The sequence below is a fragment of the Dipteris shenzhenensis genome, chromosome 10, assembly GCF_047967505.1.
Source record: "Dipteris shenzhenensis isolate YYH24624 ecotype China chromosome 10, Dip_SZ_1.0, whole genome shotgun sequence".
Taxonomy (NCBI): Eukaryota; Viridiplantae; Streptophyta; class Polypodiopsida; order Gleicheniales; family Dipteridaceae; genus Dipteris; species Dipteris shenzhenensis.
This window is the reverse complement of record NC_141605.1, coordinates 57,013,845-57,158,023: the sequence shown is the minus strand read 5'-3', so window position 1 is coordinate 57,158,023 and position 144,179 is coordinate 57,013,845. Positions and strand designations below refer to the sequence as shown.

General features: G+C 44.4%; 1 protein-coding gene and 2 pseudogenes across 2 annotated transcripts; 2 read left to right on the top strand and 1 right to left on the bottom strand.

The window, feature by feature from the left end:
* Positions 1-766, bottom strand: part of LOC147898010 (uncharacterized) — a 2,898-nt pseudogene extending 2,132 nt beyond the window's left edge.
* A 4,938-nt stretch (positions 767-5,704) lies between these two features.
* LOC147898009 (uncharacterized) lies at positions 5,705-7,735 on the top strand (annotated as a pseudogene).
* Positions 7,736-35,469: 27,734 nt separating this feature from the next.
* On the top strand, positions 35,470-123,937 carry LOC147898008 (protein PAM71-homolog, chloroplastic-like). 2 transcript variants are annotated; one of them, XM_087380728.1, is made up of 11 exons: positions 35,470-35,687; positions 36,215-36,374; positions 45,203-45,386; positions 45,538-45,585; positions 75,320-75,416; positions 89,934-90,100; positions 99,720-99,782; positions 109,826-109,876; positions 116,835-116,939; positions 123,089-123,217; positions 123,513-123,937. In XM_087380728.1, the coding sequence occupies exons 1-10, from the start codon at positions 35,573-35,575 to the stop codon at positions 123,152-123,154; spliced, it is 1,056 nt and encodes a 351-aa protein (XP_087236854.1). In that variant the 5' UTR covers positions 35,470-35,572; the 3' UTR covers positions 123,155-123,217; positions 123,513-123,937. The 2 variants fall into 2 exon arrangements, with proteins under 2 accessions (XP_087236854.1, XP_087236855.1); XM_087380729.1 differs by lacking the exon at positions 116,835-116,939.
* The last annotated feature ends 20,242 nt before the right edge of the window (positions 123,938-144,179 follow it).

The window sequence follows — 144,179 nt, the reverse complement described above, 5'->3', positions numbered from 1 at the left end:
TGCGTTCATCAGGAATCATCAAACTCACTCGTTTGTCCTTGATAACACAAACAACAACTCTCCTTCATCTTCCGAGGGCACTCCACTAAACGGCATTGGATGCGTATATGCCGGCGCTCGTCATTAGTAAAGGCTGGCACTCAAAAGAAAAAAAAAGAATTCGTGAGTTGAAAACAAATGAAACATGGCTACTAATGTTGAATCACCCAAATCAATGGACTACAATACTTACATGTCCTTATCTCGGTCATCCACCCTATGTGGCGATGGTTCCCATCCCAAATGTAAAATAAGGAGTTCGACAAGAATGCCCACTCTGTGTTCTTAGTTTCTCCCTCAAATTCTTCGTGCTTCCGGAGCCAGTGCGCATTCCACTCCCTTTTCACACCCTCGTCCATGTCTCTCTTTTGCATCTTTGGTGTGGCAGTGGACAGGATGAAGACACCCAAACCCGACAAGTACCCACTTGAGAATGTTTCCTACATCTCTTGGGTGCCAGATGTGATCTGGTGGATAGTGGGCATTGGGAGCAATCGACACAAGGGGATTGGGGGCAGAGGGATATTTTTTTCCACCTACAAAGGAACTTTTTTTATTTAGCTCAAACATTCGTTCTCACTCCATGCCTTGAGATTATAGACCTTCAAAAGACCGAACTATTCACAGTGATTGATTGTAGCTGGTCCTCGATGCACTCATGCATGATTGTTTTATCACAGGAGGCCCTCAGTGTCATCTCCCCAAGGACACCCTCCTCATCCATCATCCTCGTACTCCTCTCTGGCGAGTCGCTTTGGTGCACGTCGACCTCTACCTTTGTCACGTCGCCCCCCGGAAGAGGGTGTGCTCACACTTTCATTACGCTCGTCGGAGGAACTATCATCGCTTTCCTCCTCCTCCTCTTCTTCGATTGAACTCTCTCACATCACAAGTTTCCTCTTTCCGTTGGAATCTTGCTTAGAAGCGCTGGCGGTAGCCCCAGCAAATGTCACCAAGGCTCCACGGATTTCCGAGGAGATAGGCCTCCCATCGATGATGCACCAATAAGAGTTTGCACATCCGAGGGATCGAGCCAAATTGTCCTTCTTTGTCTACCTCCCCCTTGCGCTGAAGTAGCACCCCTGGGACCACACAGTCTTCCTCTCGCAGAAGTTGCACCCCCTGTTGGAGGCATGTCCTCATCATTGGGCTGGGCTATATCATCAAGTCTCTATTCACAAAAATTGGTAAAATGGGTGCAAGAAAATCCAACAAAGCCCACTCTAAGCTGATGTAAAGGAAAAGTACATGATAGAAGAGCTCACCACTTGTTTAATGGGCCACACAAGTAACGCGTTCTCTAAGAGGTCCACTTCAGCCCCATCCTTGTTGATTCCTTTGAATGGGGCATTATCATACATGCATATAATGATAACACCAATGTCACCGGATCGAATGCCTTCTGACTCATGTGTCTGACAGATGTGCGCCTAAGCCATTGGATCGTATTTGTCATCATAGAAGATGACAATGTCATCTCGCTTGAATACGGGTGATGCCATTCTTGCTAGGATGCGGATTGAGGATACAGTACAAAGTTAGGGTTTGCAACACCTACATTCATGGCACAAAAACCCTCATTACAAGACAAAAAAGAGAAAGATGGGGGGGGGGAAATAGAGAGAGAGAGAGAGAGAGAGAGAGAGAGAGAGAGAGAGAGAGAGGGGGGGAGGGAGGGAGGGAGGAAGGGAGGGGGAGAGAGAGAGAGAGAGAGAGAGAGAGAGAGAGAGAGAGAGAGAGAGAGAGAGAGAGAGAGAGAGAGAGAGAGAGAGAGAGATGGGTGTGTGTGTGTGTGTGTGAGCGTGTGTGTGTGTGTGTGTGTGTGTGTAGATTTAATAATCCCATCAATAAATGAACCATACAATTAATTCAATCATTTGGATAAAAAAGCACTGGTTGGAAAATAAAACTAAATTGAAGTACCTTTTGACAATATTGCAATCCAAAGCTTTTATAAAAAAGAAATTAGGCAAACTGGCAAAAGAATTTTTCATTATATTGAGTTTGCTGACTAGAATTAGTACAAAAATGTCGAATCCGTCAAGTAGTCCAGGCTCTAAGGTCAGGGTCCACTTACTTGCCACCATCCAAACCAACCTTTTGTTAGAACAATAAAGTTGAGCTTGGGTAGACAGGTAATGCCTGTATTCCCTGGCTTGTTATCGCTTTACCTAAGAATTTGACCTAACCTTTCAGATTCTATAAGAAAAATGAATCAAAAAGAGTTAAGAATGATTAAAAAGTTTATTGTTCATAGAGAGAGGAGAAATGTTTGGAAAACTGCTTAAAAGGAAATATTAATTTAGAGAAAAATCCATGGGGGTAGTCCACACGCTTGACAAAACCGAATGGGGGGTTGTCCACACCTTTATACAATAAGATAAGAAAATATTAAAAAGGATAAGGGCCTAGAGGTTAGAAAAAATTAAACAAGAATGAGGCCCTAAAGGGTGGGAAGGATTAAAGGGAATAAAGTATCTAATTTGCGTGAACTAATTGATTTAAAAATGAATACTTTAGACAGAGCAAATGAATGACTACAACGAATAAAGCACTTGGGGTTATGAGCAAAAGGGTAAGCACGGGAAACAAGAAACAATTAGGAGATAAGGGGTTACAGGGACCAATTGGAAAAAATAAGAAATAAATTAAGGTGAAAATGTAGAGTGGTCTAATAAATTAAACTAGTTATAAACATAAAATACATATAAAAATTTTATAATTGAACTATAAATATATACATATGATATATATATATATATATGTGCATGTGTGTGTGTATATATATATATATGTGTGTGTGTGTGTGTGTGTGTGTGTGTGTGTAAGTAACTATCTATCTATAAATTAAAGGACAATGTTTATTAAATCAAAAAGTCAACCAAAAGGTTGACAAGACCAAAAAGCACGTAAGAAAGCATGCAGCTGCAAAATATGCCACGTAAAGACTAAGAGAAGCCAACTAAAACTAAAGAGCAAGCAAAATACATGACAGTTCGTAGAGATGAGGAAGGTGCTCATTGAGGCCAACTGATAGTGCAAGCATCGACCAAGCTTGGAGGAGCAACAAACAAGGGTACAAGGGGAACCGTGAAAACATGGCTCATAGGTCACAGGAAAGACAGTGTCACCTTATGGCGTACAAGAGCAGACCAAGTAGAGTGAGATAGTGTCACCTTAAGTAGTACAAGAGCACACCAAGCAAACTTCAAGACTACAATGCATCGTATCATGTGCCAAGCTTTACTACCAGTGAATTTATAGTGCATAGCAGTGGAGTAGAGACCGGCGGGTAGCCAGAAGTAGGGAGAAAGCTTAGCGGGAAGGAAAGGTACCAAGGTCCCAAAAGTTTCATGGGAGAGCCATGAGCAATACGAGGAAGAAGGGAGTCACAAGAGGTGTGTAGTGGCGTAGCTACTGAAACCACCACTGAAGTGCAAGAGAAGGCTAAGAGGTGATGAGGAACAACATTGAGATGGGGAGTCACCAAGATATAAAGAAGGAGAGACCATAGGAGAGCTAAGTATAGACAACTTGGTAAGAGAAGGTCAGATCATGCGGTGGAGACACTACCAAGAACGTGAGTAGTGCAATAACGTGGTCAGTCAAAGAGGAGAGAGAGCAATACAAAGAAGGTCAATTAAAAAAGAGAGAGATCATTACAAAGAGGTAAGGTATGTGAGAAAAAGGAGGGTTTAAGAGGTTTAATTGGTCGTGGGTATGACAACAGGTTTTATTAAGCGAGTAATGATAAAGTAAGAGACTAGGGGGGAGGGGAGTTTAGCTAAATGAAAGTTGAGGGGTAGGATTGTGGATTAGTGGTGGGGTTGGGGTTAGAGGGGCACTTGGTCGCAACATAATTAACATAACCAATAGTTTAAGGGATACTAAAGTAAAAATTCTAAAGGGATAGGGAATAAAAATACATTAGAAAGGAAAGAACGCGGTTTATGAAAATTGTAAATAATTAGTCTTAAGTGCAACTTAAAATGGGAGCGTTAGTAATAAATAAAGAAGAAGTAAAAAAAATTGATTGACCAGAGTGATAATGAAATTCAAAGGGGAAGGGGGGAATAAAGTCCAAAATTTTAATATAGGGATAATATTTTTTTTTTAACATTTGGTAGCATTAATGGAGGAATCTGGGGGGAATAAACATCAATGCTATCATAAGATAAAGCTTTAAAAGGGGAAAAAAGGAAGTTAAAACTCAAGATTGTATGTAAATGTGTGAATGTGTGTGTGTGTGTGTGTGTGTGTGTGTGTGTGTGTTTAGTAAAACACGTTTAGTAGTATAGGTAAAGAAAAATGAGACAGGGAGGGGGAGTTCGTGGTTTGTATGACTCAATAAATTGGAGGAAATGGCCGTGTGTGTGTGTGTGTGTGTGTGTGTGTTTGTGTGTGTGTGTGTGTGTGTGTGTTAGAGTGGGAGTCCAGGAGGGGGCAATATTTGTGGGTATCATGAGTGTGTGTAAGTATAAGACAAGGGAAGTGTGTGCATGTGTGTGCTTGCACGTGTGCACACGTGCATGCATGCATCTATGTGTGGGCATGCATGCTTGAAATTTTTTGAGAAAAATGTGTGTGTGTGTAAGAGAGAGAGAGAAGGGGGGGGGTTTACCTTGATAGCTCACTCACAAAGTGAGTATCGAGGGGGTAGCTTTTCCCAAAAGCTTTTTTTTTTTTCAAAAGCTTGTTTTTGTTTTTTTTCTTAAACAAATATGTATTAAAAAAAATAAAATTTAAAAAAATCTCCAAAAAAAGGGTGAAGTTGGCACCCAAAGGAGGACGTCGGTGCCCTCATCTGGGCCAACTTCACCCTTTTGTTGGAGATTTTTTTTTAAATCTAATTTAAAAAAAAACAAAAAAAAGGGCAAAGTTGGCACCCATAGGAGGGCGATGGTGCCCTCCTGTGGGAACCAACTCTACCCTTTTTTTTGTTATTTTCATCCTAAAAGAAAAAAATTTTAAAAAGTCCAAAAATGAAAAAATTTGCACAATTTTTTACCCCTAGCAAAGACGGCCCTTTTTGAAGGCCTTCCACTCCGAATCTAGCCAACATCACTTCAATTCATGCATAGATCTAGTTATGCTGTCGATTTTCCTTCAAAAAGCTTGGAAATTGGAGTTGCTATGCAAAAGTTATGGCTGTGTTACTGTTTGGCAAAAATTCTATATAATTTTTACTAGTTTTCATGTTTTTCTAAAGGCTTGCTTGCCTTTCACATGAATCACCTACACTTTCTAATTGTTGCATAATTGCGATTTCTATGCCAAGAGCCAAGATGCTCATTTTTGGGGGTTTCTAAAAGCTTTTTTTGTTTTTTGGGGTGGAGGTGGGGGGCATAGCTATTTTTCTAAATATTTGACAACAAACAAATTTTAAAAAATGGCATCTTCACCCTTACACCTATTCTTGCATTAAATACTCATTGAATGCTATTTCTCAGACATCAACTATATAAAGACACCCCCCCATCTCTCTTAAGCTCTCATTCTCTCTCAACTCCTCGTCCATACCCTAGCTCTTTGTCCGTCTCTCTCTCCCCCCTATCTTACACCTCTCTCTCTCTCTCTCCATTCTCTCTCTCTCTCTCTCTCTCTCTCTCTCTCTCTCTCTCTCTCTCTCTCTCTCTCTCTCTCTCTCTCTCTGATCCCTCTTGAAATGGCCGGCCCAAGTGGTGCAGGGTCTAGCAACCTCAATGAAGTGTGGATCTATTTGAACTCCCTCTTGTCGGAGCCAATGATATGATATGCAAATGGCGGAACCATTGTGCTAAGTGAGGATGACCTCATGATAGGCAAGGGCACTTGTGTGATGGCCATCACACATGTAAATGGCCCCGCCTACAGTCTACGCAAGTGGAAGCCATTTAAGAGAGTGGATTGGGGCAGTTGTACATGCTGAACACGAAGTTATTGCGTGACTATGTGCTGGAGAGAGAAAAGAGTGCACCTGCCCATGCTCCACCCACAATAGATCCCACCTAAAGCCCAACCAATTTGAGGTAGAGACCATGCGAGTTGGACCCATCATTTCGAGCATGAGGGAAGGTAGCCATTGCACAAGCTATACCCACAATAGATCTCACGGCTAGCTCAGGAAGCCCGAGCTCGATCAAGCCATGTTGAACAACCATTAGGAGGCCATGGCACAGTACTGATTGATGATGACAATGATACAATAGCCACAATGGAGGGTCCTCAAACAATCATTAGCATGTCGCCGTACATCAAGTCTTTTGGGCGACGTCATCCACTGCTTCATCAACTGTTGCACAATTCAACCACAGTGGAGAAGTTGATGGAAGTTCCAACAATGTACAACAAGAACGTTGTGTTCGAATTGCCACCCATGCTGCATGGAGCGAGTGCAATGGACGGCATGGAGCAAAAGTATGACGGCCATTGCTGGACGAAACCAATGTCAACAAACATGAAATTTCATGGCAAAGTTCATTGCAGTAGGTGTGTGGGGGAACTAGAGTGTACAAACCCCCTTTGCTCCAGCAGGTCGATTAACGGATTGTTGAACCACATTGCATGGATAGATCGGTCCATAGCACACCCATTGCCGAGAAATTGAATTAGAGAATGTTGACCATGTCTCTTTAATTGCAAGCTATAATCTTCTCTTGTCTGGTGTAGGAAAAATGAACAACAACATTCTAGCTATTGGAATGTCTGCTATTGGCTTGGGAACCTTGGCCTGTTTCTTTTGCAAAAGGTCCCCCATTCTTTTGAAGCAATGCGAATGTGTGGTGTACTACGCGATGGTGGGGCCCAAAATGACGAGACTCTTTTTTCCACGTGGGCACACATAATCACAAGGTGCAAAGAGGTACTTATAGAGCCCACATAAAAGACCTGAGGTGCATGGTCGAAGAGATGGTGAAGGACTTTAGTGTAGAAGGTCCCAAACACCTACAAATGGTAGGCACAAAAAAAATAGTCTCAAGTGCCCTCATCCATGACTTGGGCATCTCCCTTACGGATAATGAGTTGATGGCAATGCTTGAGGAGTTGAAGCCTCTTGTCCAAAGGCACAAGTAAACCATACAGGGCCAACCCAATGGCAACTACATGCAAATGTGTTTTCTTTGCATTCTTAGAAGCAACATAACGGGTAGTCGAATGGACAACCTCAAGCATATGGCTCACGCTGAAAGTGATGAAGGCATGGAGTCTAGACTCTTGAAGCTAAAGCAAAGACATGCTTATAGATTTTTCCATGGGAGCCTCTTCCTCGATCAAGCAATCGATGATGAAAGCAGATGTTTTATCTTCAAGATGTTGACAACAAGGCCTCCTTCGGGGGTAGATCTAGTGAACCGCATGCGCCGCACTCGTGGTGGAGATCTACGAAATAGCTGGATATGTTTTGACCATATACGATGCATATGCAGGTTGACAACAATGGCTACTCACGTATATGATCTGAGGTGAGGCAAATGCTACTATTCCTACATTCCCTCTAGCACCAAAAGGATGATGCTTATGCCTAACTTTAGTTGTATGATGCAGCATCCAAGAGTTGATGACTGTTGCCATGTGTGAGATGAAAGAGGAGGACAATGAGGCTCAGATCATTTTCTGGTCAAAGCTAAATGATGTCATGGAGAAGTGTGGGCACCCCACTATGGACTTTAAAGGCTTCATGGCAGACGAGACTAGCGCGAACTGGAGAGCAGTATGAACAGTCTTCAATAATGGACAAGAGAACATGATGCATGGCCGAGAAAGGTCTTGCCTTTTCCATTGGGAGCAAAGCCTACAGATCCACACCTCCCAGTACGTGCATAGGAGCTTCCAAGATGAGCACAAACAGCTGTGTCGATTGTGGAGGTGTGCATCGATAGAGGAGGATGCAACCACACAACAAAGTTACATTCGAGCTTGGTGGGCCACAGGGAAGGTTTCTAATTTGAACACCCTTGTGGATTGTTGGCTGAGTTGGTGTAATGTCCGATATCCACATTGACAGAAGCACTTTGTTGGTGTGAGTATCCATTCACAAATACAAAATTTTATTTTCCCACCAAATTTTGCAAACGAACCACTCATTGTACTTCACTCTTAATAGGATGTGGAGGACATCACACGTGCCCACGACAAATCTTGCTGAGCCTATACATGCAAGTTGGCTAGCTGGCAAAGGATCAAGGGGACATTGAATCTGTACGATGCATGTGTCAGTGACGGCCAATGCGTTGTTGCAAAGCACCAAGAGACACGCATTCATTGGAGGGAAGTACCATGGTGCCGGCCCTAGTGCAGAGAACCTTGCGAGGCGAGCTTAGCAAGGGAAAAGCCCAACCCTTGCAGCAATGTTGAGGATGGTGGAGGGTGTCATAAGCGGCACTCCTATGCATAAAGAGCCTGAATTTAGGGGCGACAACATAACAGTGGCTTGTAAGCATAAAAGCATCAATAAGGTGACAATAGAGGAGGAAAATGCCACTCACACGGACGCTAGAATTTGTGGCAACAACAAACTAGCCTTGCAAGAAAGGAGCAAGATAACTCAACTTTGAAAGCACAGTGAAACAAGTGGAAACAAAGTCCACGACGGTCGATGCATCTCTGGAGAAGGTGGTGGAGACTAAAGTTCACAATACCGTATGGGCAATTAGAAGGATTCAATCGCGTAGCAGAGTGCAATGTCAAGGATAACTAGGGGCACGATAAGGGAAGTGCAAGAAAATATCAAGAACACAGTGGTAGGAGTGCCAACTCCATCCTTTTGGGGGATGATTGATTGGTCCACCTTGCAAGGGCAACCAAGCAATCAAGCGAGCTCGTGAAGGCAATACATGTGGTTCTGCAATGACCATACTTGGAATATATGCTCCTCGATAAAAAATTCCCCGGCTAGAGTTTTGCAAGTATGGCCAGTAGCTCGTGGAACAAATCTCACTGAGAATGAGATAAACTCACTAGAGACGCAGGAGATTTGTTCTACACAAGGCACCGATAGAGTGTCATTCGAATGCATCTGCACCAAGATATCAACTGGGAGTCTTGAAAGCTACAACTACAAGGATCAATTCCACCCTTGCTCTAGAAGCAACAGTAAAAGGTCCACACAGTATTGAAAGCCTTGAAACATGAAGTTTTCAAGATAGAGACTGAAAACTCTAGAGTGATGGGGGAAAGTTATGGAGAACTCTAGCAAAACTATTTATTTGCTTTTTTCCTTGGAACATAATTCTAGGCACAATTATGTATCATACACCAATATCGTGGAGAAATTTGGAGTATTGTGTACTTTGTAATGTTGGGTTCAGTTCACCAAAAAAATGTGTGATTAGCATGGACTTGAATGCATTGCTTGTTATTCTTTCGTAGAAGTATTGTTGTTCTTAATGGTTTCTTCTTCTTACACAAAACTGGAGTGCAAACCTTAAACCATCATTTTTAATTGGCCAATGATTACAAAACCCCATCATGCAAAAATAGAATGCAAGGCTTTTGAGTTTACAAAGCACATGCCATGTATAATTGCTAAAGATCAAAGAGAGAGAGACAGAGAGAGAGAGAGAGGGGGGGGAGAGAGTTATATGCACTCGCATGCACACACACGTGCGCACACACACACACACATACAAACACACATGCCATGTATTTAATTGCTAAAGACCAAAGAGAGAGAGACAGAGAGAGAGAGAGGGGGGGGGGGAGAGAGAGTTATATGCACTCGCATGCATAGAGAGAGAGAGAGAGAGAGAGAGAGCAGTTTTAATATGGTAGGAACAATCCCAAGATGCCTCAAAGGCATATCCCACAATCCAAGTGTTGAACCCAAGTGGACTTAACCTTGAATAGTTGAGAGAGATGTCACAAAGAGAGAGAGAGAGAGAGAGAGAGAGAGAGAAAGAAAGAAAGATGTATTAATGTCCACGGGAGGCCTCGCGGGCCTATGGGACAAAAGTGTAGAAACAAAGTAAACTCATACAAGCCATAGTGGGCTAGAGCGAAGGGCTCGCTAAGGTCCTCACTGAGTACTAGAAAACACATAAACTGAAATACTAATGTAGTACATCATATCAAGTCACGCCATAAAAACCAAATAGTGTGTAACATATGTGGGGCATGTCAGGTGCTTAGGGCTAATGCTCCAAGAACATGATCTGGCTCCATGTATCTAGGCTCCGTGATAGCTCTCTGGTGTGACACAAAGAGCTCACCTATCTGCATCTGTCGAGCTATCTAGCACTATGGTGGGGGGCGTGGTCTCCTCGATCTCTAGATCCAATGGGCTATGTCAAGTGTAATGCCAAGTCTCTGTCAGTCACCTTTGAGAAGAGCTGAGATAGGTCTAACCTCTAGCGTGTGTGCTCTGGTCTCCTGTCACATGTGAGATCCCCGTGACCCTCATCCAGTAGTGGTATCATGTCGACTCCCTCTACTGACCCATCTATCTCTCATGTTAGCTAGCTCCTCCTCCTCTACTCTTGAGTGCCCTGGAGCTGACTCAAATGCATAGAAGTCAGTGACCTGCCTCTGCGCTTGGTCCACCTCAGTGTCCTGTGACGTGGTGGTCACTGCTCTCTAACCCATCGCAGTAGTGTCTCTCTATGTCTCCGCATCTCCATTAGGTATAGCCCAATACAACTGGAAGTGGATCAGTCCTGAGAGTGGGCCAAACCCGTGTCCCTCTTGAAAAAGGCAATGGTAGTACCCTCGGATCTCGTAGTAGGTGGGACATATACAAAGAAAGTGCTCCTCAGTCTCGATCTAACCCATCATGCATAGCATACAAGTCTGCTGCTCTTTGGGTATGCCTGCAGCTCTCCCTACCTCAATCCTCAACTGATGGGAGGAGACTCGCATCTGTCCAATGGCAATCCTCAGTGCATGTGAGACTCCTTTGTCCTCAAGATACTGGGGTCTAATGATGAGGCTATCCTCCGATACTCTCAAGAAATGGTCATAGTAGAGCTAGGTCTTGGTGGGGAAATCTTGGTCCCCCCCCAAGTCTGAAGTGTTTGAAGTTGGAGGAGGTCTAACCATATGATGCGGTTAATCTCATCCCACAAAATCAGCTCGGGGGGTGCATCCATGCTATACTGAAAAGGAGGGAGCCTGTCCATGTGAATGCCATGACTGGCGAACCAAGTAGAGACACGTGCATACCATGTTGTATCAAACCCACTCTCAGCCAGTCAGATAGAGGATTCCAATGCCAGTCTCGGTAGCCTCTCATAAGGTAGATCCGAGACTCTATGGAGGAAGGTCACTATCTAAAAGGTGGCATCGATCTGAAGAGGGGTCATAGTAAACTTTGCCTGTACTATCTGATGGGGGACTAAGGGCTTACTAGGAATCATCTTGGATCCCATGATTATTTGTAGCCGCACAAATCTCTTCCACTCTGCTGCTGAAATATCACACCCCCAGATTAGTGCTGCATATGTGGCAGTTGGTATCACTAGGGTGTCAAAAAGCCAGCACTTCGTCGGTGGCTCCTAGAAGTGCACCTAGAAACACTGGCGCTCTAAACAGGTCGAAGCACCATATCCTCATGTGAGGCATGCTCAGGCTGCTGCATGAATCATCGTGAAAGCTGGCCTAATGAAAAGTATGTGTAGGACTGCACAATCTCTACTAGTTGACCTCGGTAAGTGAAGCTATGTCGATGGAACACTGGGTATGAGATGTTGAAGATCATAACCTTGGTCTTCCCAAGGTTAACTGTCAAATCTCTCTCTGTGCAGAACTCCTCGAGGGCCTCCAGATGTCTCTGTAAACCCTCTACTAAGGACGACAAGAGGACTATGTCATCCGCATATAGTAGTATCGATACCAACAAATCAGCCAGTGGTCACCTCGTATGCGGTCTATGAAGGATGTGATCTCATCAATGTAGAGGCCAAAGAGAGTCGGTGAGAGGGGGCATCCCTATTTCACCAACCCAGCCTAATAGGCCTCTTGGGGTGCAAACGTGTCCCTTGACGGATTCATATAGGCTCATCACCCCCCAAATCAGAACCTCTAGGATCTACATCTCCTGGAGTCTCCTGATCATGCGGGATCATGGGACAATATCGAAAGCCTTTCGAAAATCTACAAAGCAGGCATAGACTTTTTGACACCTCGACCTCACCTCCTCAATGATAGCCCTCAGTGTGAAGATGTGGTCTAGGGTGGAATGCTATCTCCAAAATTCTTCCTGGTCCTAGGGCATGCTGCCCATGTGCCTCTGTGTGACTGTTGATCTCTCTCTCTAGTACAGATCCATAGATCTTGGCCAGAGTGTGGCCAATTATGAGAGTGCGGTAATTCCCAATGTCCATGGGGTCACCTGCCTTGTGTATTGGGATGATGGTGGTAGTGCTCCAGGAGGGTGGAAAGCTATGGCATATGGCGTGGTTGAACATCTGTGCTAGGATCGGGGCCAAAACCTCGTGCCCATGTGCAAAATGCTCCATAAGAGAGAGAGAGAGAGAGAGAGAGAGAGAGAGAGAGAGAGAGAGAGAGAGAGAGAGAGAGAGAGAGAGAGAGAGAGAGAGAGAGAGAGCAATTTTAATATGGTAGGAACAATCCCAAGATGCCTCAAAGGCATATCCCATGTTCCAAGTGTTGGACACAGGTGGACTCAACCTTGAATAGCAACCTTGAATAGTTGAGAGAGATGTCACAAAGAGAGAGAGAAAGAGAGAGAGAGAGAGAGAGAGAGAGAGAGAGAGAGAGAGAGAGAGAGAGAGGACTAGCTGGAATAGGTGGAATAAGAAATAGTGGGTTGCCATTGATGAATAATAAAGTCCAATCTATTTTGGTTATATACCTAGGATGCAAGGTTGATCTAATTACCATTGCATACACTACATTTTGAATCAAGTGGGTAAAAATGTACGTGAATTATATTAAAAATTGTATCTCAACAAAGTGATTAATATCTTACACTTTTTTAGGATTTATATAAGTTTACCACCTCTCATGGTGCATGCAACCATGCACACGACCACATGTACACATGCATGCACTCTCATAGTGCAAATGTAGTTAGCATATCTAGAGGGGGTTATTAAATGCTTTGAGGTTGATGTCTTCCTTACTCATTTGGTCCATTCATTTTGGTGTCACCTCAACCTAGTGCTTCATCTTTGGCTGACCTATTTTTCCTTGCCTCTTTTTCTTTTCCTTCCTTATTCTTCCATTGATCCTTTTCTACTTCTAAGGCTACACATGTTGCTCAAGACTTTGCATGTTAGCTTGTGCTTTTTGTAGCCCAAACCCCATTACAACAAGGGCTTGGAAGCTTTCTTTGATGTGTGCCATCACATTGGTTACTTACTAGTAGGAAATCTTGAACTATATGTCACAATATTTTTTTAGATCTTGTTCTTTGGATTTGGTGATGTCAAGATGAGGGATCACTATTGCAAGGAGTCCACCAATTCCTAACCCTTTCGGCATTAAAGGTGGCTTGTTGAACAAGACTTCCAGCACACCTTACAATCAAAGAATCCACCTGTGCTTTCTTCTTCTCCTTGTGCAAGTAGGAAAGATGTGTCTTGTCTTGACACTCTTTTTGCTTTTACACCTTATCACCCCCTCCATTGCTTTGAGTGCTTTTTGTATGAGCTGCCTTGGTTCACCTTTATCCAATTTCTTGAGCTAGTTTTGTTTGGACAAAAATAATGTTTGCCTCATGCCTCTTGGGATCACATCCCTTGGGCATACACCATTGTTCTACCTTAGCCTATGATTCTTTTATGCCCTTTCCTCTTGAGATTTGGACATCAGGATGACTAAAGGGGCTCAAATTTAGGTCCATGTGATTGGTGGATACAAATATTGGATAGGACTTGGATTAGATATTAATGTGTGGTCAATACTTGTAGTGGTTCGGATCATTCTTAGCCTTCTAGAGCTATTCATTTTCCTCTTCTACATCTATTCAAGTAGAAGGTCTCTCCTTAGCCTTCTACAAGTGGTTTGGATCATTCTTAGCCTTATAAAGCTATTCATTTTCCTCTTGTACATCTATTCATTGGTGGTAGAATGTCTCTCCTTGGACCATTTTACTCTTCTATAGCTATTCATTGGTGCTAAAAGGTTTTCAAAGGCGATTTTCTCTGGTCATGGCTTTATCAAATGAAGACCCAGTTCCTGAGCCACCGTTTCTCTATTCGTTATTAGTTTCTCATGATATTTAAACGGTTGCCAATATTTAGAGAATTACACATCTATGTGTTTATCATTTTTTCCAAAAGGGCTACATCTATATTTCCTTGTTGTACCTCTATGGCAAGGTTGGTTGCAAATTTATGCTGCTAATCAAGACATGCCGAAGCTCTTTGTTTGAGATCCAATGCCATTTTTCCTTTTCAACAATAGTTCCTTTGATAGGTAGCTTAAAGGGAAGTTTGGTTTTCTTGAGCCCTCGTTGAGACATGTGTATAATTTGGGCCCTTGATTTTAGATTGATCTAAAGGCCTAAAACAAGCCGTCCAAATTTGACCCAAAATAACAATGCTTTAAGTTTTTTGGTGCTTTTCAATAGCTCTATATTTAGACTCACCTCTTAGTCCTTTGGCCTAGACCATGGAAAACTTTATGGTCTTGTGACTTGTCACATTCCTCCTCTTGCAATTGGATGGCACACCAGCATGAACCAGTTGGCAAAATGGTCGACTAATGCACAAGACCTTGGGATAGCTCCAAGAATCAAGTCTACCAAGTACTAAGGTAGAAGAAATCGAGTCATGATACGTTTTAAGAACTCCTGACACTTGTATCTAGCCATTTCTATCTTTTAGGAACTCCTCCCACTTGAATTTATCTATTTCTAGCTTTGCATTATATTGACCTATCTACCACTTGTACCACAAAGTAATATCTTCACCCAAAAGATTCACTGCAACATGAATGCATTCTCATTGTCTGCAATGGACCACATAGAAGTAACTTTTAAATGGGTTAATCCATTTAGTCTTATGATCATATCTTTGAAAATTGAGGTTCCTAGGAAATTAGGACTTAGCGGGCTATTAATTCATATTTATTGGTTTGAAGAGAGATAGGAGTAGAGATCAATCATATTTTTCTTTAGCCTCAGGAGACTTGTAGGTGGGATCTTTGGCTTCCTAGATAGCTTGGTTACATTCTTTGGCTTCCTAGGTGGCCTCATCATATTCTTCTTTGGTTTCTTGAGCAGCCTAGTTTCCATGCCTTCTTTGCATGGACTTGCTCTTGTCTCTCATCCTAGAGTTTAATGTATGAGTTATGCGGTCTTTGACTATTGTGGACGTTACCTCTTTGTTACAAGTGGAGCTGAAGAGCGTGTTGTTGCTCAAAGGGTGTCATTACCTATACTACATACCCTCCCTAACATGTACCTCACAAGGTGAGGAAAAATTTTTGAATCTTTTATACCAATATAACAAGCAAGGGCTCTCTCTCTCTCTCTCTCTCTCTCTCTCTCTCTCTCTCTCTCTCTCTCTCTCTCTCTCTCTCTCTCTCTCTCTCTAGCCCGTCAACTATTTGAAAATGTAGAAGCGTGAGCTAAACTGAAAGGAATACACACTCTTTTTTTTTTTTAAAAGCAGACCCAAACACTAACTAGGGGTTGCCAAAGTTTAACTATCCCCTTGCAGTAAATTGCGGAGCTCGGAGCTTCTCAGTGAGCTTGCCCCCCCACCTGTGGTGGCTTGCTGCCCTCTTCTCACTCCCTTGGCTGCCCCGCTGCCCTCTGCTCCTCCTCGCCTCCCTTTTGCCCCACTCTCCCCTCAGCCTCCACTCTTCCCTGCCTCCCTCGCCTTCTCACTCTCCCACCCCCCTTGCTGCTCCTCCGCCCCCCGCTCCTCCCCTCCCACCTTCTCGCCTCCCTGCCTCTTACCCCGCCTGCTTTGCACCTCCCACTGCTCCCTTCCTCTCCCACCTGAGCACCTCCCCCCGCCATTCTGCCTCCCCCCTCCTTCCTTCTCCTCCGCCTCCCCCCTCCCTCTTCTACCTCTTCCTCCCCCCGCAGGCACTCCCCCCCACCCTCCTTCCACTCCTCCGCTCCATCCTCCTCTTCTCCTCCACTCCATCCTCCTCTTCTCCTCTCCTTCCTCTCTCCTTCCCCTTCTCCCTTTGACCTTCCCTCCTGCCTCCTTCACCTCTCTCCTCCGCCTCTTGGGCTACCAGGCCAATGTCTTCAGTGCAGAAAGATGGATCAAATTGCTAGAGATTGCCCTCAGGGCCACCCTCGAGCACCTCCTCTCCCTCCCCCATAGAGCAGGCAGAGCTAGTAGACCAGAGTTCCATGCCCCCCAGACAGGAGTAGCAGGAGACTCAGACCCCCTGGGTGACCCCTTCAGAAGGGGACTGGGGACCCAGGTTAAAAAGAAAAAGAAACCAAGCAAGTAGGCTCACAAGCACCGCAGGCAGAGGGCCAAACATAGAGAGAGAGACAAGTTTGTCTACAAGGCACCTGAGGAGGAGCAGTAGCAGCAACAGGAGCCCTTGAGTTGGGATTCACCCCCCTCAATGGAAGGGGCCATTGCCCAGCCAGCAGTTGTTCCTCATGTAGTAGAGATTTAGCGTCCACATCCACCCTCACACCGTCACCAAACCCCAAGAGTTCTTGATGTGGCAGTGGCAAATGATAGTCAGACTACGATTGAGGAACGATTGAGGAGGAGCAGATCCAGAGCCTCGGTGAGCCTGAGCAATAGAGGGAGCCTAGGATCGCCCCCTTCCCCCCCCCCTCCCCCTCCCCCTCTAGATCCCTCCCCCCTTTCCCCTCCACTCCCCCCTCCCTCTGGGTTAACTCCTCCCCCCCCTGCCCCCCTCGCTGTGATCACTCTCACCACCCGTCCCCTCCCCTCCACCCCCCCACCTCCTCCTACCCCCATAGCCCTCCTCTCCACCTCCACATCAGGCTCCTCAACCTCCCTCTCCTCCTAGGCTTTGACACCCCTGCTAGTAGCAGGCAAGGGTAAGACGTCCCCTTCTTCTCCCTCACCGCAGCATCAGGCCCATCTAGGGAGGGAGGCAGAGGGATGGGGCTCTCATCCTCTAGGTCAGCCGCCCCCCATCTCTAGCTTGGGCGTCCATTACCACGGGACTTCTGGAGGCTGGGACCCTAGAACTACCTGGAGATCCCAGACTCCTATCCTCTATTGCTGGAGGTAACGCTTATGATCCTCCAGCCATGGCAAGGGGGTTTGATCAGTGCAGTGGGCTCTCAGACACAACCCGTTTGGAGCTTCCAGTTTGCCTCCACAGGGTTGGAGAAGTGGACCCCAAAGGTGTTTGATGCTATTATGGGAGACCAGATAGCACACATGATGGATGAGTGGATGGGAGCACGGGGCTGGACCTTTGGTACACCCATGGAGCAAAGGTGAATTTCTATCTGAGCTTCACGTGAGAGGAGCCGATATGTGGTTTGGCGGCAGGAGTTATTAGATTACCGCTTGAGGCCACGGTGGACCATGCATACTACAGGCCCCTCCAGAAGTGTACGAAGCGGTTCGGGGTGGAAGTCTCCTTCATGATGAAGTGGGCACGGAAGATTGGCACTAAGCCGAGATCCACCCTAGTATGTCATCGCATAGACATGGACTATTCGCCCTCAAAACCCTCAGCAAAGTCACTTAAGGAAGTCTTTTTGGAACAGGCACCTACGCATGAGTTGGAACGTGCACGGGCTCCACGACCGTGCTCATAGTCAGTCGCAATACCAAATACTCCAATAGGAGTTGCGGAGGGCCATGGTAGGATGGCCAGTGGATATCCTTTTGATTCAAGAGCAGATGTTTTCAGCAGTAGACATCAGACGGTGTTACCACCTCCTCCCAGGGAGGGGTCCGAAGGAGTGGTGTTCCCCTGCAGTAGGATAGAGCAGAGGGGTCTGCATCTCGGTTTCATGAGCTTATCTCTAGACCAGCAGTTTGGATGGGAGTCGGGTCGGGAGAGTCCAGGATTGGGATCCTGAATGTGTATGCCCCAATGTGCAGAAAGCACTGCCCGACCTTTTGGAGGAGGCTGACAGAGAGTCTTCCGGATGTAGAGTCCTGGATTGTTGGAGGAGACTTCAACAACTTGGAGTATGGGGAAGACAAGTAGGGCAGCGCCTCATTCGCTAAGATGCACGCAACAGAGCGTAGCACCTAGGAGCAGTTCATTTTCATGATCAGTGGGCAGAGACCTGTGGCAAGAGCCAGATTTCACCACGATACCTGGCAGCATTCTATTCTCTTTTGAATAGAGGAGACATGATGGACTACTTGAGAGACTAGACCGTTTCTACATTGGGGATTGGGAACTGCACAGAGGTGGCTCTACCAAGATTTTGGTAGGTCCCACGATGTTAGACCACTCTCCCGCAGTACTTCACTTAGAGCAGCCCCATCGAGGTCTTCCCCAGAAGGGGGTCCACATCCCATAGGACCTCCTACAGGATGAGGAGATCCAGCAGGCCATGGTGGAGATTTGGGAGCACTCAGAGATGACACCGGACTGGGCTTCATGGGTGGCCGATGCGATTCAGAGGAGCAATGAGGAGCTACAGGATCACGCCCTTAGGCGGAGGAGGATGCTTCAAATTGTCAGCAAGCTTTGAGGAGGGACCTTGCCTCCATAGAGCGGCTCAGGGAGTAGGACCCAAGTTCTCAGTGGCTTAGAGATAGGCTTGAGAGCGCTCGCCTTGAGCTTCAAGACATGGAGATCTGGCGGGTTGAGTTCTCTTATCACTCTTCTGGGCCCATTGGGTACAACAAGGGGACAGGAGCAGTTCTTTCAAACCACTGGGCCTCATTCAGCAAGCACACAATTGTAGCATCTCTGAGATTCGCAGGGCATCATGCACATTGACCCGCATACGATACTAGACCTGACTACAGATTTCTACAACCAGATTTTCAGACGGAGAGGATGACTTCAGTTGGTATAGTGGCTCGAGAGGTAGTTTAGGATCATGTTTCGGCAATGGTCTCGCAGGATTTATGTAGCAGGCTAGAGGAGCCTTTCAACAATGAGGAGCTCTAGGAAGCCCTCAACGCTCTCCCGACTCAGAAGTGTCCTGGCAAAGATGGCTTGACTCCGACCTTCTTACGGAACTTCTGGGAGATCATCTCCACCCCTTTCCGACTAGCATGCCAGGAGATTTTTGACACGGGCTCCCTCTCGTAGTCCTTGAGTAGGGGTTGGATTTGTTTGAACCCAAAAGGGGGAGATAGGTTCGACATCTGGCAGTGGAGATCGATCACTCTACTTGATACTGCTTACAAGATCCTCGCCAAGGTCTTGAGCTTACGGTTACGGCCCCATCTTATGGACATCATTGACGACACACAGATGGGGTTTGTCCAGGAGCGCAGCATCTTGGACAACATCTTCACTTTTTGGGAGGTAGTGGATTGGTCCAAGGAGGAGTCACAGCTGATGGCCATCCTTCTCTTGTATTTTAAGAAGGCCTATGATAGGGTGGAGTGGTCCTTCTTGGAGGGCACTATGTAGAGATTGGAATTCACTAGTAGATGATCAGAGTGGTGGGACGTTTGGGGAAGGAGTGGCACATTGAACCTCCCAGTATTTCAGAGCAAGATGCCCCCAGATGGCACCTCTGGCTATGGAATGGTAGACCCTTGAGGGAGGTCCAGTGGGATCCAGGAGAGTGGTTCTGGCCCTTAGGGGCGGCCTTGCAGAGCAGATGAATGAGATGCCCTTCTTTTCATATACCACACGGATTGGCAGGAGGCTTCAGATGGACTCTTCGAGGTGGACCCCCTCAAGGAAGCGACATTGGGTGACCCAGAGAGTGCCTCGGGATGTCCGTTCTAGGTTTTGACATGATTATGGTCCAGTTTGTAGCCGAGGAAGATATCCTACTTCTTCTGGCTAGCCGCCCATGGAGGGTTACCCACATCAGATCATGGTTGGCAGATCATGGTTGGAGCAGATGCGAGTGGAGGGGCAGTGCCATTGTTGCTCTGGTGGTTTCCCAGAGACCATTTCACACTGCTTGTGGAGCTGTCATAGAGCAGCAAGGATCTAGATGGGAGCCCTCTGGATCATCACCCGCATGCAAAGTCTTCAGAGGGATTACACCTGGGGGACGGTGGCCTAGTTGATGGAGGGAGGACACACATTCTAGATCGATAAGGTCTCCCCAACCTACCGGATAAAGGGTCAGAGCATACAGAGGATAGAGATCCATGAGGCAGTCCCTCCAGATAGCCTAGCTCCCCTCTCTCCTCCGGAGGACAGTGTTTGGGAGGTGGTAGCGAGCATCACTGTTGACTTTGTGCCAACATGGACTTAGGTAGAACAGAATGTGTGTGTAGAGTAGCAGCAAAGCTCCACTTGTACTTGCATAAGGCTAGCAATAATACCTCTTAGAAATCCAACTTGCATGTTCTACATGCAAGTTCTACGTACGACTCCTACATGCGAGTTGTACATACAAGTTCTACATACAACTTGTACATGCGTGTTCTATATGCGAGTTCTACATGTAGAAAGAGAATGTGTTACAACTTCTATATGTGAGTTCTACATGTAGAAAGAGAATGTGTTACAACTTCTATATGCGAGTTCTACATGTAGAAAGAGAATGTGTTACAACTTCTATATGCGAGTTCTACATGTAGAAAGAGAATGTGTTACAACTTATACATGCGAGTTCTACATGTAGAGAGAGAATGTGTTACAACTTCTACATACGACTTCTACATGTAGAGAGAGAATGTGTTACAATTCCTACATGCAGAGAGAGAAGCTCTCCAACTTGTATAAATACCCCATAATGGAATGAAGCCCACACTCTTTGGGGCATTGTGTTGAGTTCTACTTTGGTATTCCAAGCAATTGTCTCAAGTGTCCATGCTTCCTTGCACTCCACATCCAAAAGCATGCCCTGACCTTGCAACTCCTCCTCCCCTCTTCTCCAACCTTGCAACCCATCCTCTCTCTCTCCTCCTCCCTCCTCCTCCTCCCTTCTTCTCCTCCCTCTTCCTCCTCTTGCTCCTCCCTTCTCCTCCTCCTCCTCTCTCCTCCTCCCTCCTCCTCCTCCTCCTCCTCCTCCTCCCTCCTCTCTCTTCTTTCCCCCATGCTCTTACACCTTCTTCCTCTCCCACTCCTATGCTCCCCCTAAACCCTTTGTTCCTCAAACCTTAAACTCCATGATCTACAAGGGAGACGAGTTCTCCACCATGTACTCTACTCTAAACCTTGGAACCTCTCTAAGCTCTGGAACTCCTTCAAACCCTAGAACCTCCTTCTAAACGTGGAACCTCCTTCTAAACCTTGGAACTCCTTCTAACCCTGGAACCTCCTTCTAAACCTTGGAACTCCTTCTAACCCTCGAACCTCCTTCTAAACCTTGGAACCTCCTTCTAAACCCTGGAACCTCCTTCTAACCCTTAAACTCCTACTCCTCCTAGACCCTGCAATCCCCAATGAAGGTGAAAGCCTTCATTACCTCAACCATGATAATACACGTTCCTTTTACACATGCATGCACTTTGTTTGCTTACCACACTTAAGCTTATGTCTCTCACCGGAACACGACTCGAGGTCTTAAGCTGCTACACATATACTACAACCGACAACCCTGATATATCGGTAGGTGACAAAAAGCCTTGGAACCTTGCATAGTGAGAATACCATGCTCTTCCTACAAAAGCCATAGGAAAGAGCCAACAAGAAAGCTAATCTCCTCTTGAGGAGGGGTAGATGGTTGTGAATCTTAGAGGGGATCTCGTTGCTGAGGCTGCGGACTCTGACATCGAATCTTCTTGGGAAGAGGTTTGGTAGGGGTCTCATTGTTGAGGTTGGCATTTCTTGCTATCTTGCATATATGTTGGATAAGATTGCACCCGTATCATTGAGCTTCTAGATAAGTTTGTATGCAAGTCTGATATTTTTGCATGTAGGAGATGGTTGTGATGTTTGGCGCGGGTCTCGTTGCTGAGACTGCAAACTCTTTTGCCAATTCATCTTGAGTTTTGGCATAGCTTCTTGTCCAGCTTGTGAATTCATTGCATGCTTTGAGAGTATGGAATGAAAGGGTGTGATACTATTATTGACTCTGTGCCAACATGGACTTAGGTAGAACAGAATGTGTGTGTAGAGTAGCAGCAAAGCTCTGCTTGTACTTGGATAAGGCTAGAAATAATCCCTCTTAGAAATCCAATTTGCATGTTCTACATGCAAGTTCTACATACGACTCCTACATGCGAGTTGTACATGCAAGTTCTACATACAACTTGTACATGCGCGTTCTATATGCGAGTTCTACATGTAGAAAGAGAATGTGTTACAACTTCTATATGCGAGTTCTACATGTAGAAAGAGAATGTGTTACAACTTCCATATGTGAGTTCTGCATGTAGAAAGAGAATGTGTTATAACTTCTATATGCAAGTTCTTCATGTAGAAAGAGAATGTGTTACAACTTATATATGCGAGTTCTACATGTAGAAAGAGAATTTGTTACAGCTTCTACATACGACTTCTACATGTAGAGAGAGAATGTGTTACAATTCCTACATGCAGAGAGAGAAGCTCTCCAACTTGTATAAATACCCCATAATGGAATGAAGCCCACACTCTTTGGGGCATTGTGTTGAGTTCTACTTTGGTATTCCAAGCAATTATCTCAAGTGTCCATGCTTCTTTGCACTCCATGTCCAAAAGCATGCCCTGACCTTGCAACTCCTCCCCTCTCCTCCAACCTTGCAACCCATCCTCTCCCTCTTCTCCTCCCTCCTCCTCCTCCCTTCTCCTCCTCCCTCTTCCTCCTCCTCCTCCTCCTCCTCCCTTCTCCTCCTCCTCCTCTCTCCTCCTCCCTCCTCCTCCTCCTCCTCCTCCTCCCTCCTCTCTCTTCTTTCCCCCATGCTCTTACACCTTCTTCCTCTCCCACTCCTATGCTCCCCCTAAACCCTTTGTTCCTCAACCCTTAAACTCCATGATCTACGAGGGAGGCGAGTTCTCCACCATGTACTCTACTCTAAACCTTGGAACCTCTCTAAACTTTGGAACTCTTTCTTACCCTGGAACCTCCTTCTAAACCCTGGAACTCCTTCTAACCCTGGAACCTCCTTCTAAACCTTGGAACCTCCTTCTAAACCCTCGAACCTCCTTCTAACCCTTAAACTCCTTCAAACCTTGCAACCCCCAATGAAGGTGAAATCCTTCATTACCTCAACCATGATGATACACGTTCCTTTTACACATGCATGCACTTTGTTTGCTTACCACACTTAAGCCTACGTCTCTCACCGGAACATGACTCGAGGTCCTAGGCTACACATATACTACAACTGACAACCCCGATATATCTATAGGTGACAAAAAGCCTTGGAACCCTGCATACTGAGAATACCCAGCTCTTCCTATGAAAGCAGTAGGAAAGAGACAACATTTGGCACCACTGCTGGGGAGACTAGAGTCTCAACTAACGAGTAAACATACGCAGGTATGTGTGGAAAAGAAACTACTTCGAACTTTCATGAACATAACACTCAAGGGCAAAATGAACATAACACTCAAGGGCAAGGAGAGTTAAAAAATTTTCCATTTCTAGCCAAACATATATACATCAAGCATCAACCTTGGGTTACTACCTTAAGAACTTTTCTTTATTTCTTAAATAGAAGCCACTTAATAAACAATCAGGGTAGGTAGTGGACACGAATGTGTAGAGCTTGCAATTTCGATCATTTCACCTTTTTGCAAAAGAGCAAACCGAGCTATCCATAAAAAGTTACGGCTCGGGAAGAGTTTAGGGTTTAACCCTAAACCTAAATTCATTTCCTATAAAAACTCACTCCACCCCCTCATTCTTCGTCTTTCACATTTTGCCTCCATCCTCTTCTTCATTCTGAGCCCTACGCAAGACACTCCTCCCTCTCCATCGACCACCACCTTACTCCCATCCTCACATGGTAAGTGCCTTTAAGCCCATCTTGAAGCGATAACCTAGCCATCCACCCACCGTCCATTGTTCCTCAACAATCCCATTACATCGAGAAAGACTTGGAGAGCGTTCAGGTGACCACCTCTTCCTCCCTTTGGATTTCTGTCTGTCAAGTTTTTTTTTCTTCTTCTTTCTTTTTTTCCCCCTCCCATTTCCACCACCCCCTCCCCCCTTTCCCCCCTCCATCTCCTCCACCCCCTCCCCCTTTTCCCCCCTCCATCTCCACCACCGCTTGCCCCTCCCCCTTTCCCCCTCCCCCCTCCATCTTCATCACCATCCCCTCCCCCTTTTCCCCCCTCCATCTCCACCACCACCCCCTCCCCCTTTTCCCCACCACCACCCCCTCCCCTTTTCCCCCCTCCCCTCCATCTCCACCACCCCTCCCCCTTTTCCCCTCTCCCCTCCATCTCCACCCACCATCCCCTCCCCATTTTCCCCCTCCATCTCCACCACCCTCCCCCCCTCCATCTCCACCACCCTTCCCCCCTTCCCCCCTCCCCCCCTCCATCTCCACCATCCTTCCCCCCTTTCCCCCTTTTCCCCCCTCCATCTCCACGACCATCCCCTCCCCCTTTTCCCCCCTCCATCTCCACCACCCTCCCTCCCTTCCCCCCTCCCCCCCTCCATCTCCACCACCCTTCGCCCCTCCCCCCCTCCATCTCCACCACCCTCCCCCCCTTCCCCCCTCCATCTCCACCACCCCCTCCCCCTCCCCCCCTCCCCCTCCCCCCTCCCCCCTTTCCCCCCTCCCCCCTTTCCCCCCTCCATCTCCACCACCCTCCCCCACTTCCCCCCTCCCCCCCTCCATCTCCACCACCCCCTCCCCCTCCCCCCCTCCCCCCTTCATCTCCACCACCCCCTTCCCCCCCCCTCCCCCCTTCCCCCCTCCCCCCTCCATCTCCACCACCCCCTCCCCCCTTCCCCCCTCCCCCCCTCCCCCCTCCATCTCCACCACCCCCTCCCCCCTCCCCCTCTCTCTTTCTTTCTCTCTCCATCTCTCTCTCTTTCCCTCCCCCTCTCTCTTTCTTTTTCTCTCTATCCCTCCCCCTCTCTCTCTTTCTCTCTCTATCCCTCCCCCTTTGTCTCTCTTTCTCTCTCTCTATCCCTCCACCTTTCTCTCTCTTTCTTTCTCTCTTTCCCTCCCTCCCCCCCCTCTCTCTCTCTCTCTCTCTCTCTCTCTCTCTCTCTTTCTCTCTCTATCCCTCCCCCCTCTCTCTCTCTCTTTCCCTCCCCCTCTCTCTTTCTTTCTCTCTCCCTCTCTCTCTCTCTTTCCCTCCCCCCCGCTCTCTCTCTCTCTCTCTCTCTCTCTCTCTCCCTCCCCCCCCTCTCTCTCTCTCTCTCTCTACCCACCCCCTCGCCGGCCACTCCCTACACTAACCTAACAACAACTAACAACTAACTAAGCAAGGGCCTTAAGGCCCTTGCTGCCATGGGCCAGCGCAGGCAGCGGTGCTTGCACGCAGTGTCGGCCATAAGGTAGCATGGCACCCGCCCTTCGCAACGCTGCCCATGCTCCCCCTTTGACACCCGCTCACCCCCACCCCTCCGCAGTGCCGCCTGCACTCTCCCTTCCACACCCTCTCACCCTTGCCCCTCTGTAGCACCACCCGTACCCCCCTTCCACACTCGCTCGCCCCTGCTTTCTCAACCCTCCTCCACCCTCCTCGTGCCCTCCATCTCCCTCCCCTCCCCTTTGTTCAAACACCCCCCCACCCCCACCCCGCACGCTGCCGTATGAAAACAAACCCCCCCCACCCCCACGTCTCCTCAAACCCCCCCCGCGCTGCCACCAGGGGGCCCCCCCCCGCACACAGTTTTTTTTAAAAAAACTAACCACTATACTAACCCTATGTTAGGTTAGTCACACCTAGGTTAGGTTAGATTAACCTAGGTTAGTTTAGTCTAACTAGGTTAGGTTAGTTTAGTCTAACTAGATAGGTTAGTTTAGTCTACCTAGGCTAGGTTTACCCTAGGTTAGTTACTAACAGTTAGCTTAGGTTCACTAACCTTCAGTTAGTACTTAATTGGAGGATATAGGTTAGTTAACCTAATTAGATTAACTTGGTTTCAACCCCTCAGTTGGACTTAAAGTCCATTCACACCACCCTTAGGACCCCCCCACAAAGCAAATTTTACCCCTTCTTTAACCCCTCGTAACTCATCTGTTTGGGACCCAAACTGAACCCTGTTTGAACCCAAATTTCACACACGAAAACAACACGCTACAGGGTATTTTTCTAGCCCATTGCACACCATTTTGGCATCCCTAGCACTCGCTCATTTGTGCCCCTGTGTGGGCCTCGTTTTGCATAAATTCGCTCGTATCTTCACGCCGTGACCTTCGATTAACGATCCCGTCTGCACCGGCACAATTGCCTACACACGTAGGAAAATCTTAGGCACATTAATAACATGAGGATCCCTACACAAACTAACACCACTCTAACCCTCCCAACAACACTACATCCACACCCGCACTTGTGGTAGAGATACCCTTTCCAAATCTCGTCCAATCTGCATGCAGCTATGTTCTGGCCAACGCCTTCGACTCCAACACTTGCCACATTTGCATACAACTCCACTGAAACCACCGCCCCCACCAATCCTCTACCCCAAATCCCCCCCTGAAATTCAATCTCTCCCTTTAACTCCTCCACGCCCCAACATGGCTGGACGCTGTCATGACAATGATGGGGATATCAACCTCAATACAGAGGCTGACAATTTCTTTAATCAAAGAAATAATAACAATCAAGGCCGACGTCCCTTGGGAAAACTGGAACTTCCCAAATATAATGGTAGGGGAGATCCAACCCGATTCCTCCAACATTTTGATGCCGCATGCCAAGCAGGTGGGGATCAATCCCATGAAACCAAGGTGGCTTGGTTTCCCATGGCCTTAACTGATGAAGCGTCTAAATGGTACCTAGACCTTCTAGTGGAAGAGCGTGCCACATGGGACCTACTTTAAACAAAATTCAAACAACACTTTCAAACAGAGAGGCTACAAGATGATCCCGCTCTCCAACTAAGCAAGCTTGAATAAGGCCGACGAGAAGATGTATGCACATACTTGGGTAAGATGAAAAGATTAATCGCCAAATGTGACCCACGCCCAGATGCAAAGTACCTCACGGCATGGTTCATAGTAGGTCTAAGAAAGAAAATCTGAAATGATATGAAAAAGATAAGCAGCTATGAAACGTTTAGTGCTACTCATGCGGCAGCCATTGACATCGAGGATGGCATGACTGACTCAGACACTAGCAGTGATGACGGCAAATCTAGTACATGAGATAAGCGTTCGAAAAAGGGCAAATCACCCTGAAGCTGATGAAAGAAGACATGATGTAGGCCATGGAACAAAAACTTCACTTGTCTCAGCCCGCCAACTCAGACATATCCACGGCGAGAAAATGCATGGTGTCCACATTGCATGGCCAATCATATAGCAAATGAGTGCTTGGTCCTAAGAGCCAGGATCACTGCACAAGCAAATCCACCGCCAAGGTTGTGGTGCCATATCTGCGTCGTCGACAGCCATGATGAGAACAGTTGCATCTTCAACATGCGCAACAACCCGCCTCGACCTCAACAATACTAAGCAGCACCCATGCTAGTATACAAGCAACTGGCACTTGCACAAGCGCCCCCAGCTCCGAGGCTAAATCCTGTTCCCGTTTGGACACAAGTCCCACAACTACTCAGGAATCCGAATCCATGACCATATCCAAGAGCACCAAATCCGGCTCCTCAGACAGTTCCAATACATCGATTACAAGCCGAGGAAGTAGACTTGCCATTTGAGTATGAAGCAGAGTACCTAGTGTACTATGTAGAAGGTGCAGAGGGTCTAATACCAGTTTATTCAAATCAAGTACGTCCCAATACATATCGCACACCAATCAAGTGCTACGGTTGTGGAGAAAATCATCGGATCGCAGAGTGCCCTCATCGTGGTAGCCCAGCTACTTTCCAACCACTCTATAAGATTATGGCATAGGACATGCCTGTATGGATTGTCCCATGAAAAATAAGGTCCCAGAACGAGCAGAAATGAAGCCTAACATCCCCATCGGCATCATTGGGGTGGACCATCAAAGTCTGGGTCCGCCGGCAAGTGTATAATCACGACCTACAAATGTTATTACACACCAACAGAAAGAGGCCACCAAGGATCCTAACATTCCAATCCAACCAAAGCGACTTCTGAAAAAGAAAGCACAAGTGCCTCCACCTCCGCCAAGCAATGAGCAGTCGAGCCCATCCACATAAACTCCCGAGCCTCAAATAAAAGAAGCTCCATACCCAAATGCAGCGGTGAAGAAGGCTTGTTTTCAGGCACTTCAACAATGGGTACAAAATGAACAAGCTCAATTTGAGGCTGAGAAACAAGCTCAAGACCCAATCCATGACTTTGCCCCACAAAGTATTAATACTATACTTGAGCCTTTGTTCCAACAACAAACTCCACAACATAATGTACTGCCACATCAACTTGAAGGAGCCGCACTCTCTAGCATCCTGAGTTGCCCTGTGTCAATTCCCATCGGAATCCTCTTATGGGATTGTCCCAATTTCTGGGAGAGTTTCAAAGGATGGATTGAACTCGCAAATTCCCCTCCACCTATGAATGACATCGAAGACATCCCTGTGTGGATGGGTGAGAGAGATGACATACGCAACATTACTGTGCCTTTGATCCACAAGGCATATAATGAAGTCCAAGCCATAGTGGATGGTGGAGCAAGTGTAAATGTCCTATCAAAGGAGCTCTACAAAGAATGGGGTCTCCCACCAATGCAAAAGGCTAATTTCAACATACGTCTTGCCGATGATTCATGGGCTAAACCCTTGGGAATAGTAAATGGCGTGTCCACAAAGATCACAGGAGTCCGCTTTTCCCTTCAATTCACAATCTTGGATCTCCCTAAAAAATCCTATCAAATCTTACTGGGACGTCCTTGGTTACGAGAAGCATCAGTCCTCCATGACTGGGGAACTGATAGACTGACAATCCAAAATCGCGACACCATAGTTAGGGTGAATGTGGGGACAGGAGCTATTAAACCAATTATGCCTAGAGCGTTGGATGACACATCTTCAACGACAATCTCAAGCAAATCAGCTCCCTTGCAATAGAATGCCATAGCAGGTGACTCACAAAGCAATGTCAATAATTGGATACAAACCTTGGCAACCATCGACAACTGCCATTCATTAGACCCCATCTTCTCACAAATAGATGCTAAGGTGCTACAAGTAGATCCTCCACTCCCACATGCAAAACCAATCGATCTAGAGATGCCATTCTTTATGGCTGACCTCGAGTGGGATAATGAAGCTGAAGAAGGTACCCATACCAATGATGACTCAGATTTTCCTTGGGACCTTGAAACAGAGGCTGAGAATGCTGAAATTAAAGATCAAATCTTTGATAATGACTTAGCCATTCTGCATGCCCCAATGGCAATTGAGCTCACAAAAATTGAACCTCCAAAGCTGAATAACAGCAGAAGATCCCGCAAGAAAGCTGAAGAAGGAATCGCAAAAAAGCCAAGGCCAAACACTTCAATGAATTCGAATGAGTCCAAACAAGGATCGTCGAATTGTATCTTGCAAAACTAGCTCCCTCAAAATCAAAACCACCGCCTCTTGAATGGTCACCTGAGGGATTGGAAGGAGTATGCGCAGCAAATGAACCCTTACTTGGAAACACCTTACCAGTGGAAAAGTTACCCCATAGTTCCCAACGTAAGAAGTTTTAGAAGTATAAGCCACATGTGCGTATGAAGATCGATCAAGAGAATTCACCCAAAAAAAAAGAAAAAGAAAAGAAAAAGAAAAGAAAAGAACAAAACAGAAAAAAAAGAAAAAAGAAAAATAGAAAGGGAATGTGTTACAACTTCTATACGCGAGTTCTACATGTAGAAAAAGAACGTGTTACAACTTCTACATACGACTTCTACATGTAGAAAAAGAATGTGTTACAACTATATGCGAGTTCTACATGTAGAAAGAGAATGTGTTACGACTTCTATATGCGAGTTCTACATGTAGAAAGAGAATGTGTTACAACTTCTATATGCGAGTTCTACATGTAGAAAGAGAATGTGTTACAACTTCTACATACGACTTCTACATGTAGAGAGAGAATGTGTTACAATTCCTACATGTAGAGAGAGAAGCTCTCCAACTTGTTTAAATACCCCATAATGGAATGAAACCCACACTCTTTGGGGCATTGTGTTGAGTTCTACTTTGGTATTCCAAGCAATTGTCTCAAGTGTCCATGCTTCCTTTCACTCCATGTCCAAAAGCATGCCCTAACCTTGCAACTCCTCCTCCCCTCTCCTCCAACCTTGCAACCCATCCTCTCCCTCTTCCTCCTCCTCCTCCCTCCTCCTCCTCCTCTCTCCTCCTCCCATCTCCTCCTCCTCCTCTCTCCTCCTCCCTCCTCCTCCTTCTCCTCCTCCTCCCTCCTCTCTCTTCTTCCCCCATGCTCTTACACCTTCTTCATCTCCCACTCCTATGCTCCCCCTAAACCCTTTGTTCCTCAACCCTTAAACTCCATGATCTATGAGGGAGACGAGTTCTCCACCATTTATTATAATATTGCCAAAATAGCGAGAGTAGAACTAAAAGATGAATGGATAACTAGCCGAAATATGGATAAATAAAGAGTATACTATGCCAAAATAGCGAGAGTATGACTTAAAGATGAATGGCTATGCCTTCTTGTTGCAATGGTGAGCTAGAGAGAGCCAAGCTACTACGCTTCGCCCACTCCCTATCTACTCTTAAAAGGCTACCAAAAACTCCTTTGTCTACTAGAGCCTTCTAAACTATTGCTAGTTACTGGAGCAATGAGGAGAATGGGTGTGTTGTTAGATTTGGGCACCCCCTTCCTCCTAGCGAAGTGGTCCTAGTTGGTTGGCCCACCTTGGTTGGTCCTCCTTGGTTGGTCCTCCACCCCTCCCATGTTTGTGTTGCTTGGCTTCTATCATGCCTTGGAGTCACAGTAATGTGGTTTGCTACTAGTAGAGCAACCCCATAGCCACTGCCATTCAAATGTATGGATTTTAGATGCCAGTGACATGACCACTCTTATAAACCCTTCAAGCCAAGATTGAAACATTTATAAATTTACTATGTGGTTCTCCTATATTATAATCATCTCATTTCCCATTAATCATATGGCTAATTATTTCGATTGTTCTCTCACTTAAATATTTTTCTTTTAAGAATGGGAACTACTCTAGGGAGCGCCAAAAATGTGAAGTAGGATATGCAACCAAGAATCATTCAAGAGAGACAATAAGACATTAAGAAAGATAGAGACTCAAAAGATATGGAAATAAGGGAGTCTAATACTCAGGATATCTAGGGTATATATTCATAAAAATAAAAGCAAGACGTGTCCAAAGGAACAATGAAGTCATTTGTGAAGAGTGCGTTATAGGGATTTGCTTTTCTAGAGAAGTAGCTTACTTAGCCTAACCAACTAGGGTTTCCAAAGTAAACAAGAAAGACTCATATCCTCCCTAAGGATGTGCTGATGAAGAAGTAGTAGAGTTCTCAAAGAGGAACTCATGGACATCAACCATAAATTTAGAAAAAGAGAATACCCATCCTTCCACTTGAGAGCCATCGAGAAAAAAAGAGAGAGATGAATTATGTATGCTCATTGTTCTTTGGATAGTGAGCTACAGCTTTTCGTTGTCATTATTTATGAGCTTTTGAAGCTCTGGTTTCCACCTTCTATGTTTAATCCCCTTTGTTATAAGATTATTTGGTCTGAACATCTGATAATGTCAACTTTGGTTTAAGAGTAAGAATGTAAGGTGTTCATATAGAGCTTAGTGGGATCTATGCATATTCCATATTCCTTATTCCTTATGCAAAATAATCCATGGATGATTAGGCAATTATTTGCTATCTCGTTCAAGTAGTTCTAGCAAGTGCTTCCTAATGGTGACTTGTATAGTATCTCACCATCTGAATCATCAATTTCTCATAGTTATCCATGCCACATCCAATGATGTGGAGAAAGCAATGGATAGGGAAGTTGACATAGTAATCTATGCTGTATACACACATCTCACCAAATGCAACCATTGAAGTTTCAAATACTTCTGCTAAAATGTGAAAGAGTAAAGACACAAGTGGCAATTGATAGAACTATAGACCCCAATTCAGGAACTTGGATCTTGCTAGGATAACATCTAGTGTATTTGTTGTTGCATGCTCCAAAGAAACATGAAGGGCCAATTCTAAACTTCTAGAATCTTGATCATGACACTATTTGCCTATGAAGGCATGCCTTGTAGTAATCTAGACATGACCATTGTTGTGGATGAGGAAGGAGAAGAACAAGAAGAAGATTGTGATCATCCTATTCAACCCATGAAAGCCAAATGTCATGCACTCTAGACATTGGTTGGGATGTGGCTAACATACTCGCCAGCATCATGTGAATAGATTGTGATATACCTATTACAAACAATGAGAGCCAAGTGTCATGCACTCTAGATGTGGGGGTGTGGATCAGGTCCTCGCAAATATGCAAGTTGGTGAATAAATTTCATTTAAGGAACCCAACATTCTACACATAGTTTTGGGTCCTAGAGAGAAGGTAACCATAGAAAGAGTTGCAACATTTGTACTCCTAGATTACACCAATTCACTTTTCCTCACCTCGAAGTAGTATTTTTAATGAACATGAAAGCAAAGGAGGAAAAGGGGATTAGTTTGAGCTATAGAGGCTAAAGGAAGACTAGAAGGAGGAGGAGAAACAAAGAAAACTCAAAACTCTAATCGAGAGAAGTAAGAACAAATGTAAGACAAGGTAGATCATGCAGCTTGCGAGGCTTGGGAATCCCAAGAGGTAGCAGTTGAAGGTAGATTTAGATCAATGTTATGGGACGAGCATCCCCATTCTATGCTCGTCCCTAAAAAGTCATGCTTGGTATGGCAACAACACGAGGAAACCTTTTAGCATCAGTAGCCATGGTCGAGTGACAAGGGAAGTACCAAAGCAATGTGCCAAATCTGGCCTAAAGAGTTTTTTTTTGTATTGCTTGCAAGGTGTCTTCATTTATGTATGATGTTGGGCAACCAAATGTAGTGAAATGTGTAGTTTCTACTACCCATTGCATTCGCTATTGACACATCAGTTGTTTGAGATGGATCTGAACATGCATGAAGTAGAACTTCACACAATTTTCATGCAAAGTTCACCTTGCTATTTGAAATCTCCATAAAGCACCCACTACCGTGCCATCCCCTAGCTCTATCAATGCTCAGCATCTAAGAAGAGGAGTGCATATACAGTGAAATTGACTAGTGCCTTCAAACATACAAAAGGTTTTTTAACTCTAAAAATCACAAAATCTAAATTTTGTATAAAGGGAAAGGAATTTAGGACATATATATAAGTAGGGGTGTATATATTACTCCTAAAACACACATTCCATGGAGGTCTTTCTAGTAATGTATTAATTTGAAATATGAGCACAAGTTTCTATGGCAAGGGTTTTAAGTTTCATGATGGATAGAAGTTTATAGAACTTTAGTCTATTTCTTCCAAATTGTGGTACTAATCTAGGCAAAGTAATCCATACGAACTTTTCACATCAATATAAACGTTTCAATTCTTAATGAAACTAACACAAACAAGGTGGTAAATATGGCCGTGCTTTTAATGAAAGGAAGTTAGATGGATTGCAAGAAGACTAAGCTAACTTAACATTTTAAAGTCATTTAAAACACTCGTGACATAACAAAGTCACCTTGACCAAATACAAATAAAAAACATGGAAGGCCCTTTGGACAAAAAACCCAACCTTCTCCCATAGTCACAAAAAATAATTCATGGTTCTATCATAGATTGCCATTCAAATGCAAGAGGCTTCCCTTTAACATTTTGTTGAAATTTTACGTTTTGCTTGCTTCAGGTGATGAGCTAAGGTAAAAAGAGGGAAAATAAGGGTCTTCATCATGGAGGGGGAAAAGAGTGGAAATAGCGATTTCCATTATGCTGTGCAAAATGCAAAGGGGGACCACTTCAAGCTTAGACCACACGGTGCTATTTCCCACACCCTTGGGAACAATTGATGTGACACTTCTCTTTATTTATGTGACATTTCTTTATAGCACTCTCTCATCTTCCCTTGGATTGTTATGTGAATATTCCTAGGAAAAACTTCCTCTTCCAGGGTGTTTATAGACTACGCTTGCCTATGCCCGCTTGAATGCATATGGGCCATGGGCTGGATGTGGGGGTGAGAAATCTTGCCCATTCATGATCCTTGGGCATGCCCACGGTGGGGTTAGTTTGTGAATACCTTTATTTTCCCTCTTTCCCCTCTCCATGACATATGGCCGTAAGGGTGTTTACACATTAGTACCTGCCCCAGCGAGGTAATAGGTGTCCCCTTATATGTCTTCCACGTGACTTAGGCGTGATTGAACGCACAAAAAGGGGGGTGCCCATCATCATGGGCATACACTACCCCTCGCCCATTGCCACCCAACGTGTGACAACAAGATTCGAACATGCGCAACCAATCATAAGTCACTAAACTTAAACCACACAGGCATTTTCATATGTTGCAATATAAGAATAACAAGACCTCCATTTTCACATGGAGGTCTTGTTATTCTTATATTGTCCTCTTGGTATGTAATCACACACGGCCCAGTGTTCACATAAAACATGTTTCTCACAAATCATAAAAATATAAGGGCCTATTCCCATTACCAGCAGTTAGGGAGCACTAGTTAAGGCTCTTAATAGAGTGTCCACATTAGTGTAGCTATAAGGACTTTTAAGAAGAGAAAGAAGATGAATGTGAAAATTTAATGGTTAACTTAAGGTGAGTAGTGGTTAAAACAAGATTCTTGTTAAGAAAATTTCATGGTCAAGATCAACTCGGAACTATACAACAGGGGTACTCAGTGGGAATGATACCTAAAACAAGATTCTTATTAAGAAAATTTCATGGTCAAGGTCAACTCGGAACTATACAACATGGGTACTCGTTTGAAAGGGCTTGAAAAGAAGAATCCATTGTGAACTTAACTTTAAAGAACTAAATTTGGATCAATGAGATAAACCATTTTGTATTTTTTTAAACCCACTTAGGGGTTACCAATGGAAATGTAATTTCCATTTTAAGATTAACTTTAACTTAACAGAACTAGTTATGTTAGCTCACTAACGTAACCTAAGCTAGTGGGAAAAGGCCCTAAATCCCCTAAATTTTATCAAATTGTACAAAATTGAGAAAATGTTTTTTGACAGGTGATATAGTATGCAGGTTTTTTGTGAACACTTGACACTGGCCATGCCTTTTCTCACGTGGCGGGCAAGGGCGGTGTGTAACCGGGGTGAGGTGAGGTTAGGCCAATTTTCCTTTGCATGCGTTGTGTAGCCATGTGGCAACGGTTGAGCATTGAAGCCACTTGTCACAAATCACAACGTATGCTTTTGGATAACCGGACTTCATCGCCAACCTCAGTTTCTTTTTTTTTGACATCGAACATTTTTTCGACTTTCTGCTCTTGAATGCTGCTCCAACACAATCGCCTCTCATCAAAAAAGGACTCACCGGATTCATGGCGATACGTTGGGACGTCCAACACATTCCTCCTCTTCCGGCACATCGCATGATTGCACATAACCAAAGGAATGTGGCCATTGTACTGTCGCCGCCGTCACATAAACAATCCTGTAAGTGCCTTCAGACGGTCTAAATCGATGTCCTCTAAAGAGTGTGCTCCATTTGGGCTTTCTAGGTCGCTCTCCAAACATACCTTTGAGTTTTTGCATTGTGCTGAGAATGGACGTAGTTTTGTAACCCGTCAACAAAGATAGAGGAGCTCCTCTCTCTGGAAAAAACAAAGTAGCCCTGTTCCGCCTCTCGCTTGATCTTGCATGGACTAAAATATGAGCGTCAATGGCATGCATAACTCTCAGAGATGCACTCAGAGATCACTTGCGCTTTTTTGAAAGCCACCTTGAACATCATTTTGTGATCTTGTTTATTCCGATGCAAAAGTTGTAAAACACGGCAATGCTATTTTACCCATGGGATGGCATTGATTACTCAAAAAAGTCTTGTAATTGTTTCCCTAACGCTTGCCCAAGAATGCATAATCGAAAGGACGTTATTAGCCGGAACAAAAAGGTCACTAGATCATTGATCAACCTTTTGCCTCTGTCTCTCTCATCATTTGATTGCTCCTTTATTATTGTAGGGAGATCTCGAAGAGGAGTCACATGGAAGTTGCAGTTCTCTAAATATAGCGTGTATGCTTCAACTGCTGATTTTGGAGCTGATAATGACAATAGAGGTACTCGACACCAACCAAAAGAGTTCCACACGCAGGAACTCAGCAATGCTGTGTTTGCTGATGAGTAAGTGGCAGATCATTATCGGCATTACCACTCCATAGAGGGTTTATTTTCTACAAATTAATGATGAATTTTACTGGGGATGCTGATTTGAAAATACAGGGGCATTCGTCAAGCAATGACAATTCTATTTGTGAAATGGAGGGGCCCATTTTTTCCCAGCCTTAAGTGTACTTTATGTTGTGTAGGCCATACTGGGCTTTGAATACAAGCTTAAGCTTGGACTAGGCGTTCACATCAAATGCTTATGAAAGCCCTTAATCGACCTGTGCTATGTGTGAACGAAAAGAGGTTCCTCTGCAGTTCGGGGGCACAATTTCAAAGATCATGGTGCTTTGCTGTGGCCTGTGCAAGCTTGGTGGAAAGAATTTGCACTTATGGTTTGCTGTGCATGTTCACTGTGTATGCAGAAACATTTGAACATAACTGTGCTTTATTGTGCACTGTAAACGCTTATTGCTTTCAAGATTTTGGTGTCATGGAAGTTGGAGGAACCAGTAACATCTACGTCACTTGTTCTACACTGCTTGTTCCTCCAACAAAACAATTAACACGCACATGCCATCTGTTTGAGACGAACCAAGATCTTGAAATCGAATTCCTGCAAAAATAGCATCCATCTGATCAATGTTCAAGTCCCAGTTGCAAGGCTTAGAGGCTTTGAAGAAGGAAATGAGTGGTTGCTGCTTAAAACTGAGATACTTCAGCATGAGGTCAATAACTTTGGAGCTCGCAGTAGTGAAGAAGAAGGCCAAACAGAATATGAAGATTTGGAGACCCAGTTTGATGAGGTTCATGGAGTACATGGCAGTCACGGACTAACTATAGGTTATCCTGGAACAAGCAAGAGTGGAACAAAAGAAATTATGAAGGGCCTAAATAATGCTGTTGCGGTCTGTCAAAGCAAAATTGCATATTGCAAACATCCTTCATTTTGAGATTGCCAACAACATAACATAGCAATGACAAAGTTGGGAGCGACTGAAATTTCATTGTGCATCATGTCATTATTTTGTGGAGATAACCAAATCAAGTACCCACGGTATGGTGTGTTGTCTGGGACCCTATACATCCAGCAATTTTGGTAGTGGCAGCCTGGGTCCACCCTCATATAGCAACCGTGTTGGATGACTAGAACGAGGATTGGTTTTGCCAGAAGTACCTGCTTCTTGGAGAAAGACATCTACGAGCACAAGACCAATGGCATAGCAGAAAATATAAGTCTCGTCCATAAAATTCACAAAGACATAAAAGACTAGATTCAAGACTGGCTGAAATTGAATAGCAGCCGCTGCTACAACCACATTGATACATTGATTATGATAAAAGGGTTGACTGAGGCAGTTATGGCTTCAACTATCTACCCATTTAGTACTCACTACTAATTTTCTTCAATACCCACTAGGACTCAGGAGGGGGAGTCGTGATCATGGGGGCCCCTTGTGTAGGTAATTCCGATCTTTCCGCTTGGCTGCTGCTGCTGCACTTAGGGGTGGAAGGTGTTATCTCAAGGGTGTTGATGAGGCTTGGTTTGTATTTTTTTGGACGCCACTGCTGCCTACTTCTGTAGCTTATTATCATTTGCTAGCCTTCTTTGCATGTGTAAGCAATGATCCCTGTAGAAGTTGAGCTTCACTGGCGGTCCCAACCAGGTCCGGAATGTGTGAAGCTGTAAGAGATCCTCGCAGATAATCTAGTTGACCTCTTGTGACAAGAGAGGAGAGCGGCGCGTCAATGCTGTACTAAAAGGGAGGGAGTCTATCCATGTGAAGGCCCAGTCGCTCAAACCATCTCTCTGTGCGTGCATACCAGCATCTCTGGTCACCTAATGCTGAAAGTGCCATAGAAGAGGACAATGCTAGCCAAGGTAATCTGCTGCACCTAGAAGTGCAATCCCTGTAACTCTTGACCTGATATAGGTAGGTGATAACCTGAAATACTGCATCCAGCTGTAGTGGGGATGATCCAAACTCAGCCTAAATAATCTGGTGAGAGACAGATCGCTTACCGTGGATCATCCATGATAGCATGAGAACCTGTAGCCGCTCCACCCCAGCCCACTCTATATTTGATAGATCTGGCCCCCAACAAGGACTGTCGTACATCCCCACAGGACGGACCAAGGAGTCAAACAGCAATCCCTTGGTCTGCAGATCTTGGAAGTGTGAGCGGAAGCATTGCCTCTCTAATCTGGCCAATGAAGCGTTTCCTTTGCTCAGCGGGTCTGCATCGCGGGTCTCATAGTGAAGATAGGTCCAGAGAAGATAATCCCAAGGTATGTATATGACGAAACAATCTCAACAGGCGATCCATCAAACGTGAATTGCTCCCGACGCATAACGGCTCGAGATGTATTGAAGACCATGACCTTGGTTCTACCAATGTTGACCTTCAAATCATGGGACTCACAAAAGGACTGTAGTGCATCAAGGTGTCTTTGGAGGCCCTCTACTGATGAAGACAAAAGTGCCACGTCATCTGCATATAGCAATGTCCGGATCAGTGTGCTAGCTGGAGAGCATCCATCCCCCCCCCCCCTCCAGTGTCTCCATAACTGTCTCAAGCACATCAATGTAGAGGCCAAACAAGGTAGGTGATAAAGGACACCCTTGTTCGACCCAAATAGTGGTCATGATCTCCTCTATCCACCCCGACCCTGCCCGGACTCTGCCTGAGACTCTCTCGTAAAGTGCCATGACAGCCCAAATGATCTCTTGGTCATACCCCAAATCATGTAGGCATCGAAGGAGACGGGCTCTCGGAACCGTGTCAAAGGCTTTGTGGAAATCCACAAAGCAACAATACACCCTCTGCTTTCGTGCCCTCGCCTCCTCGATGATACACCTGAGTGTGAGAATGTGATCCATTGTCCCATGATCACGTCCGAATCCAGCTTGTCCAACTGCTCTAAGTCCCCGACACTATGCAAAGCGAATGACCTCAGAATCAAGCACTGATGCATAAATCTTGGACATGACATGTCCAATCATAATGGTCCCGTAGTTCTCCGGGCTCATGAGATCCCCTGCCTTGAGGATGGGTGACATAGTGTTGACAGTCTAGGTGAGTGGAAACCCAAAACAGACTGCTTCATTAAAGAGCTTTGCTAAGATCGGGGCTAGGAGATTAATCCAATATGCAATGAATTCAATGCATAGGCCCTCATGATCTTTCGCTTTGCTGTTATGAATTTTCATCACAGCATCCTTCAGACCCCCCCTTAGTAAAGAGTGTGCAGGATGTGGGGCGGGGTATGTGTGAGAGATTAGGAGCTGGCTGATTTGGGATATCGTAAAGTGTGCATGCATAATTATGCCAGACTTCAGTGTCAGTGAGTGTGGTGAAGGGGACCGCCCCTCTAGAAATCTATGCCAAAAGTCCTTAAAGTTGTTACTAAACAGAATATTCAGTAGTCCTTCCTAGTTTCGGCGGACGAAATCTAGCTTCTTCCTACATACCAATTGACGATACTCACGTAGCGTCTTTGGTTCATTCGGGAGGTGGTTTTTGGTTTCGAATCTAAGCTGATGGCGTAAAGCCTTGCACTCATCATAGTACCATCTATTACAAGGGACGGTCCCAAGGTGGTGGTGGGGGAGTGGAGCGAGGTGTGTGAGGAAAAGCATGAAGGGCAGCCTCGTGTAGTGAGCGGGTGACCAGAGCAACACGGTCCTCTAATAAGGATATAAAATCAACATATGTGAGAAGTGTGTAAAGGCGAGCTGAATATATAGGTGAGAGGCTATAGTTGAAGTGTATGTCATGATAAGTGGTGTGAGTAAGCTGTGGTGTGGGAGGCATCGTGAGATGGGGTGTAGGGATACTAAAGAAGAGGTATGTGTGATCAGCCCCAGGGGGACACAAGGTGCGATAGTAAATCCAGTGATACGAGATGTGAAGGTAGGGGATCCCATGATGTAATCAACAACGCTAGAGCCTCCTCCATGTGGGAAGCAGGTAAAACCACCTGAGGAGGGCCATCTATCAAGACCATTGTAAATGACAAGATCATGTATCCTACCTAGATCTAACAGGCCTGCCCGTAAGAAGTGACAGGAGCTCGTCTATCAGCTGTTGGAACTCGCATCATACCTGCGTCCTCATGATCAATGTTTGGCAATAAAATGGAATTGTCTCTGAAGTCGAGAAGTGGTATCTGACGAGCCCCTGTCCTCGCATTAAAGTCCCCAACAAGGAGAACTTCCCCGTGGCTCGAGAGGTCGACATCTCTCGTATAGAGCTGCGTATGGTGATGTCTTTGTTATTAATGAGAGAGGGAGAAGATAAGAGGATAGACCACAAGATGGAGTGACTATACAAAGTTCAATCCTTGCATCAGTCTCATAAGATAAGACTCTCTTAGGCTCTTTTATAGAGGCCCATGAGGGTTAGGAGCCACACACTTGTTTACATCCACATCCATACACTTGTTTACATCCATCACCACAAAGTATAATTGCCATCATCCATGTGAGTCCCTCCATGAGACCCATGTGCCTCTCTACATGAGAAACATATGCCTACACTCACCCTTAATCACTCCATGGAGATATACCATGGATGATGGGATGCTTGAGAGAAACAACAAGGTAGTAAACCCGACTGATCTTAGGTACAAGATCATTCATCAATGCCATGATAGCCCATGTGCAAGATATCCAAGTGTCGAGAAGACATACAAGCTTGTAAAATGTGATTTTTTTTTGTCAAAGATGAAGAAACATATGCATTAATATGTTACACGAGTGTCAAGTGAGTAAGGCAGAGTGGGTGAAGCCACTTGGCCTTTTACACCCATTGGAAATACCATCAGGTAGATGATGGATTTTATAGTTAATCTACCACATACACAAGGAGGATAAGAGTCCATTAATCCCTTTAGAGGGGCATGAGAATACTCCAAGGAAGATGCCTAAGGAAGGGATGCAAAGTATGTGAACTTTGAAGGAGCTTCTAGGGTCTAGGGGACTGTCTCGATACTGTGTGTGGTGATGAAGGAATCTGCTGTGTGGTATAATTGGCTGGGTGGAGATCTCCCTTGCATACCCATTATGTGTCACATTTGATTAGTGAGTAGATTGGCCTGTTACATTGCGAAGCTGTTGACAATGAAGTTGTAGACAACTGCCTGGCATTGGTTCTGACCGTGGAAGGGGACTTTTGGTAGTTAACATTAGACCACCTTGTTCTCAACCAGATTAATCTTGCTAAAGATTACTGCTCCATGTAATGAATCTAATAGATTATCAATCCTTGCAATTGGATACATGTGCTTAACAGTGATATTATTAAGACCTCGATAACCGATACACAACTGAAAAGTATCATCTTTCTTTTCTTTAATATCACCAATGAAGCACAAGTTGAGAAATTGGGTCGAATTTGCCCCAGCTTGATATGTTCTTCCAGTTATCTTTGCACCTTAGCTCTTCAACTCTTCAATAAACCTTAGCCTATAAAGAGGTCTATTTATAGGTTAGTGCTAATAAGGTCAATCTTATGTTAAACATTTTTCCCCCGAGGTAAACCATTGGATAATTCATCTTTAAAACTATCAAAGAGGTCATTGAGAGTCTGGTGGACTAATTAGGTGATCCCCACATCTTAGGTAAAAAAGAATCTATTGGTGCATCCTCGCACAACTTAACAAATACACTACAAAGGAGGCAAGATTAAAGGACCTTGAGGTAGATCCTTTTTACCTCAAATAATATATGATACACCATTTAGTTTAAACAAACAAATACACTACAAAGGAGTAAAACTCACCTGCAGTCTTTTGACCTTCCATAGGCAAGATTAAAGGACCTTTAGGTAGATCCTTTTCACCTCAAATAATATATGATACACCATTTAGTTTAAACGAGTGATGTATTTTTACCAAATCTACAACATGAATGCCACACCATTCCAAGAGCTACAGCTACATGAACAAGCCTGATAATTTCAAAATCCAGGTAGTTCCCACTACGTACCCTTTGGTCCCACACTCTGTTGGACTTCCCTCTACCATCATAACCATATGAGCATAGTCAGATGGACTGATTTTAAGTTTATATATTTTCACCTGTTTAGACTCAATAATATGATGGTGTTGACACTAAGTCCAACATCACAATAACATTATCTTTTGTCACTTTCCCATTCATTTTTATTAATTCCATTCTAGCAAAGTCAAATATCCCATTGCTGTAGGATTAATAAGATATTATCAAGTGCAAGTTTTTTAAACAGAAACACATAATAAAACAATTTTTGACTTGTAAGACAATCTCGCTAAATGGATTTGAAGCCTCTTTAATATAGGAATCTCTTTCATTCTTGCATCGCATTCTGAGATAATTATCTCAGCCATTCGACGACCTTTATTCTTTGGTCAATCCCTCCATAGGTATGGCTGAAGGTATCCGGAGTCCTTTTGTTGCATTTTCTTTTCGCTCTAGAGTCAGAGAAGATTTTGACCAAGCCCGCGCTACCATAGGGGACACTCTTTTTTAAAAACCCCTATGGTGGTACTTGGTTGGGAAACAATATTAGTTATCCCAGCTTGCTTGGCTTGATTATTGGTTGGTTGTATGTTCCTTTTTCTTACAAAGTTTCCTCTGGAAGATTGATTTCTTTGGGTACTTATTTTAGACCTAGGATGCACAAAACCACTTATTATGCCCCTTATATTCTCGTAGTTTATTGCAATGGCAATTGCATCATCAAGTATGTTGACATACATGCCTCTCAATTCTAGTTTGATTGGATTGTTCAAGCTAAACATATAATATCTAACTTGAAAAGAAACTACGATAGTGGGTCAGGGACCTTCATTACAATTTCAATAAATTTATTGGTGGAATACGCTATCAATAAATTCTTCTGTCTAGGATACATGTGTTCATCCCATGCCCTGGAAGCTCCATTAGGTGGCAAAACGTGTTTTCTAAACTTGAGTTTAAAGTTGTTCCACGTAACTGAAGCTATTCCATCCTTTTGTTGTGTTATCCATTACCTATTCGCTGCCTTGGTAAGCATGTGAGTAGCTTCGCAGATTTTTTTGATATCATTAGTGACTTTACAAATGGAAAAATCCTCATGCCATTTGGGAAGCCATCCCTCAATGATGTTAAAGTCCCTGTCTTTCATACGACCTGCATACCTTTTAGTCCTAATTTTCTATATTTAGCCGTTTTTGTTTGATTTTCCCCAACATTTGAACACTGGATTCAGATTCCATTGACACCTATTAGTAAGTGCATGGATGACCTTTCTAACTCTTCTTGATGTCATTAGTGTGCAACTATTGAGTTAGCACTTGTTGTAAGGCATCCTCTATATTTCCAATCCTAGTGTTCAATGGCCAATTTTCATGTGCCATGGGGGCGCAATAACTTCTATATTGGCTAGATCTCATTCCAACGGGTTTCACCTTCAACTCCAATTTCTTTGATCAAAGTCTCTTTTCATGTTTATAGTTTTAAAAAAATAAAAAATATAAAAATAAATAAATGGACCCCCGTTATGTATTAAAAATGTACACTTTTTCCAGCACTAGGAAACTGCAAATCCAACACACAAATGACCTACAATGCAACAGAGAAAGAAAGAAAGAAAGTTTATTAAAGTCTTCGGGAGACCGTGAAGGTCTATGAGACTAAAGATAACTGATACAATGAGCATAACGGTGGTGGTCTCAAAACGGGCCAACCAACCGTTTCTACAAAAAAAGAGGTTATGAAGGACTATGTGTCTAGTCCTGATACAAAAAATATGTGTCTACCTCCAGATGATACAAAGAAGAAGAAGGGGGGGGCACAAAAAAGTGGGGCAGAGGGGGGAGATACAATATACATGTGCAGGTGGTGATCGTCAGAGACCAATCATAGAGGGGCCGTCAAATGGGAAGTCGGAAAAAACCCTGCGATAGATGATTGGCCTCTGACGTCACGCGGCCTAGTCGAGCTCGGTCGTCGGGGGCGGCGGGTGGCCCTGTGGATGAGGGCAACGGTAACCCCAGTGGGGCGGGCCGAGAGCAGAGACGAGATGTCATGGACCTTGATGTGTGAATCTCCCTAGTCACATATGCACTTTGACCAGTTCAAGCACCCAATTTCCAACCCATTTCATAATTACTAAGGCTTTTCCAACCCATTCCATAATTACGATATGTCTTTGTTCAATGTCTGCTGCTTATTGTGCCTCCTTTTTTGTCACTTAAACCCACCTTTGTAAAGCTTGAATACGATCTGGTTTTCATGATTATATACTCCATTTCTCTAGAGCATCACAGTGGAAGTGATACAAGACCATCTAGTGCAACGGTTGCCCAAATGAAAATCTGGTAGGACAACGGTGTGGTGTTGAAGTACCCCTTGAAGAGTATCTCTCCACAATGGGAACAAAGTCCACTACCAGGGATATGAAGCCATGGGTCATTCGTTTTGGATGGCTGTTATGAAGTCCCTACAAAGAGCATTCCCCATTATGCAAAGGGAGGGCCTGCAAAGTTTCATAATAATACCTTTGTCTTGCAGCTAGTTTCATAGCTGCTCCATGATGTTTTAATTTATAATATCTGTTGAATTGTAGCAGACCCTACTCTCTTTTCATCAGATTCTGGAATCTTTCGAAACCCAAAGGGCAGCTTATGCTTGGGTACTGATGAGAACATAAGTGTAGCTTTGCTTACTAAGTTCTTTTGCTTCTTTTTTATTTTTCTCATTCACACATTGTTAAAAACTCTCTTTTGTTCTTTTGCTTGTTATATAAAATTTTGTATTAATTTGTAAGATTGGATATATAGTCTTATGAAGGTATATGTTTTCCATTTCATTTTCTGGCAGGAACGAACAGAAAGGCACCTTACACATGGCTGTGTCAGTGGCAACCCTGATTGGTGTAACTGCATTGGTGGCTGTGGCAGTGGCAGTGGGTAGTGGGGGTCCGATTGCTCTGATGGAAACCATCACTAAGTCAGGTTTTACAGCTGCATTTGCATTGATTTTTATTTCAGAAATTGGTGACAAGGTAAGCTATCAAAGGCTTCTTTACTTCCGGATAATGTCAGCTATATCGAAATAGATTTATATTTCCTATTTCTAATGTGACTTATTGGGAGCGGTTTGCACATTTTGCTTTACATGCAGCTCAGTTGATTTCACATTTGTATTTCTTGCAGACATTCTTTATTGCTGCCTTGTTAGCAATGCAGCATGCTAAGATATTGGTAAGAATTCTCTGATTTGAGATTTTGAAACTACAATTCGCCATCTTTAATTCATTTGTCACAGTCAGATGTAAAATTCCTGAATGAAAGCTGTGAAAACAAACAGAGCCTTTACAGACTTCATACTTTGTCCTCTTCTTTTATTTTCTTAAACATGTGTTTATATCTAGGGTGGCTTCTTGTCGTTTGCAAAAGAGATCTTCTATTGAGTAAAACAGAATACACAGAGAAAAGAGAACTCCTACCTTAGTTTGCACATCTTGGGTTGAAGGCAAATAGAGTCTTATGAGGAAAATCACTTGAAACCTTTCCTCAGCTGCACAAACTCACCCAAAAGATCAAGCCAACGCTATGGAAGTGAATGATTGTGAAAAAGAATTTGTGGCCCTAGGTCTGTGCCTCATCGTTGCAATCTTGTGCATCCTGAATACACCCTTTGATGAATCCATATCCCTCGTCAAACCATATGGTCAGCAACTTATATAAAATAGATGAAATGCTATGATTGAGAGATGCAAAGACTCTAAGAACCCAAGACTCTAAGAAGGGTCAATAATGCTATCATCTGCTTGTTGGACAACTATCTACTGGCGAACCTTATGGCCAACTGCTGAACTTGGCAAACATAAAGCTCTAGAATATGTACAGCCCGGATAAGAAGGCAAAGTTTGTCTCCCTCCCCCGAAGTAAAAGTATGTAAGAGTGGTGTTCATGAGAACAAATGACGAGAAGGGGAGCACAAAGAGGGAATCTGACTTTTCATCCTTGATAATGGTTAAAGCAGTACGGAGAGGCCAAGAGACCCATGCATGGCATGAGATCTCCCCTATAGAAAGCAGCATGTTTATTTCTTAGTATGCACAAGTTAGCTGGTCTCATTGAGTGATACTGATAATTCATGATAGAGAGTTGCCTAGCAGTCTATCCTATCTTGTGTTCAAATGTGAGAGTGGTTCTGATGGATCCAAAACCATGACATGAGCACAAAAGACCAGCTATCAATAAAGCACTGGCTCCCATAGGAAAACATTTATGAAGATTTAAGAAAAGCTAGGACTCCAAACATCTTCAAGGAGAGGAGTGCAATGTGCAATGCAATGGTAGTTTCGATTGTAAGGCTAGTGATCAATGGTGAAACTTCAAACCAGGAGCTTGTAGCGCAAAGAATCACCCTCTACCTCAAGTTAAACTAAACAAAATTCCCTTTCAAAAGCTGATGGTATTTCATGCAGCATAGGCTCTCATAGTAGACATGCTATTCTGATCCAAGTAAATATGAATTTGGTAAACTTGGGTACTTGACATTACATCACTGTGTAAAGCATCAATAAGGAGAAAATATCATGCGTTAGCCAATACTACGTGACTGGCCACCGAATATCACCCTACCAAGGGTACTTGTGTGGAATTCTAGTAAAAAAGTGGACAAGGTCGTCTACAATAAGAGGCAGGTTTTATGTGAAGGACATTGATTGGATACTCTTGCTGCCCAAAGCTTTGAAAAAGGACATAAAGTCGGCTACCCATGAAGAATATCTTGTAGGAACAAGAATGGAGAAGAGTTGTGAACATGAGAACAAGGAGTGAACACAATTGGACTCCAACTGAAATGTTCAACCAAATGAAGTACAAGTACTTGGTATATATAGTCCAAGTACTCGAGCACACAAAAACTCAAATAGACTTAGTCCTAGTCTATCCTACACCACCATATCATTGTATGTATCTCTACAAATCCCCCCTCAATGATATGGCTGAACCTGGAATGATCTCAGAAGCACCTGCAGTACCTAAAGTACCATGGTTGCACAAATTCATCCACATGTGGATATAGCAACCTATGGGAGTACAAAAGAAAACAATGTCATTTTACAACCCCCCTTGACATTGATTGAATGTCTTGTATCCCCAAGCCATGTGGATGTCGTGTGAAGAGAGGCGCTGACATGCTTTTAGTGAAGAAATTTGCCACATTGTCTTCAGTGAAACAATCTGTGAGATCAATGAAGCCATCTGTGATACAATCCCACACATAATGATAGTGATTTTCTATGTGTTTCATGCGAGCATGAAATACAGGATTGTTTCCAATAGCAATGCAAGTTGGCTATCACAGAAGATTGGAGTTTTGTCACCATCCTTAGCATGATGCAAGTCATGCAAAAGCCTCCTTAACCACATACATTCCATAGTGGTTGAATTTGCAGCTTTGTATTCTGCTTCACTGGAGGAGAGAGAAACGTGGTCTTGCTTCTTACTGAGCCATGAGATGCACGTTGAGCCCAATGAGAAGCAATAGCCGGAAGTGGACCTGCGATCATCGATGTCCCCCGGCCAATTTGAGTCGGTGAAGCCACTCAGAGAAATGTCACCATTTGAAGCATAATGCAGCCCATAAGAGAGTGTACCCTGACATATCTGAGAACCCCCTTCGCTGCATTCCAATGCGTGACTGTGGGACAATGCATGAACTGGCTCAGAAGCCCTATGGCATAGGCATTGTCTGGCTGTGTGGAGCATAAGTAGATCAAATTGCCATGATCAAATTTTTCTTCAAGAAATTACATAGAAGATATTATCTAACATACGAGCTGTTTTTCGTTATCTATAAAAGTAATTTCGTAAAGAAATTACCTGAGCAAAAAGCTTGCCAACGAACAATCATGCCTTTATATATTTTTTTCTCTTTAATTTTCTCCAATTCAGTTCACTTTAGTAGAACACTTTATCGAAGCATACCATATGTATCACACAATAATAATTTTGTTACCTACAAATAAGCTAGGATTGGCATCTACTCAAACAAGCAATGAGGATACAAGCCCTCTAAGTAATTGTGTTTCTTATTTTATACATACCACATGATATACGTTTTCTCATCCTTATCAATGCACATAATATGCTTATTCAATCATAAAAAATTCATAGCTCACCTATATTATCCTACATCCTATATAGACTATTATATTTTATTCTCCTTTTCATGATATTTTAATATGATCTATCACTTCTCTTCAAATTCAATTATTCCCTTCCGTCGCCATATCATTCTTTCTTGTCTCTATATGAGTACTTCTATGAGAGTAAGAAAAATGAAAATATGGGAAAACATTGTCCTTCCAAATCTTACCTGCTTGGCAGAGCCCCAATCAACTTTCTTTTGCTTCCTGTTCAATCGTCGGTTTGATAACTTTGTGGTTCAAAATGGTTTCATCACAGAGTCTCTCTTTCATAGTGACCTCATCATATGCAACTTAAGAAAAGCAATTAAGTAAAAAGAAAGAAGAATGATAAAAGATGTATCTAGAGATGCCTTGGTTGTCTCGTCACAATGCTTGTATGCTTGATAATGTCTACTATGCTAACAAGATAAACTACCAATTGTTATCGAAGCAATAACATGCATATAGTGCATCTATTTGTTCTTGTTTCATCTACAGCTCTCGATTCATGATTTGGTTCTATTGCTTTCTTCCAAATTAAATAGCTGTGTCTTTTCCTTAGGAGAGTGACATCCCTGTTGCAATTTTCATATGACTTTCATTCTTAAAATCACATGACGCTACTATTCCTTCAAATATCATTCATTCTATAAGAATATGAATCTTTTCTATCCTCATGTCTAAGATTAAGTCATCTCTAGTCGTGGTTGTTTATCTTCCTATCCAAAGACTACTTCTACCAATTCGTTGACAGTAGGCAATGAAAAGAAATAACCATAAATCTCTTACCTTAAGTCGGAATATAGTGATCCAACCACTGAAAAGAACCAGTGCATACCCTTTGAACAAGCCAATTTGGGCCGTTTTCGTCACTTAGCAAATCTCTTCCACGGAGGATAACTTCAGATAATTTTTGCATACAAATTCAAAACCTAGCAATCAAGTGAGAACGACTAAGTTATTGTTGGGGTAAGTATGATCAAGGGCTTGCTCTATGGTGCATATGTGCATCTAGGGGAGTCACATGTGTGTTTGTGTGTGTTGTAAAGGCACATCAAGTGCTATGATGTGTCTAGTGTGTGACCTAAGTGATGATGTAAGACAAAGGGAATCCCATTGATGTAGGGATTGATTCCCATTGATGTAGGGACTGATTGCCACTATGTAGGGAAGGTATTACCTTCTCCCCCTTTCTATAAAAGAGAGTCTTCTCTCTCACAATCATATAGAGATCTACCATATTGCTTTCATTGTGCTCTAACACCTCTTGCAAGATGCATCTATTCTATCCTACGGGATCCTACAATTGGCATCAGAGCTTTAGGTTCTAGATCTGCCTAGCCTAGCATTAGATGCTATCTCTAGCATAAACTACAAGTTTCTTCATCTTCTCCATTTTCCTCCTTCTTCCTAAAATCTTTGAGAGCTCTGTTCTCTGCCTACAAATAACCATTGCCCAAACCCTCTGAGCTGCAAACTCCTCTTGTATGGGCGAACTTCCAGCTGCAAGCATTTGCTGAAATTTCGATTGTAAGTGAAATGCCAACACTCACACTCCTCAACGAACATTTGTGCAATTCTGCCTCTGTACCTACCTATCTGCAAATTCCTCTGAGCCCGTGCTGGACGACACTGAGGGCAAGCTGCTGCTGAAATCTGAGCTCATTTGGACAATAGATGGAGGAGAAAATGACGAAAAACCAGTTGACTTTCAAGCTACTGGCTATGGCGACCTGACGCAACATTGCGCCTCTCCTTGCTGGTAGCCCTTCTCTGGTATAAGGCCCGTCTTCCTGCATAAAAATCCCCTTGAATAGAGCTATGAGCTGTGACAATTGCACCCTCCAAGTTCAGGTCTCTGTTTTGGACAGTTTTGACAATGTTGTGAGTTTGATGCTACATTAGATGCTACTTTAGCATTTCTGATGTTTTAAAGTGATGAACAGCTTTAGTACAACTATGGCTACAGCTTTGCTTTAAGTTGCTACACCTGGATTTGCCTGGAATGCTTTCATTTAGCCACCTCTATGAAGCATGCAAGTGAAAACATCATTTCCATTATGTTTTGTAGTATGGAATTTGGTTGCAAGCCTTTGCTGTTGGGGTAAAGGCACTGGCCACCCTTGTAACAGTATTAATCTAGTACTACTAAGTACACTAAGTACACATTGTACTTAGGTACTTAGTGACCCTAGTCTTATCCATATATATATATACTTGTGTGTACTTGGGGAGGTACCACTCATTCTTTTATCCCCACCCATTGGTGTGTGACTACTATGAGTGTGTCTCTCTACTCCCTACTCTATCTCTCCCTCACACTCTTCTCTCAACTGGTATCAGAGCCAACGGGCTCTCTCCCTCCGCCTTCACTCCCATCTACCCCTACCGTACGTTCCGTACGGACAAGTCCGTACGGCCGTACGACGTCCGTACAGCCGTACGGACGAATCGCGCAAGGAACAGCCTGCAGCGCGCAGGCTGCAAGGCGCGGCTGCAACGGCGGCTGCAAGGGCGCAGCCAACGCGCGAAGGCGCGGCTGCAAGGGCTCCGGGAAGGCACGAAGGCGCAGCTGTATCGACGCAGGCCAGGGCTTTAGGGTGCAGACTTCAAGTGCGAGGGCGCGGGCGGTGCAGCAGCAAAGGCGGCTGCAAAATATCTCGAAGGCGCTACAGCAAAGGCCACCTGCAAGGCCAGACTTCGAGGCGGTAGACTGCGGGCTGCAAGAGCAGCGCGCAGGCTGCAAACCAGCTGCATCGCGCAGGCTGCAAATCGACTGCAGATCAAGGGCGCGGGAGCTGTACGGACACATCCGTACGGCCGTACGTCGTCCGTACAGCCGTACGGACGGGCGTGGCTGCAAGGTTGCAGGGCGAATCTGCAAAACGCAGGTAAACCTCCCACTCTCTCGACATCAGGAACATCCATCTGTGAGCCAGGTATCTTACTTGGGGCAGGGCTTACACTCGCACTGAGGCGTTATGCCGCAAACAGTGTTGAGACAGGTCTTATCACTTGGCCAGTGATTGTACACAGTGTTGGCATTGGGTATATGCATTGGTCAGATCTGTTCAGACACATACAGTGTATGCTATTGTGCAGGTTACATGCCTTGTGAGCAGCTGTAGTTGATGACATTTACTGTGTTAATGCACGGAATGTGCAGTCAATTCAAGGGGCTTTTGATGCTAATATGTGTGGGACAAATGCTTTAGTTTGTTGCTGCAAGTACATCCACATTTGGTACAGATTTGGTCGATTTTGACCAAGTTTGACTTTAGTCAAATTTGGGGCTTTTGTAGCCTGACCGGCAATCTGTCACGTGGGAGCACTCTACATGCATCAGGCTATCTCGTGGAGCACTACTATGCCTTGAAAGTGCAAATTTGACTTACAGTGTTTTTTGGTCAAAGGTCAATCTTTTTCAATTGGAGGTCAAATCTCTGATTTTCTTCATGCATTCAAAGGGCTTTTGAGCAATCTCACTTCCAAACTGTGACTTTCAGTTGGGGGGGAAGTTTCTGGAGCATATGGAGGTCTAAAATCAGAGATTTTCATCCACAATCAGAGATTCACTGTTTTTTGACAGTCCGGGACTGTCAAACAGCAAGTTTGACCAGATTTGACTGTCAAAAAGTCAAAAAAAAAAAAAGTACTGCTATCTTTTAAGAAATCAGTTCTGGGTTTTTTCTGGAGCACTTTAAAGCAGCTGTACCGCACTTTCGCCAGCTGACAAGACAACAACAGCTTGCTGTACTGTTTCTGCAGCAAGTGGGAGAAAGACTTTCAGTTGGTTTTATGCCACTGAAACAGTACCAATTTCATTTTCTGATCGTACTTCCGCTGCGGGGGAATTTTCTTGGAGTAACTAGTGCTTAATTGCACGACTACAGGGAGTCAAACTCTATTTTCTTTACCATGAGTTCCAGCAGCGACGTGTCGTCCTTGTTCCAGATAAAGAAGCTCGAAGGAGCTAAAAATTACGACATATGGAGGACACAGTGCTACAATGTGTTGATGCAGAAGGACCAGTACAAACCTATAAAGGAGAAGGGTGTTAAGCCCTCCAACATTACTGATGAGCAGTGGGAGAAGATGGACGGCTTGGCCAGGTCGACCATTATGCTTACAGTTGTTGATTCACTGGTTGTAGGCATCAGGGATGAACCTACTGCGTGGGAGATGTGGCAACGTCTTGAGGATACCTATGCCAAGAAAAGTGCCACGGGAAAAGCTTACTGGCTAAAAAAGCTTGTTGGTCTTCAAATGAAGGAGGGGACAGCTATGTCCACTCATATTATTGAGTTTAACAGCATATTCAGCCAGGTGATCAACCAGGGGTTGAAGCTCGATGATGAGCTGAAAGCTACACTCATCCTATGTTCTCTACCTGAGTCATGGGACACATTCAGGACTTCTACCAGCAACTCAAAAACCATTCTGTTATTTGCAGATGTGGAGAGTGCTCTTCTACAGGAAGAGATGAACAGAAAGAACAATGCTATTGGGAAGTCAAATGCTTTGAATGCACGCAGCAGGTCCAAAACACGTGGAAAAGACAAAGAAAGAGACAGGAGCAAGTCCCGCTCTAAGAGTGATCTTGTATGCAACTATTGTGGCAAGAAGGGACATATTGAGAAAAAGTGTTTTCAAAAGAAGAATGACCAGAGAGCCAAAGAAGGCAAGGCTCAAGGCAAGTCTAAGGGCAAAGAAAAAGAGGAGCTGAATGTTACTTATGTTAGTGACAGTGACAGTGGACATGAGATATGTTTCACCTCTTCACTGGAGGCTCATACACTTCATGCTGGTGATGGATCAGATATGTTTTCCTGGATTATAGATTCAGGTGCTTCCTTTCATGTGACATCCTACAGAGATCTGTTTGTCAGATATGCAGGAGGGCAGAAGGGAGTTGTCTTTCTTGGTGATAACCATGCATGTTCTATCATTGGTATAGGTGATGTCAGGCTTGTTCTTGAAAATGGCCAGCAGTTAATGCTTAAAGGGGTCAGGCATGTTCCTGAGGTGAAGAAGAACTTGATTTCCACAGGGTTGTTGGATGATGATGGTTATCTTACCACCTTTGGTAATCAGAAATGGAAAATCAGCAAAGGGGCAATGGCTATTGCCAGGGGTCCTAAGGTTGATACTTTGTACTCACTTCATGTTGGACATTGTCCGCATTCTGATGTAAATGCCACCGAGCTGCCAAAGATTTCATTGTGGCATAGCCGGCTTGGCCATATGAGTATTAAGGGAATGGAGCAATTGGCTCATTTTGGTTACTTGCCGAGTCTAAAATATTCAGATTTGCAGAAATGTGAATTTTGTCTCTACGGTCGTCAAGTACAAATACCTCATAAGAGAAGGTCAAATCAGAAATTACAGCTCTTGGAGCTAGTACATACAGATGTGTGTGAGATGCCTACACTCTCTTTAGGAGGTTCAAAGTACATACTGTCATTCATAGATGACGCCACCCGCAAAGTGTGGGTTTACACTCTCAGAAAGAAGAGTGATACGTTCAAGGCTTTCACTAAGTTTGTTGCCCTAGTTGAAAATGAGACAGGCAAAAAACTGAAAGCCTTAAGATCTGACAATGGTGGAGAGTACTTGTCCAAAGAATTTCAAGAATTCTGTGAGGCAAAGGGTATCCAAAGGGTTTTGTCTGCACCATATGATCCTCCACAGAATGGTACAGCTGAAAAAATGTTCAGGACCATTCAAGAGAAAGTCAGATCCATGTTGTCACATGCTGCATTGCCCCACACATTTTGGGCTGAAGCTGTAAAGACAGCCGTGCACCTTATTAACAGGTCACCAAACAAGAGACTATGTGGTGGTGTGCCTGAACAAGCATGGACGGGCAAGCCTCCGTCTTACAAACACCTACGGGTCTTTGGTTGTGTCGCGTATGTGCATGTACGCAGGGAGGACAGAACTAAACTGGATCCAAAGTCTCTTAAATGCATATTCCTAGGTTACGGTGACAAAGGTGAGATGGGCTACAGGATTTGGGATCCCAAGAACAGAAAACTTATACGCAGCAATGATGTCGTGTTTGATGAAACCATCATGTTCAAGGAACCTGTTGTACAGCAGGAACCTTTAAAAGTAACTATTGATGATGACAGGCATCATGGGCAACACAGACAGGCTGTAAATCAGCCACAACAGCAGCATAATCAGCCATTAAATGATGCTGCAGCAGATCCAAATGGACAGCCAGTTATGGCAGAAAACATCCCAATGGATGAGGCACAGTTAGGTGATCTTCCTGACACGCAAATGCAGCCAGGAATCATGGAACAGCCACCTTATCTGGATGATGAACAGGCTGGACAGCCAGCTCAAGATGATGGTCTTTGGGTTAGAAGGTCAACCAGACAGACGCGGCAGCCAGAAAGATTTGTTCCAGGCATTGATTATTTGATGCTCACTGATTGTGGAGAGCCTTCATGCTACAAAGAGGCTAGGCAGAGGGCAGACAAGGTTCAATGGGATCTTGCTATGAAGTCTGAAATGGACAGTCTTCACAAGAATGGCACTTGGGAATTGGTACCCTTGCCTACTGGTAAAAAGGTACTGCCATGCAAATGGGTTTATAGACTTAAAGTCACACCTGGTGAAAAGCCAAGGCATAAAGCCAGACTGGTTGCCAAAGGGTTCAAGCAGGAATATGGTGTTGACTTTGAGGAGATATTCTCTCCCGTTGTCAAGATGACAACACTCAGAACTGTATTAGCATTGGTTGCACATGCAGATATGGATTTGGTCCAAATGGATGTCAAAACAGCATTTCTTCATGGTGATTTACATGAGGAAATTTTTATGCAGCAGCCAGAGGGTTTTACAGTGCAGGGCAAAGAGAAGCTTGTATGCAGACTGAAGAAAAGTCTTTATGGTCTAAAGCAGGCACCCAGGGAATGGTATCATAAGTTTGATACATTCATGCGAACCCAGGGTTACAGGAGAAGTGACATTGATCACTGCTTATATACCAAGAAAGCTTCAGATGGCAGTTTACTTATCCTCATTTTGTATGTGGATGACATGTTAATTGCTGGAAAATCTCATAACGAAATGAATGCCTTGAAAAAGAGATTGCACCAGACCTTTGATATGAAGGATCTTGGTGATGCCAACCATATATTGGGTATGCGCATACTTCGGGATAGGGAAAAGCGGTTGCTATACTTGTCTCAGAAGGCATACATTGGCAAGGTCTTGCAGAGATTTCACATGGAGGGGGGGAAGAGTATTGGTACTCCATTACCTCCTTATGTGAAACTCAGCGCTTTGGACAGCCCTCAGACAGATGCTGAGAGAGCTGAGATGTCAAAGATTCCGTATGCATCAGCTTGTGGCAGTCTCATGTATGCTATGGTTGCAACCAGGCCCGATATTGCGTTTGCAGTGGGAGTGGTTAGCAGATACATGGCTAAACCTGGCAAGAAGCATTGGAATGCAGTGAAAGGTGTCATGAGATACCTAAAGGGTACACAGGACTTGTGTATATGTTTCGGCAGTCAAGATGCAAAAGTGCAGGGTTATACAGACTCTGATTATGCCGGTCACCCTGATACCCGGAAGTCTACTACCGGCTATGTTTTCACTTTCACTGGAGGTGCAGTGTCGTGGGTATCTAGAATGCAGCAATGCGTTGCTTTGTCTACTACAGAAGCTGAATATATTGCAGCCACTGAGGCGTGCAAGGAAGCTATATGGCTATCTCGGCTAGTGGCAGATTTGGGCTACTCTAGTGATACTCCATTGTTGCATTGTGACAGTCAGAGTGCCATACAGTTGGCACGAAATCCTGTTTTTCATGCAAAGACGAAGCACATCGACGTGAAGTATCATTTTATCAGGGAGGTGCTTGAGAACAAGCAACTTCAGCTTGTGAAAGTTCACACTGATGACAATCCAGCAGATCTGTTGACAAAAGGATTGGCTGCTGAGCGGTTTGCACACTGCAGACGGCTTATGGGTATTGGATAAGCAGACCAACTGGTCCTGTACATAATGATGTATATTGCTGTTTTTTTTTTTTACTCTCTCTTATGGGCACACTGCCTTTAAGTGGGAGGTTGTTGGGGTAAAGGCACTGGCCACCCTTGTAACAGTATTAATCTAGTACTACTAAGTACACTAAGTACACATTGTACTTAGGTACTTAGTGACCCTAGTCTTATCCATATATATATATACTTGTGTGTACTTGGGGAGGTACCACTCATTCTTTTATCCCCACCCATTGGTGTGTGACTACTGTGAGTGTGTCTCTCTACTCCCTACTCTATCTCTCCCTCACACTCTTCTCTCATTTGCTATTCTAAATGCTTGTATTTTGAAGCTCTTCAACACTTTCTAGCCTTGTAAGAGAGTAGACACTGCCCATTCTGGGTTAGACCCTCTCATGGCTACCATCTTGAATATGGATAAGTTCAATGGTAAAGGCTTTCACACATGGCAGATGAAGATTAAGTTTGCATTGATGAGGGAAAACCTCTGGGGGCTTGTCAAACCTGCTTCAACTACTTCTTCAACAGCCTCTAATGCTGGAGAATCCTCAGCTCCGACACATCCGGCAAGAGATCCTGCTAGAGAGGAGAAAGCCTATGGCATCATTGCTCTTGGCTTAGGAGATGACTATATTCATCACATTTCTGATTTAGAGTCTCCTTCAGAAGCTTGGCAGAAGCTTGACATTATTTTTGGTGCTAGCTCTCACATCTCAAAATTGTCACGTAAGATTGCTTTCTTTGAATTGAAGATGGTTAGTGGCACTCCTCTGGCTGCCCATGTCAATCTTATGCGGAGTCTCATGACCCAACTTGCTTCTATCAACTCTCCAATCACTACAGATGATGCAATGGCAGTGTTGCTCAAAAGTATGCCTGAAGATTATGATCATGTTGTTACCACTTTGAAAAATCTTCCTAATCCTAATCTTGAAGGTCTTATTTCTGCTCTTCAAGAAGAAGAAAGGCACATGGAACTCCGGAGAGGCAATGACACAACCTACCAGAGAGGCAATGACATAGCCTATGCCATAAAAATTCAGAAGGGCAAGTTTTCACCTTACCAACATTGTCGGAAGACAAATCACCTCTCAAAAGATTGCTTCAAGATCAATCCATGCAAACATTGTGGCAAAAACAATCAGCATGAAAAGTATTGTAGAGCCAAAAAGGAAGAAGCTACAAAGTCAGAAACTGCCAATCTACTTTCATTTGATAAGTCTCCACATGATGAAGACTATGCCTTTTAGGCACTTTGTCTTTTTTTTAAATCATCACTTGGTCAAAATTTTGAGGTTCTCTGGCTGGAGTAGTACTCCAAAAAGAATATGTTATGTAAATCACCTCTGGTCACCATATGATGTAGACCATGTGATATGTGTTTTGACTATCCCATTTCTGTAAAACTCACACCCTTGGGAACCCTTGCTAGCATGAGATCCTAGCCATAGATTAATCCTTGACCACCATAAGATGGCATGAGAAACTATGAGACTAGATGAATCCTTGACATTGCAAGAGGCAATCCCTTGAGGGGGGTTTGTTGGGGTAGGTATGATCAAGGGCTTGCTCTATGATGCATATGTGCATCTAGGGGGAGTCACATGTGTGTTTGTGTGTGTTGTAAAGGCACATCAAGTGCTATGATGTGTCTAGTGTGTGACCTAAGTGATGATGTAAAAGGAAATCCCACTGATGTAGGGATTGATTCCCACTGATGTAGGGACTGATTGCCACTATGTAGGGAAGGTATTACCTTCTCCCCCTTTCTATAAAAGAGAGTCTTCTCTCTCACAATCATATAGAGATCTACCATATTTCATTGTGCTCTCACACCTCTTGCAAGATGCATCTATTCTATCCTACGGGATCCTACAGTTATCAGATTGGAGAAAATCATGTTGCTTGCCTCCCACAGTCAGACTAGAGTGCAGCCAAGCTCTGATACCATTGTTATGAAAACTGGAATTAGGCAATGATCACAAATTCATGATTTACCAAACCATAGAAACCAAGAACAAGAAAACAAGTAGGGGAGATAAGAGAAAGAGAGAGCGACACTGGATGGGGTCCAAACTGCCCCCCCTAGATGGTGGCTCTTGCTTCCCATGTAGAGTCTTTATAATTGTAATTCCAAAAAGCAAAGAGCCAATAATAATACATCCAAAAGCATCCCTTGTCCACATTTAGAGGGATTACTCAACATAGCTCCACGAGCTCAAAATATAACAAATATTCATTACTTCACAATATGGCCCATGGCGCCCAGTGACAAGCATGTCATCCACATGAAGAATGAGAATTAAAAATTATGTAGCACTCTTTCAAACATAAAGAGTTGCTTTTGTATGGCTGTTCTGAAAGCCACAGGCTGTAAATATGCATGTATCTTGGCATACCATGCCCGGGGTGCCTGCTTCAATCCATAAAGGGCCTTTTTGAGCCAGCAAACTTGATTTTCAGAACCTTTTCTCTCAAAGCCAAGAAGCTGAGTGACATAGACCTCTTCCTGTAAATCACCATGAAGGAAGGCAGTCTTAATGTCCAACTGATGCACCTCCCAATGTCTATGGGATGCAAGAGCAATGGTGCACCGTATGGGCGTGATGTGTGAGGTGGGAGTAAAGGTCTCTTCAAAATCAATGCCATGCTGCTGTGCATAACCCTTTGCAACAAGACGAGCTTTGAAGCGGTCAACGCTGCCATCAGCTTTTCGTTTGACCTTGTAAACCCATTTTGTGCCTATAGCATGCTTGCTTGCAAGCAAGTCACACAACTCTCAAGTGCCATTTGCATGAATGGACTCAAGCTTAGCATTCGTAGCATCTGTCCATTCTCTGCTATCAAAAGCATCCTTATAACATAGTGGCTCTTCATACAAGCAGTGGCAATCAAAGCAATAGCCAAAAAATTGCCTTGTATCTGCTTGTGCGCACCTCTAGTGGAATCATATCAAAGGTTTTGCGGAAATCCATGAAGCAACAATAAACCCTCTGCCTCCATGCCCTCGCCTCCTCAATAATACATCTGAGCATGAGAATGTGATCCATGGTTCCATGATCATGTCAGAATCCGGCCTGTCCATATGCTCTATGCCCTTGCAGCTCTGTGAATCGATTGACCTCAGAATCAAGCATTGATGCATAAATCTTGGACATGACATGCCCAATCATAATGATCTTGTAGTTCCCCGGGCTCATGGGATCCCCTGTCTTGTGGATGGGTGAGATAGTATTGATAGTCTAGGTGTGTGGGAAGCCAAGGCAAACAACCTTCTTAAAGAGCTTAGCTAGGATTGGGGCTAGGATAATAATCCCATATTCAATGAATTCAGTGCATAGACACTCATGATCTTCGTTCGGCCATTATGAAGCTTCATCACAACATCCTTAACACCCCCCTAGTGGAGAGTGTACAGGAACTCTCTAATCACTGCTGCTGCTCCTCCCCGCTCTTGGCTGCCCCTCCGCCGTCCCCTTCAGCCCTCTCCCTCTCCCTTGCAGTCCTCCCTCCCTTTCCCCTCCCTCTCCACCCTCCCTTGCAGCCCCTCCTCAGCCTCTCCCTCCCTCTCCCCTCTACCCTCTCCCTCCTCTCCCTCGCAGCCCCTCCTCCCCTGCCCTCCCTTCCCGCCTCCAACCCCCTCTGCCCCGGCCTGCTCTCCTACCCCTTCCCACCCCATCCCGCCCCCTTCCCTGCCCCTTCCCCTCGCACCCCTTCCCCTCCCCATCCCGCCCCCTACCCCATCCCATCCCACCCCCCTTCCCCCCCTTCTCGCTCCTTCCCGCCCCCCCTCTCTCCCTCCCCCTCCCCCGCTCTACTACTCCATTCTCCTCCCAGACCCCTTCCTTCTCCTCTCGTGCCTCTTCTTTCTCCTCTCCCTGCCCGCCTCCTCTGTCTGGCATTGTAGCTTGGCATATTTTGAGGGCCAGATGTACGGAGGCGATGGAGGGTTCCCAGGTTCACCGTTCTCAGTCTATGGCCAGTATATGGACTGATACTTTTTTTTTGCGCAAAAAGTAGTGCTAGTTATATTACTTGAAAGCGAGAGTACAAGAAGGCCTAAGGGCTAGCGGGCTGTAATCACAAAACGGATTCAGCCCGAGAAGTCAAAATGCTAAATACAAGTCTCTTAGGGCATAATCATCGGAGAGTGGACAAACAGCCACGGTGGAGGGGCGTAATGCCACTGAAGACTCTGAGTGGAGTGCTGGAAGAATAACTCCCGGTGGTCCCAGTCGCGAAGGAAACATCGTCTCTTTTCCTTCCCTACCCGGGACTCTCCCTGAATCTGATACCACTGACCCTTGAGCGTGTGAATGACCGTGCTCCAGATATCTGCTAAGGTCTGGGTAGTAGAAGTAGTCTGAGCTCCTACAGTCTGCGCGCATCTGGAAGTCCAGATGGCCGCCTGCGATGCTCCCTATGATCTCCCAAACTGGGTGCTGAGGCATCGCTCCTGCATCTGTCTCTGTCAGATGCCAAGGGAAGCTGTCCATGTATGCCCAAGTGGCCTGCGTGATGAAAAGATGGGATCCTGTCTAGAGAACTCATAGGCCAAGTGATGTCCCGGCTCAGTGCTGCACCAACAAACGGCTCCCCAAGTGATCGGTCCTAGCTCGGGTGTAGCCCTAGCTAAGATCCCCATGATTCCCTTCCAAACCGTCTGCGCATGCGAGCAGCTCCAAAGGCAATGCTTCAGGGACTCCTCCTCTTGAAAACACATCTGGCAATGCCCCTCCTGTCCCATCTGTCTCAGCCAGCTGCCAACTGGAAGCCCCTTGTGTGCCACCATCCAAAGCAAGTAGGAGATCTTCCTTGGACGCCAGCTAGTCCAAAGAGTCTTGTAGAAAGTGCGAAGAAAGACCAAGGATATCCCCTGGGCATACCACGTATGTGCCTGTGTGGGTAGCCCACACTGGAGAGCCCCAAGAGCACACCGACCCGTGCGTGCACTGTAAGAAAAGAAGGGCGTAGGGTTCTCTGAGGTCTCCGATGTTGAGATATCGAGCTCTACTTGCGATATGCCAGGGTGACCGTTGTGCATTTATGTCACCGACTTGTTAGTTGCAGACGTGGTTGGTACACCGCCCACGAATAATAGCTAGATGACAGCTATCCTTATCTACTCTAGTTTGTGGCTCAGTTAGTATGCCACCTTAGTTAGTTGAGTTTGGTTTGAGACCCACATATGGGGTTCTTTTATTTCTTTGTACTAGAGTTCTTTTGGCTTACACAACTAAGAAGAGGAAAACTGTGTTCAGCCTCCACCTTTGTGTGTATTCCCCCATTGTGCATGTGAGAAAGCCGCAAGTGAGACTCCTTCCCTCTCTCCCACTATCTTCACATGGTATCAGAGCCTTGTTCGTGGTAAGGAGCTCAAGAAAGCAAACCAAGTTCGCGGTGTCCTGGTAAGAGGACCAGTGTTGCTTTCCTATTTCGAGTTTGGGAGCAAATCTCTGTAGGTAGCACAGCCAGAAGTGCAAGAGTGCACTGTCTTAGATTGAGATGCCCTTCGTGGTGTGGCGAGAGAGAAGTATATGCTATGGGAGAGGAAAAAACCCTTGGTGACTTTATTTTTCTGATTCGAGGCCATTTCGGGGCCCGTTTTGAAGACGGAAGTTCTTCGCAGGCACTTAGAAAAAAGGCCTGTTTTTGCTGTGCGACCACTGCTCGGCTGGTCGGTGAAAAGTTGCCACAGAAATTGCATCGTATGCCTGTGTGCAGAGATATTGGGAGTTGCAGAATCATGCTTGTTGCCTGTTGATGCAAAATCGTCACTAGGAAGTGACTGCGTGGTCAAATACCACTTTTGTCAGTTTTGCAGATCTGCCCGTGTGAGGCAAAAGCTGTGTTTTTTGCAGTGACAGAATATTTTGCAGTGTTCTGTAATGGCATCTGATTCTCTTTCACAGATTGTCACTGAAAAGCTTGACAAGAACAACTTCCAGGCATGGAAGTTTAGAATGACGAATTTCCTTATGGGAAAAGGCTATTGGGAGTTCATTACAGGAAATGAAGAAGAACTTGTTCTTCCTAATGTTCCCAATCAACAGGAAATGCAGGCAATTAAAGGATGGCATGAGAGAGCTAGAAAAGTTATGTACTGGCTGTCTATCAGTATTTCGGACTCTATGATTGTGCATATTCAGGATGCAAGTACGCCAAAGGAGGCATGGGATACTTTGGCAAAAATGTACAGCACAAATACGCAAGCCAGGAAAATGCAGCTCAAATAGGAGTTGCACAATGTGCAGAGAGAAAATTTGAGCATAAATGACTACCACATGAAGGTGAAGAAAATTGCAGATGCACTTGCTTCCATTGGGTCGCAGTGGAAGATGATGATCTAGTTTCTGTGACCTTGAATGGTCTAGGAAAGGATTATGCATAGTTCCGGACATCCATTGCTGTCCGTGAAAAATTTCGTGATTTTGAAGAGTTGTTTGCTCTTCTAATTTCTGAAGAGCAGAGAAATGGGGGTGCATCTTCTTCAGGAGGAACTTCAAAAGAAACTGTCTTCTACTCAAATGCTGGAAGAGGTAGAGGCAGAGGTAGAGGAGGCCGATCTGGAGGCCGTGGTAGAAATCAGAATATGCAGCAAACTCAAGAAAACCAGTCCTATGGAGGAGGACATGGTAACTCTAGAGGCAGGGGGAGCCAAAGAGGCCGTGGTGGATGGCAGAGAGGCCAAAATACAAACAGCAATGTTGAATGCTACTACTGTGGTAAAATGGGTCATATGGCTAAGGACTGCTACAAAAAGCAGAATGACATTATGAATGGAAAATTGCAGCAAGGCAATTATGCATCTTCCAATAGACAGGGTGATGAACAAAATGAGCATCTATTTATGGTGCAGCATATGACCAATTCTGTAACAAGTGCAGAAGAACGAAATGATGTGTGGTATGTTGACTCAGGTGCTTCAAACCACATGACAGGTCATGTAGAATGGATGCAGGATGCAAGGAAAATGGAAAAACCAGGATTTGTGGAGACTGGTGATGATACTGCACATCCTATTGTGCAAATTGGTAAAATTCCTTTGTCTATGCAGGATGGAAAAAGAAATACCTGTCCGATGTATTTCATGTCCCGAACATCACCAAGAACTTGGTTTCTGTTGGTCAAATGGTTGAGCAGGGCTTGCAGGTCAGATTTAATCCTCATGGATGCTTTGTTGAGGATATGAAAAATAACGGTCGCTTGATAGCAAAAGGAAAGAAGAAGGACAGGATGTTTACGTTGGATGCGGATATGCCTGAATTGAGTGCAGCAATGTTTGCACATGGGACTGGTGTAGTTGCAGATATTGATATCTGGCATAAACGCATTGGTCATGTTAATATACAGCGACTTAAATCAATGCAAGCCCAAAATATTGTTGCAGGATTGCCTAAATTCAAGGTTGCAGAAATGCATAAGGTTTGTGAAGCCTGTCAATTTGGAAAACAGAGGCAAGGAAACCATTTCCTAGGCATGTTCAAGAGAGTAAAAAGCCATTGGAATTAATCTACTCTGATGTGTGGACTACTAAAGCTGCATCTATTGGAGGCTGTCACTACTTTGTCACATTTATTGATGACTTCAGCAGAAAACTTTGGATGTATTTTATGAAAAAGAAAAGTGAAGTGTTTGGGCACTTCAAAGCTTTTAAAGCTATGGTTGAAAAAGAAACAGGCCTGCAAATAAAATGCCTAAGGTCAGATGGAGGGGGAGAGTACCTCTCAAATGAGTTTGCAAGGTTCTTGCAGGAGCATGGCATAAAGTAGCAATATTCATGCAGTCATACCCCACAGCAAAATGGACTTGCAGAAAGGAAAAACAGGCATATTGGAGAGGTATCTCGGGCCCTGCTAAATGAAAAAGATCTACCAGATTATTATTGGGCTGAAGCAGTTGCTACAGCAGTTTACATAATGAACAGGACTCCCACTGCAGCAATACATGGCATGACGCCAGAGGAGATGTATACTGGTAGAAAACCAGACATTTCTCATTTGAAAATTTTTTGTTGCATTGCCTATGTCCATGTGCTAGATGAGTTGAGGTCCAAGTTGGATCCAAAAGCTGAGAAGTGCGTCTTTATTGGTTATTCTCTGCAGCAGAAAGGGTATAGATGCTATAACCCTTCTACTCGTAAGTTTACAGTGAGCAGAGATGTTGTTTTTTATGAGATGAGCAGCTGGTATAAACCAATAAATGTGATGATTGATGTAGATGCACAAAATGGTAATGCTCCACAGAATTCACAGCAACAATCACAAAATATCAGTGGACCTGCAGTGTCCTCTAGCAGTGGTTCACATACTTCGCCATGGACAGGCAGATTGAGATCAGGAGAATCTCCTCAAAGCAATGCAGATAGTGGTACGCAGGTATCACGAAAAGGAAAAGAGAAGGTAGATCAGTCCATGTTTGATGTGAATGCAGGTCACTCTTATGTGGATGGTGAATCCAGTGGCTCAGAACAGAGCATTGATGATGAGTTGGGTATTCCTTCTGTTGTTACACCAGGAGTAAGGAAGACCAGGGATGTTTTGAGAGCACCTGGAAGTGAGCCTATTTTGCGCAGGTCTACCAGGGTTAGGTATCCTGTGGATAGGCTGAAATATGATGGATTTACAGCCATTCACTATGCCTATATGGTCAAAGTGATACAGGAACCAGATTCTACTTCTTTTGAGCAAGCCATGGGAAATGAAAAATGGGAGAAAGCCATGGATGAAGAAATGGATACCTTGGAAGAAAATGCTACATGGGAATTGGTGCCTTTGCGTAAAGACAAGAATGCAATTGGCTGTAAGTGGGTTTATAAGATCAAGCACAATGCAGATGGTTCTGTGAACATATACAAGGCAAGATTAGTTGTCAAGGGGTATGCACAGACATACGGCATTGATTATGAAGAAACATTCAGTCCAGTTGCAAGGATGGCAACTGTAAGAGCAGTCATTGCTATGGCTGCATCAAAGGGATAGTCTTTACACCAGATGGATGTAAAGAATGCCTTCTTGCATGGTGATTTGCAAGAAGAGGTCTTTATGGAGCAGCCACCAGGTTATGTTCATGCTCTTCATCCTGAGTTTGTTTGCAGGTTGAAGAAAGCCTTGTATGGCTTGAAGCAAGCACCTAGAGCATAGTCTGACAAGATAGGACAATATCTTGTCACTATTGGCTTTCAGATTTCCAAGGCAGATTTCTCACTCTATGTGAGAAAAACAGAGAAAGGGATTATGCTGCTTGTCATTTATGTTGATGATTTGATCATCACAGGTGATATTGATGAAGATATCCTTCATGTGAAAATGCTATTGAAGCAGAAGTTTGAGATGAAGGATTTGGGAGAGCTGCGTTATTTCTTGGGCATTGAGGTGATTAGATCACCAAGTGGGATACAGCTCTTGCAGAGGCAGTATGGATTGGACATGCTGTCCAAATATGGGATGACAGGCTGTAAGCCTATTTCAGTTCCTTTGGAGCAGAATGTGAAGCTGAGCACAGATGCAGGTGAGCTTCTGGAAGATCCTACTATGTACAGACGCATAGTAGGAAGTTTGATTTATATGACTATTACCAGGCCAGATTTAAGCTATGCTGTTGGATTGGTAAGTTAGTTTATGCAGGCTCCAAGGAAACCGCATTTGGATGCAGCTAGATACATACTCAGGTATGTGAAGTCCACATTACAGTATGGACTATTTTATGAGGCTGGGGTTCAGATACAGTTGCATGGATACACTGATGCTGATTGGGCTAGTGGTATTTCTGATAGACGATCTACCAGTGGATATGTGTTCTCTTTTGGGAGTGCTACAGTCACTTGGAGCAGCAAGAAACAGCCTACAGTTGCCTTGTTGAGCACAGAGGCTGAGTACAGGGGTGTAGCAATGGCTGCATGCGAGGTAGCTTGGTTGCATAAGCTACTCTATGATATGCATCAGTCTACAGATGGGCCAGTTGTCATTTATTGTGACAACATGAGCAGCATACACTTGACAAATAACCCAGTCTATCATGCTAGAACAAAGCACATTGAGGTGCATTATCACTATGTGCGGGAGAAGGTTTTACTAGGTCTTATTGATCTAGTTTATGTCAGCACAGAGGATCAGGTAGCTGACATATTCACAAAAGCATTGGGCGCAGAGAAGTTGTGCAAGTTCAGAGACCTGCTTGGTGTGCAGGAATTGGGATTGAGCTCGAGGGGGAGTGTTGAGATATCGAGCTCTACTTGCGATATGCCAGGGTGACCGTTGTGCATTTATGTCACCGACTTGTTAGTTGCAGACGCGGTTGGTACACCGCCTACGAATAATAGCTGGATGACAGCTATCCTTATCTACTCTAGTTTGTGGCTCAGTTAGTATGCCACCTTAGTTAGTTGAGTTTGGTTTGAGACCCACATATAGGGTTCTTCTACTTCTTTATACTAGAGTTCTTTTGGCTTACACAACTAAGAAGAGGAAAACTGTTTTCAGCCTCCACCTTTGTGTGTATTCCCCCATTGTGCATCTGAGAAAGCCGCAAGTGAGACTCCTTCCCTCTCTCCCACTATCTTCACATCCGATGGTGGCCAACGCCACTCCCCTGGATCCCACTCTACCTCTGACAAGGAACGGTCCTCCCATATCCAGAGTCTCCAATCCTGGTCCTGCATAATCAGGGGGTCTAAATGCCATGTCTTCCCTTGCAGCCCTACAATGCGAAGGCGCTGCCAGGGAAGCTGGGGGTCGATCACGGCCTCTCTGCTCTATAGGCGACTGTCATCAGTGATGGAGAAGTGTACCGAGGAGTCCGAGAAGAGGCCTGCCACCACCAAAGGAATGCCTCGTGGAGTGAACTGTCCTAGCCACCTCTCATCTCCCGGGAAGAGCTGTCTGGTGCCTACGGGAATCCTCCAACCTGCAGGGATGGCAGCATCAATCTCCGCTCGCCGAGCCTGGATCCCATGTGCCGTACCTACTGCTGCTGCCAGCTCTCGCCTGGGCTCAGCTGACTGTAGACGTCCCTCCAAACCCGGAGCGAGCGCGCGGGCCCATGTGACCAGAGCGCCCAAGGGATATGGGATCTCTCTCCAAGCTGACGACCTGTATCATCTGTCACCTGGCTGCTCCAGATCAGGGGCTGTCTGTCTGTCTCCTCTCGGCAGCTAGGGGGAACCTGGGAAAGGTTGTGTCGCAACTTCCTTCAGACCGAAATGAGGCTACGGAGGAAGGGTGAACGGGGCTGAGTCAAAGGAGCTGAAGTGAAGATCCATCGGATAGAAGGCTGCCAAACACCCCCTCTCTGGGGAGTACACGCACTGAGACCATGCTATAGCAAGAGCTTCCACGTCTGTCCTCCTGGGGTCAGACCGCGGATGACTAGCTTACCAAGAAGTGCCTGACTCTGCAGTTCTGGATCTATGATGCTGAGGCCGCCCTCGGCCTGACCATCTGCCAGGCGACCCTAGCTCTGGTGGTGCCGCCGTCTGAACCAGACCATAGGAAGTTCCACACCAGTCTCCTCAGCTGGGCTACACAAGACCTCGAGAAACACCAGCAAGAGGCCACATACCAAGCAGTGGCAAGAAGGACCTGGTTGACCACAAGGGCCCTGCCTGCCAAGGAAAGCCGAGCCGTGCTCCAGAAAGCAAGCTTTCGTCGTATGGAGGCTAGGACCGGCAAGAACTGCTGAGCCGGTGTGATGTCCAAGCCTACCTGGAATCCCAGGTATCGTGTCGTCTGTCCTCTAGGGATCCAGTGAAACCCTAGGAAAATACCCCACTGTGAGCTGGCTCCCGGATCCGTAAGAAAACCAACTGACTTATGCCAGTTGATTTTCGCTCCAGCGGCAAGGCAAAAAATCTCTAGGGACAGTCTCACTCGCTCCAGTGACTTGACATCATCCTGCACATATAGGGCTGTGTCATCTGCATACTCAAAGTCCAGCAGCTCGGCATCCTCTCGAATAGGGAGATGCATCCCGCGAAGACCAGTGGTACGGGCTCGAAGGAAGTGTGTCATGGCCTCCGCAAAAAATAGGAAGAGGTAAGGCGCTAATGGACAGCCCTGACGCACCGAGCGCTCGAGTGTGAATCTCTCCCCCATCCTGCCGCTAATGATAACCCGACTGGAGGCCGATCTGTAAAGGCTAGCAATACCTCTGATCCACTCGTCCGGGAAACCGAATCGAGCGAGTGTACCTTCCAAGAAGGATCAGTCTACCCTATCGTATGCCTTCTCAAAGTCGAGAAGAAGTATGGCAAGTTGCTGGCCACTGTGCTGGGCCCATTCCGTCGCCTCTGAGAAAGTGAAGATGTTGTCCAAGATGGTGCGGTCTTGGACAAAACCGGTTTGGGTGTCATGAATCAAGTCGTGTAGCAGGGGGCGGATGCGGTTGCTGATCATCTTGGCGAGGATTTTGTAGGCGGTCGGGAGGAGGGTGATTGGGCGCCACTGTCTGATCTCCTGGCGGTCCCCCCCTTTGGGGATGAGGCAAATTAGGCCTGCCGCAAGGCTCTCTGGCATCTGCCCGCTGGAGAAGATGTGCTGGAAGGCTGCGAGCAAGGGCCGGTGGATCTGCTCCCAAAAGGTGGTGAAGAAAGCTCTAGAGAGGCCATCCTCACCTGGGCATTTCTGCCCATCAATAGCGCTCACCGCATCCTGCATCTCTGCAACAGTGAAAGGGGCGAGAAGGGCGTCGCTCATGCTGGGCTGCATGAGTCGTGGTGTAGATCTCCACACCTCCTCCCTGCAAATGCGGCCACGAGGGTTTGGGGGCTCCTGCTGGAATAATGATCTGTAGAAGTTTGTCGCCAAGTCCCGGACCTCATCTGGATCTGTCCTGACACTACCATCCTGCGCCCTAAGAGAACGGAGCTATTCCCCTATTGACCTCTGTCCATGAGTCCTGAAGAACTCTCTGCACATCCTGTCGCCTTTCCTAGCCCAGAAGGACTTGGAAGCATGAAATGAAAACTCTGAGCGACACTGGGTGATCGCCTCTAGCATGGCTCGGGCCCGAACCTCCTGCTGTCTGAGCTCCTCAGAGCCTGGAGAAGACTGCTGCATCCTCCTCTGAATCGAGGCGAGATCACGTCTGAGATCCCTCTCCCGCGCCCAACACCGCTGTCTGACCTGAATCGCCTCCTGCTGGCAAATGCGGCTAGACTCAGCAAGCGCCTGAGCTACCTGTGCTGCCATATCCCTGGTAGGGTCCCAATCCCGCTCCCATAGGTCCACTATCCTGCTGTGAACCGCTGCTCTGGTGTAGATGGAGTCTGGGATCCGGCATGAACGTGGAGGTGAGGACTGAGAGGCTGAGTCCAGGACTAGGATGACTGGGGCATGGTCTGAAAATGTCGTCCCTGGAACCACTCCCGACTCTCCTCCTTTGCCAAGCGCCCAATCACTGACATAGAAACGGTCCAGCCGCTCCAGAAGTCTGCCTCCCTCCCTCCTGTAACCCCAAGAGAAGTCCAGACTCCCAGGCCATCTGCGAAAGGAAGGCTCCCTCCAACTGTCCCGACCTCCCACTGCGAAGAGGAAGGAGTCCCAATCTGCCTGCTCTGCCTGAGCTATACCGAGGAACTCTGGGCCCCTTCCCTGCTGATCCTCTAAGGTCTCAAGGTTGTTGAAGTCCCCTCCTACACTCCAAGAGTCCATCTCTGGCAACAGGTCTGTCAAGGATCTCCAAAAAACGGATCTACGTCTGAGATCAGTCGGGGCGTAGATATTGAGGATGCCGATGCGGGATCCCTCAATATGCAAGCCCACCCAAAGCGCACGTCCTGGGATCAAAGTGCCAAAACCACACACATGCTGAACTAGAGAAGTGTCGATGGAGGTACAGACACCCCCGCTCCTCCCCTGCTCGCCAATCGAAGGTTCCCAGTAGGTGTGGGAGCATCCTGTGAGGACCTTCCCACAAATACTGGTCTGTGAAGCCGAAAGCTTGTGTTCCTATAGTAGGAGCACATCTACCTTTCCCACCAAGGCTGGCTAGGGCTCCTGTCTGAGCACCATCTTCCTGGGACCACGGGTGCTTGATGAGTGGAACCCGTTAACGTTCCAAGAGATAATGCGTAAACTCATGAGGAGGGAAGGTGGGCCACAAACAGCTGTCTGCTTGCGGTCGAAGTCGAAGTGGTCGGAGGATGTCCTGTGTGGAGACGAAGGCGCTTCTGTGAAGGTTTCGAAGGAGAGGCCGGATCATCGGACCCATCCTCTAAAACCTTCAGCAGAGGGGAAAGGCCCTTCATCCCGTGGTGGTAAGCTCTCTCTAACCAGCTCGACGCCTTTGCCAAGGAAATGCTGTAGAAGCCCGCAACCTCTGAAGTCCTCCAGGGGCGAAGCCCTTCCGCGTAGGCCCACTCCAGCGGTGGTCTAATAATGACCAAGAGTCGGAAACGTTTGGTGCTGTGGTGCCAACGCAGACGAACATCACCCTCTTGCCACTGCTGCTGAAGAAGCTCCGCTGCTCTGCTACCAATCCAGTCCTGCACCTGCTCCTGGGTCTGGTCTCGTATCGTCTCCCAAACATTTTCATTCGTCCATTGCTCATTCCCTTCACTGGAGATAGTGAAGGAATAGCTAGGACCATCGTGCGGAGCAAGGATGGACACCTTACCCTCCGCCCCCTTGCGGAGGAAGAAGATGCTGATGTCTAGGCATGCGGGAAAGGAGCCAATACCCGCTGCATCCAAGTAGTCCCAAGGACCTGCTCGGTAAAACTCCAATGGAAGAGCTCTAGGAGCAGCCCTTGGGCATGGGGACGAAGATGAGGAGTCTGAACCGGAGGGAGGGGTGCTGGCCACCTGCGGGGAAGGGCCTATCCCCGCCGTCGGGCCCGGAGGGATAGGTGAGGGTGAGGTCTGTGCTGGCTTCGGGGCTACAGGTGGCGCAGGTGGAGGGGGGGATTCCTTCTGGATCATGCTCGAGGAAGAGGGTGGAGCGGAAACCACTGGTGCAGGGGGGGATCCTCGAGGGGGTGGGGGTCGGAGAATCCAGGAGGAGGGGGGAGGGGGGGGAGCGCGGGGTGAGGGATGAGGGGGAGGCTGGCTGACCTTCTCCTTTCCCTTCTCCTTCCCCTTACCGGGCTGCTGATGAGTAGGGACCATCGGAGGGGGGCTCTTGCTGTAGATGGGCAGGTTTTTTGGGGCCTGCTTTGTTGCCCTTCCGTTTTCGTTTGACCTCCATCCAGCCTTCCCCTTCGGGAGGGGATGTCGCTGACTGGTGCGGAGTATCCTGAGTTGCCTGAACGGGGGTCTTCTGAGGTTCTGTACCCGTGAAGCGAGGACATGAGCGAGCCTGGTGCCCGAAGCCATGGCATCTCAGACACTGGTTTGGGCGACCAGTGACCAGAACGCGCTGCTTCAACCACACCTATGTCTGTCTCTATCTCGAACTCCGAGGGGATGCTCTGTGGATCAAGCACTGCCACCTTGACACCTGGCACCCCTTGGGCTGCCGCCGCATCAACGTAGGTGTCTTGCATAGGCCAACCAAAGTGCGCCCCCAGGTCCTTGATGATCGGGCGAAGCTCGGTTGCGAGACCTGGGAAGATAAGGGTAACTGGGTGGCGAGGAATGCGAAAGCGGGCATCGAAGTCCGCTACACTGAATCCCCTGTACCAAGGGACCATGAGGATGATCTTCCCACCCACAGAAGTAGGGGATCGCCTGACCATGTCGCTCGCAGCCTGTGCTGAGGAGAGCTTATAAGCCAGAAAATGCCACGTCTCATGAGTGCAACCTCCTCAATGTGACTGTCCTCGAGGTAGAGGGTGGACTGCAACTAGTCCCTGATGTCTACTCGTGAAGGGGAGTAGCCAATGACCCTCCCATAAACTGATGTCTGGGAGAAGTCCGTGGCGGCCTGCTTCACCTGCTCTGTCAATGTAACGCGATAGGCTGATGGAGGGGGGGGGTCCGTCTGGGCCACCGATTTCGGGCACGTAGCCGCCATATCGCTTGACTAATTGCGAACTCCCGAGGCGGGGGAAGGGAAAGGAAACAGAAGGAGGGAGGTATGGGGAAGCGGCGGGGGAAGAAGGTGGAGACTAAAGGGGTGGCGGGGAATAGGAGGAGAAAGAGAGGGGGAGGTGAGGTGAGCGGAGCGGAGCGAGGCAGGGGGGTGAGGTGAGGTGAGCGGAGCAGAGCGGTGCGAGGCGGGGTGAGGTGAGGTGAGTGGAGCGGAGCGAGGCGGGGTGAGGTGAGTGGAGCTTGGCGGGGTGAGGTGAGTGGAGAGGGGGTGAGGTGAGTGGAGCGGAGCGGGTCGAGGCGGGGTGGGGTGAGGTGAGTGGAGCGAAGTGGAGAGGAGCGAGGCGGGGTGAGGTGAGTGGAGTGTGGCGAGGAAAGGGGAGGAGCGACGGGCGGAGGAGCAGAGGATGAGGAGAGGGGGGCGGCTGGCTGCGCGGCAGCAGCTGACGGAGGGAGAGGGAGGGCCGCGCAGCATGCGAGGGGGGGGTAGACGGGGAACGAAGGGGGAGGGAGCTTGCAGGAGCTGCTTGCAACGCACAACTATGCTCTTATGACTACCATGAGATGGAATATATGGACTGATACTATACACAGACTGATGGCCATCTGGGTGAGCATGCAGGGATCCTCAAGAGCAGCTACAGCCAGGAGAGATACTTGTTCCAGAGTTTGGAGAGGATCTCCTTTCTTTTCTGAGTCTCCTTCAGGGTTGAGGTGGCATTTTCAACCTCCACCTTGGATTTTTGTTAGCTCTTTTTGAGCTGGTTTTTTTTCGCATGCATGGCATGATGTACTCCCGCATTAGAGGCGACCACGTATTGAGGCATAGATCAAATTAGGGGACCTTCCTTCCATGCTTATTAGACCGGATGCACGACCCGTAGGAGTGACTTTGGCACTTGTTCACCGCAGGGCTACAACTAGGACACTAAGACGGGCTGCATATCTCGACAGCTGCTAGCGCTCTATCAAAGGGTTTATGCCACCACACCAGCCTCACATATTGACGCCCCTCTTGTAGGATTGATGCTCTCACGGGTTCCACTTCATAAGCTTAGAGAGTTTTCTCGTTATGTATCGACGCCGTTATGATCATGATTATGGACTTTCTTTTGTATTCGTCCTGGGTGCTGATGCCTGCTTAGTGGCTTCACCCCTCAGCTCATTGTATCATTGTCTCATAGACCCTTTTTGATCTTCCAAATACTTTTAATAAACTTTCTTTCTCCATTTCCAAGAGAGCTTGTGGTCAGCGATAGAGATTTTGAGATTGTTGTTGTTTACATTTGTGTGTGCATCTATTCCTATCTGTGCATGTGTATGGAGGGCACTTCAACCTGGAATGTCCTCACCTCTTTTCTTTCACTAGACCTATCAAGCAACCTTTTGAGAAAAGAAATCCCAAGTCAACAAAAGCTCCATAAGGTTAGCTAGATGAGAAAAGAAAGAAAGAAAGAAAGAAATTTTATTAGAGTCTTTGGAAGACCGATGGGTCTATGAGACTGAAAGAAAACCTGATACAAATCACAATAAGGGTGGAGCTACTGAAACGAGCATCATCACCCGTGCTGAATCCAAAGTCTAATCTACATAATCAAATACATTTGGATGTAACAATGAAAAGAAAAGGACTGGAGCGGAGCGGAATCCCTCGTATGTCATGTCGCCCTAGCTGGTGCATTGCCAGTGATGGGACGCTGGCGCCCATCAAGGGGTGCCATGCGTCTCGGTCTCTTGGACGAGGCTCGACGCAAGACCAGAGCCACTGTGACTCCCGTAGGACATATCCCAGGTCTAAATAATGACAGGAGGTCCCCCAGAGTGATCTGTGTGTCCCCTCGATGTCTTGTGTGTCGTGCTGTGATCGTCGGGTCGGGGTTTCTGTCACGTCTGCGGCTAGAGACTGGACGATCAATGTCACTTGATGGGAAGAACTCTATGATCCTGCTTTGAGAGGTGTCTGATGATGTGGCCAAGCTCTGTCGCCTGAGTAAGTACTCTTTGTGTCGGACCCCCTCGTGAATGAAGGCCGCGAGGCATCTCTGATCTGGGTAGGCGAGGAATCTGGAAAGGAGCCTGGAGCCGTCTCTAAAGAGGCAGTGGTAGCGACCTCGGTTAGTTGTCCACATATGGGAAGCATAGATTATGAAACGTTCGAAATGAGTGTTTTTCAAAGCTCTAGAGCTGAAATGGAAAGTTCAAAGCTGTAAAAAGTTAGTTTCGTTCATATTCTAGTATAGTTTTATGTTATTTAATGATGTGTCGTATGATGCACCATAGATGTGGCATTCTTGTTCCCTGTTCCCGTGCCCCCTTCCAGAAACATTCCCGTTCAGGGATCCAATGTTTCCAGAATGTTCCTGATCCCTCTGGTAACTATGCCTTTGATAGGCCCGAAGAAGTGAGCAGTAGGTTGGCTGACCTGCTGCTGGTCGGGTTAGTAACAGACTAGGTCAGTAGATCCTGATCTGTGGTTATACAGACTGGCCACATCGCCTGCCTGTACAAGCACGAGGAAGAAGGGACCAAAAGGGATCTGCAACATCCTTCCCCATGAACTATATAAAAGTGCCTAAGTTCGTGCATGTGTGCACATTTTTACACATGCATTACCATGTTTCTTTTCCTTTCTGAAAAACTTGAGGGCATGCCATGAAAAGATGCCTTTAATAATGATGGTTTCTTACTAACTGTGGAAAGAATGACTGGCAAGCTATGAATTCTGTCAACGTATCATGGCTCTCATGTATGGTAAATGAAAAGAGGCATGACTGACTTGCTTGCTGATATTTTGCCATATGCAGGTACTTCTAGGATCAGTTGCTGCTTTATCACTCATGACAGTTATTTCAGTTGCAATCGGGAGAATTTTCCAGGCTGTTCCAGCTCAATTAAAAACGAGTTATTTTCTTAATCTTATGTTAAAAACATTTTTGTTTTGTGATGTGATCCGTGGCATATTAAATTTTATGGTGAAATTATCTATCTGTTATGGTCACATCTTTTCAAATAATCTGCGAATTTTTTGTTCATAGTGTGATTTGTTAGCTATCAATATACATTTCGTAGCTTCATGGAAAGAGCATATGTTTATTTGTAGTTTTTTCTCACTCCGCCACCGCGGGAGACAACCCGGCAGACACAGATACATGAGCTCTTTGCATCACATAAAAGGGCCATCAAGGAGCCGGGTTATATAGAGCTTGCACATGTACTTGGAACTCTGGTTCAGAGCAGTACTTGATTGCTCTTTTCCTACTATTTTGTACTAGGTTTTTGCATTTTTAGCACTTAGCACTCAGCAAGGGCCTTAGTGAGCCCTTTGCTTCAGCCCACAGTGGCTTGTATGGGTTACATATATTTTGTACCTCGTCTCATAGACCCGCGAGGTCTCCTGAAGACGTTAATACACCTTTCTTTCTAAAGCACCAAATTTGCTTTTTGCTACTTATCTTTTTCATTTGACTTTGTGTGGTGCCTTTATTCCATTTTGGTTAAAATGTACCTTTTCACTCCTTCATGCTTTCCTTCATTTTCTCTTTTATGTCCCCCCCCCCCCCCCCAAAAAAAAAATGTGCATCTAGAAGTAGAGTATAAACATCTAAAAGGAAATGCTTCTTCCAGGTTAGGTCTGAATAAGATCCATCATTGGATCTTTGGCTATCTTGATAGTGCCATGGATAGAATAACCAGACGAGTTGTCCCCAATATTTTTCCAGATTCTCCTTAACCCCATAGCCTCACAAGGTGCATATATATTCAGGTTCCATACATGATAGAGAAATTGTGCATTGCATCTTGTTCCTTCATGATATCTAACCAAATCTAATGTGAAAGCATTCCCTAGAAGTAGATCTTTAGTCACATTTGCGCATCCATCCGAATTTCTTTCACTATACCTTCTTGTTTTAGATCATTTACTTCTTATTCCATGATGTATCCTCGAAATATCTAAGAAATCTTTCAACTTTTTCCCAATGAAATTCTATATGATTTGCCATATATTTGGACACTATACCTTGTACTCATCCAGAGCTTGAGTTACGAAATCCGCTTCTTGGGTCACCACAGGAAGTCCCAGAGACTGTACTGATACATGATGCCATCTTGAGTCCTAGTAGTGGACTTTATTTATATCAAGACATCATTTCGATCAGAGAATTCCACCCACACCATGTGAATAATCCCTTGCTGTAGAAGATTTGCAGGGGACTCGATCAGGTTCCAGTATGTTCATGCAGACACCACTGCCTCCCCGCTCTATCCAATTCGTGCCTATGAGGTGTGTCCTCATTGATACTCCCTCAAGTTCGAGGACGATGGACTCACCTATTCCCCATATTTCATTTGCTTGTTCGAGGTCTTATTCTTGCACGGTGGCAAAGTATTTAGATAGATTGGATGATTGGGAGTGCCTAGCAATAGAGATAGAGTACGATAGGTTCAGCCCTTAGTTACCTTCCTTTGATGACATCACATCGGGTTGCGTAAATTTTACGAGCAAAAACCTATGAGTAGGTTTATCCGAGCGTGTTTTTCAAGAGATTTAAAAAATTGTATTTCCTTAGGAAACATGGTTTTTACACTTTCATTTTCACTAGAACTAGATCCCTTTATCATAAAAATATACAGAATTGTCACTCATTCAATTTTACATAACATAAATTTTCTTCTTTATAGACATCCTTTGTACCCCTATTATTACCTTTAAAAAGTGTTGAAAAAAAATTCCTTTAAGGAACATCCCTCATAATCACTCTCAATGTAATAATATTATACATATATAATCACTTATTAAACATATTTATGTCAATATGATAAGAGCTTTCTAGTGTTTTAATAGCATAAATAACAAGATATTTATGGATATGTTTATAAAGAAGTTTAAATTACTATAAATAAGTATCAACTTGGGCTTATATATCACTCTTATAAAATAGATTTAATATTTAATACTATATATGCAATATTTTTCAAAATATAACTCCATAGATGTTCTCAAATGGGGTTTTCCGATCAATTTGAGTGGCTGAATGACTATATTTGGACATTCGATGTGAAAGTTATGCCACTTTTAAAAGTGCTGTCCATGGTAGTTTCGCCAGCGAAACTACCTTGGAAGACCTACTTCCAAGGGGTTTCGCTAGCGAAACTACCTTGATGGCTTGCTTCAATGAGGTTTCTTTGGATAAACCCTTTCATGAGAGGGTTTTCAATGTCACCCCCTATTAAGTAAAATTTGTAAGAAGGATCATAAGGGAATTTTCATAAAGAAGTCTACTCTACATGTGGGTTTCTTCAAAAGTCATCCCATTATGTTACTCACAATTCCCAAAGATTCATGTAAAGATTTTTGTATAAAATGGGCATTGCTATAATACTTTGCATATTTCTAAGGGAAACTATGTTTTTTTCGGATCTTTTTTTGCCATATTTTTATATAGTTGGAAGCTTTTTTTTCCCTTCATTTGGACGCTCGGAAGATTTTGCTCGGAAAATGCTCGTCGCCTATTGCATCTCAAGCCTCTGAGCCTCTTCTCACTTATGTTCGGAGAGGGATCAGAGCTCCCCTTTAGCCCCTCATTTCAGACATAGTTTCCAATCTCAGGGAGGATGTGTCTCAATAGGTGATCGTTTTCCAGATAGTCTATAGAATGGCTGATAGTGGTCACCCCTACCTTCTAGCCTTATTTGTTATGAGGTGACATGGAGGAGGGCTACCTTCTTCAACTCAAGCTGATTTTCTTTTTTTGCAAAAGGTCAGATGAGATAGAGTAGCATCTAGGTTCTATAGTTGGTTCCAGAGAGGGTCACATTTTTCACTCCACTTCAAGTAGCTTTTGCTCACATGGGAGTGAGACATGGACTCTGAAGATGATTCATCATGAGATCCCTAGACAGACAATGCGCAAGATGCAGACATTTGCACTTCATTGTCTGTTTGGATCCCGGGTACACACATGTTAGAGGGAATTTTGGCCGAGATTCTGAGGACAAGCATTCTCTTTCTTACTTTTCATAGTCCATGGTGACATTCCTTTGGACTGATGTGCATGTTGGCATGACATCCAGGATATTGTTGGATGACAGTGCACCTCCCAACTCGAGGATGCCATTGTAGTATAGTTCAATCAAGTGTGGCACTGATTGAACGCCTATGGTCAGCCTCTTCACTGAGGGATGTGCATGTAGTTGCCAATGGCACCCCCTCACTTCAATTGTATGTCTCAATTGTTCGTCATGTCATGGAATATCAAGGGCTTTAAGTGCTAGAGATACATCACTGATACAGACGGTCACATTCAGAAGCGTAAGCTTTCACAATTTAGGATTGATAAATTCAGGTTTGTTCTTAAGGGTCTGAGCTAGACTATTTGGAGCGCAGTCGATGGCCCCAGAGGTGGAGTCTTCATAGCGGTATTAGCGAAATGAGATTCAGCCATCATTCAAGAGGGTACATTGATGGAGAGCAAGGCGGTTTTTATTATTATTCAAGTTGAGAAAATCTCTATTGGTGTTCTCAATGTGTATGCTCCCATCACACCAGGGCTCAAACACACTTTTTGGCAACAACTCAAAGTGTCTCTTCCTTTGGCTGACACTTGGATTGTTGGAGGAGATTTCAGCATCATTATTGGGTGAGCCCTTGTGTACTGGTCTCGTTTGTCTCATCCCCAAAGGAGACAATACAATTCTGAGGAACTGGAGACAGATTACACTTCTTGGGACTGCTTATAAGATTTTAGTGTGAGACTCTAGCTTTGTGCCTTAGACTTCTACACCCCATTATCATTAGAGATACACAGACAAGTTTTGTTTAGGATCGGAGTGTCCTATACAAAGTGTTCATCTTTTGGGAGGCTACACATTGGGCACAAGAGAGTCAACATGATATTGCAGACTTACTTCTCAATTTTGAGAAGGCTTATGATAGAGCTGATTGGAGTTTCCTGGAGGGTATTGTGAGGAGGATTGGCTGGTTTTAGTGACAGATGGATATCATGGGTATCTCTCCTATACTCTCCCTCAGCCAGTAGGATGGTGTTGTGCAGAGGCAAAGGACGTGCATTTCAGTTATCCTAATCAGTTCATCAAGGCTTCCCTCTTGCACCATATCTTTTTCTTTTTATGGCTGAGGCTATGGGTTACTTTATGCAAGCTACCAGTCAGGCCATGGGTTTCTTTTTAAGGTTGAGGGTATGGTTTACGTTATGCAAGCTACTAGTCAGGCCACTTTGGGGCTTTCTCTCTTGAGCAGGCAGGAACATGAGTTATTGGATACAGAGTTTGCAAACAATACATCAGTGACAACCAAGGGTGATCCGCACATTATGACTACCACTGCTTCTTCCATTGACGAGTTTCCCTAGCATCAGGAGGACCTGTCGATTTAAACAAATCAAAATGTATTTGGACATGTGCTGAGCAGCATACTCCAGACTAGGGAGTTGACAGAGGCTTTGTTTGGGTGCCCAGAGGCACCTCCACTAGATTTGGGCTTTTAGGTTTTGGTATTGATGTGTCTCGTGCTCGGTATTGATAGTTTTCCCCTGTGTTAGAGAGTATACAAAGGAAGCTAGCCTATTGGAGTAGAACTAGGATTTCTTTGGTTGTAGAGCACTTGTGCTCAACCAGGTGTTGTTGGTAACATAATTAATTCTTAATTTTGAGAAGGCTTATGACAGAGTTGATTGGAGTTTCTTGGCGGGTACCATGAGGAGGATTGGCTGGTTTTAGTGACAGATGGATATCATGGGTATCTTTACTATACTCTTCCTCGGCCAGTAGGATGGTGTTGTGCGGAGGCAAAGGATGTGCATTTCAGTTATCCTAATCAGTTCATCAAGGCTTCCCTCTTGCACCATATCTTTTTCTTTTTATGGCTGAGGCTATGGGTTACTGTATGCAAGCTACCAGTCAGGCCGTATGTTTCTTTTTATGGCGCTGAGGCTATGGGTTACTTGATGCAAGCTACTAGTCAGGCCACTCTTGGGCTTTCTCTCTCAAGCAGGCAGGAGCAGGAGTTATGGGATATAGAGTTTGCAAACAATACATCAGTGACAACCAAGGGTGATCCGCACAATGTGACTACCACTGCTTCTTCCATTGACGAGTCTTGCCTAGCATCAGGAGGACCTGTCAATTGGAACAAATCAAAAGGTATTTGGACATGTGCTGAGCAACATACTACAGACTAGGGAGTTGACAGAGGCTTTGTCTGGGTGCCCAAAGGCACCTCCACTAGATTTGGGATTTTCGGTTTTGGTATTGATGTGTCTCTTGCTCAGTATCGATAGTTTTCCCCTGTGTTAGAGAGTATACAAAGGAAGCTAGCCTATTGGATTAGAGCTAGGATTTCATTGGTTGTAAAGCACTTGTGCTCAACCAGGTGTTGTTGGTAACCATGTGATATGTGGCTTCTTGTTGGTGTTTCCTTGCTGACAGAATCAGATACATGAGGAGATTGCTCAAGAATTTCCTATGGAGTGGTGGGGATGGTTGAGTGGCCACTAGAGTTAGAGTATCATGGGATACTATCACCCTTCCCATAGCATAGGGAGATGTGAGGATCTTTGATATCTGAGATGTACTGATTCCTCTGTAATGGCGTGAGGGAGATGGATCTCATTCATGAGGACCTAGGATTGCTCTCTATTTTTCCATTTGACACCACTTGGGATATTGTGGATCTATAGACCACGCACTTGGCTTTTCTGTCACATTGTAGAGGCCAGGGACAGAGTTTTAACTCTCCCACCTCTTGTATAGTATGTTTTGAATGGAATAAATTACTACATTTTGTAAAAAGCGATGGCCAGTCTAGTGGTGGTCAAATACATTTTGCTTTTAACTAGTTGCTTGTATAGGTTTCCATCTTCCCCAAAGATATCCTCCTCTGTGATAATTTAGCATCTATATTCGGTCATGTATTCATGGGTTTACAATCCTCCACTCTAAATTTCTGGAGGGGTTTCTCATGCATGTTTAGTTTGGGTTATAGAGATCTTATTGTTGTCCTTTAGATTTTGCTATCCAAACATAATGCAATCTTTATGTTAAAATGTCTTCCTTGTCTTGATTCATGAAAGAATCATTGTTTTATATGCTCAATATATCAGCAACATACAATACAATGAGGACTATGCATCAGTACCAGGCACAGGTTGCAGTGACACTTGGCTGCACGGTCAGGTATGCACAGCATCCAAAAGCAGTTTCTCCACCTTTTGAGGGCCTTCCAACAAGCCCAACCAAGGAGCAGCTGGGTCGCTACTGGTCAGCAGGATTTGCTGACCAGGTCGGGTCATTTGATCCGACCAAGTCCGTTGTTTGACCTGACCAGCAGGTTGATCAACCTAAACTGCCAGTACGGCAGTCTAGTCGGCCAAAACAGGCCTATAAAAGGGGTTGCTCTGCCCCTTGTTTCAGCATTCAGTTCCATCCCCTTCCAGCCTGTTGCAGCTCCCTTGCAGTGCCCATACAGGAGACGGCAGTGATCCTCCTCCAACAGGTTGCATGTCCTGGCAGCCTCTACATGCAGCACATGGGCGGATTCGGACAGCAGCAAGGTCAAGTTTCAGCAACATAGCTAGTTCTCCGGCAGTTGCAGTGAAGGGGAGTTTTCCAGTTGCAGTTGCAGTTAAGGGGAGTTTTCCAGCTAAGTTTTATATGCCGATTTGGCACTCATGTACAGATAGTAGTCAATGCATTTATGCCAGCATCATAAGTAAAGCAGTGTACAATAGTTAGAAAGATCTCTGGTGTCTTTCATGCTTGAGTTCTCCATTTGCATTAATCTATTTCCACACAAGTCCCCGCATGTTACATTGGTGTCAGAGCAGCATGATCCTTTCTGATCTGAATAAGGTAGCTCCAAATTCAGTGCAAGAGCCAATTGTTGCGGGAGGAGGAAAAGAAGACAAATTAGGATGCAACAACATTGGACCATTTCCAGCTCCTGCTGGAACAGGAATTCCTTGAGGACGAGGCGCTTCAGGCCCGTGACTTGGCAGCATTGGGGGTCTAGTGCATGCGAGACGGAGAAGAGATGCTTTTACACCAGCAGCAGTTTCTCACGGCCTTACAGACCATGTCCCAATCAGTAGTTACCAATGTGAGTCCATCATCTGCTCAGGTATCTTCCACCCTAGAGCATAGTGTAGTGTACTATCCTTCCGCCGTACCCACAGTCAATTCTTCATCTGCAGGCATTCCTTTATCCGCTCAGGAGTCTTCCATCTCATAGCACAGTTCAGTAGACTGTTCTGCAGCAGTTCAGCTATTGGCTCCTCTTGGGTCTACTAGTCTAGAAGACCATTCAGTATCCACAGTAGTTGCATGGAGTTCCTTAGGGTCTTCCACCCATGATGTTATTGCAACCATTTCCACAGTCATCTCTTAGGGATCTTCCATCCTTGGGGCCATCTCAGCTTAATCAATATGCCTAGATGATAAGTCTCTTGGGTCAACCACCCATGGGGATCATCTAGTTTCAGCATCTTATTCTCTTGGGGTTCCCACCCGAGGGGATCATTTAGTTAGTGCAGTTCCATCGGACGAGTCTTCCACTCGTTTGCATTTTTTAGCATGTCCAGTTAGTTCCTATGGGTCTTCCACCCAGGGAGCTCAGTTAGCTCGATCAGTTTCTTCAGAGAACCCTTAGTTTTCACCATCATTCTTGATGGGTCGTTAATCCTTGGAAACATTTCAGTCCCATTAGCAGGTGCAGCATATGAGTCTCTTGGGTCTAGCACTCGAGGGGGTCATCTAGATCCTGTAGTTAGTTCACTTAGGCTTACCGCCCAAGGGGACACCCTAGATTCAACAGATAGGTGTGATGGGTCTTTCGCCCATCATGCCTTTTCATAAGCTACAATCAATTCCTATGGGTCTTCCACCCCACCCTTGAGCTCCGTTGGCCACATTAACTTTCGTTGGTCTGACTCATATTTCACCTTCTCATTAGGAGTGTTCAGGACTAGTGGGCTCAGTTTCTAGTCCCATTGGCCTCAGGACTCAGTAGGAGGGGGCATCTCCTCAAGAACTCTCCAAACCAAAGGACATTACCACAAACTCATAATGTCTTGTTTGTGTTCTAAAGGCATTCTTATGAACGTCTTCTTCCTTCATCCGAACTTGATGAGATCCTGACTTCAAATCAATTTGCTAAATACCCTAGCACCTTTTAAGAAGTCTAACAAATCGTCAGCTTTAGATAGAGGATACCTATTCTTAATTGTCCACTTGTTGAAGGCTCTATAATTAATACGTCCTAAAGATTCTATCCTTCTTTTTTGTAGGTGCGCAGAGCACGCCACGTGTGCACCGGGTTCGGGGGGTCCCAAGCCCCGCCCCTAAGCCATGCAACGGACCTCTCTCTCCTCTCAAAAAATCTCAAGAGGGATGAGAGAGAGGGGGAAATACAAGCCTTTTATATCCAAGGCCAATAGGGCCACATAGTTGTATATGGGATTTCTCTCACAAATGTACACGTGTCACAAGCACGGGATTCCTTTACCAATTGACCATGCTTCAAGTGAGGGGTGAAGGTCACCACCTCCAACACCCCTCTGTGGACAAACCTCGAGCTAAACTGACCCCCAACCAAACCAAGGAGGGGCCAACCACACAAGGCACGTGAGACACAGCAAAGTCTATGTTACCAAACTACCATGGGTAGCTAGCCGTCAATGCCCACGGGAGGAACAAATGAACATGTGTTTAGGAGTTACGAGAGCAGCTACCAAAATCAAGGTACAGGCGCACTTAAACGCCGCCACGGATCGCGTCAACTCCGTTGCCAAACAATCTGCGACTGCCACGTGTCGTCCACGTGAGGGCCGTGCCGAAACACACAGTCAAGTCCGTAGGACGAGCCTGCTCTGATACCATGTAGGCGCACAAAGCACGCCACTTGTGCACTGGGTACAGGGGGTCCCAAGCCCCACCCCCTAGGCATGCAAAGGACCTCTCTCTCCTCCTAAAAAATCCCGGGAGGGATGAGAGAGAGGGGGAAATACAAGCCTTTTATATCCAAGGCCACTAGGGCCACAGAGTGGTATATGGGATTTCTCCCACAAATGTACACGTGTCACAGGTGTGGGATCCCCTTGCCAATTTACCATGCTTCAAGTGAGGCGTGAAGGTCACCACTTCCAATATTTCTCCCACAGATGTACACGTGTCGCAGGCGCGAGCTCCCCTTGCCAATTCACCATGCTTCAAGTGAGGGGTGAAGGTCACCAACTCCAACATTTTTCACTAGAAGGATTGGAGCTTCAAAATGTGGACTACTTGGTCTAATCAATCTTTTTGCTGGCAACTCCAAAAGGCGCACTACTTGGTCTAATCAATCCTTTTTCTAGTAACTCCATAACATACTTGTCTACCTTCTCTAGCTCTACCTTATTTATTCGATAAGGAGCTTTCCATCGAGGTGAAGACTCTAGAATCAACTCAATATGGCCATCGGTCTCGAAATAGGCAACTCATGCTGGTCATCACTAGCAAACTCTAATTGCTTAAAGAATTCTAAGTGTTGGCATTAATGATTACTATATTTGGGTTTTTGCTTCCCTAACATATATTATGCTACAACTCACTCCTTTATGAATTTCCCTCTTAGCTCTTGTATGAGATATGAGCTGAATATGGGGAATGTCTTGTTCACCCTTTAAGGTGATCGTCATACCTTCGTACTCAAATGTACAGCGGACTACTTGGTCTAATTAGTCTTTTTTCTAGCAACTCCTAAAGGTGGGCTACTTGGTCTAATCAGTCCTTTTTCTAGCAACTCCGTAACTTGCTTATCTACCTTCTCTATCTCCATCTTATTCGTTTTATAAGGAGCTCAACATGGAGGTGAAGACCTTGGAATCAACTCAATAGTATGACCGTCAATCTCGAATTAGGCAACCCATGTGGGTCATCACTAGCAAACTCGAATTGCTTAAAGAATTCTAAGTGTCAGGAATCATGATAACTATGTTTGGGTTTTACTTCCCTACATATATTATGCTACAACTCACTTCTTTACGAATTTTCCTTGTAGCTCTACTATGTTTGGGTTTCACTTCCCTACATATATTATGCTACAACTTACTTCTTTATGAATTTTCCTCTTAGCTCTAGTATGGGATATGAGCTGAATATGGAGAATGTCTCGTTCACCCTTTAAGGTGATCATCATACCTTGGTACTTAAATGTACAAGTATGTTTTCTTACATCCATAGATGGTTGGAAATCACACCTCCAAGGCTTGCCTAAAATCATATCGACTTCTTACAAAGGAGCAGCAAGGAAGTCTCTATGATCCTCATACTTTTGGATCCTAAAGGGCAAGTTCTTAGCTTTATAAGAACATTGCTCTTCGTTTTTCTAAACACCCTGCGTATTCTCATGTCTCTTAGAGGCCATTTCCTGGCCTCAACTATATATTAGCTAACCTATTTGAGATGATACCATAACTACTACTGTCATCCATTAGGATGACGATGCATTGACCCCAACATATTCATATAACTGTAAATAAGTCATGTCGACCAAAGGTGTAATGTGAACTAGCATTATTGCCTTTTTTATCATTTTCAACATTTTTACAAGAAGTTTTACCTTCTTGCTTAGGGTGAAAGGATCTAGATACATTGGTCTTACCCATCTTTTTCTTTACCTCCGGACAATCATAGAATATATGACCAGTTGCTTTTTTGCATCCAAAACATTTTCTTTCCTTAAACAATCTATCCCATTCGTGAGTAGACATAAATGCATCTTTGATACATCCACGTGGACTAGGTTTCCCGATTGGTTTTTCTACTAACTATTTGCACTCCCGCTCACCTAGAAAAATGTCGTCCATTCTGCCTAGAATTACCTGATGTGATGTTGATGCCTTGTTTGTTGCATCTCTCCTCCTAGGATTTACTTTCCTTTCCGTTGCAGGCCTTCGTGACCACTACCCTAGGGGCGACTGAGCACAGGATTGAGAGACCCCAACTGAGAGCAGCCCCCTATCATACGGTTCCATGACGCCTAGGCACGACTTTCGGCTTTACGTCATAGGTCAGCCTTATGAGACCAGCCAGCGATCTCCATGAATGGGGACCTCACTCCACTACAGGTTGAGGAGAGGCGCTTTCTGTTGTAGCAACGGGATCAGGTCCGCGAGGAGGGGACGTGGGAAGTAGTACGAGATGGACGACTCCTTACAAGCCCCTGTCGGGCACCCACCTCTCCTCTCGCATAGGGAGGCGGGGTCTATGAGACTCATACATACGAGACCCTATCCTGTACCATCTGGAATTGTAATGGTACCTTATGGTCAGAACCAGGGAACTTCTTGGAATCCTATACAGGTCATGACATAGTCTTTTACACAGAGACACATTAGAGTCCAGAGCGCCCACTACCAGTAGTCAGCGGATATACATGGGAGTCTGTCTACAGAGATGAGACGAGAGGGATACAGGAGGGGCTCGAGGCTTCACGTGCTTTCCACATGGGGGAGGCTTAAGTGTTGTGGACTACATCATGGGATCCCCTGCCTTCACATCTCGCATCATTGACTTTACCGTAGCACCTCTCCCTCCAGGGGCTGATCATACCTATCTTTTCTTTAGCATTTCTACCCCCCATTGCACAGCACTTTCTACCCCGTTGAGTTCTTACTCCACCTACCATGATATACGCTTTGATCGCGATCACTCACCTACTTACTCTGGCTGTCTGTACATACTTCTCGCATACATTGACTTTATACCCCTATTAGAGGATCGTGCTGCCCTAGTCACTCGCTCACTACATGAGGCTGCTCTTCACGCCTTCCCCCACACCACCCACCTGCCACCACCTAGGACCGTACCTTGTAATAGCTGGTACGATGATGAGTGTAAGGCTTTACGCCGTCAGCTCAAATTCGAAACAAAAAACAGCCTTTTGAGCGAACCAGAGACGCTACGTAAGTACCGTCGAATGGTACACGGGAAGAAACTTGACTTTGTGCGCCGGAACGAGGAGGAGCTACTGAACATTCTGTTCAGTAACAACTCTAAGGACTTTTGGCAGAGATTTCTAGAGGGACGGTCCCCCTCACTAGTCACTGACACTACATGCACGCCTGAGCAGAGGATATGCTTCATTGGCTAGACTAGAGAGGCAGTGGTTCCGCCCTCACTTTCATGATGCACAGACCAAAGGGTTGCTTTCTGACTCCTTGGTCCGCCCAACAGGGATGTATGGCAGTCCATGCTGGGGGCCAGACTTGTCGGATACAGAGTGGGCCAGGGTGGAGCCACTACAGGTTCTCATGTTATCATGGATGATCCGTGGTACGCCATCTGTCCCTCACCAGATCATTCAGGCGGAGTTTGGGTCACTCCCATTACAGCTAGATATTGCATTTCAGGTCATTACATATCTGTACCGAGTTAGGGAGTATGGGGATTACACATCCGAGCGTAGCAGGATACTAAGGCTAGCACTGTCCTCTTCTATGGCACTTGCAGCAGGGGGAGACCAGAGGTGTTGGTATGCACGCATAGAGAGATGGTTTGCAGGACTAGGGCTCCACATGGATAGACTACCTCCATTCCAGTACAGCATGGATGCTCCTTTCTCTCCCCTCCTATCACATGAGGTCAACCAGGTTATACGTGAGGATCTACTAGAGCTACACACATTCTAGACTTGGTTGGGCCCGAGTGATCTTCCCATGAAGCTGGGCTTGTACAGAGATCACTTCTTACATATCACAGCGGAGGGTTTCATTGATCCACCAGGATACACGCAGATTCACCTATCCCACTCGCTGAGGATCTCTCTTGGGCAGCAGTTCTGGGTCTCTTCACACAGACTTCCTATCGAGAGTGGCAGAGCAGAGCAGTTACCCAGGGAGAGGCGCATATGCACACTGCGTGACATGCAGGAGGTTGAGACAGAAGAGCATTTCATCTTTAGTTGTCTTGTTTACTATGAGATCTGAGGGTGTTTCTACTGCCTCTTTAGAGATAGTTATGGGGTTTTGGCCCATTTCCTCTCCTACCTAGACCAACGATGTTTGGCTGGTTTCATTCATGAGGTGCTCAGATACCGCGATAGGATACTCCGAGCACGGAGACAGGAGTAGACTTCTTCCTTGACTGATACCTCTCAAAGCTCTATCACAGAGTTCTTTCAGCCAGATCACATAGATCCCCACGAGACGAGACCTTGACATGATCGTGACTCCGCCTGTGATCCGACAGGTCAGACAGAGGGTTGACTCACAGATCATACTTGGGGACATCCCCTCCTTGTTTAGGTCGGAGCCCGACCGACGGGGGTCACAGTGGCCCTGGTTAGACGCAGAGGTACGACCAGGATATGTACCAAGACTGCACCCTTGGGGGGGCGATAGCACTCTATTGCTGACCTCATGCCTCCACTTCCACTGCCTCATCCATCATGATGTCCTGCTGTTGCTGCTGCTGATGATGATGATTGTGATGATGTCGACGATGATGCTGAGATTGATATATATAGTAGACTATTGACATGTCTATGTTGTACTTGGGAATTAGTACTGCCATTTTGCATTTTTTGCATTCTACATTGGTGTGGATGCTCGTTTAGTAGCTCCACTACCACAGCTCATTGTATCAGGTTTTTCACAGTCTCATAGACCCATGGGTCTTCTGAAGACTTTAATAAACTTTCTTTCTTTCTTTCTTTCTGCTATTCTAATAGCATCCTTTCTTGGTAGAGTGTCAATACTTTCATTTACTCCAAACGCCCTTACGAAGATTCATTTGATAAAGCCATGTTTTTCTCTTGGAAAATCTCAGGTTGCCTAACCCCATCCTGTTGGAAACTCAATTTGCTCCTTAGGATGTAATCTCCTTTCTTAGCCTTTTCTAATAGGCCTATGTGATTCCTCAAATAATTTTCTTTTTGGGGGCATCTCTTGTTGAATTGTGTCACTTATTATGTTGACAATCCTGGAAGAAACTCTTGGATTACATTATCTGGTTGATGAGGTGGTGATGGTGTTTTTGGTGGAGGTTGGGTTGGTTGTTGAGGTTCATCTGGTAATGGGCCAAGTATGTTTTGGTATCCGGGAGTGTATGATGTGGTTTGCATAAAGTTTAGTGTGGTTTGTGGATCATATTCAGATATGATATCTTGATTATCTTCCATGTTTTTATGTCATGCAAATGGAACTTATCAAGTTTTCAATAAAGTTTTGTGATGAGTTACAAGTGTGTGCAGTTCAATACAATTTATGAAATGTATGAAATTAAATTGAGTGAGATATGAATAAACCTTTTGACTTTTATTTATCTTACTTTGTTGAGAAAGGGGTGAGCCAAAAATAGTAATCTTGGGAGGTGCAGTGATAACTCAGGGGCTTACATTTTTATTTTTGTGACTATAAAATGCAGCTTCACCTGTTGGTGAATATGCTGCAGTGGCTCTTCTTTTGTTCTTTGGATTGAAGTCAATTAAGAATGCATGGGACATACAGCCTATATCTTCCAAGAGTCCACAATGTGCACCCCTTGAGATGGGTGAACTAGCTGAGGCAGAGGAAGTTATTAAAAAATATGAGGTGAGGCGAACTTCCCATTTCACACTAATATAATTAAAATTTTAAATAAAGCACCTTTGTTGTACAAATGATTATTGTATTATGTGCTTGCTATATGATATTTGTAGGTTGTGCATGTTTGCTTGCTTATTTGTCATTTGCAATAGATTATAGTGATTGAACATTTTCTTGCTTTGAAGGCAATAGGATAAGTCATATTACAATAGCGTATCACATATTTGTATTTTTTTCCCTAGATTGATGGGCCTGATCGGTAAGATTTTATAGCAATTACTCCAATTAGGTTAAATGCCATTGTGAGGAGGCACTATTTCTAAAAATTGAAAACTGTAGATGAGTGTTTACAATTTTTCTTTATAGAAAGCAACTATAATGGCTACCACACCTTATTCACCTTGATCCTAGGCCCTCATCGTGCACCTTCCATTCAAGTCACCTCAACTCTATCCTCAAATATGGTAATGTGCAAATTATCCCTGAGGATCTGCCCGGAAGCCTTCATTGCTATATCATAGCCATTCTATTTTGCATCGGCTCTTGATAACTGCCAGCGAGGCTGCAGGAATCCATTGGCGCAAACCTCTGTCCAAACCAAGGTATTCTAAGGTGGTGCACTTGACGGCCATCTCCTCTGCATCATCACTGTAGATGTTGTAATATGCAGACAAAGTAAGACCCTGCAAAGCCTCATGTCGAGTAAAACTGTGGACACCAACTCCTGCAACTAGTTCACAACCCGAAAGGATCAATTCCCTCAGGTTTTGGCAATTGTATGTAATAGCAAGGATTGACACATCTGATACGTTTATCAACCAGGACAGGTTTAGCCTCTCAAAGGATGGGGTAGGTGGATCCGTGTGTAACTTGGTGGGTTGATGTAGCCCTCCTCTAAAATCTGTGAGTGATATCTGTAGAAGATGAGATCCTCTTGAATAACCTGTTTAGCCTCATGATAAGTGAGCGGAATAGCAGGGGCCTCAAGGCTATACTAAAAAGGGGGAAACTTGTCAATATGGAGTCCCAGGCTGTAACATACGGGTTGGAATGCTTCATCAAGGTGGAGTGGGGGGACCTCAAACTCAGCCACAATGATTTGGTGTGGACCCGATAGCTTACTGTGGATCGTCCATAACAATAAGAGAATGTGGAGCCTCTCCATTCTACCTCTTATAGATAAGACCCTGAGCAAGGACTGTTGCCCATTGAGTGGACCAAAGAGTCAAAGAGAAGAGACTTGGTTGGGGGATCTTGGAAATGCGAGTGAAAGCACTGCCGCTCAAGCCTTGCAAGTGCACCATGCAACCTCACAGTGAAAGAAAGCTTTGCTTGTGGTAGACCCCTACTCTTTGTGCTCCCCTCCCTCCTCCCTGACATAGCCCGTTCTCCCCTCTTCTTTCTATGGCCCTTTCCCCCCTCTGCTTGCTTCACTTCTCCCTTCTTCCTTTCGCCTTTCTACTGCTCTTTGTTATGCTCCCCTCCCTTTCCCCCCTCTGCTTCCTTCACTTCCCCCTTCTTTCCTTTGCCTTTCTACTGCTCGTTGTTTTGCCATTGCCCGCCTTCAAGTCACCTTTCAGATCACGTTATTGTCTTGGCCTCCGGCTGCTGGTCACCTTTTTTGGTGAGCCCGTTTGGCTGTTTCTTAGCTCGTGCCAACAGGATGAAGCTGTTCAAAGGTTGGGGGAGCCCAAGTTGTTGTGCATACCTATTGGAGAGTCCGTTTGGCTAATTTCTTGGTCGCATAGTCTCTTGGAAGCATTGCAGCTTATCGCAACTGTCTTTCTCTGGTTCATTGGTTCATTTTTGGTCCTAGGCAGCTACTTCTTGGCCAATTTTTGTTGTGGGATTTTCCTACTGGTCACTCAGTCTGGGCAGTCTATTCTGAAGATTCCTTCAGCTTGCATTTTGCTCTTGGATCTCCTGGTGGTTCACGAGGTTTCACTGGATGGCCTTGGCGCCTCTTTCTTGCTGTTCTACTTCATTGTGGGCAGCCCCGCTACCCAGTGCTCCCGTGAGCCTCTCCGTAGCTTTCTTTTAGCTTCTTTGGAAGTGGTGCTGAAGGTCTTAGCCTTCTTTCCTTGGCTGCGAGCTCCTTTCTTGCTGTGTTGGATTTTCCAGCCAGCCTTTAGTCTCTCCTTTACCTTTTTTGCCCCCCTTTCTTCCTTTTGGTAGCGCAACATTTTTGTTTGTTTTTCTGAAGAATGTTCCTTGGTGGTGACCCTTGGTCTAGCAAGAGGTTATCTCATGGAAGCACCCTCAAGTCTCCAAGCCATGAAGGTTCTTCTTTTAACAGCAGACAAACAACAGGTAAGGAATGTGTTCCAATCACTCCAAGACAGAGCAGTGGTGGGAAGGATCGTTGGACTCACTCCCATGAGGAGCCAGGTGCGTCGTTGGATCCAAGCAAGTCTAGCACTGGACGGTGACAACATCCAAGAGGTTGCCAAGGTCATGAATAATAATAAAACAGTAGTTAGAATACTAAAGTCTTTCATTGTGAGTAGCAATGTAGCTAGGTCTACCTAGAGGAGACCATGGGCACCATCAGGATAGGATAAAGGGCTTTTCAGAAGCTAGATTAGCACCATCAAGGCCACACAAGGTTGAAACAAAGGAGGCCGCTAGTTTTTAGAGTTGACACAAGGTAAAAACAAAGAAATATGACAAAACAGGTCAATATTTTTTGGAGTTGACTTTACGTTCCAAAAAATCAGTTTGTCAACCTTGCGGCGGGTAGAAGCCTATATGAGGGGCGATTCTTCCCTTGAACTTGTATACTAATATAAATCAGCATCCTAGTACTCTCTCTCTCTCTCTCTCTCTCTCTCTCTCTCCTTGGTTCGCCCAGCAGGGATGTACAGCAGGCCATGTTGGGGGCCAGAGTTGTTGGATACAGAGTGGGCCCGTGTGGAGCAGCTACAGGTTCTCATGTTATCACGAATGATTTGTGGTAAGCAATTTATTCCTCACCAGATCATTCAGGCTGAGTTTGGTTCACCCCTTTTACAGCTAGATGCTGCATTTCAGGTCATCACATATCTGTACCGAGTTAGGGAATATGGGGATTATACCTCTGCGCGTAGTAGGCTACCATGGATAGCTCTGTCCTCTTCTATGGCACTTGCAGCAGGAGGGGACCAGAGGTGCTGGTATGTATACATAGAGAGATGGTTTGAGCGATTGGGGCTCCACATGGATAGACTACCTCCCTTCTAGTACAGCATGGATGCTCCGTTTTCTCCCCTCCTATCACACGAGGTCAACCAAGTTATCCGTGAGGATCTATTACAGCTACACACATTTCGGACCTGGTTGGGACCAAGTGAACTCCTAGTGAAGCTTAGCTTCTACAGAGATCACTTCTTACATATCATAGTGGAGGGTTTTATTGACCCACCAGGATACACGCAGATTCACCTACCCCACTCGCTGAGGATCTCTCTTGGGCAGTTCCGGGTCTCCTCACATACATTGCGTATCGAGAGTGACAGAGTAGAGCGACTACCCAAGGAGAGGCGCATATGCACACTGTGTGACATGCAAGAGGTTGAGACAGAGAATCTTCAGGTGTCCCGTTTACTATGAGATCCAAGGGCGTTTTTGCTGCCTCTTCAGAGATAGCTATGGGATTTTGGCCCGTTTCCTCTTGTACCCAAACCAGCGGTGTTTGACCGGTTTCATTCATGAGGTACTTAGACACCGCGAGAGGATACTCCAAGCAGAGAGACAGGAGCAGACTTCTTCCTTGATTGATCCTTCTTAGAGCTCTATCACGGAGTTCTTTCAGCCAGATCACATGGACCCCCATGAGACGAGGCCTCGACATGACCGCGACCCGAAGCGTGTGACCCGACAGGTCGGACAAAGGATTGACACATAGATCACACTCGGGGACATCCCCTCCTTGTTTAGAGTCAGAGCCCGACTGACGGGGGTCACAGTAGCCCTGCTTAGACGCATAGCTATGACCAGGAAATGTGCCAGGACTGCACCTTTGAGTGGACGACAACACTCTATTGCCGACTTCATGCCTCCATTGCCTCATCCACCCTGATGTCTTGCTACTGATGATGATGTTGATGATGATGCTGAGATTGATATATAGTCGACCATCGACATGACTATGTTGTACTTAGGACTTAGTACTACCATTATGCATTTTTTGCATTTTGCATTGGTGTGGATGCTCGTTTAGTAGCTCCACTACCACAGCTCGTTTGTACCAGGTTTTTCACAATCTCATAGACCCATCGGTCTTTCGAAGACTTTAATAAACGTTCTCTCTTTCTTTCTTTCTACATTGATGAGCTTGAGATAGTGATGCAGACACAAGGGGGGGTAGGTTGCTCTCTTACGGGCACGCTGATCCGGATATTGTTGTATGCAGATGATGTGGCTCTTTCTCAGCAGAGGGGTTCCAGAGACACCTTGACGCACTACCGTCCTTTTATGAGTCTCATGATTTGAAGGTCAACTTGGGTAAAACCAAGGTTATGATCTTCAATACATCTCGAGCCGTCATGCACCAGGAGTAGTTCGCATTTGATGGGTCACCTGTTGATGGGTCATCTTCACTATGAGACCCGCGATGCACGCATGCTTGAGCAAAGGATATGCTTCATGGGCCAGACTAGAGAGGCAGTGCTTCTGCTCGCACTTTCAGGATCCACGGACCAAAGGGTTGCTTTTTGACTCCTTGGTCTGCCCACCAGGGATGTATGGCAGTCCATGCTAGGGGCTAGACTTATCGGATACAAAGTGGGCCAGGGTGGAGCGGCTACAAGTTCTCATGTTATCACGGATGATTCCTGGTAAGCCATCCGTTCTTCACCGGATCATTTGGGCAGAGTTTGGGTCACCCCCATTACAGCTAGATGTTGCTTTTCAAGTCATTACGTATCTATACCGAGTCAGGGAGTATGGGGATTACACCTTTGGGCGTAGTAGGATACCATGGCTAGCACTGTCCTCTATTATGGCACTTGCAGCAGGGGGAGACCAGAGGTGCTGGTATGCACGCACAGAGAGATGGTTTACGGGACTAGGGCTGTACATGGACACACTACCTCCATTCCAGTACAGCATGGATGCTCCGTTCTCTCCCCTCCTATCACACGAGGTCAACCCGGTTATCCGTGAGGATCTATTACAGCTACATACATTTCGGACCTGGTTGGGACCGAGTGATCTTCCAGTGAAGCTTAGCTTCTACAGAGATCACTTCTTACATATCACAGCGGAGGGATTCATTGACCCACCAGGATACACGTAGATTTACATACCCCACTCACTGAGGATCTCTCTTGGGCAGTTTTGGGTCTCTTCACATAGACTTCGTATGGAGAGTGGTAGAGCAGAGCGACTTCCCAGGGAGAGGCACATATGCACATTGTGTGAATGCAGGAGGTTGAGACAAAGGAGCAGTTCATCTTCAGGTGTCGTGTTTACTATGAGATTTGAGGACGTTTCTATGGCTCTTCAGAGATAGCTCTGGGATTTTGGCCCGATTCCTCTCCTACCCAAAGCAGCGATGTTTGGCAGGTTTCGTTCATAAGGTACTCAGACACTGTGAGAGGATACTTCAAGCACGGAGACATGAACAGACTTTTTCTTTGGCTGATCCCTCTCAAAGCTCTATCACGGAGTTTTTTCAGCTAGATCACATGGACCCCCACGAGACGAGGCCTCGACATGACCGTGACCCGGAACTTATGACCTGATACCTTAGATATAGGGTTGACACACAGATCACACTTGGGGACATCCCCTCCTTGTTTAGAGTTGGATCCCGACCGACGGGGATCATAGTAGCCCTGGTTAGACGCAAAGCTATGACCAGGAGACGTGCCAGGGCTGGACCTTTGAGTGCCGACAACACTCTATCGCCGATTTCATGCCCCCATTGCCTCATCCACCCTGATGTCCTGATGATGATGATGATGAGATAGTCTACTACCGATATGACTATGTTGTACTTAGGACTTAGTACTGCCATTTTGCATTTTTTGGATTTGATTTGGTGTGGATGCTCGTTTAGTAGCTCCACCACCACCACAGCTCATTTGTACCAGGTTTCTCACAGTCTCATAGACCCATCGGTCTTCCGAAGGCTTTAATAAACTTTCTTTCTTTATGTGTGTCACACGTATGCATGTTCCCTCTATGATGCCCAGATGTAGACACCACTTGTTCAGCACACAGAATGTACAGGCTGCATTTTGCAGATTACACAACTGGAGAGCATAGGACCATGAGGGACTATGGACTGAGCACTTTGCACATGGACAGGAGGTCCTAGCTCTGGTCCTAGCACATATGTTCAACCGGGCAACATCAACTTCTAACTCACCATTCATAACTAGCCCTTGAGTCTTTAGTAGATCTCTCTCCTTAGCAGTCAGCCTCCACTAGCTCTTACAATGTGTAGGGGATGAGGGCTCTCGACCTCCCCAATTAATTAGCCAGTAGTCTATCTATAGTGTCTATCTATAGTCTCTTCATTGAGGAACAGCTCTCATTTGTATTAAGCCTCTTAAGGAAGGACCAATTACAACTTCCATTCTCTAGTGATTTGCCAACATCATGAATAATAATAAAGCAGCAGTCAGAATACCCCAGTTTTCCATTGTGAGTAGCAGTGTAGTGTATGTGTTCAGCGTAGCTGGTCTAATAGATACAACTGATGTTTCTCTCTGTTATTCAATTAGTTTGCATGCTTCCACACTCAATCGGTTAGTACAAACAGGCTTGTAAGAGACATGCTAGCTTACATGTTTTGTTACTATAGATATCTATGTGGCTTATCCATCGTTTCCTTGAAGGGATTACCACACTTGCTCGTGGCAATGGAGGCTGATTGTGTAAAGAGGTGTCCTGAGGCATAGATTCTTTGCTCATTGTTCAATGGCTGATTTGCACTATTACCCTACTATCTTTGAAGTTGTGCTGCTTTTTTCTTCCTGCATTCATTCTCAGAATGCCCCTTTTCCCCACAAGAATTGCATTTGCCCTTTTTGTACGACTTATTTCCATTACTCAAACTTTGTGCATTATGGCTGGCATATGGATTGCTGCCTTCCTACATGAGAGGTATGAAATTTGATGCATTCTTGAAAAACTTATCCCTTACCTTTGTCTTGCCCATAGGCTTTAAATTCTTGATCATTGCCATGGCCTCCATCCATGTGTTGCATGAGTTGCTCTTCTTGGTAGGGCAAACCCAGCATTTCTTTAAGAAGGCATCTTGACATGAGTTGAAATGCAGAACTTTGAGACAAACTTTTGTATGATGGTGCCAAAGAATCAAAAGTGATTTGCATAAGGCCTTCGTCCTCTGTCTTCTCACCGATAGTGAAGCTATCCTTTTTGTTCAGCTCAAAGCTATCTGGCAATATCTTCCATGCTTGTGCTAAAGTCTCCACACTCATGATATGAGTAATGATGGAGAATCTGATTTTCTCCTTGAGGATAGACAACACTTGTTCACCTTTTGCATTTTCTTCTTCGTCCTTCTTTTTGCAATACCTTCTTGGTATCTGCGATTGTTTTTGTGCATGTGCCTTCCACAATCCTCCATAAGCTCTTTTCTAGAATAGCATATTCATGTTGAGCTTCCACAGATGATGTTCTATGTGCCACTCGAGGCATGTTAAATGAGGTTATGCCTGTAAACAAATGCTATCCCCCAGTACTACTGCTGTAGTAACTGAAACTTCAAAGGTCATCTTGAATTGCAAAAGACCTTTGCCAAAACAGTTCAAACTGCTTTAAAATGTGTTGTAGTACACAAAATACAAAAGCCCCTTGTTTGCCACCACAAAATGCCTGCAAATACGAAACAAGAATTTGCTGTCTTGAGCTCAGTTTACTGTCAAGACTGTCATAAATACATAGAAAAACCTTGATGTATGTACAAATTGCATCCAAAAAACAAAATACAACATACAAAAGCCCCTTGTTTGTCCAAAACACCTGCAAATATGAAATCACAGCAGTGAATTTGCTGCCTTGAAGCTCGGTTTTCTGTCAAGACTGTCACAAATGCATAGAAAGACCTTGATGTATGTACAAATCGCATCCAAAATACAAATTACTAAAGCCCCTTGTTTGTCACCACAAAATGCCTGCAAATATGAAATCACAGCAAGAATTTTCTGCCTTGAAGCTCAGTTTGCTGTCAAGACTCTCACAAATGCATCTAAAGACCTTGATGTATGTATAAATTCCATCCACAGGAGAAAATTCATTGCTGAAAGTGAGATAGACTGTCAGAACTCAAAAAAACTACAACCCACAGTGCAAGAATGCTTGCAGTTTTTGCAAATTTGAGCCCCTTTTGGCTGTTTTCATCTGCCTGGATGTGCAGGAATGCAAAATAGACTGAAGGGACATTGTTTTAGCCCATCTTTGCAAGTCAAATAGCCTCCATATGGAATTTCACGTGAAATTTTTTATAGCTAAAAGTAAATTATTTTGTTTTAGCTCTGCTTGCCTATTCTTGTAGCCCTCTCGACTTGTTAGAATCGAAAAAAGATGAGTTGCCTTGCTGCAAATCACCTTGGAGTTGTTCAGGCTGCTCAAGGTGCATGGAGTGCTCCCATGCCGTTGTGAGCTAAGTGCCTCCAATTTGGAATAGGTGCACCTGGGTGTTGAAGACTAAGAGGCTTTGATACCAATTGTGAAGTTTGTGAGAGTCGGGATAGAACACACAATACTGGAGAAAGCTTGAGAAGCTGAAATGTATTGCACTCGAGTTCAGAATACAAAGAAATAGTGGGTTTCTATTATGAAAATATGAGGTGCCTTTTATTCTTGGAGCACTACTTGCACACCTCATTCTTTGGGAGCTCCTAGGCAGCATACGTGTGTTGCATATTTGAAAGCTCATTGCCTCTAGGGATGGATTGCTAGTTCCTTAAAATTTGTGATATTTATACAACCATCCACATTTTAAAGGTTAAAACATCTATTCACATCGACCTCCTACTAAGTGACATCTAGGATCAATGACAAGTATAGTGCAGCTGAAAATCATCCTACCACCTTTTGCAACACTTCAAGCTTTAACTTCATCTTTCCTGGCACGATGGTCCTCCAAGATGGTGGTTTATTGCTGGAGATATTTTTTCCATTATTGATTTGTCATGATAATAGGTTGACATGGTGCATGTAGTCCTAGAATTCCCTTAGGTTACTTTGGATTATGAGCTACATTTTGGGCAATCACCTTTTAGAAGGATCTTATATGGAAAAAAATAGAGGGTAATACTATTTATTCACTGCTGAACTATGGATGCTAGATGTTTGCCTTTTTTTAATAAAAAGTCTTGAAATTTAGCTTGAATATTGGAGGATTGACAATGGTGTGTCACCTCATCAAACTAGCTTAATCAAATGGATCAATTGACATGTTGAACATTTTATTTGATGTTGCAATAAAATTCCTTCAAATTTGCTCTTCAGTTTTTCTTGGTGATAATTAGTGTGTTGATTGAGTTTTAGCTTGTGAAATATCAATCTAGTGGTTTTTTCATGTATAAATGTATATAATTTATGCCACATGTTGTGCATTTACAAGGGTTCGTTCATATAGGAGGTATTTAATAATATGTTCTACTTGCAGGTCAAGAGGTCAAGATCACCATTGGAAATTATTGGACAGACATTCGGCCTAGTGTTTTTAGCTGTGAGTCCTTTCCAATGTTATGGCGTCTACAATTGCATGCATCACTTAATGGCATAGAGTGAGTTTATGTTATTCCTACGAAGGTACAAATGAAACAATTTGTATGTTAATGCTTTGCACTTAGACGGTTGCACCAAAGAAAAGTAGTCATGTCTTTCATGATCCTCGTTGGTTGGATGAAGAGAGTGTGGACTACTCAGTGATTGGTCCTACTCCTCAATAGCTGCTGCTTGATAAAGAGAACGTGGAGGACTACTTGATAAAGTGCTAGCCTTCATGATTGGTTTTGCCCAGGAAACGAGTACTGAATATTTATTTATAGCAAAGTTTCTCAGATATAATAATACTTGATGTGCTAAGTGTACTGCTTTAGATATGTTCAAATAAATAGAACGGTTTGGTTAGATTGACTCTCCTCTCATGACAGGAAGAGCAAGGACATACTGGATTCACAACTGTCAAAACATAATGGAGAAGAATCAATTAGGCCTTGTACGTACCCATGGTGCTAAGATGTTCTGCGGATTAGCCACAAGATTCCAAATTTGATTGTGGACAATAGCGTCAAATTCTTGCTCGCAAGGCCTAAATTCATTGTATGCAAACTCTGCAAGCTGTGTAGCTCCTTCATCTCTGAAAAATGTGTCATGAGGGTGTATTCACTAGGTTGGCTTAGTGGATTCATGAATCATCTTGACCTTCCAAATGGCATCTGCATTTGTCTAAGGATTTCATCAATGCACCACACTTCTCAAGCTCCGAGTGGTCCATGTGAAAGTTTCTTCTCCTCTGCGATTGCAGTGGCTTCTCATCTTTAGCATCTGGCTCTACCTCGGGCTTGAAAGAGTCCACCTCCTTCTCTTTGGTTATAGTTTCTAAAAATCCAAGTTTGGTTGTGTGATTCCACACTCTACAGAATGCACTTCACGATATTTTGCATCTGACTTGGATTCATACCATTTGAGAAATTATCTGATGATCCTTCAACTTTGTATTATATCAAATTAAGATTAATTCTACTCTTTGCATCTTAGTGTGCACAACGTGAGTTTTTACTAAGAGTTGCATGTCTAATGCAGACTGATGCATGGATATTACAAGGGTAGATCACATGTCCAACAACCACATATACACAAGAGGATTCAAGGGAGGAAGAAGCTCAAACACGATACATTGAATGATGTACTAAGATGGCAGTTGTGGGAAGTTTATTTGAAACTTTCTGCACTAATGCGGAAGTATATATAGATGCAACAGGAATAGGTCATCTCCAAAGACACGTGCACAAGATAACTTATGAGAAAGAAGCTCAAACACCATGAATTCAATATTGTCCCAAATGACATGTTAAAAGAGAACAAAAGTGAAGCTATTTACTCTAATGTCCACCTTCTGGTGGGAGGTTTAGTGGTGTGGGATTGTAGTGAGAGGGGGGGGGGGGCGGAGGGGTACCCTTTTCTTATAAGCCTTATAGGGGCACCCTTTTCTTATACACCTTAAAGGGGAGGGGTACCTTTTTCTTATACACCTTAAAGGGACTGGTTGTTTTGAGGTTTTACTTTGTTGGACCCATGGGGATTTCCATATATAGTCATTGTCCAATCCTCCAGTTGTAAACCAAGAGTCCTAGGTGTTATGCTCTAGCCGAGATAGTATGACCTCGGAAAGATCGGTGGGCATTTTCTCTTAGAGGACCAACTTTTGTATTAGTTAATGTGCGTAAATGAAATGGTCAAGAGAAGTAACTGCCAAGGTCCTAGGTGAGGGTGAAATGGCATTGACTAGGTAGTTCTGAGTGCTAAGGCCTAGGTGCACCTAAATGTGCAATAATGCCAAGGGGCAAGTGGTTTTAAATGTGCCCAAGAGAGGGGTAAAAAGGTGCACCAAGTGGAGAGGCTAAAATGATGACATTTGGCAAGGGGAATCCGTATACCAGTTACGGAGAGCGTTCCCAGATTTCATCATCGAGGACGCTGATGCTTGAAGAGGGAAGGAATGTTATGCTCTAGCCGAGATAGCATGACCTCAGAAAGATCGGTGGGCATTTTCTCTTAGAGGACCAACTTTTGTAATAGTTAATGTGCATAAATGAAATGGTCAAGAGAAGTAACTGCCAAGGTTCTAGGTGAGGGTGAAATGGCATTGACTAGGTAGTTCTGAGTGCTAAGGCCTAGGTGCACCTAAATGTGCAATAATGCCAAGGGGCAAGTGGTTTTAAATGTGCCCAAGAGAGGGGTAAAAAGTTGCACCAAGTGGAGAGGCTAAAATGATGACATTTGGCAAGGGGAACTATCTAGGGAATTGAGGGTCTCGTGGATAAGCATGAAAAAAAACAAAGGAACGTATGAATCTGAAGATCTGTGATCCACGAGAGTTAGGCTGGGTGGAACAATCGAATGCCATCGCGATTCGCCCGTGATCTGCGTGAACGTAGGAATAGAGATTCAGGAAGAAAAGATAATGTCGATGACAGTTGGTATCAGAGCAGCGTTGAGAGAGCAAGGGACAAGAGACAAATAGCTGGAGCATGAAGCCGAGCCGCCCCTAAGAGCCTACAAGCTTTGGCAGATAGAAATTTCCAAGGCAGAACTTCCAAGGCTTGGGATGTTGTGCGACTGAATTGGGGTCTGCAGTAGCCGAGCTTAGGGGATCGACGAATTAGTCAATAGGCCTGTCAGCACAAAATTGAATATGCTGTGAACGATTAAGGCTGAGCAGCCGAGATTGTTGCGAACATCCTTCGAAGACAACCAGGGAGCATCTTTTCTCTTATATATATATGTTTCAGGTTTTCAGTTTGCAGTTGTCTATACCTGTACAGCAAAAGGGGATTTGAAGTGTTATATACCTTCGGAGTTTTCGTGTGAAAAAAAAAAAAAAAACCATTTTCCATTTTGAACCTATGGAGGCAGAAGGGCAGAATTCTAGGGTGAATCCTAGTGAGTCTAGAGTACAGTCTACACAACATATGTCACATCATGCAGCACCTACTTTGATCGATAGGATTTCGATATTAGAAGATGCTTTACAGCAGATTATGAACCAGCAGCTTCAAGTGAATGCTGGTCAAAATGAGATTAGGGAAATGGTACAAGCCTTGTCGGCTAGACCGTCCAGAATTGATAAGGGCAAAGCTCCAGCAGAGCCAGAGCCCAGTATCCATTCATTAGAGCGCGCAAGGGTCAAAGTACCTAATATCGCTAATTATAGACCGGAGAAGTACGTTGGTCGGATGACCGAGCGCAGCTCTGATGTGATCGAGGTTTGGTTACACAAGTGGGAAGAAGCCTTCGCCATTTGTGAAATTAGATCTGATCTAAAGAAAATCCGTGAGGCCACACACCTGTTTATTGAGGCAACGGATAGATGGTGGATAAAGCAACAGAAGGATCAAGTTGCTCCAACCACCTGGGAAGGGTTTAAAGCTGAATTCAAGAAACACTTTCTCCCACCTGATGAAGAGTCTCGAGCTTGGGATGCTTATAGAAATCTTCGTCAGAGGAGTCTGTCGGTGGCAGAGTACACCGACAAATTCAGGGAATGTGTCATGAAAATAACAGACCCTCTCCCTATGTCGGTTCAGTTAAAAGACTATATCTATGGACTGAACGACAAGATCAAAATGGAAGTTCGGGCTAAATATGTGACTACATTAGATATATCTATTGCAGTAGCCCTGAACTATGAGGATGCCAGAGGCAGATCTGGTGGATTTGTGCAGGCAGGGACTCAGTATGAGTACCCGAAAAAAGGGGGATTTCAGAGGAAATGGATTTCAAAGACAAGTGTCTCGCAGCCAAGTGGCCAAACCAAGCAGGTGAAGCCGGTTGAGGGACCAGTAAAAACAAGTACCACCGTTGGGGTGAAAAGGAAAATAACTCCAATGGCAGCCCGGGCTTGGTCAAAGTCCTCGTTGACCCCTGAACAAAAAGAGAAAGCTAGAAAAGAAGGATTGTGCTTCGGCTGCCTTCAGCGACATCAGTGGAAGGATTGTCCACTGAATAAAGACCGTCGCACGGCTAATATGATAATATCTGACTCGGTCATTGTGTTGTTTGACTTGGCGTCAACTCACAATGTGATTAACTCCAAGCTCGTGAAGAGGCTGAAATTAAAGACAAGTCCATCTGACTATGCGTATACAGTCAGGATGGCAGATGGAAGTTCAACTGAAGTATGGGACCAAAGGGTTATCCAGTTGGAGCTTCGAATTCAGGACTATGCTGAGAAGCTTGATTTTGAAATGACCAAGCTTGCTCATGCAGATATAGCCATGGGTATGGCGTGGCATTCTAGGAAGAATCCAGCCATTGATTGGAAAAAGCACGTATATCAATTCAAGATGAATGATGTGCTTTATGTCTTGCGAGGTGAAAAAGATATACCTCAGGGACCGTTGGTTTCCGTGATGGAAATCAGAAAAGCTCAAGTAGAGTTTTTATTCCTTTGCACAGCATCGGTAGAGCCGGTGGATGATTCTTCGGCTAGCACTGATGTTATGCAAAGTGGTGAGATGGCCAAGCTGGCTAATCTTATAACAGAGGAGTTCTCTGAATGTTTTAGGGATGAACTACCTTATGGGTTACCTCCAGAGCGGAAAGTTCAACATAAGATTGAACTGATCCCAGGGGCAGAACCTGTAAATAGACCTCCCTATAGAATGAGTTTTGCTGAAGAGGCAGAGGTGCGTAGACAACTGGAAGAATACCTCAAGTTGGGGCAGATTCAACCAAGTTTCTCACCTTTTGCTTCGCCACAGTGATATTAAAGAAGAAAAAGAATGATACGTTTCGCCTCTGTATAGATTACAGAGCATTGAATAATATCACTGTTAAGCACAGGTATCCGATGGCTCGGATTGATGATTTGCTAGATGCATTACATGGAGCCGTGATTTTCGGCAAGATAGATCTTAAGTGCGGCTACCATCAAATCCGGATTAGAGTCGAGGATGTGCATAAAACCGCTTTTAGAAGCAGGTTTGGTCATTATGAGTTTTTGGTAATGCCCTTCGGACTTACCAATGCTCCAGCGACCTTCGTCATGCTTATGAACGATTTGCTACGTCCGTATATCGGAAAGTTCGTAGTACATTTTATTGACGATATCTTGATATTCAGTAAAAGTGTTACTGAGCATCGTGAACACTTAAGAATAGTGTTCAATACTTTGAGGAAAGCCAGTCTTTATGTGAATAAAAAGAAAACTATACTGTGTATGGTTAGACTTGAGTATTTAGGGTTCATAATTACTCCACAGGGGGTAGAAATGGATCCGAAGAAAGTGGCTGCGATACTAACTTGGCCAATCCCTCAGAGTCTGACCGCGTTGCGATCATTCTTGGGATTTGTCCAGTTTTATAGAAGGCATATCAAAGGATATTCCGGAATAGTATCGCCATTGACTGATCTGACCTCAGATAAAGTACCTTTTATTTGGGGACAAAATCAACAAGAAAGTTTTAACACCATAAAACAAGCTGTGGTCTCAGGACCGGTCTTAAAAATAGTTGATCCCCAGAAACCGTTGTTCCTGGAAACCGATGCAAGTGGCATTGCGGTAGGAGCAGTTCTCCTTCAAGAGGGAAGGCCAGTAGCCTTTGAAAGCAAGAAGCTTTCTCCCTCTCAAAGGAATTGGCCAACTCATGAATTAGAGTTGTATGCTGTCATCCATGCTTTGAAAACATGGAGGCATTACTTATATGGGTCAGAGTTTTATGTGGATGTGGATCATGATACTCTGAAACATTTTTGTAAACAGCCTGACTTGAGGGGCCGCCAAGCTAGGTGGGTAGAACTCATGCAGGAGTTTAATCTAACGATTCGGTACCGAAGAGGAAAAGACAATAAGGTTGCTGATGCGTTGTCTCGCATTATGCACAACCTGAGTTTCACGGTATTAGAGAGTGCTCTAATGACCGAGATAAGAGAAACTCAAAGAGTGGACGAGTTTGTCCAGAGCTTGTGGCCTAAAGCTCATGTGTTAAAACCAGGAGGAAAAGGAAAAGGATGACCTGGCATCCAGAAAAGGCCAAACTTATGCAAGATATACCATAAGGGATGGTATGCTAGTTAGAAATGGCAAGGTTGTAGTACCTAGTCAGAATGATCTCAGGCAGAGAGTCATTTGACAATGCCATGATAGCCCGTGTGCGGGACACCCAGGAGTCGAGAAGACATATGATCTCGTGAAGTGAGATTTCTTTTGGCCAAAGATGAAAAAGCATATTCATGAATATGTGACACGGTGTTTCTCGTGTCAGGTAAGCAAGGCCGAGCGGGTGAAGCCACCTGGACTTTTACAGCCCTTGGAGATACCACTAAGTAAGTGGGAGAGCATTTCCATGGACTTTATTGTAGGGCTGCCTACGACACAAGGAGGATATGATTCTATCCTTGTGGTGGTTGATCGTCTAACCAAGATGGCTCACTTCATTCCGACTAGAGAGTCTGTTAGTGCCCCGCAAGTGGCGGATTTGTTTATTAGACATATATTTCGTCTGCATGGATTGCCTAGATCCATAGTGTCAGACCGAGATGTCAGATTTACCGGTCATTTTTGGACAGCGGTATTTGAGACACTAAGGACTGAGTTGGGAATGAGTAGTGGGGATCATCCTGAGACGGATGGTCAGACGGAGAGAGTCAACCAAACTTTAGAGGATATGCTGAGAGCATATGTGTCATTGAGGCAACATACGTGGGACAAGTGGTTACCATTGTTGGAGTTTGCCTACAATGATAGGAAACATTCCTCTACCGGGTTCAGTCCGTTTGAACTGAACTATGGTTATAGACCAGCCAATCCAACTATTGTTGGAGTACCTCAGAAAGTGCCTAGTGCCGCGAACTTTGTAGTTCAGATGCGGGAGATGCTGGCACTTGCGAGAGCTAATATCCGCCAGGCTATGGATAGAGCCAAGGTGTATGTGGATGAAAAACGGTCTATAAGAGTATTTAAGGAAGGAGAAAAAGTTTTTCTCAGAGTTCCTTCGCACTCGAAGTCGTTGACTTCAGGGGAGTGTGCTAAGTTATCACCTCGATACTGTGGGCCGTGGTTAATTCTAAAGAGAATAGGCAGTGTAGCCTATAAATTAGAATTGCCACAGGGGTGTAAGGTGCACCCGGTTTTTCATGTTTCGCGCTTAAAGAAATTTTACATACAGGTGACTCACTAATCGAAGGTGTGGTTTTGTTTCAGGAGATAGAGGATATTGCAAGGCGCAGGCCAACAAGAATCCTGGACCGAGTAACAATGCAAATACGAAATCGGAAGATACCCACGGTGTTGGTTGCATGGCATGGTCAGCCTCTATCGGAAGCTACCTGGGAATCCGTATACCAGTTACGGAGAGCGTTCCCAGATTTCATCATCGAGGACGCTGATGCTTGAAGAGGGAAGGAATGTTATGCTCTAGCCGAGATAGCATGACCTCAGAAAGATCGGTGGGCATTTTCTCTTAGAGGACCAACTTTTGTAATAGTTAATGTGCATAAATGAAATGGTCAAGAGAAGTAACTGCCAAGGTTCTAGGTGAGGGTGAAATGGCATTGACTAGGTAGTTCTGAGTGCTAAGGCCTAGGTGCACCTAAATGTGCAATAATGCCAAGGGGCAAGTGGTTTTAAATGTGCCCAAGAGAGGGGTAAAAAGTTGCACCAAGTGGAGAGGCTAAAATGATGACATTTGGCAAGGGGAACTATCTAGGGAATTGAGGGTCTCGTGGATAAGCATGAAAAAAAAACAAAGGAACGTATGAATATGAAGATCTGTGATCCACGAGAGTTAGGCTGGGTGGAACAATCGAATGCCATTGCCCGTGATCTGCGTGAACGTAGGAATAGAGATTCAAGAAGAAAAGATAATGTCGATGACACTAGGAGTGAGTCACGGGTTGGGGCCATGTGTGTTGCCATATGATGGTGAGCAAGCCATGGAGCATCCCATGTACTACTGCTGAGGGATGAGGTCATCAATTTGTGGGGGGGAATGAAGGACAAATTGATGTAATGGGGTGTATCTAGAGATACAAGGGTTGTGTGTCACCACATGGTGGTTAGTGTGACCAGGTTAGGTGATAGAAGGCTCTATTAGGTGTGATTGAGAGATTCATGGGCTTGATTGAGACATTAGTGGAGTGATTTGTGGATCTGGAGATGCTCTCCTTTGGGGCACATGCATTGTATCAGTTGCCCTTATAAGGGCTCCTCCTCTCTTGAATAAACTCTCCATTTTGCTTCATTTGTTGAATCCTTCTTGCTACTCCAACAAGGGTATAGTAGGCAAGGGGTTATGGAAGATAGTTAGAGATGCACCCTTCTAGAGTACCCCCTGACTTTGACCTTGATCATGCTTTCTATTCCTGCATTTATTTTGATAGTGTCCCTCGTATCACGACGACTGCATTTACCCTCCTTGTATGTTTGTTTAAAGCCATTGCTTTGCCATTGAGCATTACAGCTTGCCACCTCCATCTCTAACCACATTTGAGGCCTTTGTAATTTTCTGAAATTTTCATTTGCCTTTTCATTGCTACAGGCTGCAAAGGCTTCCTCACTAGCATTATCATTCTCTACGTTTTGCATCGTTTTCTTAAAGAGCATCTCAATCATCTCCTACATAGTAGGCATGGCAAATCTAGATGAAATTTATGTAGAGAGATGGCAAAAAGTTCAAATTGACTGAAATGAGTCTTTTATCCTCTATTCTCTCCGCTATCATTCAAATCTGGGTAATCTCCCAAATCTTGGTCTAAGGAGAGGAGACTTCATCTCCCTCTCTCATCTTCATTGAGTGGAACTGACTCTTGAGCTGCAATACCGAGCTTATATTGCTTGGTTCAAAGTTCTCTTCTTAAATTTTCCAAACTGAAATCTTTGTACTCATTATGGGACTAATGAAAGTAAAGTTGACATTATCTTCAATGATGGACATCTTGCTTGTCCAATTTTTGTCTCCCAATCATCAATTTTCTTGGCATCACTAAGAAGCTTGGTTTCAGTGTGCTCTCAAGACAGTTTTATTGTTTGATGAAGAGGTGCATCCCATATTTTGGGATAGCCCAAACACACAAAGGAGCATGAATGTGGTTGTTTCATTTGATGACATGGGGATTGATGGTGGAGAGGCGTGGAAGTGGTGAGAGTGTCAAAACTTTGTATTGGTACCATCTCTCCATATTCTCCATACTCCTTTCTGGGTCAAGGCGTAGGCAAGACCAAAAAAACTGCTTCAATACAACTATAAGGATTCCTAAATAACAGAGAATTTACAGAGTCAAAGGAAGGTTGTAAGAACAGAAAAATGGAGCTTCATTGAATATTGAATTGTATTGAGTGAATGTTTCATACAATGGTCCCTGTCATATAGACAAAAATAGTGAAGAAGTCAAATGATGAAGAGTCATGTGCACCAGTGTTCCCTATAAGAGGTGAAGTGGTGTAATTAAAGATTCATGTGCACCAAGAGGGGTGTACCCCTACTCAGAAGGCTTAAGATGTATTGCTATAAATAGAAGTACCTTTCTCTAAAAGATTATGTTTTCTTTCATTAGAGATGTGTGACTCTCAATGCCTTACGGGAATGTCGTGTCAAAAGTACATAGCCTTTCACAATTGTCTATACATCATTCAATGCATAAGGCTAAGGTTAGGAAAGGATTTGAGTCATGAACCATGACAATTTACCTATATCTAGGCCCTCTTTTTACAAGTGTGTGGCAGGTATAGCCTGTACAATGTTTATGGGTCCGAATCTTTCTAAAACAGGCTCCTATAAAGCTATGCATGTTTCTTAAATTCATTTTGCAGGTCTATTTACAATTATAAAGATACAGGTAGTTTAAGTTTGGAAATATAGGGATGATGAGATCTATATTGCAAAAACACATATTGACAAGATATGACCCCTTTAGTGCATAAAAAGATTATGAGTTGAATTTTTTAAATCGGCTCTCGCAAACTAGGACTGCATGTTCATGTTTGCATTTTTCAAATCTGTTTATCGATTTGTAAAGCTGAATTTAATCTCAACTTTGAGAATGCAGGAGTGGGGAGATCGATCGATGCTTGCTACCATAGCCTTGGGTGCTGCTCAGGTCAGTGTTGGTATATTAATGCTATATTTTCTTTCTTTGAACACAGAATGAAGAACTAACTGTTGTGTGCATTTTTGTAGGATATTCTACAATGACATGGATATGCAGGACATAGAATAGTTTTCATTTATTTTCTATGAACTAGTGTGGATATAAATACCAGTGCGTGTACTTGCATTTCTAACTAAGTACAACTAAGTTGATTGCTCTCCTACATATGTGTTGCACTCAACTCTCGCTCCTGTGCCTACATTTGGTATCAGAGCATTGGTTACTCTGCGTAGCTGGATGTATTGGAATCTCTGTGAGTACCCAAAGTGACGAGGAAGCTTGAGAGCTCATCTCTCATTAGCTCAAAGCCAACAGCAACAGAAGTATCAATGGCAAGGGATTTTGTAGCGTTGAACGTACACACAGTCTGAGTCATGCAGCTGTAGCACCAAAAAAACTGTCAACAGACTGCTGTTCGCAAACTTCAGCCCGAAACCAAGCACGACCAAGAGAGTATTCTTCTTCAGCCCCTGCAAACTTCAACGTGTGACCAAGCGCGTCCTTGCAAACTTCAGCCCGCCATCCGAGGAGCTGTCCACCCGTGCCATCAGCCTGTCTTGCAACATTGCATCATCAAAAGTTGAGGGATTTCAAGCCCAAAGTCCGACTCTTATCCATAGGAGCAATCGCTGCAAAACCCTCGAACTCGCATAGCTACAAGGGCTTCCCCCAGCTCATCTTTGGAAGCGCATGGCGTCTTCATCTCATCGCCCGCCCAAACTAGTGAGCAACACACTAGAGTCTACCTCAGCAAACCTTAATTAGCAAATGACGTGGCAGGGTGCTACAACATGGGTGATGTGTTAGGGCTGATGTGGCATAGCCACGTAGCAAGTGAAACGTGGCAGTGACACATGGCAAGTGATGTGACAAGGCAGTCCTAGAGTTAACCTAATTAGGGTTGGTTAACCTAAACTAAATAGGGTTGGCTAACCTAACGTAATTGAGGTTAGTTGACTTGAATCTAGTTGTGGGTTAGTTTTTCTATCTAAACCGGACTACCAACTAGTTGGTTAGTTGAAAATCCATACTAGATTTTTTTCCTAAGTGTCAAACAGCATCTTGACTCCGGGAATCATTCAAAGGCTATTTTTGAAGCAGGCTTCATCAACGTTCCTTTGCTAGGTTGATACGATCAACGACTACAATCAGAGGATAGAGCAGTCAACCAGTGAGAATTGACATTCAAGGTCATTAGCCTCACGAAAAATCGTTACAAGCTTGCTCAGTTGCCCCCCATTAAAGTCTGTTGTACACTGTCCAAAAGCATCAGAGCTCCATTTCTGAGGGCAGTTCTGTAGATTTGTTGTACACGGTTCATCAACTGGCTATTTGCTGTTGGGTGCCAAATCTCTCTCAGGTCTGTTTTCAAACAGTGGTTGTACCAACTAGGGACAATGATTGTCCCAACCAAATGGAATCATTCACTTCTCTGTCCATCTGTGCACTGTCCAAAAGCATCATACCTCCATTTCCGATGGCAGTTTTGGTACTTTTGTAGACCTATTGTACCCTGTACTTGCATTTTGGGTACGATGCAGAAGATAAATTGGCATTATGAGCTCGTCAACTTGGCCATTTGCTGTTGGTTGCCAAATGTCTCAGGCTTGTTTTCAAACAGTTGTTGTACCAACTCGGGACAATGATGGTCCCAGCCAAACTCAGGACAATAATTGTCCCAGCCAAATGGAATCATTCACTTCTTTGTCCACACAATATAAAATAAATTGGTTGGAGAACGGCCTCTGGGAAGTGGTGAACGGGGATGAACATCATCCACCTAGTGCATAAATGGCAAGTCCGAACTCTCAACAACCTCTTCATCAACATCAGGTTTGGCCACGTAGGAACAACAAAAACTTGCTAAGAAAATGGATTAGCAGTTTCCATTATTGCATCATGCAAATTGGCAAAGGATGCATGGGATCATTTGGCAAGCAAGTACAACATGCAAAGTGAGGCCAGCTAATCACGTTGACAAATGAGCTCAAGGAGCTGACAATGTAGGATAATAAGATCACTTTGATAGAGAAAATTGATTTCAATATTGTTAAAAAGTTTGGCTCCATGCTACCAAGTGTTTGTCCCTTCATTCAATACCACGTTGTATGCGGCTCCTTGCTCATATGAGGAACGTATGTCTCATTTCTCTCATCAACTAGGACAAGGTGAGCAAGCCTACGTTGTCCACAGGAAATGCAAAGGACGTAAGTTTCAGTCTAAGCAAAGGTATCAGCCAAAAAATAAGCAGAAACAGCAAGGAAGGGGTATGCACATGCAAAAGCACATGGGAAGAAAAGTGAGAATACAAATGATGCCAAATCTGTCAAAGGTACTCGTTACTATTGCAAGCTACTAGGGGCATCACAGTGGTCAGTGTTAGAAGAAGCATACCGATTCTCTCATGAAGGGAAAGGCACATTTTGCTACCTCACAAGATGATGCACAAAACGCTCCAAAGGTGAATCATTCAAAGATGAGAAAGATTTTGTATTTTTGACAACAGATGATATTGGCTGTAGAGTGGATACCTCAAAATTTGGATGCAGCCATGTTGTCATGGACGCCTTATGGTGCATATATAGTGATGCTACAAAGCACACGACTTTATGCAAGGAGTGGTTTGATGAGTTGAAAACTTCATATGGAAGGTATGTGACTTGTGCAAACATCTCCAAGCTGCATCCTAGGTATCTCACTGACACACTCCTCGGAATCCATGTGAAATCCAAATCAACCCCCCAATCTGGAGTGTCATCGTCACAGATCCAAAAGCCATTGGACTTGTTCCAATTGATGTGAGCACCTACTGCAGTACAAAACAAATCTAGAGCTGTCCTGAAGGAAGTCAGAATCTAAGGAGAGGCCTCCAAGAAGATAGTAGTGTCAGCCGCTAACCGTAATCCACGAGGTCCTCTTCTTGTCTGAGCGGAAGTCTGAGCCCAAGAATGTCAGCTCGAGACATGAGAAAAATGCTCATAGCCTCAGCCACACAAAGAGGAAAAGAAAAGGGGCAAGAGGGCATCCCTGATGGATTGATCTGGAAATCTGAAACCTGTCTCGCCTAACCCCTCCTATGAACACGTGGTTCTGGGCTGACTTGTACAAGGCTGATACCCCGTTGGTCCATGCATTTGAAAATCCAATGTGATGAAGGGTGCCTTCCAAGAAGTCCCAATCTACCCTGTCATAGGCTTTTTCAAAGTCCAAGAGTAGAATTGCACGCTTTTGACCGCTCCGCATGGCCCACTCAGAAGCTTCTCAAGAGTAGAATATATTATAAAAAATTATCATGAACAAACCCTATCTGCGTATCATGAATAAGATTAGGGAGTAAGGGATGCAACCGCAGGCATATTGCTTTTGCTAGGATTTTGTAGCAAGTGCCCAATAGACTGATGGGTCTCCACTGCGACACTATACGGACTCTCGTGCATGAAAGGCGAACTCTGCTCTCTGATCCAACAAAATCTGCTGATGAGCCCTTGCTGCAGCAAAACGCTCCTGAATCCAAGCATCACGTGGCTTCATGTGCTTTCCACATGGGGGAGGCTTCAGTGTTGTGGACTACATCATGGGATCCCCTACCTTCACATCTCGCATCACTGACATTACCGTAGCACCTCTACATCTAGGGGCTGATCATACCTATCTCTTCTTTAGCATTTCTATCCCCCGTCGCACAGCACCTTCTACCCTGTTGAGTTCTTACTCCACCTACCATGATATACGCTTTGATCGTGATCACTCACCCACTTACTCTGGCCGTCTGTACATACTTCTCGCGTATGTTGACTTTATACCCCTATTAGAGGATCGTGCTGCCCTAGTCACCCGCTCACTACACGAGGCTGCTCTTCACGCCTTCCTCACACCACCTGCCCCACCCGCCCACCACCACCTGGGACCATACCTTGTAATAGCTGGTACGAGGATGAGTGTAAGGATTTATGCCGTCAGCGTAGATTCAAAACTAAAAACATTCATCTGAGCGTACCAAAGACGCTACGCTAGTACTGTTGACTGGTATGCAGGAAGAAACTTGACTTTGTGCGTCAGAACGAGGAGGAGCTACTGAACATTCTGTTCAGTAACAACTCTAAGGACTTTTGGTAGAGATTTCTAGAGAGAGGGTCCCCCTCACCACTCACTAACACTCAGGTATGGTTTGATTATGCACGCACACTCTATGATATCCCAAATCAACCAGTCCCTAACCTATCACATATGCCACACCCCACATCCTGCACCCTCTTCACTAGGGGGGGGGGGTAAAGGATGTCGTAATGAAACTTCATAATGGCCGAGTGAAGGATCATGAGGCTATGCACTAAGCTCATTGCATATGGGATTAACCTGCTGGCCCCGATCTTAGCAAAGCTATTTAATGAAGCTGTTTGCTTGGGGTTTCCACGCACCTGGACCATTAACACTATCTCACCCATTCACAAGGCAGGGGATCCCATGCGCCCGGAGAAATACAGGACCATTATGATTGGACAAGATCTATGCATCAGTACTTGATTCTTAGGTCAAGAGATTTGCGGAGTGTCGAGGACTAAGAGCAGCGAGACAGGCCGGTTTCAGGTGGGATCATGGGACCATGGACCACATTCTGGTGCTCTGATGTATCATCGAGGAGGCGAGGGCATGGAAGCAGAGGGTTTACTGTTGCTCAGATGTATCATCGAGGAGGCGAGGGCATGGAAGCAGAGGGTTTACTGTTGCTTTGTGGATTTTCGCAAGGCATTTGACACCGTTCCGAGAGTCCGCCTCATACAACGCCTACAGAATTTGGGTTACGACCAGGAGATCATTTGGGCTGTCATGGCACTTTATGAGCGAGTTTCAGGAAGAGTCCGGACAAGATGTGGATGGACAGACGAGATCATGAGCACTATCGGGGTCAAACAAGGGTGTCCATTATCACCTACCTTGTTAGGCCTCTACATTGACGAGCTTGAGACAGTGATGCAGACATAGGGAGGGGTAGGTTGCTCTCTCGCGAGCATGCTGATCCGGATATTGCTTTACGCGGATGACATGGCTCTCTTGTCTTCCTCAGCAGAGGGGCCCTAGAGACACCTTGACGCACTATAGTCCTTCTGTGAGTCTCATGATTTGAAGGTCAACTTCAGTAAAACCAAGGTTATGATCTTTAATACATCTCAAGCCGTCATGCCCGAGGAGTAGTTTGCATTTGATGGGTCCGCTATTGAGATAGTTTCATCATACACTTATCTTGTGGTCGTCTTTTCCGGACCCATCTTCAGGATACCATGGCTAGCACTATCCTCTTCTAGGTATGCACGCATAGAGAGATGGTTTGCGGGACTAGGGCTCCACATGGCCACACTACCTCCATTCCAGTATAGCATGGATGCTCTGTTCTCTCCCCTCCTATCACACGAGATCAACAGGTTATCCGTGAGGATCTACTACAACTACATACATTTTGGACGTGGTTGGGCCTGAGTGATCTTCCAGTGAAGCTGGGCTTCTACAGAGATCACTTATAGCGGAGGGTTTCATTGATCCACCAGGATACACGTTGAGGATCTCTCTTTCGGGTCTCTTCACACAGACTTTGTATCGAGAGCGGCAATTGTGTGACATGCAGGAGGTTGAGACAAAGGAGCATTTCATCTTCAGGTGTCCCGTTTACTATGAGATCTGAGGGCGTTTCTACTGCCTCTTTAGAGATAGTTATGGGGTTTTGGCCCGTTTCCTCTCCTTTCTCCTACCCAGACCAGCGGTGTTTGGCTGGTTTCATTCATGAGATGCTTAGACACTGCGAGAGGATACTCTAAGCATGGAGACAGGTGCAAACTTCTTTCTCGACTGATACCTCTTAGAGCTCTATCACGGAGTTCTTTTAGCTAGATCGCATAGACCCCCACGAGACGAGACCTCGGCATGACCATGACCCGGAGCCTGTGACCCGACAGCTCAAACAGAGGGTTGACACACAGATCATACTTTGGGACATCCCCTCCTTGTTTAGGGTCGGTGCCCGACCGACGGGGGTCACAGTGGCCCTGGTTAGACACAGAGCTATGACCAGGATATGTACCAGGACTGCACCCTTGAGGGACCGACAGCGCTTTATTGTTGACCTCATGCCTCCACTGCCTCATCCATCCTGATGTCCTACTGCTATTGCTACTGATGATGATGATGATGATGATGATGTCGATGCTGATGCTGATATTGATACGTATATTCGACTATCGACATGACTATGTTGTACTGAGGACTTAGTACTGCCATTTTGCATTTTTTTGCATTTTGCATTGGTGTGGATGCTCATTTAGTAGCTCCACTACCACAGCTCATTGTATCAGTTTTTTCACAGTCTCATAGACCCATCGGTCTTCCGAAGACTTTAATAAACTTTCTTTCTTTCTTTCTTTCTTCCCTCTGCAAAGCTGCCAACTGTTGGCGAATACCAATCTCTCACCTGAGAATCTCACGTCTCCTGGTACTAGCAACTAGATGATAAAAGTCGCTGCACCTACAGTTGTTACATTTGGTTCCCTCATATGTCTAAGCATTCATGGTTGTAACAGACTGTGACCATTGTTTCAGTCATTTGTGTTGGATATTCATTTACTTTTGGTTCAATTATCCTTTCTTGACACAAAAGCCAGTCCAAAGTTCCCTCATGCATGTACGCATGCTTACCAGCTCTGTCATGGGCATGCCCTACTAGAAGTTTTTGTCTCTGTTCCTTTAATCTGGACTCATTAGATATTTGTTTACTTTGAGATTCAATTAGCCTCCGTCGACAGTCTAGGTGTTCCTAAAATACCAGCATGCTTCTCAACTTTGTAATGGGCATTTGTTAATGGAAATTTTTGGCTGTGTTCTCCGAGGATCTCAATTGCCTTTCTGCTTACCTTTGCAGTCTCCGTGGGGCGTTGCGAGTGGTGCACTAACTGCACACATATTTGCTACAGGACTTGCTGTAGTTGGTGGTGCATTCCTTGCACAATACATTTCAGAAAAAGTTGTAAGCTAAATCACTAACCTGCTATTCATCCATTTTTCATGAACCTGTTTTCATTTATAGAATATACCGGAGTCTTTCTGAAACCAAATGGCAGCATCTGCTTGTTTGTAATTTTTATATTTGCTTTTGCTTGCCAGTGTACTGCTTTGTTTTAAGTGCTGTGTACACGCTAGTTGATTATTATTTTCATTGTCAATCTTTGCTTCTGAAACCAGTAGTATGAATGTTCTTGCATTTAGGCACTTCGTGTTAGATATCAATGCTCCACTCTCGTGTAACTACGCGGGAACCAGCTAACTCTACTTGTAAGCCCCCCATATGAGGAGAAGGCATTTGAGTAGCTCGGTTATCCGGTAGGTCCTGGTTTGGACACAAGATGGGGGCCATGTGTGGCCTGATGGCTGGACGGCTTCAGATAGAGTTGGCACACTGCCAACTAGGCTACATGCAAGTGCGGGAAGGCATCCCATGACTGACCGCACTGAGGGTAGACGGAGCATTTCCCGGGGCAGCCCACTCTCGGGCTGCAGGGCCCGTTTGGAGCCCCAGATGATCCCGGATGGCTTTGGGCCGCCGAACGGAGATCGTAGGTTAGTTGCTCTACTCTGCGCCATGGTTCTAACGTGTGGTCGGTGGCCTATTTTGGGACCGACCTCCAGTCGGCCGAAACGGCCGACTGGGTCGGTCTCCCAATTGGGTCTAACCGACTATGACTGGTGGCTATATAAGAGTAAGCCCGTGAACCCCATTATCATCACTGGCCACAGCAACCCTGATTCCTTAGCATCCAGCCTCCATCCTCTACTGTTTTCAGCACGCCATCGAAGCTTCGCACATAGGAGCGCACGGCTGGGAGGCAGCGCCATCTATTGTATCAGTTTTACAGTAATCAAAGTTTTGATTCTCCATACTATTTGTTTTTCTCTCTTGCATACGAGATCCTGTTATCTGTTGAGCATAGACGTTGTATTGTTTTCTTACATGGTATCAGAGCTTGGGCTCTAGCAAGAAGATTTGGTAGTGTGTTTCTGTTTGCGAGCAGATTGTGAGAGATGGCCCAGCCCGCAAGACTGCGAATCCCACCGTTCGGCGAAAGCGGAAAGTTGGACGGCACTAACTATCCACTCTGGAAGTTCAAGATGAAGACCATCCTAAGCGCATACGAGCTTTGGGATACTGGTACTGGGGTGGATGTGAAGCCGGTTGCGAGACCGAATCCAGCCAATGCAGGACAACAGATACTACTAACTGCGGATCAGATTCTCGCATGGACAAGAAGAAATGCAGATGCGTTGTGTTCTATTGTCTGCAGTGTAAGTGATTCTGTCATGGCGTTAATTCAACATGTCACCACAGCGGAGGAGGCATGGATGGTCTTGAAAAATCAGTACGAGACCACGAATCAGATGTGGATTCAAAATCTGGAGACTCAACTCGCGAATGAGAAACTGTCTGAGTCTGAAACGGCAGAGAAGTTCATCACCATAGTGAAGAATCTGCGCGATCAGATGACTGCGATTGGCATCACCATCACTAGCGAGAATCTAGCACGAAGGTGCATACAGATTCTCCCACCAAAGTACGACGGTCTTGTTACGGCGCTGAATACGCAGAATAGAAATCCACCTCTCAACTTTGAGGATTTCAGCACAATGCTTCTCGAGGAGGAGATGCGTCAAAAGACGAGGACTGGAGAAGATTCGGCTTTCTCGGCTGGATTAAAGAAAGGTAAGGGTAAGGACTCTCGTAACCCATCTTCTTCTGATGATAAAAATATAAAGAAGAAGATCAAGTGCTTCTATTGTAACAAGGCAGGGCACAAGCAGAATGAGTGCTGGAAGAAGATTGCAGATGAGAAGAACGGAGTAAAGAAAGAGTCCAACAACAGCGCGTAGGCAGTACCAATAGAGCTGTTCGTAGCAATTGAGGAGATTTGAACGGAGGCAGTTCATGTACCCGCGGATGAACCTTGGATTATTGACAGTGGTGCATCGCGCTACATGACCAGTCGGAAGGATTGGTATACCTCTCTACATCCGGTAGGGAATGACATCCTGGTAGCAATCGGCAATGATGCAAAATGTCCAGCAAAAGGAAAAGGTACGCTTGCTCTCAAGTCAGATGGAGTTGTAAAACAGTTGTTCGATGTTCTTTATGTGCTAGATATCAAGAGGAACTTGTTGTCCATTTCTGCGATCACGGATCGGGACCTCAAAGTTCACTTCGATAAGAATGGCGCACAGATTTTGGATCTTCAAAGAAAGGTTATTGGTAAAGATATACGGCGCAACAACATCTACGAACTCTCAGCTTTCAATGCTTGAGCCGATGTGAGCAGCAACACTAAGCTATGGCATGAGAGGTTTGGTCATCTAAACCTTAGTTCTTTCAAGGAGATGCATAAAAGTGGAATGATTGCAGACCTACCAAAAATTACAGATCTGCCCGATGTATGTGAAGCTTGCATGATGGGCAAGTAACATCGGCAACCCTTTCCTAAAGAGGCCAGTAGGGCAAAGGCTCCTCTAGAGCTCGTTCACACGGACTTGTGCGAAAAGATAGAGATGGAAGCTTTGGGTGGTTCCTACTACTTCATGACGCTGATCGACGATTACAGTAGAAGGATATGGATATACTTCCTGAAGACTAAAGATGAGGCTTTTAGTAAGTTCAAAGAATGGCATATAATGGTCGAGAAAGAAACGGGGATGAAGGTGAAGAAGTTGAGATCAAACAGAAGTGGTGAGTTCACATCAAGTGAATTCGAAAGTTACTGTAAAAGTCACGGGATCAAGAGGCAGAAACCCCCGCCACATACATCACAGCAAAATGGAGTAGCAGAGCGCAAGATGCGCGTCATCTACGAAATGGGCAGGAGTATGATGAAAGGGAAAGATTTATCAAAGACTTTTTGGGCTGAAGCATGTAACACGGCAGTTTACATTCTGAATCATAGCCACATGAAGGCTGTGAACGGGATGACTCCACTGCAGGCCTTTTCTGATAAGAAACCTTTAGCTGCATATTTCAGAGTTTTTGGATGTGATTGTTTTGTGCATGTCCCTGATGCTAACAGGACCAAATGGGGACTGAAGAGCCGGAAGTGTAGTTTCTTGGGCTATAGTGAAGAGGCGAAGGGTTACCGTCTCTATAATCTTGTTACCAAGAAGGTAATAGTAAGTCGCGATGTGGTCTTCTCAGAACAGCCGCATCAATTGGAGGAGGATGCTTCCTTTCCAGACAACGAGGATGAGGATATCCATCCAGTACAACCACCAATAGCAGACCGAACTCCCCTAATGGTGCTTGGGAGGATTCAAGATAAAGAAGAGGAAGAAGAGCCTGCAGAACCACAACGGCAACGGCCATTCTTGAAGTGGGTAAAGTAGCTTTTGGACGGCAGAGAACCTCCAGCCATTAAGGAGGAACCATCCGAACACCGCTGGTCCAAGAGATTAGAGGAGCAAAGAAGGGCACAGGAATACTTGGTCAACTACGCTTTGATGACAGAGGTGATCCGTGTTGAAGAACCCAAGTGTCTTGAAGAGGCACAGGGTGATGATAGGTGGATGGAGGCTATGCAGTCGGAGTATGGCTCCATAATGAAGAACAATACTTGGGACCTTGTGGATCGACCACCAAAAGGCAAGGTAATCAGCACGAAGTGGGTGTACAAGACCAAGTACAAGTCTGACGGCACGTTGGATAAGTACAAGGCTCGACTCGTGGCAAAAGGATTCGCACAGGTACATGGTTTTGATTATCAGGATACTTTTGCTCCCATAGCTTGACTAACCACAATTCGCAGTGTTTTGGCTTTAGCAGCACAGGAAAGTTGGCCCGTGTTTTAGATGGATGTAAAATCCGCCTTTCTGAATGGAGATCTCAAGGAGGAGGTATACGTGGAACAACCACCAAGTTTTGTGATCCCCGATTCAGAAGGTAAAGTCTGTAAACTGAAGAAGACACTTTACGGGCTGAAACAGGCCCCACGAGCGTGGTACCAGTGGATTGATGCCTACTTTCTGCAAAACGGGTTCAGGAGGAGCCCATCTGATGCAAATTTGTATATCTACAGAGAAGGAGGCAGGGGTATGATTGTGGTTCTTTATGTGGACGACCTTGTCATAATAGGGAATCATGAAGAGAAGATCTCGCAGACAAAGCATTTGCTAGGAAGAGAGTTTGAAATGACAGACCTCGGACTGATGCATTTCTGTTTGGGGATTGAAGTTTGGCAAGAGCCAAAACAGATCTTCATTTCACAGCTGAAGTATGCTGGAGAGAATCTGAAGGCATTTGGCATGGCTGAGTGCAAGACAGTTGGCACTCCTATGGAGGTTGACGTGAAGCTCTCAAACGAGGATTCATTACCACTGGTGGATGAAGCAAAGTACAGAATGCTTGTGGGCAGTTTGATTTACTTGTGTAACACACGGTCGGACATCAGTTTTGCGACTGGTGCACTAAGCAGGTTTTTCAATAAGCCCTGGGAGAACCATTGGAGGGCAGGGATGCGGGTGCTGAAATACATCAAAAGGCACACTTGATTATGGCATCACCTATACCAAGGGTAACACCTTGACCAGATTCTGTGACTCGGATTGGGCAGGAGACGTGGACATCAGTTTTGCGACTGGTGCACTAAGCAGGTTTTCCAATAAGCCCCGGGAGAACCATTGGAGGGCAGGGATGCGGGTGCTGAAATACATCAAAGGCACACTTGATTATGGCATCACCTATACCAAGGGTAACACCTTGACCGGATTCTGTGACTCGGATTGGGCAGGAGACGTGGACAGCAGGAGATCAGTGACAGGTTACTGTTTCTCACTTGGATCTGGAGCTGTGTCATGGGTCAGCAAGAAGCAACCCACAGCTACTCTTTCTTCTATCGAGGCTGAGTACAAATCAGCATGTTTTGCCTCTTGTGAGGCAGTGTGGTTGAGGAGGATTTTAGGGGACATGGGTGCAGTCCAGAACAAGCCTACACAATTATCATGTGACAATCAGAGTTGCATGGCAATTGCAAAGAACCCTGTGTTCCATGCTCGCACAAAACACATTGAGATTCAATATCACTTTGTACGCAAGCTCATCATGGATGGAGAGGTCGACTTGATGTACTATTCGACTACAGAGAATGCTGCGGACATCTTCACGAAGGCTCTTGGAAGAGACTTCCTGGAGAGGTATCTTCATCGACTTGGCATTGGGCCGAAAAAGTAAGTTCACTTGCGGGTGGACATTGAGGGGGGGTGTTAGATATCAATGCTCCACTCTCGTGTAACTACGCGGAAACCAACTAACTCTACGTGTAAGCCCCCCATATGAGGAGAAGGCATTTGAGTAGCTTGGTTATCCGGTAGGTCCTGGTTTGGACACCAGATGGGGGCCATGTGTGGCCTGATGGCCGGACGGCTTCAGATAGAGTTGGCACACTGCCAACTAGGCTACATGCAAGTGCGGGAAGGCATCCCATGACTGACTGCACTGATGGTAGACGGAGCATTTTCCGGGGCAGCCCACTCTCGGGCTGTGGGACCCGTTTGGAGCCCCATATGATCTCGGATGGCTCTGGGCCGAACGGAGATCGTAGGTTAGTTGTTCTATTCTGCGCCACGGTTCTAACGTGTAGTCAGTGGCCTATTTCGGGACCGACCTCTAGTCGGCCGTTTTGGGCCGACTGGGTCGGTCTCCCAATTGGGTCTAACCGACTACGACTGGTGGCTATATAAGCGCAAGCCCGTGAAGCCCATTATCATCACTGGCCACAGCAACCCTGATTCCTTAGCATCCAGCCTCCGTCCTCTACTGTTTTCAGCACGCCATCGAAGCTTCGCACATAGGAGCACACGGCTGGGAGGCAGCGCCCCATCTATTGTATCAGTTTTACAGTAATCAAATTTTTGATTCTCCATACTATCTACTTTTCTCTCTTGCATACGAGATCCTGTTATCTGTTGAGCATAGACATTGTATTGTTTTCTTACAATGTCAAATTTGAGAGCATGAAATCAATCCACTCAAATTATAAGTTGGGAGTTGGACTTATGTTTGCCAACAAAGGCAATCAACATGTTGAACTTTGGGTGATAAGGATATCGAATGTGGTTCACTTCCCCCGCTTTTTTGTTGTTGGTTTTCAGGTTGGATACATAGGTGGAATTCTATTTTTTGCTTTTGCTGCTGCAACTCTAGTGGGAGTATTCTGATTTTTGACATCAAAACCTGTGCTCCAACATGAAGATTTCTGAATTATCATTTTGTGAGCTGAGGTGAGCTATGCACAAAAATGTATTTTCTTAAGGTTCAGCCTTCCTGCATGAATCTCATTTACTTTACATGATGTACCTCGGTGAAGCTGAAATCAAAGGTGTGAATTTGAGATTGCTTGTATACTAGTGTGGTCAGGTTGTTCGTATGTTCTTCAATCTCCATGCAACTGGCAATCAGGCTCTCCATACTGGTTGAACTTGTTTTCTAAGGAGTTTATTCCAGGCGTTTTTTGGATGTCAGGACTTAGGAAAATATTTTTGCTGTATCTCTAAATTAGAATTACAAATGTTGCAGGGTAAATATAGCTACAACTTGTTGGCTTCACACATTTACCTACATAAGGCAAAAGCATCTTTGTGCAACTTTCCTTTATCGTCAGTTGCTTTCCAAGGGTACCCCTACACAAATTCAATACTTCAATGCAAAATCAGCGTTGTCCAATCTTCAGTTATCGTCAGTTGCTTTCCAAAATTCCAATTTCAATTAGGACTCAGGTTGTAGTTGCAAGGCTGAGATTCTGTTAGTTGTTTAATCTATCAATCCCCCATTAAAAACTTTCAGAGTGAAGAAACTCAGCAATTTATGCATTCTCACAAGCTTGAACTGTATTAGGTATTCTTATGGATCTCATTTTATGTTTGTTTCCATGGCTTAGTTTAGTAGTTTTGATCGGACTCATAATAGTTTATATATTACAAATTTAAGACCACTACTATGATTTGTACCCCAGTATGGCCTGCAAGCTCTTATTCCATGGAAGTGTCATATGAGCTGCAATGCTATTGACGAGGTGAGAGATTACTTGGTATGATTGGAAGTGTGTTGGGTGAAAAGTCAAAATAATTTCTTTGGCTGAGGGAGCGTTCTTGACATTTTAAAGCGTGAATTTGAAAGCACAAAAGTGAATTTGTGGTCCTTTTACAAGACCAAAGATTACTTAAGTCTATTTTGAGGTTCATGTGCGTGAAGTTATACTGAAGTTTCATGAATTTGAAAGCACAAAAGTGAATTTGTGATCCTTTTTACACGACTTACTGAAAGGTCTATTTTGAGGTTCATGTGTGTGAACCTATACTGAAGTTTTTTCATGGAGTTACCACCAATGTTGAAATTAATTACCTAAAACGTTTCCATATGGTTTATAAGAATATAGAATTAACCGTGACAAAGTTTTCCAATGGTATTGTGTTAATAAATGGAAAGTGACACTGATAAAGCAAGTTGTCATAAGGGAATGTCATCATTGCGGGTCGTGATCTAGCTTCATGAAAGGTTCCATAAGTGGAGGGTTTAAATTTTCTTTTGTGTTTCATGGTTGGGAAGGGCCAAATTGGTCGCTTTTAAAACTAGTTTGGACTTAATTTGCAAATTGTTTGTAGATTTGCATGGAAAATTTTAATTCTATGATATGGAAGCTAGCATTAAGTTGAGGCTTCAAAGCCTCGTGCCAAATGTTCATTTTTCAAAGAAGTATTGTATACAGCTTAAACAAGTCTCACTTGAACTTTAAATAGTGGAAATGGGGTCTTGACTTGCGCAATTATATAACTTGTATAAATTTAAGACTAGTTCTAAAGAAATCAATTGAGTGAACAAGTCCGAGCATAGGGATGATGATGAATATCTATACTACTTGAGCAATGCCATGTGTGATTCATCTAGGCCATTGTGGATAACATATATGCTTATTTGTTATTATCTTGGGTAAAATAGTTTTGTCTGGCAATCATGCAGTGTGTGTAAGAGAGCAAATGATATTGGGCTTTCTCTTATCAATCAAGCTGTGGACTATAAAATGAACAAGTCGAGCCTTTGGCAAGCTAGGAGAGGCTTGTTATAAGTTACATAATAGGACTATTAATATCCTTCTACTCTTCTATGGTAGTCTACTATTGTACAAGCCATTAAAAAAAAGCATTGCAAGATTTTTTGGTACTATAATATTCTTTGCCTCCAGTTCCACCTAAAGATTTGCCTCCATCATACAAAATGCAAATTCCTTTTGGTGTCCTAGAGGAGTGGGGTCCACAAAATTTTTTTTTGAGGGGGGGGGGGGCACTATTTATTGTACACATGATTACATTAAGGTAAGAAGTGCGGAGGGGCTATGCCTTTGACCTCCCAACACCCATCTATTGTGGCCTTGTACTTCTTTGTTTGATTTGTCTCCCCCACCCTTTGCTAAAATTTCCCTCCTTTCCAAAATTTTCCATCTCCCTTGTTGCCATTAATCCTACTTGTTTGTTGGCGATTTTACTCCTCCCCATATTGAACTTGCTATCCCTACTCTTCCCTTCTTGTACTCGTTTCATTACAGTGCTTGTGGTTGCATCCACCCCCTCTTTTCTCTTTTCTTGCCCTCCTTGCTTTTGATTGTCCCCGCATCACTGTTAACCTCTCCTCCCATTGTCGATTTTTTTTTGTGTATTCCACGACGGCATATTACTGTGATAATATTGCCAATGCTTATGTTGGGGTTGAGTATGCCAAGTACACAGAGCAAGATGTGCGTATTTTGTAGGTGGATATTGCAAAGGCATTTGACACCATTTAATGGGATTTTATAGCTCAGACTATGTAGGCTTTGGGATTTGGTAAAAAATTGCAGCATGTCATCTTCTGGCATTATTAGGATAGCAAGGTTGCATGCATTTTGTTTGGAGATATATAAGAGCCCTGGAAACTTTGATGTTCAGTCTGGCAAGATTGCCCTCTTAGTGCTATCTTATATGCTATAGCCACGCATCCAATGCTTCTATATATTGATTACTTTGTGGCGACAGATATACTAAATGGACTGAAAATTCATGCAAGTCGTTCATTGGTTGCTTATGCTTATGTAGATGATTCATTCTTCATGCCAAAAAACACTCCAAGGGACCTTTCTTCGCTTATATAGGCTCTCTCTTTGTATGGATTGGTTGCTGTCCTTTACATTAATTTTTAGAAATTTTGCCGTTTGTTGCCATTGCACTCTAAGGATTGGCATAGACTGCTTTAGCTAGGGAAAATTGTTCCACCAACTTAGTTGATTCATCATCTGGGATATCCTTTGGGTTGGAGCATTACTCGTCATCAATAGATTGATTGGGTTCTTGCTAAATTAAAGAAAAAATTAGAATATTGAAAGTTGGCTACTTGATCGTTACATGTCCGTCTTTGCAGTGTTCAGTCTATCTTGGTGGCTTGTATTCAATTTTATCTGCCATTGATATTTTTCACTAAAGGGGACCTGTCTTCCTTCATGTCCACCATTATGGGAATTTTTTGGCGGTCAAAGTATGACAAGAAAAGCTTGCGGTTACTTCCAATACAGAGAGTATGCTCACCCAAATTGCATGAAGGGCTGAATATTCTTAATATTCATGTGCACATTTTAGCCCATAAAGGCAAAATGATGCTTCAGTTTCTTCAAGATGCTCAGCCTTGGGCTGCTATGATGCGCTCTTTACTTGTCCACATCACCACTCTTGCTTTTGGTTTTGGCAACCCACGCAATGGGATTTTCTATTAGGCTGCATTGAAGGCAAAATCGGTAACTCTTTGCGTACTGAGAGCATCCACTGGTCACGGGTTTTTTCTCGTCCCATGGCCTTATAGGAGTCCCAACACTCTTATTTTCTTAATACAAAAGGGAAATCCAATGTGGTTGATGTTATTAAGGATGATGGCATTCTTTTATCCTTCCCTTTGGCTGCTGCAAAATATGGTTTGGGCATGCACTATCGTCTGATATGGCAAGTCATTACTCGAATGCTTCAACCATTTCAGCTAGTACCGCTTTAGAACTTCAAGACAGGTTTTAGGATTGGACTCTTCTTCCTTTATACTCGTCCATCCGTCCTTTGAAGCTGTCTCATATAACAGTCTCTTCTTTATATAAAGTTATGCCATCATCACCTTGGGTGTCAGACAGGGCCAATTAGATTTGGCCTTTGCACCGTCCAGTCAAATGGTAGAGAAAGAGATCAAAACAGATTGGAACCATTATGCCAACAGATCTTTCTATGGCTTGTTCTGTTGGGGGTTGTTTCGTCTAGACAAATTTTATCATGTAGACGTATTGCTCCAGCTATCTATCGTCGTTTTTTAGCTCCAAGGAGTGTTCGGATGGAATGTGTAATACTGGATTATAGTGTAAGTAATTGTTTCTTCTAACATTGGATACAAGGATTGTGTATTGAACTATATATCTTTGATGTTCTATTTAATACTAAATATTTGATAGTGCAGGTGGAGCTCGACCTTATGTTCAAGGAAATGCACCCAAAGATTAATATTCATCAATGATCACTTGAAAACTTGAAGCCTTAATTTGTGCACAAGCTAAAAGATCATTGCACATGTTCAGATGTGCTTTTAAAAGGATGCCTTGAGTCACGCAAGCAGTCCTAGTTTTGGATTGCACGGGTATGCATGTCAATGTCCTGTGATAATTTTATGGTAGATGGCCATTCAAATAGTCCATACAAGTCTACAGATACGTCCTAAAAGGGTGTAAAAGAGTGTGGGAGTTTGTTTTGTGTCCCAAACTAGCAAGATCTACCTACCATGCTCTAAAGTGTCATAGTAGGAGGTATGGACTCAAAAGTTGACAGTATGTCCAACCAATTGAGATACCATTTAGCAAACACCCAATAATTGTGAATGTTTTTGAAGACATAGACATAGGAGTTACTATTGATGGGTAGAAGAAGAAAAGAAAGGTCCTAACATGGAAGGAGATGTCTACTAGGAAATTTATAAATTGGTTGAATGCTCAACTCGTGGATTTTATCAAGCATAATTTTGTGTAAAAAAATGGCAAGTAGAGAAATTTAAAGAAGGTTCCCCAAAGATGTGGTTGTGTCTTACGTAGGTTTTGCTGAGGACTATAGTTTTAATGAGAAGAATGAGATACAATCAATCCACTGGTATTCTAGCCAAGTGATGATCTTTGTTCACATTCCTTACATCTATATTGCAGGTGGCATCATCCACAAAACCCATCACTTCTACACAACCGATGATAAGCAACATGAGTCTATTTGTGTAGCATTGTTTCATGCTTCATTTTAAGAATGGTTGAAAGGCTATATGGGAAGATGATATTCTTTTGATTTAACGATTGTGTTATATATATATATATATATATTACATTATGCCATGCATGAGAAAAAAACCAGCTCAAAACAAGCTAACAAAATCCAAGATGGAGGCTGAAAGTGCAAACTCAACCCTGAAGGAGACTCAGAGAAGAAAGGAGATCCTCCCCAAACTCTGAAACAAGTGCCTCTCCTGGCAGTAGTTGCTCTAGAGGATCCCTACATGCTCTCCCAGATGGCCACCAAGGTGTGTATAGTATTTGTCCAAATATTGGCCATAGATTGGGAGGAGTGAGAGAACCCTTTATCGTCTCCGTACATCTAGCCCTCCAAATATGCCAAGCTATAATGCTAGCCATAATCTCCCATGATGTGTTCATCGAGGCATGAGCAGCTCTAAAAGGAGTGAAGGGAACATCTTGGAGAGAACAAGACTCCACAGAGTGTTGTCGTATAATAAATGCACAGCCATAGTCACTCCTATTTTCTTGGTCAAATAGGAGGTTGCAAATGCCTATTCACGCACGGATTGATAGATTTTATGTGGATGATTGGGCTATGGATAGAGGAGGGATAATATGCATTACACTTGTGATGTCCACTTTCACTTTCCAATTGTTCTATTTGTTTCATATCCTCATGTGAGGAGTCGCTATGCTAGTATCAGGATTCCAGATGCTTTCTACGCAGAGGAGGGTCTCACAGAGGCAGTGTTGCAGACTTGGGTATCTCACATGCACGATGGGTAGCTTTTTGAGTCAAATATAACTGTTGTAGTCCTATCAGCTATTAGCGACTTTTATGATTCAATTGCTTGTATTAGGAGAGATGAGATCCTCAGGCGAGAGATAGGTATCCACCAGTAGTTGGCTGCTCTTCAAAGGGAAGAGTAGAAGAGGCCTATAGATGCTTGGGTTAGGGAGCGCCTTGTTGCAGCAGGGCTCAACAACAATCACTGTTAGATCAGAGAGTAGAGTGTGCCTTTCATGCCAGAGAGTCATTTTGGACTCAGACAAGAGGTAGGGTTAACAAGCAAATCTTTTCTACTCTTGGCCCCATACATATTGAGGAGACTGTTTCATAACTTGTTGACTCAGATGGAGTTTTACAGACACATCAAGATGCCGTCTTGCCAAGTAGCCATAGATTTCTATGCCTCCCTTCTTATAGCAGATCCTGACACACACGCCAGAGATGATGCTCGAGTTGTTATTTGGCAGCACTTACCTATGTTGGTGACTGGAGATATGATAGTCTCCCTTGATGCATCATTCACCAACATAGAGTTCAGGACTGCTATCTCTGCCCTTCACAAGGGAAAGTGCCTTGGTTCAGATGGGATTACACCCTCTTTCTTTATTTCATTTTGGGATCAGATTGGGGATCACATTACCTCAGCCTTGTAGGGCGTTTAGGACTCGGGTGAGATGCCAGACTCACTTATGGAGGGACTCATTCATCTTATCCCAAAAAGGGGATGCATGAATTTAGTTTCTTAGTGGAGACTGATAACTCTATTGGGCACTTTCTACAAAATCTTAGCAAATGCAATCAGCCTATGTCTGCAGCCCGTTCATGATATGCAGATTGTATTTGTGCATGGTAGGATAATCATCGATGACATCTCATTTTGGGTGGCTTCTGACTAGGCCATGCATAATGGCCATAGGCTTGCCATTCTACTCCTAGACTTTGAGAAAGCATATGACAGAGTAGACCGGGGCTTTCTAGAGGGTACCCTCACTCGCTTTGGACTCGCTTTGGATTTATAAATACACGGATCAGAGGGGTGTCATCTCTCTATAGATCATCCCATAGCTAGGTTCTCATTGGTGGAGTTAGGGGAGATAGATTTCAGATTACCAGAATGGTTCGTCAGGGATGCCCTTTAGCCCCCTTTCTTTTTTTATTTGTGGTGGCTGAAGTTATGAGCTATTACCTTCAAGCTCAAGATGATATTCTAGGGATGAGTCTTCCATTGAGACAGGAGGATGAGCTATTGGATTGTGAGTTGGCAAATGATATGGCTGTTTTTTTGGATGCCACACCACAGACACTCACCTCATTCAGGACAGCCTTGGATTTTTTTTGCACTACAGTGGGGCTCATATAAATTGGAACAAATCCAATGGCTTTGGATTAGTGATGATGAGGATAATCCAGACTAAGGGATTGACATAGGATTCACCTGGATTTAGAGGGGTGTTTCCATTAGGTAACTAGGATGCCAAGTTGGGGTGGGCATCTCTCCAGTAGGAGGAAACTCATTTTTTGGAGTTCTGCCAGAGTTGACCTTGCATCTAGAGTAGTGGTTTTTGTGAATTAGGTATTATTGGCTACTGCCTAGTTTGTTTGCTCATGTTGGTGTAGATCTAGATGTTGTATATCTTAGCTCATGTGACCTATCAAGAATTTCCTTTGGAGTGTATTAGATGGCACCTCAGATGTTGTACTAGGCTGGCTTGGGAGACCCTCATTCTCCTCACAGGAGAAGGAGGTCTTAATATTATTGATTTGAACTTGCAGTGTATGGCCTTGCTTTGCAAGTTTGTAGTGAGAGGATTGATGCCTGGACAGGAGCCTCAAAAAGATTATGCCTTGCACAACATTTAGTGTGGTACACCTTCTCACGAGGGAGATTGGATGGACAGCTCGGGATGAATTTTTACTTCAGCCCATCTTAGATCTCCCTCTTCCCCTCTCATGGTGGCTGCCATTTTGAAAGCTTGGGGCACCCTCATCTCACAAAGAAATAGACAGGTAGCCAATCATGTGGAATGACTCTATTTTGGATGTGCATGGCAGATCACTTGGAGTGTCACATTATATGTAGTGGTCTAGATGGGAGAGGGGACCTGCTTCCACAGTAGGTGCTTGGAAGGCTTTTAGGAAGCTTCCATACAGGATCAAAGACTCTTATTAGTTGGCCACCTCAGAGGGAGCACAGTCAGGATGTAGGAGATAGATGTAGCCATACCAACAAAGTGGATAGATACAGATGACATGCCTATCACAGAGTCCACTTGGTTGGGAGATTTTACAAGGATGGGTATTCCTTTACAGGTTATTGCCTTGTGGGATGCACTTGAGGAGACCCTTGTCTTTGATGTTTAGTCCAGAGGCATACTACTTAGATCTTTAGATAATATTCTTTTGGAGGTTGCCTTCCAGCCTGTTAGGATTGCAAGTTACATGGAGTGGGGCAAGGACTCTCAGTGGTATCTTAATCTTGAAGCTGTTCTCCTGGCACTTGGGTCTTGGAGACTTTGGTTATATGGTGGTTCCCCCATCAGGTTCTTGTAGTGGGACCCAAGGGAGTGGGAGAGGATTGATGAAGGGACCGAGAGAAGAGCGTCCCCTTCTTTCGTTACACAGTCAGAAATTCTAGGAGATTTCAACTTAGCAGTATATGTTGGAGGCCCTCCAGAGCTCCTCATTGGGATAGTTTTTGGATTTCTGCAGAGGTACAGAAAAACTTTTGGAGGCGGCTCTGGAAATCCCTCAGGATTAGAAATATCACTCTACTCTATTGGCTTTCTATGCATGAAGGGATTGTAGTGAACTTGTGGAGATCTAGGTTTGGGGCTGACCCTACTTGTCCTCGATGCCATGCAACAGTTGAGTCAATTCAGCATTGCCTTTGGGAGTGCAGACAAGCGAGGACGATTTGGAAGGGCATTGCTAGGATTTTTAACATTTTTCGTAGAGCACCCTTCTCCATGACTTGGAGATCAGTGGCATGGCTATCTCTTTTTGGCTGTTTTTTGAGGGACATGATTTTGATTTAACTATTGTGACTATTCATATCATAGGATTACATCGTATATGAGCAAGTGATTCCTTAATTCCTTCTTGCCGAGTGCAAAAGTTGTTATAGCTACTCTACTTGGTTCTTGCTAAATGGCAATAGCTCTATTTGATTCTTCTAGCTATAGTTGAGCCTCTTTAAATTCTTTAGCAACTTCATGATAGGCCTCTTGCAAGATTTCCAGAGCATGTTGGGTTTCAGAAAGGATGGAGGAATGCCTCTCAAGAGCCATGGCATGCTGCTCCACAATGTTATTGTAATTTAGTTATAGGTCATTGTCCTAGTCGTCCCAATATTTTTCCTTCTCTTTCCAATAAAGCATATCCTCATTCTCCTTGTGTGCTCCACCTTGGCTTCCCTTTGCCTGATCAACATCCTTGCTGCTCTCTTCTTGAGCTATATCCTCCTTGGCTACCTACATGGCCTTCGCATTTGCCTCCTCTACCATGTCTTGTACCAACTCTACCTTGGCCTTTGCATCCTCCCTAAGGATCTTCTCCTATTGCATTGTTGATGTTGCATGGGTGGATTTCCTCTGTAGCTTCCTTATCTCCTTCTTATATTGGCAAAAGACCATATTGAGGCAAGTGCGCATCAGGTGTAATCCAACTATGGTAGTCTCAAATGTTAATTTCAAGGATTTTTCATCCTTTATATTCTTTAGGTTGTTTAGCACGCTCTTGGAGATCACCCTTGAGTAAGAGATTGAATGTCTGCTCAGTTGTTCTATTACTACTTGAACCTACTAGAACATTGTGGTTCCTCTTGTCTCAATAAAGAAATGCCTTGTCTACTTCAAAATATCCTACACATTTGCTATCAAGCTTGAAGCTTTGACTTCACCATCTCTACTAATTAGAGCTTTAGGGAATAAATCTACAAGGTCTGTTTCCCTCCATGCTTTCTCCATGTAACAAGCTTGAAAACAACCTCAAGGATGCTGAGTGCCTTTTAAAACATGCCTCCCTTGATATATGTTTTTTGATTATGACAGACAACATATCGCTCCTTCATGTTCATTTCTTTCGTCATCTTGGTGAAGGTAGTAAGATAACACATATCGGGCATCTGAAGTTGGATGGGACTATGTCTCACGATGTCAACATTGGAGGAAAGTTAGATAGGACTATGTCTCATGATTTCAACATGGAAGGGGCTAGATGGCAAGCCAAAGGGATCCTAAGGGAGGTTCTAGATGGAGAGTTAGAGGGATCCAATGGGGAGGGGCTAGATGGCAAGCTAGAGGGATCCATTATAGAGGGGCTAGATGGAAAGCCAAAGGGATTCATTGCAGAGGGGCTAGATAGCAACTTATGGAAATCATTGATTCTAGAGGGATTCATTGTTACGATAGGAAATAGAAGTTGTAAGAAATTCAAGATGGCTAAGTGAAAGGGAGTATGCAAGGGTGCAAGGTCAAGAAGCACAGGGGATTGTGCTAGGGAGTAAGATGGTTGAGTGTAAGAGAGTGTCCAAGGGTGGCATCAATTCAAGAATGTAAGGATGATGATAATTGGGCTTGGATGCACCATCAGTCTTGCATGAAAACTAATTAAAAGCAAGTATATATCTTAGTTTAAGAATGTAGTAGTATGTAAAATAAAATTTGTGCTTAATTAGACTGAGTAGTTAATTACCAATCACTGATACTTATTTGGTGGCTTGATTGGCATGCATTGGATGCATGCTTATTGGACATGCCATTGGGTTGGCATGAATGGTTATTTAGGCTCAAATTTTGATTGATTGAAGGCAAGTCATGATTATTTGGACATGCCATTGGGTTAGCATGCATGATTGATTTGGAACAAATTTAGATTGATTGAAGGCAACTCATGATTATTTGGACATATGCATAAATGAGCAATTGAGTTCTATTCCACCCTCCATGATGGGTTACATGAAATTACTTGGCACCAAGATGGTCTCGTGGTGTAGTTTGGTACATAAATGATGCCATTGTGGTAGGTGAGATATGCCATTGAGACATATACGACTTGTTAATTAGGCCCTTGTCCCTTTATGGGGACCCCTCAAGGACCATAGTAATTTTAATTTATTAAAGGCTACTCATGATTACTTGGACATGTCAATTGATCAAATGGCATGTGTTCACTTAGGAATTACGGGTGGCTAGTACTTAGACATAAGCATAAAAGGGCATCTTCGTCTCCTTGTAGATCGCAAGTTCTCCACTACTCAATTGATTGTTTTCCACTTCTCATTAGCACCCCTATTTTCTCTCCTATTTGCCATATAGAAACTCTATTTCTCCACTTCTCAGTGCCTATTTCTTCATTGATCCCCTATTTTCCATGCTTGCTATTACCAACATACCTGATGTTACACACGTGCATGCTCTTAACCATCCCTCTTCTATTTTCTTCTTCCTACAAAGTGGTTGTGTTGCATTGCATGCATATTATAATGCCATTTTTTGTGCTTAGGTTTCATGTTCTCCAATGGTCTCAAGATTGATGACTTGTTCCAGATCCATGAAGTTAGCCTATATTTAGTTATTGAGGAAATTAGCATAGATAATGTCACCCTCTTTTGAGACATCTGATCTATGATATGCACCCCTCTCATAAACAAAGTCCATTTCTCAAGTTGGAGAGTGTGGTTTCTTGGTCATTCAACTCTGAGACATTGGTAGTGTTGACAGCTGATGAATCGTTGCATACAAGGTAAATTTTCTAAGGAGACAAGCTTGGTAGTGCCTCAAATGACTTGATGTTCTCTTAGCATTTGTCTCCCTCTACATATGTTGCAAAAGTTTCTTCTAGTCATTTGGATGCTATGTCATCAGATTCCATGGACTTAAGCCTCCTCTTGGTATCTTGATCAAGTTTACCAACTTTCCCATCTCATAGCCTTTGTTGCAATCCATGACAAACTGCATCACACACCCATGTGGTATCTTATTTTAAATAAAGAAAGCAAACAAAGAAATGAAAACAATTTATCTTAGACTAGGTAGCTTTGTGTAAAGAAACTAGGACTTACTTGAGTCATTGCAACAAGAGCAAATCTAGACCAAAGTAGACCTTCAAAGAGAATCAGAGGACAATTGAGGAGCATAGAGACCAAGGCAAGAAATGAACTTTAAAGGGAAACGATTTTGGAAAAGAATTAGAGACCTTGAAAGGGATAAGTCATAGCCTACATGTGATATATGGAAAGAGGCTAGGATACAGGTCTGTACTTTATTTGGGATTCACTAGATTAGGAGAAGTGAAATTTTGAATGCAAATGCCAGACAAGTCAAACATTAAAGAAAAAATGGTGATTTTGTTTTGCCACTTGCTATTAGGGGAGAAATCGGGTCTCAAAAGGGCCTCGAATTAGTGTTTCCTAATTTCAAGAGATTAGAGAGAAATTTGAGGTGTACCAATGAGAGTACTCTAAGGTGTGGGAAAACAGCATGTTGAAATTGAAAAAAGTGGACTGAGAGACCTCTAACCCATAGTTTAGCCCCACAATCTTCACTCCTAGCCCTTGATCTAATCTTCAATACAAGAAATACATTCAAGTTTAAGGTAGAGCACCCCAGCCATTAGATCAAGGGATGATCCAAGGAAGGAGACCAAATGTTGACTTGCGAGAAGATAAGGGAGGACATGAAAGCAAAAGGCGCTTCAATTGTAGTAGTCAGTGATTTGAAAGAGATTCAAGGGAGGAGATGCACCAAAAAGGCACTTCAATACGGGCCATCCATTTCATTTAAAAGAGATCCAAGGGAAGAGATGCACCAAAAAGTTCTTCAATCTAGTCCATTGAATATGCAATCAAATCCTTACCATCCATCATGTGCATGCATCGCCACCCTCCAAAATGCACCTCAATCTCCACCCTTCAATTGTGCAATCCATCTTCACCATAGATCTACCCATAGATCGAATGGTCCACAACTAGTGGCACCTTCTCCCTAGATCCAATGCAATCCATAGATCTAGCCAAGATCCATTGGTCCACAACTAGTGGCACCTTCTCCCTCTTAAATACCCTTGCTATTTGTCAAAGTTTTCTATTTGGAGAATACAAAAGGTGCCTCCCTTCAGCCACCCACAATATTGTGCATCTTAGGCCTTTGATCCGTCAACCATCCAACTCCATCCAAAGGCTAAGGTTTCTTAATTGCAAAATAAAGGTACCCACATCAGTTGAGTCAATGCTAGGGGGCCTTTAGCCCATGGGTCACCATAGTAGGTTCATATTCAATTAACTTAATCCACTCTTTATGAGGGCCTTTTGAGACCTCATTTCTTCCATTAGGGGAGATTTAGGGTCTCAAAAGGGCCTCCAATTAGTGTTTCCTAATTTTAAGGGATTAGAGAGGGATTTGAGGTGTACCAATGAGAGTGATCCTTTGTGTGGGGCAATGGTACATTGAGGTGTACAAAAAGATATGTTGAGCATTTATATGTGGGGAGACCTCTCACCCATGGTTTAGACTCGTGATCTTCACTCCCAGCCATTGATCTTATCTACAATCCAAGGGATACATTCAAACTTGTGGTAGAACCCTCCAAGCCATTAGATCAAGGTGTAGATCCAATGGATACCATCAAAGGATACAAGGACCAAATCTAAACCCTTGAAAATGGCAAGGATCGAATGAGATTAAAAGAGAAGGGGGTTCATTTTAAGCCATCCATCTAGAAATAGATCTAAGGGTGGAGATGCAAGGAAAAGGCACTAGAATCTGGACCATTGATCTCAAGGAGATCCAAGGGTGGAGATGCAAGAAAAAGCTACTCAAATCTGGGCCATCCATTATGTGCCTAGATCTCAGCCGTCGATCTAAAGTGCTCCATCTACACCCTCCAAAATGTGCCTAGATCTAGGCCCTTGATTGGATTCTTTGATCTCCACCATTAGATCTATCCTAGATCTAATGGTCCACAATAAATGGCGACCTCTCGCCCTTTATTATACCTCTATTTTTTCAACCTTTTCCAGTTTGGAGCCCACCAAAGGTGTCTCCCACTAATTTGAGCTTCCTAGGCCTTTGATTCATCCACCATCCACCTCCATCCAAGGGCCAAGGTTGATTAATTTCAAAATAAATGTACCCATGCTAGTTGAGTAAATGCTAGGGGACCCTTAGCCCATGGGTTACCATAGTGGGTTCACTTGGTCTTAGCTTTATCCATTTCTTAATCCATTCCTTATGAGGCCCTTTTGAGACCCCAATTCTCCCCTAATGCCTAATGCAACTGTACATGTCACCAATTGTATCTCCTTATGTCCCCTAACAAATCATGAGGAGCCCAACATGGCTGGAAAAGAAAAAGACAAAATGGCTTGCTAGCGGGTGTGATGCTGTGTATTAAGAAATGGAGCCACCTATATGACATGCTTATGGCCCCCATTGTAAGGAAGTGAGTGGAAAGAAACCAATGAAAGGTGATAAATAATGTTGTATTTATTGAAGAGAATTGAACATGTATGAATTGCGTTTTCTTAGTGCATCCTCATGATGGGACTACTATAGAACAATAGCATTATAGTACTATATGCTAGATGTACCTCTTGAGGCAAGGTCATTTATGGATGAATTAAGCTACAAATATCACTAAAGATCAAGTTTTATAAGATCACCATGCCATAGCTCCATGAATTTATTAGAGCACCATGAATTAAGCTATAAATATCACTAAAAATTTCTTTCCGACCAAATATGAAAAATTTATCGAGCGTGTCCTCAAATGTATGCACACAATTGCAAGTTACACCATAAACCCTAGCAAAGGTTCTTAGTTGCTTGCCTCCTTTAGTTTTTAGAACACTCAAGTAGTGCATTTTTAAATGAACAATTGCTTTGATATATATGTAGACCAATTGTTTGATGATTATAAGATAATTTGGACATTGTATATAGTCCAAGATATATTCTTTGTAGGCATTTTGCAATAGTTTAATGGTCTCATTCAAGATGCCAACTGTGCAATGTTTAGATCACATATTTAGTCCCCAAGTTATCCATTTGCAATATATTCCCTAAACTCCACAAAAAAATGGCTACACCTGATCATGCTTTAGCCCTCTTCATAGTGGCCTCTTTGAGAAAACTACCAATTCAAACTTCCATTAACCAAGACTCTCTCTCTCTCTCTCTCTCTCTCTCTCTCTCTCTCTCTCTCTCTCGTGTAGTGCTTCATTGATATAGCTTTACTTATTGAGGTGAGCCACTGGAGATAGTGTAGTCCCACACATACTTGGGTGTAGTTTTCATAGAGCTGGTTTTCACAATGATTCATGCTACCAAGTCACAACTCACTTGAGGACATGGTGCTTTGGCTTGACTAGAGAGGCAGTGCTTCTAGGATCCACCAATGAAGGGCTATCTTTTTGATACCCTAGTGAGGTCGATTTCAATGTATGCAACACCTTTTTGGGGGAGTGATCTCTCGATGGCCGAGTGGAGGAGATTTGAGCAATAGGTGACTATGGAGTCTAGGATGATTAAGAGTAAGCCCTCATCCCCTCATCTAATAGTATAGGTAGAGTCTAGGATAATTTGGAGTAAGCCCTCAATCCCTCATCTGATAGTACAGGTAGAGTCTACCATCATGACTCCTCTCTAGGTTGATGCCATTTTTTAGACAATCACATTCCTCCATAGAGTTTGGTCCCTACCCAACTTGAGACTACCAAGGCTATCACTAGAGTCATCCAGACGGCTAGCAAAGAACATGCTTGATACGGTATGGTTTGCCAGCCACAATAGTTAGATGGACCAGCTTCCCCGTTTTTAGTGTAGCATGGATGCACTGCTCAAGTCCCGATCCCATCTGATGAGATTAATCGTATCATATGGTTAGATCTCTTCTAGCTCCATGCATCTCAGATTTGGGGGGGGACCAAGAGTTCCCAAACAAGATCGAGTTTTGTCATGACCACTTCTTCAGAGTATCAAAGGATGGGACTCATCATTAGACCCCAATACCTTGAGAACAGAGGAGTCTCACATGCTTTGAGGATTTCCATTGGATAGATGCAAATCTCATCCCCCATCAGCTGAGGATTGAGACGGTGAGGGTTGCAGGTATACCCAAAGAGTAACGTATCTGCAAATAATGCATGTTAATGAGGTGAAGACAGAGGAGAATTTTTTATGTATCTGCCCAACCTAGTACAAGATCTAGGGATGATACTACTTCCTCTTTCAAAAGGGGCATGGATTTGGTCGACTTTCAAATCTGATTCACTCTGATGCCTAGGTCTACATTGGGATCTACCTACTTCAGATGTGATTAACACAGAGAGATGCTATTGCGATAAATCATAGAGTAGCAAGAGGTGATCACCCCATAGGCTACTAAGTCAGACAGAGCATAGAGACATGTCACAAGTTACTATGCATTTGAGTCACAACTCCAGGACATAGTGGGGTGGAGGAAGAGGGGCTAGCTGATATGAGAGTAGAATGGACCAGTACAGAGAGCCAACACGATGCTCTCGAGCGAGGGGCATAGACACCACACCCAACACAAAGAGGGACTAGAGCACCTATAATTAAGGTCTCTCAGCCATCCTCAGAGGGGATCACTAGATACAAAGTGTCTCTGTTAACATAGCCCCTCGAATCTAGAGATCAAGGAGACCATGTCCTCAGCCACAATGCAAGACATCTCAATAGACACAGATCCAAGATATCCTCATAGCCCACTAGAGAGCCACCGCAGTATCAGGCTTCAGCTTTCAAGCCTTAGCTTTTAGTCTATATTTGAGTTTTGAGTTTTGTTTGAGATCTTAAGCTATTTAGTTTTAGCTTATCATAAAACTTAGGAAGGGCCCTAGTGCACCCTTTGCTTTAGAACCTCAAGGCTTGTATGAGCTTTTTTTTTCTTGGTGTACTTTATCCCATAGGACCGCGAGGCCTCTGAGGATGTTAATATATCTTCCTTTCTTCATTTCTTTCTCTACAAGATATATATCGCTTAAATTGAAAAATATTTTGACCTAAAATAAATTGGTTTTTTTTGGTGAAGTATGGAGATGTTGGCGTAAGAGTCAATATGCCCATCAAAAGACCATCATCGGTATATGCGTACCATCCAACCTGATAGTGCCCGTATATGCATCAGGTACCGACACTCTGTTCGCAAACAAAAGAAATTTTGGAGTAGAATGGGCCATGTCTCAGCCCCATTCTGCTACACTATAATTGAAAACAAAATTAGTTTCAAGTACCATTCCCACTATGTTTGGTTACATTAAAAAAATATTACATAAACTCTCACATCATGTATTACAAAATTTCCCTTCAACAGAGGGTACATGAAATATATCAACATATGCCAAAAGAGAGCTACTAATTGGATAAATGGAAAAAAAGTTGACTATGTACAAAATCATAGGCCAAGATAGCCACATCTAAGCTAAATCTACTCATCCTCATGGTCTTCTTATTTGCTTCAATCTTGTCTTCTCCATTGCCTTCGCATGTGTCCTCATTTTGGCTTGTGCCTTAAGAATGTTGCATATCATAATTCTGAAAATACATCAAAACATTTATTCTAAGAAGGGAAAGGAAGATGATTGAGAACAAGGAGACCTAGACTTATAGAGCGTGCAACTACTATCAAATTTCATGATCCAGCTTGTCAAAGAGATCATGTGTGCCATGAGCATATGCATAGTCATACTCCTCGTCTATAGGATATCGCCCAATTGTAGAATACTTGTGTGAACCAAATTAAAAAAATCAAATCAAATTCTATAAGAAAAAGAATGTATTCAAACTAGATTAAAAATTACAAGACAAGTACATAGCACACATACTTACAATGTTATGAAAACCACCTCTCCTTTGCATGCAAACTCTAGTCGTTTCCTTTGCTAGCTCCACTTTTCTAGACCATCATGGAACTTATTTTTGGACCTCCTCAAATTTGACTTTACCACATAAGGAGGCCTCATATTATTTTCCCTCACTGCATTCCAAATCTCTGATCGATGATGCTTGATTACTTTACACATGCATGGTAGCATGCACTAATCAAGAGGTACAACAAAATTGTTATGGAGTTGCTCTCGAATATGGTGTGGCCATGTATCTACTAATAAGTCTGTCTCAAAGGTCACCTACATGGGTTGGCTCATGCGAGCTATGACTCTGAACCCTTTGGCATAACTCAATGATCTATCATGACTCATCAACATCAAATGGAAGATCAATGGGGGAGGGCCTTTTGAAGGGTGTACATGGGCTTGGTGTGGTAGAAGGGGTGGAAGATGTTGTGGTGGTGGCTGGTGTGGCTCCTATAGCTCTTTTGGCACTACGACGATTGAGTTGGAGAGCTTCTGTCTTTGGTGGCTTTGCAGTAGTTAGCCATGAGTTGCTCATAGTTTTGTTGTTATAGAGGCATCTGTTGTAGGGAGGCTCACTGGCGGCTACATTTAGAGTTGAGGTGCTGAGTTGTAGGAGTTGTGGCAGTTGGAGTTGGAGTCATTGGAGTTTGGTTGGAGCCTGTGGTAATCATCTGGTCAAGTCGTGTGGCTCATTTGTTAGGCTTGGAGAGCACTCATTGGAGGAGGTTGGAGCGTGGCTTGTAGCCAACTAAGCCTCATGTTGTTTTGATGTTGAGGCACTGGTCGGTCCATTGTTAAGTGTTGATCATTGGAGGTGTAGCTACATTCAGCCAATTTCTTCTTGTCTATAGGAGACATTTTCCATCATGGGTTGCCAGTCAATGGCATTGTGGTATTTTTCTTGGAATTGTAAGAAAATAATACAACGTCTGTGCTCAACAGATAACAGGATCTCGTACGCAAGAGAGAAAACAAGATAGTATGGAGAATCAAAAATTTGATTACTGTAGAACTGATACAATAGATGGCACTGCCTCCCAACCGTGCGCTCTTGTGAAAGAAGCTTTGATGGCATGCTGGAAATAGTAGAAGACGGAGGCTGAATGCTAAGGAATAAGGGTTGTTGTAGCCAGTGATGAAATGGGCTTCACATGCTTGCTCTTATATAGCCACCAGTCGTAGTTGGTTAGGCTCAATTGGGTGACCGACCCAGTCTGCCCAAAATGATCGACTGGGGGTCAATAGGCCACCGACCATATGATAGAACCGGGGCACAAAACAGAGCAACTGACCTACATAATCCGTTCGGTCTAGAGCCATCCGGGATCATCTGAGGCTCCAAACGGGCCCCGTAACCCAAGAGTGGGCTACCCCGAGAAATGCTCCATCTACCCTCAATGCGGTCAGTCAAGGGATGCCTTGCTGCACTTGCATGTAGCCTAGTTGGTAGTGTGCCAACTCTATCTGAAGCCGTCCAGCCATCAGGCCACACATGGCCCCCATCTGGTGTCCAAACCAGGACCTACCGGATAATCAAGCTACTCAAATGCCTTCTCCTCATATGGGGGGCTTACAAGTAGAGTTAGTTAGTTCCCGCATAGTTACATGAGAGTGGAGCATTGATATCTATCACCCCCCCTCAATGTCCACCCACAAGTGAACTTACTTTTTTGGCCCAATGCCAAGTCGATGAAGATACCTCTCCAGCAAGTCTCTTCCAAGAGCCTTCATGAAGATGTCCGCAGCATTCTCTGTAGTCAGACAGTACACCAATTTGACCTCTCCATCCATGATGAGCTCGCGTACAAAGTGATATTGAATCTCAATGTGTTTTGTGCAAGTGTGGAACACCAGGTTCTTTGCAATCGCCATGCAACTTTAATTGTCACATGATAACTACATAGGCTTGTTTTTCACTGCACCAATGTCCCCCAAAATCCTCCTCAACCACACTGCTTCACAAGAAGCAAAGCATGCAGATTTGTACTCGGCCTTGGTAGAAGAAAGTGCAACTATGGGTTGCTTCTTGCTGACCCATGACACAACTCGAGATCCAAGTGAGAAATAGTACCCTGTCATTGATCTCTTGCTGTCCACGTCTCCTGCCCAATCCGAGTCACAGAATTCGGTCAAGATGTTGCCCTTGGTATAGGTGATGCCATAATCAAGTGTGCCTTTGATGTATTTTAGCACCCGCATCCCTACCCTCCAATGGTTCTCCCAGGGCTTATTGGAAAACCTGCTTAGTACATCAGTCTCGCAAAACTGATGTCCGACCGTGTGTTGCATAGGTAGATCAAGCTACCCACAAGCCTTCTATACTTCGCTTCATCCACCAGTGGTGATGAATCCTCGTTTGAGAGCTTCGTGTCAACCTCCATAGGGGTACCAACTGTCTTGCACTTAGCCATGCCAAATGCCTTCAGTATCTCTCCAGCATACTTCAGCTGTGAAATGAAGATCTGTTTCGGCTCCTGCCAAACTTCAAACCCCAAACAAAAATGCATCAGGCCGAGGTCTGTCATTTCAAACTCTCTTCCTAGCAAATGCTTCGTCTATGAGATCTTCTCTTCATGGTTCCCTGTTATGACAAGGTCGTCCACATAAAGGACCACAATCATACACCTGCCTCCTTCTTTGAAGATATACAAATTCACATTAGATGGGCTCCTCCTGAACCCATTTTGCAGAAAGTAGGCATCAATTCTCCGGTACCATGCTCGTGGGGCCTGTTTCAGCCCGTAAAGTACCTTCTTCAATTGCAGACTTTACCTTCTAAACTGGGGATCTCAAAACCTGGTGGTTGTTCCACGTATACCTCCTCCTTGAGATCTCTATTCAAAAAAGGCGGATTTCACATCCATTTGAAACACGGGCCAACTTCCCTAGGCAGCTAAAGCCGAAATACTGCGAATTGTGGTTAGTCGAGCTGTGGGAGCAAAAGTATCTTGATAATCAAAACCATGTACCTGTGCAAGTCCTTTTGCCATGAGCTGAGCCTTGTACTTATCCAATGTGCCGTCGGACTTGTACTTGGTCTTGTACACCCACTTAGTTCCAATTACCTTGCGTTTTGGTGGTCGATCCACAAGGTCCCAAGTGTTGTTCTTCATTATGGAGCCATACTCCGACTGCATAGCCTCCATCCACCTATCATCGCCCTGTGCCTCTTCAAGACACTTGGGTTCTTCAACACGGATCACTTCTGTCATCAAAGCATAGTTGACCAAGTGTTCCTGCGCCCTTCTT

What these genes read in the sequence shown, in the direction of transcription:
- LOC147898008 (XM_087380728.1), top strand. Translation starts at nt 35,573, where the DNA reads ATGGCGATACGTTGGGACGTCCAACACATTCCTCCTCTTCCGGCACAT. An exon ending in AATGCTGTGTTTGCTGATGA is followed by an intron (nt 36,375 to 45,202) that starts GTAAGTGGCAGA and finishes ATTTTCTGGCAG; the next exon opens with GAACGAACAGAAAGGCACCT. An exon ending in TCCAGCTCAATTAAAAACGA is followed by an intron (nt 75,417 to 89,933) that starts GTTATTTTCTTA and finishes TATAAAATGCAG; the next exon opens with CTTCACCTGTTGGTGAATAT.